The following is a 144,179-nucleotide window of genomic DNA, read 5'->3' on the forward strand; positions in this document are numbered from 1 at the left end:
TCCTTTGGGGTTCTACAGTGAGCTCAGGAGACATAACTCAAACATTAGCTCGTGCTGTTATTGCTTTCTTGAGTTTTAAGAAGTCATTCAGGCATGAAGCCAGCACGTTCAGATGCTGTTACAAAAGTAAAACTAAATGCATGTCTGAAATGGGCTTTAGTGACACGTCATAGTCAAAGTGTTTGTTTTTCCTTCTGTTTAAATTTTTTAGAGACCAACTTTTAATTTTTTATTTTTGTCCTATCATGCTTCCTGTCAGTGCTTTTGTTCTGTAAGGTGTTTTGATAAAATAAACCTCAATATTTGAAACGCGTTCACTGTTTGTGGTGCTCGTGCGCTGATCGTACGTTTCATAACATGTGAGCTAAATGAGCCAAATAGTGAGCAGCGACTGCAGGTCAAAGTTGATCTCGTAAATATGAGGCACAAACACTGGGGCGGTGGAACGGTCCTGTTGAGCTCTGGTTGGCTCAATGAGCTGTAGTCCAGCCCCCTCGTGGACGAGGAAGGTCACCACCGGAAGAAGGTCACAAGCACGACGTTCAAGATGGCGACCCCCTTATGTCGGTGTTATCAGGTGAGTGTTTGGGCCATGTGTGTAAAATATCCACGTAAAAACACCACAAAACGATAAGGGAACGAACTGAAACGACATTTATTCCACGGCCTCTTTTAGCCGAAACGGCGAAAATCTCAATTTCGTTTAACTTCTCTGCTAAACGTGCTGTAAGCTAGCCGAGCTAGCCGTCTGAATAGAGGGGTAAGCAGCCGGTGTCTCAGCTCTTGGAGTTGGGAGCATATAAAATGTTGGAATTTCAGTGAAAAGTCCAAAAGCTCCAAACATTGTTTCTGGAAAACTTTTTCTATCGTTAGCTTGTTTGCTGCTGCTTCACTTGAAGCGTTCCGATAAAGAAGTTTCCTGTAAAAACACCAAAGCTTCGTGATTTATCGTCACGTTCAGTTCAAGAGTTTATTTCAGCCTCGAGTGTCTGCTGAAGTTTGTTTCTTTGTCCAGATATGTGTAAGAAGGGGTTTGGTGGCTTTCCCTTCCTCCTACCTGCTGCTTTCCAACAGACCCAATGTCTACACGATACGTGGGCTCCTCACACACTCTCCACAGGTAACAACACCTGGAATAAGAAGTCCTACTTGACCCTGATTATGTCTGCCTTTGCCATATAGTCTATATACTGTTGGTTTATATTGGCATATATAATCATTAGTATTAACACAGAAAGATACTTGGGGTGCTTTAAAATGCTAAAATGTCACAGTTTATTCAGGGAAGTCGTACTGCAGCTTGTAGTTTAGAGTTAACCTGCGTTTGTATAGTTTCTGAAAGGCTTTGCTGAAACTTTAATACAAATGCTTGGTAATTTTCCTCTTTTAGCCCAAGTCTAGCACACTGTATCTAGATAGATATAGATGGTGGGATTTCTTTTCTCTCTAAAAATCAACTGTTGGTCAGGTTTACATTTTTAGAACTCTGGCACAAGAAATACATTTGAGAAATACAAACTCTATATTTGCATTCATCCTAACCTGGTGGGGTTTTTGTGTGTCTTCAAGGTGCCTCAGTCAGCCCTTCTTCAAGTAAGGTATTTGTCAGGAGAGCGGGGTGGTGGACGAAGAGGTTTCCTGGGAGAGTTTTTGGATAACCTCAAACAGGAGCTAAACAAGAGCAAGGAAATGAAAGAAAACATCAAAAAGTTTCGAGAAGAGGCCAAAAAACTCGAGGAGTCAGAGGCATTGAAGCAAGCTCGGAGGAAATATGTAAGTATCTGGCCGCACGCTGAACTTCTGTCACTTAAACTAGTAGCAGGTCTGGAAATGCTCTTCTTGTCTTTTCCCAGAAAAATATAGAGTCTGAAACAGTGAAGACGTCCGAGGTTCTCAGGAAGAAGTTGGGAAACATTTCAGAGACGGTCAAAGAGGTAAATATGACAGGTACACGTATAAACTCTGATTGTTGTAGTCATGCTGCTGAAGCTGGTACGATTCTGTATGTTTGTAAGGGACTGGAAGAGGTCAGCCGGACAGAATTTGGGAAGAAAATCAAAGAAGGAATGGAAGAAGCTGCCAAAACAGCAAAGACATCTGCTGAGACTGTCTCCAAGAGTGGAGAGATGCTGGGGAAGACGGGCGCATTTAAAGCAATATCGCAGGTATGCAGTCACAGTGCAAGTTAAATATGATTCACCTTTTATTTCTCCTGTACAGCATGTATGACGCATAAACGTGTTACCATTATTCTCAGAGCTATCATTAAAGACGAGGTCATTATTTACTATTAGAAATAATTTGTGTCACTGACAGATTTTCTGTTTTTAGGGAATGGAGAGTGTGAAGAAAGAGATCGGTGACTTGGGTCACACTGGCCCTTATCGGCCTCCCACCAGACTCAGAAAGAGGACGGAATTCTCCTCCAAGGGGGCAGCGGATGAAAGCAGGGTCTTTGAGGCCAACGAGTACGTGAGGGCCCTCTGTTTGCCTGATGCTAAGAGGGGACATGCCCGTCAGCTTCACGATCAATATTTGGATCGATCGGGCCAATATTACTAAAGATATAAGAATTGAAACTCACCCAAAGCTAAAAGCAGCGAGAGCTGGGACTCACGTCCGATCAGATACCAAGAAACTGACATTAATATTATTTCTTCAGCAGGTTTTGGTATCATCAGCTTAACACCATCAAATGACAGTTTTCACACAAACTGTTGCCTGATGTTTGGAGGAGGACTGTAACAGCTGTGTGCCATTTCCTCCACCTCATTGTCATTTCAAGTGTTTCATTTCTATTTGCCTTGTTGATCTGGCTGTAAAGTGCTTATTTATCACATTTTATATCACTGTATATGTTTATATCATCACTTTAGGGAAGCTATGGGCGTGGTGCTCCACAAAGACTCAAAATGGTACCAGCAGTGGAAGGACTTCAAAGACAACAACGTGGTCTTTAACAGTAAGCAATAACCCCCCCCCCCCCCCCTTCATGTTACACATACTGACTCTTTGTTTTAGTCGCTCAGGCGTTACCTGCTTAACTGTCCCAGTGTAATTATAGGAGAGGACCAATGTCTGTTGTCTTAAATGTGATGCTGCTGCATCTTCACTGTTGACCCCGAGTAATAAAGCTGGCGTACTTTTGTGTTTGGCCGGCGATGGCGTTACTGACCCTCCAGTTTATTAGCATCTATTAATAAGCATTTTCTGAAAGAGCAGGGTGATGGAAGATGTAGCTACACTCGGTTAATTTTATGTGCATTAGTTATGGAAACGCTGTTAATGATTAATAATGTTTGGACGTGTGAAAGATGGCCTTTCAGGTGGGACGTTACACAAAGTAATCATGTAGTTTTTTTCACAGCCATTTGGGCCCCATCAGCGTTTCTAAGCTGAAAATGCTGATCACTCACTTCTGTGTTTGATAAAATAACATTGCTGGCAAACTGCTGCCATGAAAGTCTTTCATTCCAGTTTGGGATGCAGGATGAGTCTTTGATTGGTTTCACGCTTTTCTTGCCCTGCTTTCTGTGAGGTGAAGCTCTCCGCCGCCCACATGTTCTGACACATTTGTGAATGTTTTGACTCAAAATGCTATAAACAAACATGCTGCTTGTATAATGTGCTTATTGTTAGAAAGACAAATATTCGTACTGCTTTCCTGAACTTATCCAGGCCTGGAAATCAGATTACCTTTGTATCCAAACCTCTGACAAACTGATTTTTTTAATAATCACAGGGTTCTTTGAGATGAAGATGAAATATGATGAGAGTGACAACGCGTTTATCAGAGCGTCCCGTGCCGTCACTGACAAGATGACTGACATCATAGGTGAGCATCTGTGGGAACTGTCGGTGCTTTGAAACACACAATTGTTACATGTATCTCTTTTTATGCTTGAAAGACTTAATTTGTATTCGTGGACCTTGATATGATGTCTAGTCAAGATGTTTTTAGTAACATATGCGGTACTGATCCACCAATAGAGGATCAGTACCTGGTCCTCAGCCAGGACAGGGTGGAGTGCCCACTCCTCGGGGGGGGGAAGTGGAGTCGTTCATAAGGAGCACAGCTCCTCCACACAGGGCTGTGCGATATGACTATAATCTGATATCGCGATATAAGACATCCGCCGTCCAACAGCGATATATTTCACAAACATTTTGCATTTTCTGTCCATTCTGTGAATCTCGGGCAGCTCGACTTGTGTGAAGTGTTTCCAGCTGTGCGTCGTGTAGCTGGAGTCGAGTGTTTTGACCGATGCTGAAACGATACATTTTTAGACATAAGTTGAAAGGCCGCCGTTTTCTCTGAGTATTTATTACACGGCGTGTTCTAAGGTTTATTTGTTAGCACCTGACGGCTCTTTTTAGCTTCTCGTCTCTAAACACTCTGCATCTTTCACGTGATTCAATTTATTTTGAAAAATCTCAACAGGATCTTCAGCTTTATTGTGAAAGGTTTATGTGGAAAATAAACAAGCGGATGGTGGTTTTACCGTCGTTGTTGCTAACGACAACGCATAAAAACAGTCGCTTGTCCGTCCGCAGTGTGGTGATATTAAATGTAAGAGAGAACTTTAAGAAGCTAATTCTGCAGTGACCATCAAAACGGTGAAAAAATATTGGCGTGAACAGTTTATTTTGCGACAGCAGGAAGTAAACGATATGAAACGACAGACATTTTCATATCGTTGTATCAAACAGCCCGACCTCCACATCCAAAGGACCCGGTTGGGGTGATTCAGACATCTGATCGGATAAGCAGAAGAGGATTGACTTACGTAAAGATGAAAGTCTTTATATTATTGGAGGTTATATCGCTGTTTATCATATACTTGATGAATCTTTTACAAATCTTTGTCCTGCTCGTCTGTGTGCATAAAGGTGGACTGTTTTCAAAGACTGAGATGTCTGAAGTGCTGACAGAGATTTTGAAGGTGGACCCGTCCTTTGACAAAGACTCCTTTCTCAAGCAGTGTGAGCGAGACATCATCCCCAACATACTGGAGGTAACACCAATCTCAGCAGATATCACTCAAGTTTTTCTAAATCTTTAAACTGTCATTTAGAGTGTACCTCTGCAAAAGGAGAATACTCGGTACGACTGTGCACTGCCTTCATAAAACAAGTCAGGACGACCATTTAAGCCTTTTTTCCACACAGGCCATGATTCGAGGGGAGCTGGAGGTTCTGAAGGACTGGTGCTATGAAGCGGTACGTCCTTTTGCACACGCTGGCTCTGCGTGTTTAAATAAGTGGACTGACAGCTCCATGGCTCTGCTGTGCCTCGATTCTCTGCAGGTGGCCAGTTTTTCATGAAGTGTCTTTGTCATTATGTGATCTCCATTTTCTCCTTCACTGGGTTTGCAGACGTACAGCCAGCTGGCTCATCCAATCCAGCAAGCCAAGGCCATGGGGCTTCAGTTCCACTCCAAGATTCTGGACATCGACAGTATTGATGTAAGTTGCGTAAGACGAGACTCTGCGGGCTGATACTCAGACTACTGGCTCTTCTTTGCAATCTCAGGTTTAAAAATAGCAACACTTCATCAGTTTGCAGTTCATACGTGTGCTGACGGGAGCTGTAACGACTCTGATCATTGATTCGACTTTTATATTTGTAAATGTTTCACCTGATGAAGGGAAATCCTTGAATTCTGGTCAGTAAATATTCATGCATGTTGTTCTCCAGCTGGCCATGGGTAAGATGATGGACCAGGGTCCAGTGCTGATTATCACTTTCCAGGCTCAGTTAGTCATGGTGATCCGAAACACCAAAGGAGAAGTGGTGGAAGGAGATCCTGTAAGTCTCACACACACACACACACACACACACACACACACACACACACACACACACAGAGTTGTTGGTTGATCGTGAACTATTACAGAGCTTTAGCTGGCATGTTGTCACACTCACACGTGTGTGAGATCTTTTAAATTGATCATTAAGTGAATGCAACGAGACGGTGGAGTCATATTCAGCCGTTTGGCCTTTGTTTATTCAGACCCAGAAAGCTTTATGGGCTGTGAATCAGCCGCCGAGGACAGCTCGGGGACGCGTTTGGTTGGAAGCGAGGTCAAAGTATCCATTCAGCACCGTGCAGCTGGCAGATGCCCAGTGCTCAGGATACAAGGCTTCTGCCAAAGGATAAATGGTGGATGTACTGTTCCTCTGGAGTTTATAAGCTGAGCTCTAATGTCTGAGCATTAAATGACACACTCGACCATTTATGGCTCCTGGACTCAGCGTCTCTGTTTCCATGTCTTTCATCTTTCAAACTTTTTAATGCGACGTCTGGATGTTGACTGAAACTGAAAATGCCAAGAAGCTTTCTGCACAGGCTGAGCCCCTCCCTTTGAAGCACAGGAGACTGTGTGTTCGATCAAGCCAGCAGCAAAAAAAACAGATGTTTGTGTCGTGGTTCAATCAGTCGCTTACAGATGTATCATCATGTTATTTGTTTTGTTTGAATTTAAAGTGAAGTGATCTCATCTGTCATCTTTCCTCCAGGAAAAAGTCCTCCGGATGATGTACGTGTGGGCTCTCTGCCGAGACCAGGAAGAGCTCAACCCGTACGCTGCCTGGAGACTATTGGATATCTCCGCCTCGAGCACGGAGCAGATCCTCTAAGACTCTTTGATGTGCACTAAACACTCACAGTCAGGGAGGAGGGGACACACACAGGTGGACGTGTGGGGGCCGGACTTTGCTACGAAAACACTGTGGAGTAGTGTTGCTGAAAGCTCGAGCTGCTTCTCCATCTATTGGCTTTGCTCCGTCAGTTATTCCTGACCGTTCCTCAGGCTCACACTTGGGGGCAGTAGACCACCAACAACATTCATCCAAAGTCCTTCTTGCAGCCTGTAGGCTGAGCTTTGCTGTTTGATGCAGCTCTGCCATTGTTGGCTTTAAATGATGCCATTTTATCAATATGGGAAACAATCATGTGGGAATCAGCCGATAGATTTGTAACTAAAACTTATGTCGTCAAACAGACTCCTTCATATCCTGTCACCGTGACGTCACCGTGACGTCACCGTATACCTTTATTCCACCGTCTTTCTCCATCAAAAAGAGACGCACACCATCAACTTACTGGGCCCAGAGTTGGAACCATTGATCCCAGTGGCTGTGGGAGGTGCTACTGCAAAAAACAAAACCACTGCCGTGATTTTATTTCCAAAAATTAACTTTGTTGCACAACACTATGGAATATCTGGTTTTCAAGCATGTGGGATGGTCGTTTCAGGACTAAGGCAAACGCTGGTCCTGAAGTCGCAGCACGCCAGCACCTGATTGGTGGAAGAGGTGACAGTGGCTGCTTTCGCCAGTGCCAATCAGTGCGCTCCCATCTTTACTGAGGATTGTCGTCCTTGTATGTATGATAATGTGTGATTGTTGACCTGTAAGAGTCTATATTTATTATAAGAAATAAAATGAACAGTCACCTTTGGAAACAACTTTCAATCCACCTTTTTGGTTTTTTAACGGTTCATTTTGGGACGAGATCATGTGATTCCTTCGAGGGCAGTTGCTAATTATTTTTTTAATTAAATCCTCGTGTGGGATTTCACTTTTTATGTCATCTTTCCTTTGGGAGCATCTCCGGGGCTGAGCGGAGGCTGAGCACTCATTGGTTTGTCAGTGTGATGATGTCACGATGTAGGGTGACCTGGATTGTTTCATCGGCGATTCGTGCCGTTCGTGTTTCTCCTCGGTGACTTCTGGTGCGACTGCTCGGCCTTCAGTGCTGTGTGGTGCCAGCCTCACTGTGCCTTGTTGTGCGGTCAGCATCCCAGGAGCTCGTCTCAGAAACGTGGAGGTTAGAAAGGCCACATGGGACCTGAAGCATCTCCAGTCTGGGGACAGAAAGAGTTCATCTCTACGGTTTTATTTCTGTTGTGTCTGCTCAATAACTTTTGTAACACCTTCAGACAGTTTCATGGAAGAACAACAAAATCTTTATCAGTGTGCTTTTCTGATGTACACTGACTGGACATATTTTTAGGTACACTTTGCTGGGACTGTAGTGGACCCTCTTTATGTCACAGCACAGACTGGAAGTGTTGGAAACGTTCCTCAGAGGTTTTGCTCCATACATGACAGCGTTACACAGTCAGTGTGTCAGCTGCACACGCCAAAGGTGCTCTGTTGGACTGAGGTCTGCAGTGAGCTCCATCTGAAGATGGTAACTGTTTTCATAAAATGATGGACATGGTCAGCAACAATACTCAGGTCGGCCATGACATTTAAACGATGCTCAGTTGGTGCTAAGGGGCCCACAGTGTCAGATCCACAGGATTACACCTGAACTGCTGATACAAGCAGGATGGATCCATACTTTCATGTTTCATCACCAAATGTGATCCGACCTGGAATGGGAGTTGGATTCTGATTCTATTACTGGCATCAATTATTGATTCGATCCTTTATTGATTCTGTTATTGAGTCTGTTGGGTTCTCACTGGCTCGCTGTGACCGTCACCGCCATTGCTAAGCAGCGTATGTTACTTAATTACTCCCAGGAGAAAGTATTTCATTACATTACTTTGCTGCTTCAGCTGAATCACAGCTGAGGCTACGGTCCCGCACACCAACGCAAGTTCCTGTCGCAATGAAGGCGCAAGCGAGCTTTCTCTCAGTATTCAGGTATGAACTCACAGTTGACAGGCGCAAAGAGGAAACCAGCACAAAGACACTTGTGATCGCCACAGTGATCCTACTTCAGAAAACAGGTAGAAACCGAGGCTGCAGCTGGACAGTTTGAAGTTCAGGGTCAGTTTGGGCTGGGGCTAGCTCAGTGTGTTCAGCGTATTCAATCATGTTTCTATTTATGTATTTATTAGTAGTAGTACTAGTAATGATTTAGTTAGTTTCTTGCTCTCTGTAAACTGTAGAGATGTTTATGTGGGGAAATCCCAGTAGATCATCAGTTTCATTCAGATCAGCCGGTCTGGAGCCAACAAGCCGCCATGTTCAGAGTCGCTGAACATTGTGACACTCGGTGTGACCTTCACGGTCACCGTGACCATGTCTGCCTGCATAAATGCACTGAATTAGCTGATTACATATTTGCATTAATGTGCAGTTGAACCCAGTAAAGTTGAGTAAATGTTTTCAGTCCAGATGAAATGCTGATGGCAGCAGATGTTCGTTGTGTGCAGCAGTAACGAGGCAGCTCGGGACAGATGCTGAGCAGAATGCAGTGTTGCATTCATTTGGTCCTGCATCGCTCACGGAAGCTGACAGCGGCTGGTGGTTGCTCATACACAGGCTTGCATGTCTGCACATGCAGACCAGCACCTCCACTGTTCAAGCGCTGTCCTGGATGATGAATCCTGACTATTGCTAAGCTGTGCTGAGGCTGCAGCTCCCTGTTGCTGTGCTCATCGCTCACAGTGCACCTCCGTGGTCTCGCACACACCACTCCCCACTCAGGGTCCAGAGGAGCATCCTCGGAGAATCCACAACCGGTCAGACGGATCCTGCTGACCGAGAGAAGACCCGACTCATTTGTGTTTGTTCCATATGCTATCACGTTGATGATGAGCTCACACACAGTGTGCAGCATCAAATAGTCATCAGTTGTGTTTACAGCACTATACTTTGATGCTACTACTTCAGGTGGAAGTGAGTGACACACATGAACACCTGAGTGAATAAACTATATTATATAACAGCTCCACTGTGCATATAATAAGAACAAGAATTCTTATTCCCAGCCTTAAACGAGCCAACAGTATTTGAATGGGTGGAAAGAGCGTCGTAGGGTAATTTCCAATAAAGCAAGTTCACAAAGGGAGTCTATGGCTGACGCGTGTTCCTGGGTTCCCAAAGAAATGCTTCCAGTTGCATTATAAGATAAGATCAGATGACCTTTATTAGTCCCACAGGTGGGAAATTTGTTATGACTTGAAGACTGTTTATTACAAACTGAGGATGTAACAATGAACTCCTTCCTAAATAAGCATGGACGTTCCAAAACAAAGCAGTTATCCAGAAGTACCTGTGCACACGGTCGGAAAACCGTGAGACTCTAACCTCTCCATGCTCCGCCCCTTCCCCCTCACGCAGGGTTTCGTGCTGCTATTGCACTTACATACTTAAACTGAGAGGTACCCCCTTTTTAGGTTCCAGTCCCAAACAGTGACGTAACATCACTTTATGTAAATACATCCATTTTCATATTTATTAATCCTGAAAAGATGACTTATGTAATGAATCTGTGAATTATAAAATTATAAAAAGGGGCTACTCATGCATACGTCTGTCCACGCACGGAGAGAAGTGGTGCCAGGTGAAGAAAGTCAACAAAGTAGGACGCAAGTGTCACATAGACTCGCTCGCTTGATGGGTGAGTGCTGACATCCTGCCTGGGCTCCAGGCTGGCAGCTGCAGCAGGACTAACAAGCCGAGTGACAACAACAGGAAGAAAAGGGACTTTCAAAAGACAACACGATGAGTCATAATTCAGCCAATATCTTTAGTGTGTAAAGACATCCTTTCAACAACACTGTCCTCTGTAATTTAAAGATAGCAGTAAATCCAAATCTTGCATTATGAAGCCTGAAGTCTCGACTGTGAAGCTTGATGTCATTTAGATAACAGGCTGGCTTTAATTTCCCGAACACGTCTTGCTGTTTTCTTGTTCTGCGGTGTTACACTTCCTGTTCATCTTTATATCACACAAGCTAAGTGCTCCGAGCCTGCCAGCCATCCCTTCATTCAACACCCACCCTGTTTCCTTTCTTCTGTGTCATCTGCGTGATGCCCCATTAACTATGCCGTCCTTGAGCTCCCCTGACAGCCCCGTTTCCTTTAGCATCTGCACTTCTCTACTTTCATCTAATTATCCATTTTAACAGATTTGCCACAAAAGCTAAACTAGGTTAACCCCATCGAGCGTTTTTCTGTAGCTGATTGTACAGCTTGAAAGAAAAACAGCATTTTTATCCACCAGGTGTTTTCAGCTGGGCTCAGCAGTGTGCTGGAAAGAGGAGGCTTCTGTCTGTGCAGGCGTGTGCTGTTCAGGTGCTCACTTTGACCCAGATTCTCCAGTGCAGTGGGACACTGAGCCAACGTGTTGACTCATAATCACGCACACATGCTCATTCACACAGGTGGTCGCACAGCAGTCCAGGAGGAAAGGCCAGAAAGGTGCACCGGTGTGAGGGAATATGCAGGGGCGGCGACGTGTGTCAGGAAGCTGCTGCACCACCGTGTTTGGACGCCAGGTCAGAGCCTTTCTTCTCTGGTAAAGAGACTAAAACTGAGGATATGTAGGTTTAATAACTGTAAAACATAAGAAAAGATAAAAGAAAGAAAGATTTAAAAAAGGTTTAGTCGGCTTCGTGAGCCACGTTCATCGTTTTTGCGCCTGGCTTTGGGGGTAAACCCAAAATCAGACGGGAACATGCGACCCGCTGGAGGATTTCAGCAGAGACATATTCTTGTCTGTGCATGTAGGTCCTTCACACTCACATGTTTGTTGCCTTCTAATTAGCTGGCTGGCAAAAAGAAATCTCAGGTTACAACAAGGTTAAATCATTTTAACAATAGAAACTCACAATTATCTTCTTTATTTTCTTTTATGAGGTAATTTCCCCCCTAAGATACGTTCAGCTGATCTTTAAGTCCATGAAATTCAGGTAGGTTTGGAAAATGTAATTATTTTATTTGTAATAGTTATTTAAAAACTGCATCTTGTTTTCACTCAGGTTGTCTAATATTAAAATGTGTTTGAGGATCAGAAACACGCATGTCTGAAAAAAAGAAATCAGAAATGGGGAAAAAGCTCTGTCAGCAGTTTTTTACGTCTTATATGAACTGATGACTTCCTCGTCTATGGATACATCTGAACATTAGCCCAGTGAAACACATCTACGCTGAGCCGTTTAACTGGTTTTCCTTCATTTCCGCAAACATGGAATTAAATTCCAATTTGCTGCAGTAATGAGACGGAGGCAGAAATGTCTGAATGAAAAATAAAACCAAAACATAGCGCTGCCATTACAGTCAAGGGAAAAATATGTAAATTTTCTCATTAATGGATTTTCTCATTTATTATCTGATGAATCACGTGTGATGTGATGACTTCCCCAAAAACCAACAATTTTAATAGAAATGTTTCTGTCACGGTAACGATTTGTTTCAGTGGTGATGCAACTACGGGTGAGGACAGTTCAATAATAGATTGTTGAGACTTTTGTTTGAGGATATTGGCACACATTAAAATTACATTTTTCTTTCAAAGGTTATCTGCTTCATCTTTTCATAAAGCTGGCCTCGTTATTGCTGCTGTGTTTGCGATCTAATATCGAGAAGCTGTCCTTCTCATGAAAGTCAGCGGTCAATATATCCTTATCTCATATTCATATAACGCTCCACACCCCTGAGATCGAACAGAGATATCACACAGAGAAAGAGAACCACATGTGGACACGTGTTATGAGAATCGCTTTACCTTTAATAACAAGGAGAGGGGAGAAGATCGAGACATGGAGGAGCACTGCAGAGACTGGTAAATATAATCATCGCTGCCATGGTTTAGCACAACATTCAGCTGCTGTGAGAAGCTTCTTTGTTCTGGCTACATTTCTTCAAGCAACCATAAAATAGCTCACGGCTGTCAAATAGCATGTTTGACCTCTTAAGCTAACATTTCACACCAATCATTGTATATGTATTGTGCTTTGAAGTAAACTTATTGTCTCCATATGAGGACAGACTTGTTGTTTTAAATAGAAAAATAAGATGCATCCAAGCAAACCCTCAGGTCCCAGGAGACCATCAGTGTCTTCACTGAGTCGTTAAACGCTTCCTACCTACAGTCCTGTGAAGAAAACAACATCAGGGCTCTGTGCCTGTCTGTGAAAAACTAAGTGCATCCTTACCGTTTCTATAGGAATTAAGAGGTTAAGTAGCAGCCATCAGCGGCTACATAAATGCATTTTGTTTTGGCCGGTCTGGAGCATTCGGGTGTGCGTTAACGCGCTGGCACAGCCTTCCCACTAATGCACAGCCCAGCAAATCATCCCAAACCACGCAGTGCTCAGAGAAATGCAAAAAAACCCAAGAACTACATGTGAGACTCACAGGTCTGAGTTAACACGATTCAGTTTGATTTATACAGCAACAAATCTCAACAACAGTCGCCTCAAGGCGCTTTGCTCTGTAAGGTACAATAATACAGAGAAAAACCCAACAATCATATGACCAGAGATGGGCAGTAACGCGTTACTGTAATCCAATTACTTTTTTCAAGTAATGAGTACAGTAAGGGATTACTATTGGACTTCCTCACTGGCAGAACTCAGGTGGTGAGGGTGGGCAGGTGCTTCTCCAACAGCATCACCATCAACACAGGAGCACCTCAGGGATGTGTCCTCTCGCCACTGCTCTACTCCCTCTACACTTCAGACTGTGTGGCCACCCATGGCTCCAACACCATTGTGAAGTTTGCTGACGACACAGTGGTGTTGGGTGCCATCTCCAACAACGATGAGGCGGCCTACATGGATGAAGTGAAGAATCTGGCATCGTGGTGCCAACCACCTCCAGCTGAACGTCAGCAAGACCAAGGAGCTGGTGGTGGACTTCAGAAGGGGTCAGCACAGAGACTACAAGCCCATCATCATCAATGGAGCTCCAGTGGAGAGGGTGCAGTCCTTCAAATATCTTGGTGTCCACATCTCCTCAGACCTGACATGGGCTGCCCACATTCAGGTCCAGACCAAAAAGGCTAGGCAGCGCCTGTATCACCTACGACAACTGAGGAAGTTCAGGGTCTCTCCAAAGATCCTCAGGATTTTCTATACAGGCGCTGTGGAGAGCATCCTCACACAGAACATGACATCGTGGTTCAGGAACAGCTGTGTGAAGGACCAAAAAGCTCTCCAGAGAGTGATCCGTACAGCAGAACGCTGCTGCAGGATTGCTCTCCCCCCGCTTCAGGACACCTACACCAGGAGATGCCGGACTAGAGCAGCGCAGATACTGAAGGACCCGTCCCATCCTGGCAACAAACTGTTCCAACTTCTGCAATCTGGTAGAAGGTTCCGCATCTTCCGGGCAAGGACAGAGAGACTCAAGAGGAGCTTCTATCCCTAAGCCATCCGGGCCCTAAACACACACACCCGCCCTCTCACATCATCTATAATTGACTGAGACAGGACTCTTCCAGACACTAAACCAAGGCACAATGTACATTTCAATTCCTTTAATTTTAAATATGTTTATATTGTCTATCCTGTAAAATAGTCAGATGTCTATTCATATTAATGTACAGAATTCACCTGCTTGCTGCTACTACTGCACATTCACCCAGTGTATATACTATATGTATGTATGTATGTATATATATGTGTATATATATATATATACATATATATATATATATATATATATATATATATATATACATATATATATATATATATATATATATATAATGTTCTTCCTCTACACCCCCCCCCCCCAATTTTTGCACATATCGAGGAGCGTGTCAGGCTACATTTCACTGTGTGTTATACTTGTATAACTATGCATGTGACAAATAAAGAACCTTGAACCTTGCAAAAACGGTAATTAGATTACCGTTACTTTCCCGTAGGAACGCTGCGTTACTGCCTTACTAAAACCATGATTTTTTGCGAGTGTCTCATGACAGTGACGTAAGCGAGTGCGCCGTTCGTGACAACAGCTGTGTGCAGATCAACAATGGATCATATATCGAGTGCAGAGAGAGTATGAGCGTGCAGCGTTTAAAGCGTGGAAGTACTGACCTTACTTTGAGTTTGATTCCATAAAAAGTGACAAAAACATTAGTGTCCGCTGTGCGTGGGAAGAAAACTTCTTTTTACAGCGAAAAAAACCCCTAAACTTCCAACAAGCACCGAGTAGCTACGACGTAATGGGAAACTCACAGAGAAACTCGCGGATTCTTCCACTGACCGCGGCACACCTGCACCAGGGTAACCCTCTATGGCGTTATTTTTGTGCCACTATTCTGAGCGCACGTAAAAAAGGTTTGCAGGTGCAAGTGTTGCATTTTGAGGAGAAATTTATTTTGAGCGAAGAAAAGCTGAATTTGAGTGAACAAAATTCATTGCTGCATGCAAAAAATGTATATCCGTGTTTGCTATTATCCATATACACACGCACAATAGCAGCCCCTCTCGCTCAGTTTTTGTATTTGCGCTCGCAATGTGTCGCTCGCGCTCTCAACATTTCAGCCCGTGCACGCTCAACTCTTTCTGTACACCGTTATATTTGTGCCACAAAACCAGCCAATCACAGACTTGGATGCAAAAAAATCTGATTGGCTGTTTTTGTCTCCAATCAGCTCGAAAGGACGAAATGCAATATCCCAGAATCCATTTCGTCCAAAGCTCAAACGAGGCAGTGGCGGAGGAACACAGAGTGGCGGAGTTTGAAATATTACTCTTTCTGGACACAAAATAAACTTTTAAGATATTTTCATGTTAGAATGTAGCTGTGTGAACTTCAAATATCTGCTCGATTTATCAAGACATCACATATTTGCATAAGTGCTCCAACGTTTTCGGAGATGCCTGTTACCCACCAGCTGACCGGGTGGGAACTCGGGTTAAACATAATATATAAGGCTGAACTGACAAAAAAATCACCGACTACACCACCAGGTATTATTGGAAAAACCATAAAGCCTTTGAACGAAAACAAACGCTGTTGTGACAGTGATGTACACTGTCTTGTTGGTATATATGTATGATTTGTATCACCTTCATGTTTCCAGCTTTACAGCTGTGGCTCCAGCAAACATCAGCTGATACTAGAAATTAATTTTAAATAAATTCTAACAACAGCTGATCAATTTTGAACGTGCTGCTGTTGTTGTTTAGCGCAACATCCGCTGGTTTCCTGTTTCTGGCGCAAAGTGGGAGATAAACAAACAAGAGAGACGATCAGCTGATCATTGATCAGTTTCATGATTGAAGTAGCAACAGGAGAGGGAGGGAGAATGAGGAGAGAAGAGGCAGCTAAGACAGAATAACTCCAGCTTTGTGTCTTTTTTATTCTCGCTGAAGTCTTTTCCCCTCATGTATTGTAATTGGTCCAGCCCAGAGTTGATTATTACCAGCTGGCTAATCCACCACCTTTCATTGTTTATACCATTACAAAAACAAACAAACTAACATAAAAATGAAAAATCACCATTGGCCCACCGGGCAAATGCCGGGTAAATGCCCAATGGCCAGTCCAGGTATTAGGTCAGCTGGTGGGTAACAGGCATCTCCAAAAACGTTAGAGCACTTATGCAAATATGTGATGTCTTGATAAATCGAGCAGATATTAGAAGTTTACACAGCACCATTCTCGCATGAAAATATCTTAAAAGTTTATTTTGTGACCCACAAAGAGTAATATTTCAAACTTTGCCACTCTGTGTTCCTCCGCCACTGCCTCGTTTGAGTTTTGGACGAAATGGATTCTGGGATATTGCATTTCGTCATTTCGAGCTGGTTGGAGACGAAAACAGCCAATCAGATTTTTTTTGCATCCAAGTCTGTGATTGGCTGGTTTTGTGGCACAAATATAACGGTGTACAGAACGAGTTGAGCGCGCACGGGCTGAAATGTTGAGAGCGCGAGCGACACATTGCGAGCAAACACTGAAATACATTTTTTGCACGCAGCAATGAATTTTGTTCACTCAAATTCAGCTTTTCTTCGCTCAAAATAAATTTCTCCTCAAAATGCAACACTTGCACCTGCAAATTTTTTTTACGTGCGCTCAGAATAGTGGCACAAAAATAACGCCATAACCCTCCGCCTACCCCACTCCTGCTTTACAGGTGAAAATAGAGCAACAGGACCGCTGAGTCTTTGACTTTATTTATTTCCTGCTGTGTTTTACTTGCATCTATTTGAAAGACTGAGTGTAAACACACACAATATTTTATTTTATGAGCTGGAATGTGCAGAAAATAGGTTTCAATGTTAAACTAATTTCTTCCAGTCAGAGAATGTTGCATATAATTAAAATTTTGCTTGATGCATAAAGTTAAAAGATTAAAACTAATAAAACAAGTTTTAAAAAGAGACTTTTCCATCTGATTACATTTTGTATGATGGATTATGCAGAAAAAGTAGAATTGGGCTGAAAGATCTATCACTTTATCACCTACTCAGGTTGTAAATCGTGTTTTTAAAAAGTAACTAAGTAATTAATTACTTTTGAAAATAAGTAATCAGTAATGTAACGGGATTACTTTTTGGGGGAAGTAATCAGTAATTAGTTACTGATTACTTTTTCAAGTAACTTGACCAACACTGCATATGACCCCCTATGAGCAGCACTTTGGTGACAGTGGGAAGGAAAAACTCCCTTTGAACAGGAAGAAACCTCCAGCAGAACCAGGCTCAGGGTCACATTAGAGTTCATGAAAGTACAATCAGAAAAAGACTGGATAAGTTTACATTTCTTTGAAGGAGTTGCCGGGGAAACGCCTCTTTGTTCCAGAAAGACCCTGGTCGCCATCTTTTTCTAACAAATTACTGACCAAACTGTATATGTTTAAAAAATATCACCGTGAGGATGACTTTGTCCTTCACTTTCTTTTTTCAGTTCTTGTAAGAAAAGTATTGTGACTGTATTCAAAGACACAGGAGTCATTTGTAGTTCACTTCAGCATTTACACACTACACTGCAAGTCGTAATTATCTTAAGCAGCATGCTGTTCTTAAAGCCAGATGAAGAAGGATTTCCAGGTGCGGTTTGCATGACTGCACGTTTCTGTGTGGATCCGTTAGTTTTACTCCTAAAAACTTTGCTGGACAATCGTGCAAACCAGTGCATTAACAAAAGCTCAGTATTGGGTAGAATATCTTTATTAATACAAAACATACACAACAAGAATCTTTTTCTTTTCAGGACAAAGAAAAAGAAACAAGGCTTCTCCCCCTGAAACCGTCGTTTAGCAGCGTGCTGACAGTTAGACAGACAGCATTCGTTTAGCATTGTAAATGAGTGCTAAAGCAGGCCAATTTATGGAGGGTCAGATGTGCCTGTTCAGCAGTAACAGGCAATGAGAGAGCTCTAACCAGCCCCCCCTCACCCAAACATGCTCGTCCAGAGACCAGCGGGACGTGCTGGAGCTCGCAGGGCCCACATTACAGCATCAGCGTGGGACGATGGCTCTTACAGGACGGACGCTGTCAGGCGGAGCTTTGTGTGACTGCATGCGCTGCTGCTGATAAATTCTCACTCAGGCTGGATCGCTCTCTGCGTGGGAGCGAGGCCACCCCGGGTCATGAAGCACTTTCTGTGGACGTTCAGTCCGTCCTCTGTCATTTTTTCTTTCTGGGACTGACACCACATTAAGACAAGTATAATTCTCTATATTCTGCAAACATTTAAATGTATTATGTTTGCACACAGGTTCCTGTTTGTGCTCTGAATCACATTTGTCTTTGACTTAAACCTGCTGCTGTACTTCCATCTATTAAAACTCCAAGTAAACAGTAACCAGCACATCTGACCATAACCCGGTGAGGTTTATCCTCCACACGCACACACGCGCTCACACACACACGCTCACACGCACACACACGCACACACACGCACACACATGCACACACACACACGCACACACACGCACACACACATGCACACACATACACGCACACACACATGCACACACATACACGCACACACACGCACACACACGCACACACATGCACACACACACATGCACACACACATGCACACACATACACGCTCACACACACACACGCACACACATGCACACACACACACACATGCACACACACACATGCACACACACACACGCACAAACACATGCACACACACATGCACACACAGCACCACCTCCACCTCCCAATCTCTTTTGCTAAATCGAATCCCCGTCCACCCAGGACACCGTCAGCTAGCCCGCTCTAATTGCAGGCAGCAGTCTCCTTATGAGAACAGCAATTCTGCTGAGAGGAGGGAAAACAATGGAAGCAAATGCTGTTTCTATTGATCAGCCAGTGTCTCTGTCCTCCCTGCAACGGGCCGAGTTTTCCTGTTCAGACGTCCGATATATACGATTTAGTGGCGTGGATACTGACATAGTAGAAATAGTTGTAGATGTGAAGGGGGAGGAGTTTAAATGAAAAAACAAACGTAAGAAGCGGCATAAATCTCAAGCGGCAGCACAGCTTAAAGACATGTAACATTTTTTAAAAAGGGGAATGGTCCTGTGCATCAGGCTTAGATGTATGTGGGCACGACTGTGTGGCAGCTCAGAGCAGATCAATGAGCAGAGAATAAAAAGAGGTTCAACATAATAAAATGACTCATTTAAAATATTTAATACAGCAGGACTCTGGTGTTTTTCCTCTAATATGCTCTTTACACGCTCAGTGCTTGCCTGTGGGCAGACACGGTGACAGATCGCCTCACCTTCAGTGACGGCTAATCATTACGAGTAAATTAGATCAGGGCTGAGGCCAAAGGACAGCTGTTGTGGGCTACAGGTACTGCCCTGCGAGCCTGCCCGCCCTCTCCCATAACTCTAATGATGATGGAGGCCAGGTTAGATTAACTTTTCCACGCTGGTACCGTGTCTTATCAGTCATGGAGCCCAGCGGCTGCTGAAACGAATGTCAGTGCGTAAGGGAAATTACAGACTACTTATCATTAAATGCGACCTCTGTGGATGTCCTCAGAGAGATCAAAGGTCAATCCAGGACACACCCTAATCCACAGTGTGTAGGGAATAATAGGCGAACCCATTAGAAACCCATGAACTAGTTTATATGCTTCATCTCACAGGCTGGACGCCAAATTTTGGGGGTTTCTGGTGTAGAGCGCTGCAACAAATGAAAAAAGTTCACATTATTCTGTATGCTGCTAAATGTGTCTGATTCATAGCAATCTAATACAAACTGGCTGCACGTGTACACCAGACTGCCTTCAGGATGAAAAGCTTTTCTTTTACCCATAAAATCTGTTTGTTTTTCTAAAAATGAAATCGTTTTTCTCTTCTTACCTTCTGCTTCTCGGTGTGAGCATGCACGAGTGTCTGTGTACTACGCTTGACTTGCTGTTCTCTCTCCATCAGCATGACAGGTAGATGAGGCTGTGAATAGCGTTCCATCCCCTCATCAATAGTTACCAAGGTCAGGGTCGGAGAGACGCAAAAGGTTATTTATTACTGGAGGCAGAAAGACAGGAAGTGCTGAAAGCTGAGCGCACTCAAGAAGAAAACGGAGGAACATCAGAGATCAAATAGTGCAAACTGACCCAAGGATGAAAAGTCACCTGTGCATCGCACGGCGTAGTGATACGCAGTGATGCACGCTCAGGACTTCTTTCAGTATTTCACCAGCTGCTGCGAAATGTAGGACACAGAGTGGGTTGTTCTTCCAAGCAATGCCACACAAGTCATTTACAGAGAGGTCACATATTTGAATGTCCCCTTTACACAAATTATCAACAGTCATTAAGGATTAGTGATGTCAGCTTACGTGAGGATTTAGGAATCGGATGACCTGCGATACGGCGAGGTTTCACACGGCTAATTAGTCCAAGTCTGTTCTTTTTCACGTGGCCTTCTCTACAGAAATGAACTTTAATCAATCAGCTCATTGATTAAAGAGTCATAATTATGGTCTGAGACCTGCCAGTATAAATCATAATAACAGTGTACCATCATTTGTATGTCCCCCAGTTTGCAATCTGTCCTCGCGGCCTCAGTGTCAGGCTGACATATTTAATCCACCGCACTGTTCTCATGAGACTCCTCCACAGGCTAATCGTGCTTCAAAGAATAATTGGAGTCATTTAAAAGTGATGCGTGAATGGTGTTTGATAATATGATTTCATCGTCCCCTCAGTCTTCTGTTTCCCAGTGATCCCACACCCCCCACTGTGACTGTGGCAAGAAAGCTGTGGTTTCTGATCTCATGCAAACATAAAGAGCATGACTTTGTCCCCGTGTTATATCCCTGCTGGGTTTCCAAACAAACGCAATGTCATGTGGAAAATAAAATGTACAGCACTGTGCATAAGTCTTGAGCCAGCCCTTTTAAAATATTTTGCTGGGAAAATGTGAAATAGGTGCAGCGATTTATTGAAACACGGAAAAACTGAATGAGTTTGGACAATTCTTTTTTTTTTTTTTTGATCAAGGTCTTTTTATTGAACAAAGAATTGCTTCCAACAACAATTATGGCAAAATTAACAAACAGTTGTGCCCCCACCCCCCCAGAACAGTGTAACTAAAACCCAGCCAGAGAGGAAAGGAGAGACAAAATAACATAAAATAAAATAAAGTTACAGATACAAAGTAAATAATAAAATAAATGAACAACAGCAAGAGAAAAAAAAAAACCCACTCACACGCACATTAAGCAATAGTATCCGGACTTAATCTTTCAAAGTAAGTAAGAAAAGGTTGCCATGTGTCATAGAACCGCCGAACCGAACCTTTTACAGTGTAGCGGATCTTTTCCAGCTGAGTATAGTACATGACATCCTTAACCCATTGCCCATATACAGGTGGAAGTGGCTCTTTCCATTTCAATAATATCATTCTACGGGCCAAAAGAGTGCAGAAGGCCAGAAGATCAGAGTGTGATTTGGAAAGACTGGCATCACAAGGCGTCACTCCAAAAATAGCTATAAACGGGCAGGGTGCAATTGGAACACCAAATATGTTGGATATGGTTTCAAATATGCTTTTCCAAAAGCTACCCAGTTTTGGACACGCCCAGAACATGTGAAATAGGGAAGCAGGCTCTCGTTTGCACCGGTCACATGTGGGGTCAAACCCATCCTTGATTTTGCTCAGTCTAGTTTTAGACCAATGGAGACGGTGAACAACTTTGAACTGAATCACCACATGTTTAAGGCAAATAGATGATGAAGAAATGCTATTGATTATCTTGTGCCAAGTCTCATCTGTAATCCGTTGGCCAAGATCACTTCCCCATCGTTCCCTAAGTGATTGCAATGTGGACAGCCTAAAATTACTCAACAGCTCATAAACATCACTTATAACCCGCTTAGCATTTGGCTTAAAATCAAAAATATCATCCAAAAGGGATGGTGGTGGACAGGACGGAAAGCAGTCAGTATTAGAAGCAACAAAATTCCTGAGTTGTAGATACCTGAAAAAGTGTGACTGAGGGATCTTGAACTTGTTCACCAGCTGTTCAAATGAGGAAAAGATATTGTCCGTGAAAAGAGCAGCCATTGACGTTATTCCCAGCTTTGTCCATATGTTAAATGCCTCGTCCGTCAAGGATGGGGAGAACATGCAATGTCTATGCGGTGGTGCATTAAGAGAGAGTTCAGTCTGTTTAAAGTGCCGTCTGAGCTGATACCATAACTTCAGTGAGTGGACAACAAGAGGATTCGTGGTGAAGCTGGAGATCGGTCTCGCCAGAGGTAATCTGGCACACAGCAAAGACACCAGGGAGGATTGACTCACCGACAGCCGCTCCAGTGTTACCCATGATGATGATAAATTATCATGGTCTTTCATCCAGTACAATAATGCTCTTATATTAGCTGCCCAGTAATAAAACAGAAAATTTGGGAGTGCCAAGCCTCCTGCGCTCCGCGGTCTTTGTAATACACTCTGTTTCAGCCTAGGTGGTTTTTTGTTCCAAATGAAGGAGGAGATTTGACTATTTAGATTATTAAAAAAAGACTTGGTTAAAAAAATTGGAAGACACTGAAAAAGATATAGAAATTTAGGGAATATAGTCATCTTAATGATATTTAATCTACCACCCAGCGAAAGAGGCAAGGACTCCCACTTTCCAAAATCCTCCTTTAGTTTAGACAATAAAGGAAGATAATTAGTTTTATACAAGTCTCTATGATTCTGCGTAATCCAAATGCCCAAGTATTTGAACTTGTTATAGCTGAGCTTGAAAGGTGCTAAAATAGACGAAAGTTCCCCGGTTATTGTACCTAAAGGCATTGCCTCACTTTTCCCGAAATTCACCTTATATCCGGAAATTGTCCCGAATTCCTTAAGTACATCTAAAAGTTTAGGGAGGCTATTTGAAGGGTTGGAAATAAACAAGAGCATGTCGTCGGCATAAAGAGAGACTTTATGCTCGATATCCCCACGACGTATTCCCTCAACCTCAACACAGTGTCTTAGAGCAATAGCTAGCGGTTCAATTGCGATGGCAAAAAGGAGAGGTGACAAAGGGCACCCCTGTCGTGTGCCACGCTGAAGCTGAAAAAAGGGGGACAGACTATTGTTGGTCCGAATGGCCGCTACAGGGTCACAGTACAATACTTTTATCCAGGATACAAAATTACTCCCGAGGCCAAATTTTTCAAGCGTATGGAAAAGAAAGTCCCATCTCACCCGATCAAACGCTTTCTCAGCATCAAGTGAAATAACAGTTTCCAATACAGTACCTTTGACGTGGCTATAGATTATATTTAATAAACGTCTAATATTAAAAAACGAGTACCTGTTTTTGATAAAGCCTGTCTGATCAGGTGAGATAATGGAGGGCAGATGTTTCTCTAAACGGCGGGCCAACACTTTAGCAAGGATTTTGGTGTCGGTGTTCAGCAGAGATATTGGACGGTATGAGCCACAATCTAAATGATCCTTATCCTTTTTTAGAATTAGGGAGATGAGTTTGGACAATTCTAATAAGCTTGAAAGCCAATATTTGGTATAATCACTTTTATCCTTCAGGCAAGCTTTCTGGTCATTTCTTCAAGTGGATCAATAATTTCATAATTTGTTAATTTAATTTGCAAAAATGTAACATTTGGAATCATCACTCCGTGAGACCCGTCGTCATTGATTTTCAGTCCAGTTCTTGTGTAATTTGGCATAACTCAGCATTAAGAACGGTTCTTGACAGCCAATCGTCCACTGAGACATTTCTGATGAGGCTTCGGTGAACAGCGGCTCGATCGATTGAAGAACCAGATGCATCTTTAGGTCCTGCGTCAGGTCTTTGCTCCAGTTTCCCTGTTTCTTAATGACATGATTACTTTTCATCTGCTGTAGATGGTGTTTTTAGGTCCAGGTTTTGAGGACACACCGGCCAAACCTTTGGTTAGTTTTTGGCTCTTTGGGAAACCCAGAGATTGTATTACATGAAACTGTGTTAGATTTGACTAACGAGATCAAAGGAATCATGGCCTTTGGCAGCAGGCTGCTGGTTACAGAGAATTTAAAACTCGTTCTTCACTGAGGTGTCTGTTGTGTGTAGATACGACCCCGGGTCGTCCCTTGAGTCAGTACTTGAATGTTTCACGGGTCAGTGTTAAATGGCTTTACACTAATTAAAAAAACAAGAAGAAAACAATGTCTGAAAAAGGCCAGGAGCACAAACTGGACTCAAAGTGAGTGAAAACCTTCAGAAAGCCGGGAGAACGACAGCGCAGCGAGGTATGGGCTCACAGCAGGAAGCTCCTGGGTGTGTGTGCGTGCACTCGGGTCCTCGGGCTTCCTCCCACAGTCCAAAGATATGAATGTTAGGTTAACTGCAGATTCTTGACTGATGTGAATGTGAGTGTGACTGGTTATCTGTCTCTATATTTCAGCCCTGCCACAGATGGGCAACCTGTTCACAGGTGTACCTGCCTTCCACCTTATCACAGCTGGGCTAGCCCTTTGCTTTAAGTGCTGGTGTTTACAAACTGACAATAAAGACAAGCTGAGGAGTTGCAGGTGTTTGGTACTGAGCTAATTAAAGTTTGGCCCTGTTAATGGGAAGAACATTATTATGATTTGTCCTGAAAGGAGGCGATTCACTCAGCATCACACACGTCAACATTATGGTCACGTTAAAGCAAAAGTCCGGACCAAAGACACGAGACACACGCAAAGTTAGTCATGTAATGTGGCGCAATTTAACACTGTGACCTGCTTTTGGCATCACAGAGAACAGGTATCATGCTGAGCTGCCAAATTCATATTAATCCAAATCGCTCATAAACATAACACTAAAATCTCGACTTCATAGTTGAATTCATATCTTTAACAAATAGATATTTCTTTGTCATGAGACCAGCACATCGTCTCTGAGAGTCACGATGTTAGAAAGGGAAACAGGATCTGACTGCAGAACATTTAAACCCAGGCCATTTCTATTTGTGGCATCCGTTTTTGCTCCCATCTTCTCTTCCTTGTTTTCATTCTCTAGCTTGCTCGCTTAAACATTTTCCCACTTTCCCATTCTTCCACCTCCCAAGCATAACTTTTCCTCCTCTCTGTGGATCTAACGACCCATCCATCTTTCCTTCCCAAAGGCCAATCAGGTGACTGGAGAGATGTTTACTAAGGAGCAGCTTGTGGCTCCATAAAAGGCGTGCCACAGAGTCAGCGTAGTCACGGCTGGAGTGACGGATTGTGCCAGGCCTGCCTGGCGGAATAAATAGAGGCATTAGCAGCTCTGCAGCTGGCCCAGGCCACTCCTTGGGCTTACTGGTCTATGAAATGTGCAGCATGGCAATGTCCTGGGCCTCGCCACAATGTGATGAATGGCTTATATTCCTCTGTAAAGCATATTAAAGTCAGATCACATGATGGATAGCAGAGAGAAGACAGCAGGGGAGGAAGAGATGGGGGGGGGGATAAAATATGCAAAGAGAGGAAATTAAATCCCAGACAAAAATATCAAAACTGGTGCCCCCTTGCTCCCCAACTTCCATTTCTAGTGACTGATGAAAAGAGTGGAGGTGATTTTGAATATTTCATGAGTCCCCTTTAGGCCCTGCCATACTGTCTGGTCCGTGCATGCCCGTTAGCCTCAGCAGGAAGGTTCTTGTGCACTCGCTTTACTTCGCACAGTTCAAGTGAGCTCCCAAAGGAAGCATTTCTGCCCGTGACCCATACATCTCTGAATAATTGCCTTGTTCACAGTTTTCCCAAGGTAACCATACAATACCTGCCCACTGGCAGAATATACCTGAACCTCACATGCCACCAAAATGTTTCCGTTCTCTTCAAACTACAAGTGAAAGCAGAAAGACAGAGATCATTCTGTCAGATAGAAGAACTGTTTATCACATTATTGTTTCTTGCTTTCTTAACCTGTACCTCAGCTCACCTTCACACAGGAACTTGTGTTTATAGCTTGTACACTCTGTTTTAAATCAGTAATGCATTCTTAAAATATGTTTGCTATTTGAGAAATGGACTTTTTGAATCTTCCTTACCGTGAGATCAAAGATCATGCTGCTATCCTGTATATATTGTACATACTATTGTTTGAGTACTTACGATTGTTTTTTTTGTACTTTTATATTTTACATTTATATTTATTATTGAAACTTGCACCAAGGGAGTGGCACTCCAATTTCGTTGTACTCTGTACAATGACAATAAAGGCTATTCTACTCTATTCTATTCTATTCTATTCTATTCTATTCTAAAAGAGACCTTTTCTATGTGGCAGCTCGCGACCTTAGCCTAAATAAAGACTGTGCGCATGTTGCATCCATAGGATGAAATTAGCACCAGCTGTTCTTTTTTCTAACCTCGTGTAGGTTTATGAACGTGGTAAAGGGACTGATTGGAGTTTGGGTTGAATTACAGAACTTTGAAGTTATGGTTCAATTCATAATTACACAAAATACTTGTGTTTGAATCAGAAAACACACTCCAGTCTCTCATGTTCAAGTTAAATCAACCCAGCAATCCCCCCTGAAGTTGGCTGGACCAGTAAAACTCTGCTTTCTATCAGTGTAAAAGAGTTTAACTACACATTTATTTCTGTAATGTCATCGTTTATCTATCACTTATTTACTCCAGTGTAGTATGCAGAGCTGTGGGGGAGGTCTTTATTAGTAGCCAAAGCATTAAAACATGTGAAAATACAGTTAAAAGTGCTATGCCCTTTTATTTATGCCCAACTTCACATTTTTCAAAACGATCCTGTCCGTCAGACTGAAACCTTTGGCCCGGCTCGGGCCCCCGGGCTGTATGTTGGACACCCCTGTTGTAGATCTAGAGTCCACATGTAAGTATGTCTGCAACCCAGTCTCACCGCTGTTCATGATATCTCTTGTGCTCCTTGATGGTCATTCAGCATGAATTTTCAAACATTACTTTGTGAAGGCCACCTTTCACCGTCTGCTCTCATGTGTGCATTTACCTTTTTATGGCTACTTTTTAATTTTTTGACCCCATTTGACCTCATGTGAAAGATGATTGCCATGTTCAGCGTGGTTGTCAGCAAAGGCAAGAAAACAATTTATTTCAGGGAAAGTAAACTAAACGTATCTTTATGAAAGATCGTTGTGTCAAATCGTTCAGAAGTGTAGAAGCTAATCTTAGAAGTCAGACTATGTTTCAGTCATAGCGGATGGAGCCCTTCCACTTCCCACCGGTTATCCAAATCTCATCCACGAATCCCCAAAATTCTCATTCGTGGCGGCTCACGGCGTGGAGCCTCGTTGAAGGATCAAGTTGGATTAGTTACTCAGCCAATATAAGAAATAGCTGAGCCACACAGTCGATGTTTGTCAGGTTAACTGCTGATTCTACAGAGTAAATGGTTGTATGTCTCTGTGACAGGTTGACAACAACAGTATTATTATAATAACATTTCATAAATTGGTCCCATGACTGTATGCTTCAAAGTGAAGAAGAGGTAATCCGTCGACCTACACTGTGCAGCTGCACATTCAGAGCTTTGGAGCAACATTGCGATTATTTCATTTTACCTGACACAGAACAGTGTCTCTGTGGTGTTTTCAAATTTCATTGGCCTGAAACACGCTAGCTTCCTCACAATAGCCTCTGAGCTAACATGCAGTAAAGCGTATGCTAAGCTTTCAGCTGAAACTGTTCTGGATACGATTGCTTGGGTGAGACCTGCTGCTGCTTTCTGAAATGAAAGACCAGGTTTCACATTGTTCAGCTGAGCTAGCTCATTTTGATAGCTACACCGCTACAGCTGATATTGGCTAACTGCTGATAGCTAACCTATTGCTAGCCTGTTAGCTGAGCTATAATTACCTTTCTTTTGAAAGACATTTATTAACAGGCGACTTCTCTCAGTCTGCTCTCTCTCTAGAATAAATGACCTGTGCTTTACAAAATACAGGGTCTGTCTGTCCAGGGTGGACCAAACCATTTGATTCATTTGTAAGGGGTGAAAGTGGCGTCACAGAAGCTCTAGTATTTGTGGCATCAAGGTTCTTTAACCCAATTGACTTATTCAATCAATTATAACAATAAACAGAATTTTTAAAAATGGAAACAAAGTGTTCATTCATACAAGAGCCCCGTCTGCCTTTGGGGCCCTAATTAGTTCTACTTTTCTCCCTATTTCAGCGGCTGTGCTTTAACGAGCTTAGGTTCAGAGGTAGTTATGGCTGACAGTGTGTAGCTGTTGGAGCGAGCTGTTTTTCTAGCATTCTTGGCATAGAAACAACTCTAAAACTGAGTTTTTATCACTTTGTTCAGTATCGGCTTACATGGGTCTGCAAAGCACTGCAGGAATAGAGCTTCTCAACAAGCAAACAGCTTTAAATGAAAAGATCATACGAAGTGTAGGAACACATACATCTGGTAAAGCATTGAACACGTGTCGCTCTGTGTGCATCTCTGTCTCTTACAAAATAACTTATGTTACTAAATACTTTTACCAACTGCTCTGGTGACCTTTAAAAATATACCTGCAGGGACATTTAAAAAGAGGCTTCAGCTGAAAAGCTGTAAGGAATATTTAAGGTTAACCAAGCATGTAACTTTCCTCTGTGGCTCCACATCTCTGAATTTTCTCATAAAACAAGTGGAGCAAACTCTCCTCCTCGAGCAGGTGCTGTGTGCCTGAAGATAAAGGCTAATTCTCCCGTGAAGTCGCTCAGGAGCACATAGAAGGTCTTTAATCCAAGTATATTTTACTGTCTTTTCTCAGGTTGTAGGCTACATCAGATCCAGCAGTTAACTACAGTTTGTTTAAAGAGGTTCATTCACATATTTAAATATGACACTTTAACGTAAAAGCATCAGAATAATGTTAAACAAATCCAGTGCTGAATTATTACGGCGTAGCGGTGACGTAGCATCCACTCGCGTGCTCCTGTCAGCTCATACAAACCCAGTGAAAGTTGGGTTTACATAACACTTTATACAGTCTACATCTTATTCACAGCGGGATATAGAAAACATCAAATGATCAAAGTGAGTAAACTGACCATTGTATAAAAACTGTGAGCTGGAAGCAAATGGCTCTAAAAATTGTGACCAATGTAAAATTATGAAGACTGTGAAAAGTGTAAGGCTCTGTCAGATATGAACATGATGCAGGAACATCGCAGCTTTTTTAAAACGGACTGAGGCAAAGTGGAAATTGGTATCCTTCAAACTAAAGACGACCTTTGGGCCTAATGTGAGCACTCAGCTCAGAAGCCTGCATCTCTGATGGGAGCGCAGCATTGCCTGTGGAACTGGTGGCTCGCACATCTGGAAACCATCAGTTTCAGGTCTGGATGCTCCTTTCAGATAACGTCTGTTTCATGGAAGGCCTTGCATATTTCAGCAAGACAATGTTAAACCACATAGTGCATGTGCTACAACAGCATGGCCTCGCAGGAGAAGAGTCTCGGCCTGCAGTTCAGTTTAAAGAAATACGACGATAAAGACCCAGGACAGCAGCAGCTGGTCTCCACAGTTCACAGACATTTATGGGCTGTTGTTAAGAAACGCGGTGCTAAACACACAGTGCTAAACACACAGTGCTACACACACACAGTGCTAAACACACAGTGCTACACACACAGTGCTAAACACACAGTGCTACACACACAGTGCTACACACACAGTGCTACACACACAGTGTTACACACACAGTGCTAAACACACAGTGCTACACACACAGTGCTAAACATACAGTGTTACACACACAGTGCTACACACACAGTGCTACACACACAGTGCTAAACACACAGTGCTACACACACAGTGCTACACACACAGTGCTACACACACAGTGTTACACACACAGTGCTAAACACACAGTGCTACACACACAGTGCTAAACATACAGTGTTACACACTGTATGTGTGTAACACTGTATGTGTTACACACATACATACACATTTACACACACAGTGCTAAACATACAGTGTTACACACACAGTGCTACACACACAGTGCTAAACACACAGTGCTAAACATACAGTGCTACACACACAGTGCTACACACACAGTGCTAAACATACAGTGTTACACACACAGTGCTAAACACACAGTGCTACACACACAGTGCTAAACATACAGTGTTACACACACAGTGCTACACACACAGTGCTAAACATACAGTGCTACACACACAGTGCTAAACACACAGTGCTAAACATACAGTGTTACACACACAGTGCTACACACACAGTGCTAAACATACAGTGTTACACACACAGTGCTACACACACAGTGCTAAACACACAGTGCTACACACACAGTGCTAAACACACAGTGCTAAACATACAGTGTTACACACACAGTGCTACACACACAGTGCTACACACACAGTGCTAAACATACAGTGCTACACACACAGTGCTAAACACACAGTGCTAAACATACAGTGTTACACACACAGTGCTACACACACAGTGCTACACACACAGTGCTAAACATACAGTGTTACACACACAGTGTTACACACACAGTGCTACACACACAGTGCTAAACATACAGTGTTACACACACAGTGCTACACACACAGTGTTACACACACAGTGCTACACACACAGTGCTAAACATACAGTGTTACACACACAGTGCTACACACACAGTGTTACACACACAGTGCTAAACATACAGTGTTACACACACAGTGCTACACACACAGTGTTACACACACAGTGCTACACACACAGTGCTACACACACAGTGTTAAACATACAGTGTTACACACACAGTGCTACACACACAGTGCTAAACATACAGTGTTACACACACAGTGCTAAACATACAGTGTTACACACACAGTGCTAAACATACAGTGTTACACACACAGTGCTAAACATACAGTGTTACACACACAGTGCTACACACACAGTGTTACACACACAGTGCTACACACACAGTGCTACACACACAGTGTTAAACATACAGTGTTACACACACAGTGCTAAACATACAGTGTTACACACACAGTGCTACACACACAGTGCTAAACACACAGTGTTACACACACAGTGTTACACACACAGTGCTACACACACAGTGCTAAACGTGGCTGTGTCACAACTTTTTTGAGATGCCATCCAATTATTTTAAAAAGTGCCTCTTTTACCTAAAGTTCCCAAAGCTTAAACATTTGATATGTTTTTGTGTTCTGTTGTGATTAAAATGTGGACCTATGAGATTTCCAGATAAATTTATTCTGCTTTTATTTCCATTCTATCCCAGCTTTTTTGTAATCATTGTAATCTGATTTCACGTGTTCAAATAATTGATAATCTATACATTTATGATCTCACCATCAGATTAAAAAGAAGAGAGATTTGACGAGGTTTCGGCTGCCGCTGCTGAAGGCGTGAGGAGGACGGGGAGGAGAGAGGAGGAGAGATAAGGAGTGTGACAGACAGATGACACAAGAGGGGTGAAGAAGAGGAGATTATTAGATAGATAAGACGCAGAGCTAAGCGACTTTGTCACAGTTCACATTTGTCACAGTTCAAAGAGCAGGAGCTAAACCAAGGTTGATCGATTTTCAAACCTGGCAGAGCGACATCCGTCCTGCCTGGGATACGACTGCTTCATCAGTGTCAAAAAACATTTTCTTTTTTTACTTATGCTGCTGAAAACTGTTTCTATAACAACAGTATATGTGTACACTGCCAAAAAGCCACCCTATGCACCTCACTGAGGCAGTAACGGTTCCTCCTCTGGGCTTTTCCCTGTTTTAAGATCCTGACGACATTCCTGTAGCAGAGGTGTGTGAGATTGATGCCAGCATTCTTTCCTCTCTGGCTCTCTATAAATCACCTGAAGGTGTCACATTGAAAGAGAACTCTGTCAGGCTGTAAGGCTCTGTCAGATATGAACATGATGCAGGAACATCGCAGCTTTTTTAAAACGGACTGAGGCAAAGTGGAAATCGGTATCCTTCAAACTAAAGACGACCTTTGGGCCTAATGTGAGCACTCAGCTCAGAAGCCTGCATCTCTGATGGGAGCGCAGCATTGCCTGTGGAACTGGTGGCTCGCACATCTGGAAACCATCAGTTTCAGGTCTGGATGCTCCTTTCAGATAACGTCTGTTTCATGGAAGGCCTTGCATATTTCAGCAAGACAATGTTAAACCACATAGTGCATGTGCTACAACAGCATGGCCTCGCAGGAGAAGAGTCTCGGCCTGCAGTTCAGTTTAAAGAATCAGAATCAGAATCAGAATCAGAATCAGAATGGGTTTATTGCCAGATGTTGAGGTTTACAACATTAGGAAATTGCTGCGGTGCTTCAGTGCAGACAATAAGAATTAAAGTGCTATGTAGAAAGAAAGATATGTGCATGAGATATACATGAGATATATACATGAGAATAAGAATTATGAGTGCTACGTAGAAAGATATATACATGAGTGCAGGTGGTGATCAGTGCCAAACATGAAATGATGCAGTGACACAGCGTAGGGTCATGTGTTAGTGGCGGGGACAGTCATACGGTTATTGTTCATGTGTCCCACAGCAGAGGGGAAGAAACTGTTCTTGTGGCGAGAGGTTCTGGTGCGAATGGACCGGAGCCTCCTGCCTGAGGGGAGCAGGTCAAACAGACTGTGTCCAGGGTGAGAAGGGTCAGCTGAGATCCGAGCTGCACGCCGCAATGTCCTGGAGGTGTACAGGTCCTGCAAAGATGGGAGTCTGCAGCCAATCACCTTCTCAGCAGAGCGCACAACACGCTGCAGTCTCTGTTTGTCCCTGATAGTGGCTCCAGCGTACCACACGGTGATGGAGGAGGTGAGGATGGACTCGATGATTGCAGTGTAGAATTGCATCATCGTCCGTGTTGGCAGGTTGAATTTCTTCAGCTGCCTCAGGAAGTACATCCTCTGCTGGGCTTTCTTGATGACGGAGGTGATGGTGGGCTCCCACTTCAGGTCCTGGGTGATGGTGGTACCCAGGAAGCGGAATGAGTCCACAGAGGTGATGGGGGTGTCAGTCAGGATGATGGGGGGGAGTGGGGCTGTGTGCTTCCTGAAGTCCACAATAATCTCCACTGTCTTCTGGGCATTCAGCACCAGGTTGTTGTGGCTGCACCAAGACACCAGACGTTCAACCTCCCTCCTGTAGGCAGACTCGTCCCCGTCCGAGATGAGCCCAATGACGGTGGTGTCATCTGCAAACTTGATTAGCTTGACAGACTGGTGGGTGGAGGTGCAGCAGTTGGTGTACAGGGAGAAGAGCAGGGGAGAAAGAACACAGCCCTGAGGGGAGCCGGTGCTGATGGTCCGGGAGTCCGAGACATTCTTTCCCAGCCTCACATGCTGCTTCCTGTCCGTCAGGAAGTCAGTGATCCACCGGCAGATGGGATCAGGCACATTCATCTGGGAAAGCTTGCCTCGGAGATGGTCTGGAAGGATGGTGTTGAAGGCAGAGCTGAAGTCCACAAACAGGATCCTGGCGTAGGTTCCTGGGGAGTCCAGATGCTGCAGGATGAAGTGTAGGGCCATGTTGATGGCGTCGTCTACAGACCTGTTGGCTCTATATGCAAACTGCAGGGGGTCCAGGAGGGGGGCCGTGAGGGTCTTGAGATGGGAGAGAACTAGGCGCTCAAATGACTTCATGACCACAGATGTCAGAGCCACGGGTCTGTAGTCATTTAGTCCAGTGATCCTAGGTTTCTTGGGGACAGGGATTATGGTGGAGGACTTGAAGCAGGCAGGCACATGACATGCCTGCAGTGAGGAGTTGAAGATGCCAGAAAACACTGGGGCCAGCTCGTTTGCACAGTGTCTGAGGGTGGCAGGAGACACGCCGTCTGGGCCGGGAGCTTTCCGAGCATTCAGACTCTTAAACTGCTTCCTCACATCTGCTTCATGAATATAAAGAAATACGACGATAAAGACCCAGGACAGCAGCAGCTGGTCTCCACAGTTCACAGACATTTATGGGCTGTTGTTAAGAAACGCGGTGCTAAACACACAGTGCTAAACACACAGTGCTAAACACACAGTGCTAAACACACAGTGCTACACACACAGTGCTACACACACAGTGCTAAACACACAGTGCTACACACACACAGTGCTAAACATACAGTGCTACACACACAGTGCTAAACACACAGTGCTACACACACAGTGCTAAACACACAGTGCTAAACATACAGTGTTACACACACAGTGCTACACACACAGTGCTACACACACAGTGCTACACACACAGTGCTAAACACACAGTGCTAAACATACAGTGTTACACACACAGTGCTAAACACACAGTGCTAAACATACAGTGTTACACACACAGTGCTAAACATACAGTGCTACACACACAGTGCTAAACACACAGTGCTACACACACAGTGCTAAACACACAGTGCTAAACACACAGTGCTACACACACAGTGCTAAACACACAGTGCTAAACATACAGTGTTACACACACAGTGCTACACACACAGTGCTACACACACAGTGCTAAACACACAGTGTTACACACACAGTGCTACACACACAGTGCTAAACGTGGCTGTGTCACAACTTTTTTGAGATGCCATCCAATTATTTTAAAAAGTGCCTCTTTTACCTAAAGTTCCCAAAGCTTAAACATTTGATATGTTTTTGTGTTCTGTTGTGATTAAAATGTGGACCTATGAGATTTCCAGATAAATTTATTCTGCTTTTATTTCCATTCTATCCCAGCTTTTTTGTAATCATTGTAATCTGATTTCACGTGTTCAAATAATTGATAATCTATACATTTATGATCTCACCATCAGATTAAAAAGAAGAGAGATTTGACGAGGTTTCGGCTGCCGCTGCTGAAGGCGTGAGGAGGACGGGGAGGAGAGAGGAGGAGAGATAAGGAGTGTGACAGACAGATGACACAAGAGGGGTGAAGAAGAGGAGATTATTAGATAGATAAGACGCAGAGCTAAGCGACTTTGTCACAGTTCACATTTGTCACAGTTCAAAGAGCAGGAGCTAAACCAAGGTTGATCGATTTTCAAACCTGGCAGAGCGACATCCGTCCTGCCTGGGATACGACTGCTTCATCAGTGTCAAAAAACATTTTCTTTTTTTACTTATGCTGCTGAAAACTGTTTCTATAACAACAGTATATGTGTACACTGCCAAAAAGCCACCCTATGCACCTCACTGAGGCAGTAACGGTTCCTCCTCTGGGCTTTTCCCTGTTTTAAGATCCTGACGACATTCCTGTAGCAGAGGTGTGTGAGATTGATGCCAGCATTCTTTCCTCTCTGGCTCTCTATAAATCACCTGAAGGTGTCACATTGAAAGAGAACTTTCTAAACGGCGCGTGGGCTTTTCTCTTCCTGTGTGAACAGCAGAGCGCCCTCCTGAGTCGCTGGTGTCACGGATGAGTCACAGAGGTGGGCAGCTGAGAAGTGCTTGGAAATGTTTTTGACAAAGAGTCGCAAAAATGGACTGAACTTGATTTGTAAGTAAGTTTAAAAAAGTATGAATGGTTTGTATGACTCACAAAGAAATTTGACAATTCCTTTTCCACGAAATGAACAAAATGTATTAATAAATGATCATTAACGTCCTCGGCTATGGCATCAACTTTAAGAATGGTAATTACATGAACATTTCCCCTTTCATTAGCTAGCTGACTTCAAGTAATAGCTTTTTTTTTGCTGAGATGATGTCATTGCAGTGAGTGAAGTTGAGGTTTCTTGCAGTTGGTAGAGCTCTGCATAGAGACTGCAGCAAAAACCTGAGCACGTCTTTTAAAGGCTACAAGCTCTCTTTCTTCTGCTGAGGGAATCCTGCTCAGCACTGATCAAAACCTGATCTCTTTACTGATATCAGAGAAATTCTGCACCATCGTTAATATTTCATCTTACCTCATGGATGAGAGGAGGCTGATTCCTGGCCTTTGCTGTCTGATGGTTTGGACTCATTGGCTTTTAAGTTGAGTAGTGAAGGGTTAAGCAGGACGCATCAACTCCATGAGTCTCCACAGGAAAATAAACTAGGTGCTGACAAGATTCATGGATGTGTGTGTGTGTGTGTGTGTGTGTGTGTGTGTGTGTGTGTGTGTGTGTGTGTGTGTGTGTTTGCAATATCCTTACATGGCATGTAAAAAAAATGCAAATAGCGAATTTGAAATTGATGCATTGCAGCAACATGGCTGGTTGCCTTTCTGGCAAGGCTTATCCCTCACTCGTTACTAATATATTTATTATTTGTTTCATTAATTTATAGCAATGATCAATCACTTTAAATGTGGCCAGAATTAATCCTCCGGTGATGTTAATCGTGTGGAGAGAATTTGAAACGGTGCATCATCAGTCAACTGGCTCCATCACACTATGTTATCTGAACCAAGTGTCCTCTCATTTTAATTTCATTCAGTCCCCCTCCCACCGCTCCTGCTCCCCCTCTCTTGTTCTCAGAGAAGTAAAATTACGCCGTGAGTAGCGGTACAAAATGATTTTGGCAGCCTGCTCTGACAAACTCCTCCAGTCACTGTGCGCTGCTGCTGCGTGATCAGACCTTTACAGCTTTACACTTAATTTCCAGAGCTGATATCAAATGGTCATCAATCATTTAAGTCTGGCAGAAATGAATGTCCTCGGGATCCGAATCGCATCAAGCAGTTAAAAAGTCTTTTACTGGGGACTTGCTTTCTCACTCTGCACGGGGATTGTTTACTGTTATTGAACATCCATGCATAATTAAAGCTCTTATGAATAGCTAAGGCCGTGCATTTAACCACGCAGCTCTCTCAAAATAAGCCCTTACAATGCTCTTACCGAGGTCAGGGGCTGCGCTAACGTCTCATTAAGATCCCATTTTGCCATCAAGGTAACAGGAGAGTGATGGGCTTCCTTAGGTATTGATCCAGATCTGATATGTTGGCATGAAAGCTGTATGTACTGTATGTGATGCACTGGATATTCACAGGTCTGTGGAACAGCCACGACCGACAGCAGGTGAAGAAAATAATAATAATAATAATAATAATGGATTGGATTTATATAGCGCTTTTCAAGGCACCCAAAGCGCTTTACAATGCCACTATTCATTCACTCTCACATTCACACACTGGTGGAGGCAGCTACAGTTGTAGCCACAGCTGCCCTGGGGCAGACTGACAGAAGCCAGGCTGCCATATCGCGCCATCGACCCCTCTGGCCAACACCAGTAGGCGGTAGGTGAAGTGTCTTGCCCAAGGACACAACGACCAGGACAGAGAGCCCGGGGATCGAACCGGCGACCTTCCGGTTACGGATACGCTTCCCAACCCCCTGAGCCTCGGAAAAAAACCCAAAAACCAATTTAAATCATTTTGTGGCTCAAAATTCAGATTATTGATTGAATCAAAAACAGAAGAAGTGAATAAAATGATACAAATAACTGTACAGTGAAGCTGCCATGTTTACATGTGAGCTGCTTCGTTATTGAGTCACAACACAGACACTGAAATCCTGGCACAGCCGTAAACACTTTGAGTAATTAAAGGAAAATAGAGAATCAAATGGACCGTGAAGTGTAGTTCAGCTGGTTGGGGATTGATGTGTGTGTGTGTGTGTGTGTGTGTGCGTACACAGTGCATGGCACTGGGACAATCCAGGGTGAAGTTGTGAGGCCGTATGATGAATGTTGCCCCCTAACCAGGACTGAAAGGGGACGATTAAACCCCGTCCACCAATCACCTCCCCTGGAGCTTGAAGGAAACCACCGGGGAAAGAGGACACACAAAGACAAACGCCTACTGTATGCACACACACATTTAAAAACTCCTGAGCCTTGTTGACTCAGAGTTGAATATTTGCACATATCAGCAAACCCAGTAAACTTGATATGATTTAGTTCAGAGTGTCTGGATTCTGTTTGAAGGTCCACACTGATGCCTAAATGTAAATCGATGCATAACCTCAGCTTTTTTCTAATATGTGTCCAGAGATGGTGAAGAAAGGGGAAAATGTGCTGATACAGAAATGTTCTTCATCCACTGAAGAGTCTTCACCGAATTTCAATTAATGTTTGTGCGTTTAGTTGAATCCCACATTCAACACCTCGTAACGCTGCTTCTAAATATCTTTTTTGGAGGAACTGGCACACGGCTGCAAATGCACCGCTGTATCTGTGATGTCATCAAGGTTCCTCTGCGGTGATCAATCAGCCAAACACACACAGTAAAGTGCACACACACACACACACACACACACACACAACAGCACCCCACAGGGGAAGTGACACGGCTCTGAAGGTCAGTGGCTACAAAACAGTCTGATTCCCAGAGGTTTTTGTGACTTTCAGACAGCCTGCTCTCTCTCCCACTTTCACTTTCAAAGCAGCCGCTTTTCATGCATGTTACACTCATGAGCCCTGAGTGACACCTGTCTGCAGGGATGAGGAGAAATCTTTCACGGTTTGGGTGAAATTTCCCAAACACACACACACACGAGAACACTGTGTCATCACAGCTGCTCAGTTTGTTTGCAGCCACACGTGTCTCTACAAAGTGTGATGCAATCCTAAATATCACGTTAATTTTCATTTCTGCCAGTCGTGATCACACCTCAGTCTCCTACAGCCCAACACGTCACTGTAACCCGTCACGCTGCGTCTACAAAAAAGGCTTTTCGACTCTAAACTGATGAATATGCTGCGCATCACATGCAGCCGAACGCTCCAGCTCAACACTAACTTTCCATACAGCACAAAGCTGATAAAACCTGCGAGCTGCAGCCCAAAAAAGCAGACACGTCATCTTTTTCAGACCATTTAAGAAACAGCAACATATCCTCCAACGCAAGAAAAAGCTTTATTTGCCAAACCATAAATGCGAACAGCATCCGGGGAGTTGTAAACGGCGTCTGGTCGGTGTGTGCGGCTCCAAAGGTTAATGAGCTGTGTGCTCTGTCGGAGGAAAAGGAGACAACGATGCTCTTTACGGTACAGGAGGCGTTACTCGCCCAAGGGGCCGCCGCAACGACACCACTCAGATCTCATTATCAGGCGTATTGATTAGTCATGGCCGCCTGCCCCTCCACCCACACACACACAGACCCTAAATGACATTCACAGACAGAGAAGTAGAAATGATTGCACTTCCCTCGCACACAGAGGCACTGCAAGGGTCCCTTAAATCCTGCAAGGATATGTTTTATTTAACCGAGAGCATCAAGAATTTCCTGCTATATATATATATATAACTTCTATATAACTTCTTAGCCTGCAGATTTTTTTTTTTTTGCATGTGTTAAAAGTGAACAAGTTTTGGGCACGAAATTTAAAAAGATAGGACAGAAACATTTATTCAGCTTCCCTGTCAGAGTCTAGTTATGACACATATGGGCTCTCTAGCGCCAATCAAAGGTCCCCACTCCCACACACACATTTCAGCAAACACACCTAGGAAAATGACACACTCCACATTCATAATGTGCTCGCTCTCACCCACACAGCCACTCCACGGGGGACAAACACGCGCTCGAACATACACGGACGTTTTACAGCCCCTAATGTGAAGCTGTCATTTTGTTCCAAGAGAAAATTGCTTTAATTAAAATTAGCACAGCGGTAATAGGTGAGCTGTTGAAAGGCTTGAACACTGCTCTGTGTCAGCCCACATGTTCCCAGCATCACGGATGAACCGTGTTTCCGTAACGCGGCCTTCCTGTGTTCTGGTGGCATCTGCACAGAAATCGCTGATATTAATCAGAGGATTTTTTAAAAAGTCATTAAGCCTCAGCTTTGGTTGGTTTATCACTCCTTTACAAACTGGCACATTTTCACATTTAGCCCTTTTGTTGGTTACATGTTTGCCAAGATGCAAAGAAATAAACTCTCAGGACCAGAAAAGAAATCCATCTCTAGATGGTAAAGTAACATATGCTGCCTCTTCGCCCCAACTTCCCACCTGCCATGACCTGCTCTCCTGTGGACGTGGGCATGGTGCCTGGCATCGGCAGCTCCTGGCAGCAGGTGGCTCCCCCACCTGGAAACCTGAAACTGGAAGAGCACGAGGATCAGACTGGCTTTGGTTAGGATAAGAACCTGAGGAAGGATTAGTGTGACAGAATGAAATGAAACCATCGTGGCTGAATCGTGCTGTTAAAATGCTTCAGAAAACAAAAGTGAGGCGTGATTTGTCTTCCTGTGGGAGGAATCCCGAGTCTTTAGTGAACTGCACTGACTGTGCTGTGTGTTCATCCTCCCCGGACGCTGCCGATGACTTTAAGGTACCAGAAAGAGCCTGAATCACTTTTGTACTGGAGCATGAAATTAAAAAATAAAGGACTCATGTGGCTATAAATTGATTTTTGCTTTCGATCTCAGTCAAGTAGTTTAAACAAAGTTTGGCACTTGATAACTTCCATACTCAGCTGAGCATTTCTATTGGTCCTTTAGCGGAAGCAGCAGAGAGGTTTGTGATTTGACAGGCGCACACAAACACCGACTTATTACTGATATTTATCAGTGTCCATACAAAGAATGACCTTCACACCTGCACGTCCGCCCGCGTCGGTCTAAGCTGTGTTTGAGTGATCAGGTCTTTGCTCTCATGTTCTCCTCGTGACACATTCAAGTGTTTCTTTACGACAAAGTTGTCTCGCGTAAGAATCGTCTTTGTATTATTGTGCCGAGACCACATTTGTGATTGGCTGCTCGCCCTGCGGGAGGCCGGAGTGGGTGGGGAGCTTTGAGAGTCGCTGCCTGCCTTCAGTCGTGTCTCGGAGCAAAGCGACTCTCAGCAGCAGCAGCAGCAGAAGAAGGAGGAACAAGCGGAGGCGCAGGAGGAGGAGAGCCGAGCACATCCTAAAGTTTGTAGCTGCAGCTGTCTGGACGCAGCGGACGCACGTACTGCGCACCTGAATCAGGTTGGTGTCGTATGACGGGCAGAGATCTGCGGGCACGCAGCTCTGTAATGACTGCGACTGAAAAACAGCAGGCAGGCAGCGATCATTTAAGTAATCACAGCTCAAGTGTTCAGCGGGGCGCCTTCGTGTGTCGTCGTGTCGCTCCAAGTTCAAAAGTCCGCAGACGATCCGTTTGCCATTTTTGGCAAAACTTTCTCTGCTCTGTCCTCCTGGAGCTCAGCCCCAGCCTGCCAAAGCACTATTAGCTGATCAGTGTTTCTGCCAGAGAGCAGCAGCAAATGCTCCTGTAGGTTTGGGAATAAATGGGGGTGAAGATCGAAGGGTCGGACGACCCACACTGAAAACACAGACGCTGCTGCATCGTTCCCATCATCGTCTGATTGTTTCATCTGTTGGAAATGTTGTAAAAATGTTTAGTTTTTGCAGTTTTAAGAAGGTAACCTTAGATCAGTAACCACGTGACCTGCTCACCTGGATATGCTTGAAAAAAAAAACATGCTATGGCCCGCTGTACCATGAAATTACTCTGACTGTCCTCTTGAAAGACAGAATTCATTCTCTGCTCATAGCCCTGTGCAGGCCACCTTCAGGAACTACGGATTGAATTATCCTGCTGAAATGGGCTGTTGTTGTTGCTGCTCTCTGAGTGCCCTGCAGGGCATCAGGTAGGACAATAGGATGGCACAGGTGCATACGTCCTACACAAATGGCAGAACTGGGGTCATTTCAACGTTGGTCAGAATAAAAATAGACGTTGGTTTCATCGTGAATTGAATTTGCTCGTATATTTGAAATCCATCTGCACACTGTGATCGGCTCTGTGCAGCTATCGTGCAGTTTGGGTTTTGGCCTGTCCTGCACCGTATCGTTAACTTATCAAAGTATAAATCTGTGTCAGCCATTGGATGCTCCACAGCCTCCTTGGCTTCTTCCATCCATATTGTCTCCTGTTACAGTGACAACTGCTGAATAATTTACCGTGCCTCGCTAACTGTAATCAGGAATCCAAGTTTGGGTATCTGATGGTGATTGCTGAGCAGAGAGGTTCGGTGCTTTGGAGACCAGTTGGAGCTTTCAGATTAAAATGTAAGTGATACCCCAAAAAGAGAGCTATTTAATTGTCTTGGCTTAAAATAGAACCAATAAAAAGACTCGCTCCGGTGTCTACACTGTGCTGGCGGCTGCATATCAGTGAGGCAAAGTACAGCTTCATCTGTCTAAAGTACAGACAGACATCGTGCTGTAATGCATAGTTACATATTTCATAAAAACGTTTTGTTTTTCTTAAATACTCCATTGGTATCTCGCTGCACTGCAGCTTTTAGACTTCTTCTGTGGTTTTGCTTGCACATTGACGAGCCAAGGCACCTTCATGCAAGGCAAACATGACAATCGAGAGCCATGGATTGCTTTCTCCTCCTGTATACAGACTAAATATGCAGGCAAACCGTAAGATTTTTACCTGGAAGAGTTGAGTTTGTACACAGCGTTCAGTTTGGATGAAGAGGAATTTACAGAAAAAGGAAGAAGTTAATGTGAAGTAATGGTCTGTGGCTACTCTCAGCTTACCAGTTCAGATAAAAACACAGCGTAGTAACGCTGAGTGCCACAGTCATCGAGTAATGACATCGAGAGATGGAAAGAAAAGAGGGAACCCAGGTGGGTTTAAGCCCGTCTTCCTCGCCTGTCAGGATCGACAGCATGGAGCATGTTATGTCTCACTGTGTCACTGTTATTAGCTTTGACATCATTTACTCTCTGTTGCTCACCAGGGTGGCTGCTTTATTACGTTGTTTGGCCCTCGTTTAAAATCGGCCGAATAAGGAGACAAAGTCGCTCGCGTGTCTTTGCTGCATCGTTTTAATTTCACTCCTGAAACGACTTCTTCGCGTGAACCTGAATCACCTGTATGTTACACTAAGCATGATTCATTTGGACTGTACATCATGTAGCACCACAGCCCAGTGAGCATAAACATCCCTTCTGCAGCAGGAAGGTAGAAATGACTTGTGTGTCAGAGGAGATGCAGCAAAGTCGCTGTAGGTCTTCAACGTTAACCAGTAAGAGTGACGTGGCCGGCTTGGATTCCTCGTTGAAGATCAGCCATCAAATATTCATCAAGCCCATAACTTATCAGCCTTCTGTATCTGACTCTGGGATTTATTTGCTCTGCTTCAGCTCGAAGCACTGACAGAAACTCCCCCACACGATTCTGTTAACTCCTCTGGAAAGAGAAAGGGAGACCAGTTCACTTACTGGAGTGACTCTGCCGATGGCTCATGATGCACGCTGTGCACAGAAGCTGTCCTTTCTTCTGCCCCAGGCTTGGGAGGCTTAAAGGCAGACCAGATTTGCTGAACATTTCACCCTGATATTCTACTCTCACGGCGTTGGGTGGGGGCCGCTAGTTTTTATTCCCTCGTTGACTGAAAAGCATTGTTTTACGTCCGGACTCTGACTTTCAGGGTCATTTCCTTTTACTGTCCGGGAGAAAGCTTTTGCCTTTTTCCTTCTTTATGCTGACTCTCAGCCCTTTTCCACCTTGGATCTGAGCAAGTGTCGTGTGGGCAGGGCATGTAAAATATATGGCCGTCACCCTGGGCAGGCTGACTGGCTGGCACAGGTTCTGTTCTGTCCCAGTGGGCTTGACAGAATGGCTGTGATGGGAGGAAAGTGCTGCCTTCTGGCTTTAAGAGTGCTGACATCTCCATACTGCTCCTCACATGCACTCGCACGCCTTCCATCTCATCTGTTTGCTTCTCTTTCACCTCCTTCAGATTTCTTACCTGCAGATGTCCCCCCCCCCCCGTTAGCTACACACCTCTGCTCTGTGTGAACTTACAGACTTGAGTCACAGATATTAGCGCCGCCACCTTCCTGCTTTTCTCTTTCCTCATCATTTGTCTGACCACTCCTCACTTCACCACCAGCTCTCTCTCTGAGGTCTTTCAAGGTGAGCTGCTGTATGTTCTTCGACTTATCTCTCATCCTCTTATCCGTTCTCTAAATTAATAAAAAAATGTTTCAAGAAGCCCACTCACGAGCCTTTGTCCACCCACTGCTGATCTGCTCAAACTTGTGAACTGGTCTCCTTTCATCCTCATCATTGTGTGAATGTTTCATGTCTGTTATTTGTGAATTAAACATAGGATCTAGGCAGATATGATTGGGCTGACATTTATTCACACTGACTGGTGGGACGGATGGGTTCGACCTGATTAGAGCTGCGGTGGTGAACAGGAGCGTCCTGTCAGCACACCTGCATCGGTGAGGTAGACGTGTTCTCAGCAGTCTCTTTGCTTTGAGTCGACCCCCAAAGGTCTCATAAATAGGAAAAAATGACATTTATAGTTTAGAGAGTCACGACTTGGTCCAATAAAATTCACTCTGTGAGTGTGTGCATTTAATCTTTCTGGGGGGTTTTAGTAATACTTTTATAGCTGCTAATATTTTCTATGACATTTATTTTACAGTAACCTTATTTAGCAGTGGAGGAGGGCAATAAAACACTGAACACACCATGCAATGCTCTTAATATCCAAACAAAGGTCTTTTATGCTCTGAAATCATGGCCAAATATTTCAACTCTGTCTGTGTAACGCTTTCTATTAGCACACAAGAACACACCGGAAAGTTGGGAATATATTTTTAAGCTAATAAATCTCATGATTTTCCTATTGTTTTATTCCTTCCCTGTAGCACTGATATTTTACATTTCTTGAGCTGCGTTTTAATATTTAAATTGAATTAACTCCAGTGAAACAGTCCATAAAATACAAGGAGAGCTGCTTATCCCCACTAATCTGGAAAGTGGTGTATATATGTCCAGCTTTCAGAAACTGTAGTTGAAAACGGTGGCATTTACTAAGTGTTCACTTTTAAGGTGTTTTCCTCATGCATTAAAGGTATTTATACATATATTGTACATAAACCATCTGTACAGTATGTCCCGTGTTACAAAATAACTTATAAGGCCTTGCACGGCCTAGAATTTCTTTATTTTGTAGTTAATCCCATATAGAGAAAAAATAAAAAACATTTACAGTGTAGCTCATTAGACTTCAGTCGCCTCCGTCACTCACTACAGACCTCTCTGCATTGAATCATATCTGTTATTAACATCTGTCTCTCTTCCACAGCATGTCTTTATCCTGTCTTCCTTCTCTCACCCCAACCAATCACAGCAGATGGCCCCGCCCCTCCCTGAGCCTGGTTCTGTTGGAGGTTTCTTCCTGTTAAAAGGGAGTTTTTCCTTCCCACTGTCGCCAAAGTGCTTGCTCATAGGGGGTCATATGATTGTTGGGTTTTTCTCTCTATGTATTATTGTAGGGTCAGCCTTACAGTATAAAGCACCTTGAGGCGACTGTTGTTGTGGCGCTGGATAAATCAAATTGAATAGACGGTCTCGGTCTTTATCGATGATTTTCCCTTCCTCACTTTTCTATGGAGCATGTTTTGTTAAACTTGTGTTTTGCCTGATGACAACAGCAACAGGCTGCAGCCCCAACATGTCCCCGAGTAGGATAAGCAGTTAAGACAATGGATGGTTGGATGGATTGTAAGTTAGCAGGAATTGGACCTTTGAGTAATAAGTGTGTGTGAAGGTGGCTGTAGGTGCTAGCTGCTGCCCACCATGACGTCAGCTAATTCACATCACTGAACTTCAGCTCTCGATTGTGTTTTTTGGCGTTTGTCTCTGTTGCAGCATTTATAATTGGATTGTATCACAAATAATACAGCTTCTTGATTAGTTAACTGTAATGGCAACCCGTCCAAGAACTCTGCCGGGTACTAACCTCTTCTATGAGCATGGTCTCCTCTAGCTCCGAAACAACATCACCTAGCATTGACCACAGTACTAAATAGAGCAGGGCGATATGACCAAAAATATTTATCACGATATATATTTGAAAATTTGCGATAACGATATAACTGACGATATAATTGACACGAGACAAAATACTTTACAACTCCACAACTTTGATGGGTTTTTGCACTAATAATGTATTTTCACTTAAACAAGCAGCTGTTTTATCTGCACTAAAGTTATATAAAAATGTAACAGTGCAAATGCAAACTCCTCGCTGACAGTTTAACCAAAAGGCATTTCCAGTGGAAACTGGCCGACATATCCTCAGCATAACCATGTATAATATCCACAAAACCTAAAAAGAGCTTATACACACACAGTACGGTAATATTATGTTGAAGCACAGTACGTATCACTCCGCGAGGCTCCGCCTACGGTAGCCGTAATGCTCCCACAATCCATCAAGCGGTGCGGCTTCGTAGCTCAGCAAAGTCGCACTGAAACATCTGACAGATTTTCCAGCGCCGTGTACATAAAATCGTTTCGAGGTCAGTAAACACAACCAGAGTTCAGACATAAGGCACACGGGATTATAAGGGGCTCTGTCGACTTTCAGAAAAATCAAAGGATTGATTTTAAGTGCGCCGTATTTTCCAAACAACACGGTAATAACGACGGCCCGCTAGCATGCGCTACCAAAAATAGTGCTTTGTTGTGTATCTGACGGACGAAAGCTAAACCAGTTCCACACCAGTGAAGCTGCAGCACTTTTACAAACCAGTTCTGGTTCATTGGTTTCATTCAACGATCCGCTTTCGCTCTTCTCATTCTGCGTTGCCGCCATGTGCTTATGTAAACAAAGGCACTGCGCATGCGCATTTTACCCATATTCTATCGCCATATTTCATTTTCTTATGGTTGCCCAACATTACACCGGTATCACCGTGAACGGTATGATATAGCCCAGCCCCAGTACTAAATCACTGCTTTAAAACAGGAAGTAATCAGTGGTTGATGTCACAGTAACTACAGTTATGTAGAGCCCATAACATACCATTGTTACAGCTCAGAGTTGGATCTGCATTATGACCATGAAACATGTATATTGCGGGTTGTTGTGCACGATTTTGTCAATATTAATCCAAAGAAACATGTCAAAGGTGGACGGCACACGTAGACTATAATGGGCATATCAGTAAATATGCACAGTTTATGTCTGTAGAGCTTGATTTGGTGTGAATGTGTATCGGTTAACGCCTCACATCTGCACGCCTTGCACAATGAATGTTTAAATGTTAAGGATCCAGGTCACAGCAGGACTTCCAGTCCCGTTCCTTCACTGAGCCACAGGATCCTTCAAAATATTCCCTGTTGACAGTCAGACGCAGCTTCAGGCTGTCAGAAAGAGTGACACGAACATCCCGGCGAGAGGACGCAGCACGCTGGACACTAAGTACACAGCAGGCCCCTCCCCCTAATGTCAGTAGACTTGATCCCACTTTTCTTTGGAGTAACACGCAGGTCAGTGTACAGCACACGAGTCTCTCGGGGATTTAAGCCTCGCTGTGCTCATGTAGAGCAGAAGGCCTGTCTTTAAAATTAAAAAACGAATCAACAGTGATGAAGAATCTTGTTTTATTTCACTGTTGATGCAGGGGTGACCTTGAGGCCTAAATATGCTGATAGAGAAACGAGACTTGTGCTCATCTGGGCTGTGATAAAATGATAGATCGCAGCTTTGAAGATGGATTTGTTCAGCTGCTGTTGAGAATCACAGAAGCCCTGTTTTTGCCCCTTTGCTCCCTCGTCTGTGCACAGCTCCATTTGTCTTTGCCTGTTTCTTCATCCCTTGTTTCTCCTGGTTCACTACATCAAAGGTTTCACGTGAACCGTCACCAAGAAAGTTTCCTGTAGAAGCGCCTGATCTCCAAACGTCTGTGTGGGAGCACGTCTCTGGATGTGTTTCTGTGGACTGACGGGTCCCTCAGTATGAAGTGTGTTGCGCTCTCTGTTATTTGCATCTACCTTTTTGTTTTCAGAGGTCAGCAGTCTTGAGTGCACTGCTGTCTCATTTGCATGTCTACTCAGTAAAAGAACAGGATGCTCGCTCTCACTTTGTGTTGTTATATCTGTCCTCGCACACACATACACACCTTCTCATCCAAATGTGTCCACGGAGCCGAACGAATGGCTGTCGGAACACTGGAATATTTAATTGGCCGACTTTATCACCATTACTGTAGCCACTGACTGTCTGCCAGCCCGTCATAATTGGGCTGGCAGACAGTCAGTGGCTACAGTAATGGTGATAAAGTCGGCCAATTAAATATTCCAGTGTTCCGACAGCCAATCTGCTGGCCAAGAGTAAAAAGTGCAACGGCTGCACAGACGCTCGGTGCTGTCTCAGTTTAAATGCTAAAAATACCTGTTAGACAGTCGTGCGCGGGTCATTAAATGTTTTTATGCTTGCATATGTACACGAGACCGGAGCTGCTGTGAACTCCAGGTTCAAGCCAGACGCCTCTGAGATCGTTAAGGTGGATTTTTATTTTATTTTTATTTTTGGAAGTACGTTTGTTGTACACAATGCAAGGTGACCCGGTCCCTGTTGTCCTCATTAGCCAATTGTCAACTCCCTTAGGCGACAAATGAAGCGAGACAGTCGTGCACATATGAAAGTCCCCCAAACCAGTGTCTCATCAGTGCTACCAAAGAGCTTCAGCAGGAGCCTCCAGCTCTTTGAATATATGCGTGCATGTGTGTGCAGTTTATGGGCAGATATGTTTTTCTGATGCCCTGGAAACAGCATTACTCCTCCGATGATGTAGTGGGGATGCCCACCTGAGCTGGTGGATCTCATGCAGCTGCCCTTTGCCTTTTCTTCAGGTCCACTTTATCTTCATAAGTAGCAAATTGGAAAGGGTTAATTCAATTCCCAGCAGGCTGTGGCTGGGAACATTTACCATCTCTCGCTTTCGCTCCCTCTCCTCCCTTTCTCTTTGTTTCTAAAGTCTAATTACTTTTAGAGAGTGGCTTTACTCGGGCTATAAATAATGACAAATCAAGGCTGTCTCTGCACTGAACCTTTACAGCCTTGCACGGCTGGCTATCTGTGTACATGAAGCGGTAGGACGGTTGTGGTCTGTGCAACTTGTGTTGGCTGAAAAGACGATGCAGGGTTTGGGTGTGAAATTTGCATGAGTGGGTATCGTGGGCGGAGAGCGGCAGCCAAAAGATGATGGAGACCACAGGGCAAAGAAAATATCATTTCTAATTCATTTTTACAGAAAGGCTCCGCAGGTTTGCCTTTGCTGCCCAAAGATGGACCAAAATATAATCAGTATATGAAAAGTTATGATGAATTCTTACGTGATACTAAGCGTGTACTTGTGTTCAGCATTCAGCTGCTTCGCCGCCTTTTATAAAAATGTAACTATTTTTGTCTTTGTTTAGTATTTAGATGAATAATCTACAGTAAATGGTCTGTATTTATATAGCGCTTTACTCGTCCCTAAGGACCCAAAGCACTTTACACATCCAGTCATCCACACATTCACACACACATTCACACACTGGTGATGGCAGCTACATTGTAGCCACAGCCGCCCTGGGGCGCACTGACAGAGGCGAGGCTGCCGGACACTGGCGCCACCGAGCCCTCTGACCACCACCAGCAGGCAACGGGTGAAGTGTCTTGCCCAAGGACACAAGGACTGAGACTGTCGGAGCCGGGCTTTGAACCGGCAACCTTCTGGTGAACTGCCACCTCTTGAGCACGATCGCCCCCTGCTTTTATCTTCACCACCACATTATACAGAGAGAGCTGATGATGTGGTGGCTGGAGACACTAACACAGACCCCCATTTGTGTGGCCGCCTAATACTCCAAGTATTATACGAGTCCTAGTTTTGCTGTAAATATTTCCCCCTAGTGTCTCTGTCTGTCTGTGTCCTCATCCTACGCCTGCTGTGTACGTCTGAGTGGTGCTAAAGAGAACAAGAGTCTGCCCACTGTTGCACTGTCTGTTTTTGCTGGTGCACTCTTTGTGTGTCTGTGTGAGAGGTGTGCGTTTAACGGCTTTTTGACGAAGACTGACGAATGTCCGTTTCATTCCTCTTCATCTCAGGGGTCTCGTCACTGCCTGGAGGAAGTGTCCTGGAGGAGAGATGGAGTGGGCGAGAGCTAATGCGAGACGAGGCTGATGGACGTGTGCGCGCGTGTGTGATGGTGGGAGTGAGACTTAACGAGGAGGAAAATAAGCTGAGCAATCTCTCTGTCCTCCCTCTACCTCCCAATGACTTACACGCGCACACACACACACACACACACACACACACACACACACACACACACACACACACACACACACACACACACACACACACACACTCTGTGAAACCTTATCTACAGTATGTGGCCAAAAAAATCGACTTCTCTGTATCCTGTATGTTTTACACTCACGGTTCTTCAGTCCAGCTCATTGCTTGAATAAATCAATATACATTAGCCACGTATGATAAATTTCACTATTTCAAATACAATAAATTGTTTTTATTAAATTCTTTTTCACCAAGTAATTAGAGTGATTAGAATCAGATGAAGAGGTTACATTTGTAAGTTACATGCATGCACGTTGCAGGTTTAAAATAAGACTTTACATGCCTTTGATAAATAGACTTTATTAATCTTTCACTGGGTAAATTCAATAATTACAGCAGCACAAGGCCGAGGAAGAAAAAGTCCATCAGAAATTTATTAGAAACCAATAAAAATTGCAAAATTAAAATAAATAAATAAATAAAGACGGGGTACAACAAAAGTGCAAAAATGAATGAAATACAAAGGTAACTTGTACTATATACAATATGCACGATAATATTTTTATGTACCTAAACTGCAGCAGAATGATACACGTGTGTATTTGTGGTTGTATGTTGCACTTTTTCCATGCAGGAGTCCAGCTGCTGTGACGTCTTCACTTTGGTATTAAGCTTCTAGCTTTGGATGAGAGCCTGGAATGCTAAGCTATCAGCTAACGTTAGCTTGCTGGATAGCTTCAGCGCTGATACCTGCTGGTCTGTGCTAACAGACTGATAAACAGTGCTGCAGTTTAACACTGAGCACAGACCAGACTGTCAGTACAGTTTGCCATACAGGAAGTGTCAGATTATTGTGTAGAAAAATGCTCAAAGAGGTCGCAGTGAGTTATGTCCCTGCACAGTTATTATTACAGCAAACGAAAGCTACAGAGACACTAAACATATTTTGACCTCATCAGAACATGTTGGTCATGTTAGCTGGTTAAAGTCTGTCGGGGTTGACTTGCTTTCAGAGTCTCAAGTGGCCATTAGTGGAACTGCAGCAGTTTTCTGTTTGTCTACATTCTTTAGTCATTGATGTTATTAATGACATTTTAATTTTATCACTTACTAAAAATAAGAATGTAACAAGTACATTACTGGATTAGAGTTCACTTTCATTGGACGTCTGATGTTTGTCTGCTATTTTATTGCAACTTGTTACATTTACCTTTGATCTCACCCGTTTCTACAAAAGCTACAATATGCTTTACCAAGACCTCCTACCAAAAACGTGTTATTTATGTCATTAACAGGTCATGTTATTATATTTATGATGAAAATTACAGTCTCTACTAACAGCTGTCCAATTATTTCAAACAATAAATTACACTCAAAAACATGTTTAAGCCCAAAATGTTGACTTTAAGAAACTGAAAAACATTTACGTGTAAACAAAGTAAAATGGAAATTTATCCAATCCAACTAGATGTAAACTGAATGTTTATCAATCAAGCATAGTTACCTTAAAGATGAATTATTTGACTGAATCAACCTTTGATTTTCTATATTTCAGTGACCTTTTACTCAAAATGATTGCTTCATGTTTACGAGGCAAATGATCATTTTCTTTGAGAGTATTCCAGCTGGTCGTGCTGGTTGAAGTTCATCATGCTGCTGGAAATCTGCTGCTGCTGCATGTTAGATAGAAATGCTGTACGTTATAAATACATTATAGAACTACTGACCCGCGACATCAAGAGCTTTGAAATGAGTCTTTTCAGTTTAGACAGCAGTCTGTGCAACAGCCCCACCTCTGAGTGGTATCAAAATACACCAAGTATGTTAAGTGGTTTGTATAAGTGAGCCACAAATAAACTGAGAGGTTAAACATTGAGTCTGTGAACGCAGCTTTTCTCCTACGAAACGCTGAAGACGTCCAGATGAATCAACGTTCGGGGATTTCCTCGCCTGGTTGATCGAGCATGCGTCAGGATTATAAACCAGTTCCAACATTTACAAAACTGTAGCAACAGTTTCAAAGCTTCTCCCGCGTTTCAGACGTGTGACGCCGTCCGTTCACATCGTCCTCGTCTTTGAAATCGGTTTCAAGGTTTTCGCTGATCACGTCACTCAGAGGCCAAACATCTGGAGCTGCCGGCACGTGCGCAGCAGCTCTGTTTCGTACACGCATGGATGTGCACGTTAGGGTTAGCCCCGGCGCTCATGTTTTTACACTAAAAACATGAGGGCAGGTGCTGAAATAGGAACAGCCTGCTGCCGGTCTGGGGCAGCAGGCTGATGAAGCAGCAGATAGAAAACCTTTAAACTGAACCCGGGACACAGAGAGGGACGGCAAAGGCATTCTGCCATCGTCACGCAGAGGAGAGTCAGTCCAGTCTGTGCCAGCAAACCTCTCCTCTGTACTGCTGCCTGTTCGCCACAGGAACTCCTGCTCTGTTCATCCATCTTTCGCTCCTCCTACACTCCTGTTTGACTCCCTGTACATCGAGTCGCTCGCTTGTTTTTCTTCTTTAACGCAGCCATAATGTTCTGTGCAGGGCGGCTGTGAATCATGAAAATTCTTAATCCCTGCACTAATTTCCCTTAAATGACAATTTCAATTGTCCTTCTTTTTCACCCATCTCTCCCACCCACTGCTCTCTTATGACCACATGTGACCCCTCCTCTTGGTATCATGTTTATTTAAGCAAATAGCGTAGCCGCCACCCATCAGACAGGTGAGCAGGTAAAAATGCTTTCGTATCATCTTTCCTCAACTATTTGAAACCTGGTCGGCCGCAGGAGATTTTAGATTATTAATGAGGCTCCTCAGCACATTGTCTTCCCCTGAGTGAGCGAGTGAATGAAAGTCCTGGTGTAACAGTGCACCGACAAATACGGGCGAGGCAGCGTGGTATCGGTGTTTATAATCGTGCATTCATTACTGCTAATGTGGCTGTAATGGCAGCGTAATCAGAGTCCTAATTGAGAGTCATTATCGGGATGCTGGTGCTGTGTTCTCCTCACAGATGGTTTATATCACTGTCACTGCTGCTTGTTAAGCACAGGGTTGTAATAATCACATTGTGGGGAAAATGACTTCATCTTCTTGTTACGCTTCACATTAAAAACAGTGCATCCTATTGGTGCAAATTTGAATGTCATGATTTTAGGCATATAGAGACGAGGGGCAATGTTCTAACCAGGTGGCTTTCTTTGGTGTTTCTTTCAGGTGTGGGAGTGGTTGCTCAGCTTAATCCGGACAATCTCACGACGCTTGGCCCGCTTCGTATCGGCCGAGGAGTGGAACGAGCCCATAAAAAGATTCTGCCAATCTGCATCTGGATGAAGACACTCTTCATCTGTGACCGACAGCCTAACGCATCAGATAAACATTTTCTACCTCTCGCTGCTTCTCTGCTTGTCAAGAAGGGCGTTTTTCTGAAGCGATCACCCCAGAAGGAGGCGCCGGAAAGGAGTGGCTTCAGCATTTGACAGCTCTGACCCACTTATCACGCTCCAGCCGGTCGAAGGGAAAACTTGGCATTTAGCAGACAGCTTCAGGAAAGGTTATGCATTGTTTTATATTCAGGGCCACTGAGCAGCTGACCTCCCAATCTGATTAGCTCCATACCAACAGCCACACATGTGCCCACACAGGCGCACGCACACCGGGCTGCCGGCCTCTGCAGGCGCTTTAATAGTGCGCCGCTCGTGTCTGCGTTTCACTTTAGCGTCACAACACGGAGACGCGCGCTGAAACAGCTGAACCCAACTTGGTGTTAGAAGTCCATCAGCGCTCTTAACTCCCTTAGAGCACGCTGACCTTGACCGCCATCAGTGACGTTTGCGTTAGCGGGAGGCGGTGTCACGTCCTGTCTGCTCTGTGAGACGGAGTGAGAATGAGAGCTGGCGTGGCTCCGATAAATACACTAAAAACATGAGCGCCGGAGGGCAGGCGCTGAAATAGGAACGGCTGAGCGTCATTAGACTTTTTAGGCAAATGTGTTACACAAAAAATAGTCCTTATTAATTGAAAAGTGTGTGTGTTTGACACACTGTCAGAACACATGAGAGTCAAAGCTGTCTGGGTCATGTCACTTTGACTGGCCTACATTTGATCCAATAAAGTGGCGACCATGGGACTGCGCTCATCGTAGACAAACGCTCTGCGGTCCTCGCTCGGTAACTATTCTTTTAAAAATAAATAAACAGGGTCTGCAATATTAAAAACTTTCAACATTTCCTAAATGAACGCCTTCCCTTCCTTCTCCGCACCTCCACCCAACACACCAACCATCCAGTCAGTGTGTAAGCCCTGTCTTCGGGCCCCGTGGAGGATGAACGATGTGCCCACGCTTGACTACGAGTTGCTGCTGTCCCCAGCCAGCTCCTCCCTCACCGGCAATCATGGCGGCGGCAGCAGCAGCCCTCCTCTGGCCTTGGTCGGGGTGGACACGGAGCAGCGTACCGCTTTGGCCTTTGTAGGCCTCCTCATGCTCTTCTTAGTCTTCCTGCTGGTCAGATGCTTCAGGATCCTTCTGGACCCCTACAGCCGCATGCCTGCATCATCCTGGACTGACCACAAGGAGGGGCTAGAGAGGGGTCAGTTTGATTATGCACTGGTGTAGGGGGGCACGGCGCAGGGGAGCGTGCCATTGCACACAGACACTGTTTTAAAGCACGGACTGGTTTAGAGGGACATAACATTGTGACTGCACTGCTTAAGAAGGACGTCAACTATTGCAGGAAGTTTGTACTGAGTCACTGTCATCGTGTACTGGTGTAAATTCTGTAACTGTAACTTCGGTCGTTGCTGTGCTTTTTGGAAGTCGAATTTCCCAGAGGAACCCACCCGAGGGATTAATAAAGTTCTATCTTATCTTATCTTATCTTAAATACGCGGCTGCAGGACCACAGGTAACCATAACGACTGTGGTTCGACATGAGGCTCGACGCACAGCTGCCTTAACCAGACCTACTGTAACAGGGGAACCATGCTACCCAGGCCACAGCATCACTTTAGGGCTAGCTGGACAGGATTTGGGAAATATTCACTCACAACTAACCTCAAAGCTAGATTTCTTTTTTTTCTTTTTTTTTTTAAAACCCACTCCACTTGCATAAACACTAGGGGTGCAATGATACACAAAATTCACGGTTCGGTTCGATACTTTGGTGTCACGGTTCGATATTTTTTCAATACAAAAAATGTTCGTGCCTTTTTAATTTGTCATTTATTAAAATTATAAATATATATTTTAACTCAAAAGTACAGTTTTTAAATTTAATGTTGCTGAAACAACAAAGTAATAAAAAATAAATCTGATGGAGAAATCACTCATCTTTGGAAAAGAGAGTTTATTACAGAGAAATGGCTCTTTCAAAATAAAAGCTCTACTATACGCTTCTTCTGGGCTATATTCTCAGCAGCATATTAAACATATCAGGTCCCCATAAGGAGAATCCTGTGCTAACGGCTGTCTAAATGACTCGGGTAAAGTTTGTAGCATGCGTGCTTGTTGTTTTTGTCTGCTTCCACTTGTCTTTGCACTAGGATGCTGTCGGAGTAAATGTGCAGTCATATTCGTTGTGTTCCCACTAGTGCTGTCAGCGTTAATCTGAAATGACGTTAACGCCACAACACGGCAAATCTCCGTTAACGAGCTACCGCGGATCGCCCCGTACGTGGGGCTGGACGGCCAACATGTTAACGAGCTAACTGCGCTAACACACTAGTTCCCACCCATGTAATTGAGCATTGCGTGGCACATCCAACATACTGTTTTACTTTAGTCCATGACTCGCTTACCTTCAGGGTCATACGTCACATGAAAACCAAAATAGTTCCAAAGGCCAGATCTGAATGAGGGTGGGGGAGGTTCAATTTGCCATGTTGCAACGAGCTTAGCTTCTGTCTTGCTAGCTTGCCCTGCGCTCAGTGGATCTGCGCTCGACAGTGCAGCCTAGGCAGAGTAGTCGAACGCAGATTCACTGAGCGCTCAACACAGACAGCATCGTCAGAAGGAAAGTTTATAAAATAAATTAAACATTTTGTATTGTTCGATACATATGAGTACCAAACCAGAAGCACTGTATCGAACGGTTCAATATCGATACGAGTATCGTTGCACCCCTAATAAACACAGCCAGAGCTTAGCTGAAGGAGTTTACATTTAAGCAGATGCCCCTTTAATGAACCGAAGCCCGTCACGAAGCATGTGACCTTTCAGTGCTTGGCGAGGAGCACAAACACTCACCTTTATCGTGCTTATTCTGACTGCTTACACCGAACAGTTCCAGATGCTTTTAAGGCCCAAGCAGGTCGTTTGTGGCACTATAAAAATATTGTCCGTGTATATTTTGTCTGTGTCTGTAACTGAGAAGCCATACTGAAACTATATAATCCCGTATTACTGCGAGTAGAGTTTGTGTTAGCCGGTCGTGTCCTTTGCTGTAGTCAGCCTGCTGAGCGTGTTGATGAGGCAAACAGCAACCTTTAGGCGAAACAAAGCTTTATTTTTCTATTCTCGACTCGGGTTTTGGAGTCTCCTTTTTGCTATCCTTTTCTCTCTTCCTCTTACTGTGTAAACCTTTAGACTCTAGAACTTTGAGCTAGTCCTGCAGCCCAGGCTTAGGAGGAAAACACTTTGCTTTTTTGAGTTTTGTAATTCAATATTTTTCTGACTATACGCTTTGTTTTTGATACGCTGGAGTGAAACAGTGAAAAACTATGATTTTCTTCTTCAAGTACTCTTATATAACTTCCACTGATGCTGGACTGTGTGTGTAGTCCATGTTGTTCATGTTTGAAATGAAATAAAAGGACTGCTAGTTAAAGTCTCCTCGTGTCACTTTTGCTGTGGGCATTTACAGACTCGGCTCCTTTTAAATCTTCTGTTTACGAGGAGCAGCCAATCAGAGGAAAGTTGTCTTAAATGAAACGAGGCCTTAAAAGGAGACGAGATAAGCAGCTGTTTCGTGCACCGAGGCCCGCTGGACCTTTTTAAAAATGTATTATTTTGAAGTGCAGATAATAAATCTAGTGTTTTTCTTGCCCCAGCTAATGATCTCTGCATGTTCTCACTACATCATGACCCTCTTCTGTGGCCTTCCTCTTTGTCCAGTATTTGTGCTGTCCCTCTGGACATGTCCGAACCCTCTCAGCTTCTCTAACCTTGTCTCCAAACCCCACACGCTCATCTCCAGCCGGTCCACCCTGCCTCCACTCTCGCCTTCACCTCTCTCGTGCAGTGTCTGATAGCTGACCTCCAGGTATTTGAACTCCTGCTTCCATCTTCATTGTTACACACATGCTTTCATTCCTCTTCTCCCCAGAGCACACCCCCACCTCTCCAGGCTCTCCTCCGCCTGATCTCGCTACAGATCAGTCCACGGAGACTCCTCCCTGACTTCATCTGTCAGCCTGTCTGTCGCCATCATAAACACCACGGGGGTCAGAGCAGGTCACTGATGTTAGTTCAGCCACCTGTCACACCTCATGCCTCAGTTCCTCTTTTATCACTCTATCGTATGCGTTCTCCACAAAGACGCAGTACCAAGAATACACAACTTAAAAATATAACCCACAATACTTTATTGCCATTTATGTCAGTGGACAAAGGTTTACAATATAATAGGAAGGACTCTAAGTTTTACAGACTGCCCTTTGGTGTCATAAATCTTTGGTTTTCAGAGATGATGGCACAGGATGTCCCGCGATGGCTGCTTTATTGCGTGATCCTCATCTTGTAGATGCTGTGTGACTGGATGATTGTCATATCAGCTTTCAGTTAAACTCTGGGATCAACAGGTGTGACAAATGCTGCTTTCGTTAAGCACAGGATACCTCGACGATGATGACGATATTCAAGTCTGACGCTGAAGCTGAGATACAGTAAGCACAGGCAACACGGTGCCCTTTCAAAAACATAGTGGCAAGTTTAAAAAAACATCAAAATACAAAATGAGAATAAAGATACAAAGTATACAAAGGTTCCCAGGTTAGAACATGGTTACGTGTTAGAAACGTCGTCTTCGATGAAATGCCTCAAGTGTTCAAAGAGAAGGGTTAGCATTTAGCACCACAGGTCCGAGCACGGCGGCATGTCGGCCTCGATCGTTGTACACACAGTGTAAGCTTCCCTACTTGTTGTAATAAAAGAGCTCCTGATCGTCTCAAAGACTGATCTGACTGCAGCAGCCTTAACGCGTCAGTCAGTGGTGACCAAGCGCATGCTCGCTTTTGGTCAATCTGAGTATTTGGTCTGGCAGCTGTGACATTTAAAAAAAATCTACATTTCACTTAAAAATATACAATTAAATCTTCAAGAAGCAAGTTTAATAATAATAATAATATTGGTTTATCAGCACTGAGACAAAAGACGGAGACAACCGCAATAAAACCTGGTAATAACAACAGACTGCGCTTCTTCTACAGCGTTTGGTATCATGTAGCACCTTTTTCCCCTCAGGAGGAAAAAAATCATGACAAAGGATGTATGACCTGAAGCATATTCTTGTTTTTGTGAGGTTTTGCGTTCTAATGTGCAAGCCCTTACTCTGTAAAGCACTGCTGTTAGTTACAGCTTAGCATGTCGTGTACCTTTGAGGCTGCTACTGCATTCACGTGTACGTCCCTTCAGCTGTTTTCACACATGAATTCTGGGAAGCGTCGGGAGGACGGGGTTGGTACGACGTCCCACACGGCAGGAGATGGTTCTGGCTTCTGGAGATGCTCCGTTTGCTTTGGACGGTGCCGTCTGTGTAGAGCGTGCAAGAAGGCGAGAGCGACGCCCGTTTGGTGAATTCAACAGATGCTCTCGAGTTCAAGTGAAATGGACGTCTGTGTCCTCAGGGCTGCAGTGCACGTAAATACGGCTCAGTCCTCAGACTCACGGTGAAGCCAAACAAGGCAGATAAAGTCAGCTTAATGTCATTAAATGTGTGACTGCAGTAAAGAAGCTGCAAGGCTCTGACAGCCAACACTGTAGGAAGACTGTTGGTTACATGAAGGCTCACAGGTCCTGAATCGGTGAAGTCAAAATCACTGAAAGCTTAGATCAGGTCAGATCAGGTATTTATCTTCTTTAAAGTCTCCGAGCTACTCGCTGCTGCATTCCCTGCTCACGGTGGATGCTGAGGGACATTAGCACCCTCTGTTGTTTGAAAGTCAGCATCACAGCATGGTGTTGAGAAGTACTGAGGTAACCGAACGTGACAACACACACGCGCAAACACGCAGGACCAACGTCAGGCACACGAGAGGAGAGCTTGCTGTTTTCTAAAAAGACTCGTTGGATATCAAACGGAGAGCGAACGTTGCAGTCCTTTGTGTTTCTGAACAGCACAAATACAATAAATGACTTCCTAGGATACGTGAAGGGCCCAAGATCACAGAGAAGGGAGCTTGTTCTTAGACCAGAGTGGCACGCTTATCTTCAACCTTATTTTTCTCGACGCTACTAAACACAATGACGTCTGTAGATGCTGCCTGTGATTTAAATACTCGTCTAAACGCAGTTCTCAGCACTTCACTTCTAATTAAAGCTTTGTTTGTGTCTCATCTACAAAAGTGCTTCATGGACTCGTGAGCCTCCTGCCTGCTTTTGTTTGGGTGGAGGTGGCCGTGGTCCAAGCACAAAGACACCTCTCTGCGTCTCCTCCGCTGGGTCTCCGGGTGGAGAACGAGCGCTGGGGCGGGTAGGAGTGGAGGGGAAAACAAAAGCACAAAAACACAAAACAAGAACACAGAATAAATTGAACATTAACAAGGTGGTGGTAGAGCTGACTCAGTCTTTCGTAGCCCTCGATTTCCCCGTCAGTGAGGGGGTCCTGTAGGGGACTCTGTGTAGGAGTTACTGGATAAAAGGTTAAAAGGCTTTAGAGATCAGTCCAGAGCAGGATGGCACTCTGGGCTCAGTGCAGGTGGACGTGGAGCTTGATGCGCAGGGCGTCACCTATCTCCCCTTGTAGGTAGTCAATGTCATGCTGCTTTTCTAGTTGGTGCAGTTTTCGGGGCCCAAACAGCCGAAGGCTGGCAATCTCCAGCCGGTAAGATCCAGGTGGAGGCGGCTTCTTGCCGAGTCGGAGCACGCTCTTTCCGTCGCGGCGTTCCAGCAGGTGGAAATGTTCGTCGGCGTTGCCGTGGGTTATGACGTAACGGACGTGGTGCTCCAGGGGCTGCAGGGCGGGCAGAAGCTCGAGCAGAGGCTCCTTGTTGAGCAAGGAGGCCAGAGAGATGTTAACAGGGATGGAGGCCTGCGTGTCCACACTGGCCATGCTGACTGCTGCTTCCTGCAGGGGGAGCGAGGATGCAGAGGATGGCTGTCAGTTCTCATAATCTAAGAAAGTTCAACCTGAAACCAGAAGGAGCAACAAATATACCTGACTGAGCTCATTCTCATCAGCATCGCGCTTGTGTCGTCCATTCTTTCCTCCTCCGTTGATCTTACATTCGTAGCAGGCCTCGGGAGACAGGCTGTCTTCATCCTCACCCTCGACGTACTGGCCTGGGAAGCCTGAGCCGGTTATGCAGTGACTGGGTGGAGACGAGCACATCAGCAAAGTTCAGCGTGTGCACAGAGAAAATTCGTTTCACGATCAGCATCGGGAAAAATGTTTTGGTGAAATGTGAGCCCCTCACCCCTGTCCTGCTCTGTAGAAACCTCCAGGACAGCCACACAGGTAGCCTCCATCAGTGTTGGAGCAGCCATAGATGCAGGGGTTTGTGGACGTGGTGCACTCGTTCACATCTTGGCAGCCACCGGCACCCTGATCAAAGTCAAAGCCAGAGGGACACACGCACTTGTAGCTGCCCAGCGTGTTGTAGCAGGAGGCCGAGCCGCAAACCGACGCTCCCTGACACTCGTTCTCATCTGCAGTGAAAGAAGAGAGGAAGTTCTTAACTTCTTATGCACTCGCTGACCACCTGTGTTAACCAGCTGAACTGCTAGTTAACACAGATATCACCAGCTAGTTACATGGTAGTGACCTGAAGCATTTAGGCTTGTAAACATGTAGGTAAGGGTGTATGTCTGTTGGAGGCAGCGAGGCTGGTGTTTCAGAAACTGCTGGGACTTCTAGGGTTTACAGAGAGCTGTCATGAAGACTCCAAGCAGGTCCAGTGGCCGGTAGGTGTGTATTAAAACATTTCTGTTGTTTATCAATGAATGAACAGCAGAGGATGCAGAAAACACTGAAATGTTACACTAAACTTGCACAGACGCTCTAATAGGAAAAAAGGAAATGTATTTATTTGTGGCAGCAGATGATAAAATAAATAACATTTTTATTTATCCTTTCAGGACAGAATCACAAAGTGCTGCACATAAGATTACAAGTCACAAAAAGATTTAAAAAGACAAAATAAAACCGGCAAAAAATGAACCAAAAGCAGTTTTAAAAAGGTGAGTTTTGAGTTGTTTTTTAAAAACAGCTGCTGCGTCCACAGTTAATGTTGGGGGGGAGAGTCCACAGTCTGGGGGCCACAGTGACAAAAGCTCTGTCACCCTGAGTCCTCCTCTTAGTATTTTTTATAGCAAGTAAGCCCTGATCAGATGACCTCAGGGACCTGCTGGGACATCGGGCTGTAGCAGATCAGAGATGTAGGCTGGTGCCAGTCTGTGCACAGCTCTGTAGGTCAAGACCAGGATCTTGACTCTAAATTCAACAGGAAGCCAGTGTAGCTGAGATAACAACGGTGTCACATGTGAGTACTTGCAGGATTTAGGCCTAGCTGCAGCGTTTTGCACAACCTGCAGCCGATCCAGAGAACCTTTGCTTAGACGCATAAACAGCGAGTTACAATAATCCAAGCGTGACGAAATAAATGCACGTATAGCAATCTCCAGTTCAGAGCGAGATAACATCAGGCTCAGCTTAGCCGCATTTCTTAAATGATAAAAACAAGACCGAACCAGAGATTTCACATGCCCATCCAATGTGAGACTCGAGTCAGATTCCTGATAGAGGATTTAACACAGAGTGAGAGAGGACCGAGGGCTTTCACTATCTGCGATAGAAACCTATCAGGGGCGCATACGAGGACTTCGGTTTTCCCCTCGTTGAGTTGGAGGAAATTTGCAGCGTTTCCAACGTTTGATCAAATCTAAGCAATCATTCAGACGCTGAAGCTTAGATAAATCCTCGGGCATAAAAGAAACGTACAACTGAATATCATCAGCATAACGGTGATAAGAAATGTCCTCAAAAGAACCCATTATATGCTGGAGGGGGAGAAGATATATTAAAAACAATAAAGGCCCCAAAACTGACCCTTGAGGGACACCATAGGTAAGGGAGGTAGAGGATGACCTAAAATCGGAGACCGCCACAGAAAAGGATCGGTGATGGAGATCAGAGAACCACTCTAATGCAGTTCCAGATACACCAACACAATATTTCAGCCTTTCAATGAGGACGTGATGGTCAGCTGTGTCGGAAGCTGATGTGAGGTCCAACATGAGTAGAACAGAGCATTTTCCTGCATCATTATCCATCAAGATATCACTTGAGACCCTAAGAAGAGCTGTCTCCGTGGAGTGAAACCGACGCAAACCGGACTGAAACTTATCGTAAATGCCATGTTTATCAGGAGCTGCCATAAGCTGCTGAGCTACAACCTTTTCTAGAAGCTTAGCGATTAACGGTAACTTAGAGAGAGGTCTGTAGCTGCTCCAAACACAGGGGTCAAGCTGAGGTTGTTTTAAACGTGGGAGAATAGCAGCGCTTTTAAAGTAAACCGGAACTATACCAGACGCCAGTGAAGAGTTGATTAAAGTGAGCACACATGGGCCAATAGACTGGAAGACATTTTTGAATAATGATGCAGGTACAGTGTCAGATGGCCCCGCCCCTCCCTGAGCCCGGTTCAGTCGGAGGTTTCTTCCTGTTAAAAGGGAGTTTTTCCTTCCCGCTGTCGCCAAAGTGCTGGTTCAAAGGGGGTCATGTGATTGTTGGGGTGTCTGTGTTATTGTAGGGTCGACCTTACAGTATGAAGCACCTTGAGGCGACTGTTGTGATTTGGCGCTGTATAAATAAAGCTGAATTGAATATTTTGATTATGACAACGCTTATTACAAAATAAATAAAGATACTTCAAAGCACACAGAGCTCTCAAACATCCGGATATTTCTGTATTATCTAAATCATTTTTTGCTCCAGCTTGTCTTATTATTATAAATATGAATCTATAGTTTCATTAAAAACTAAAATCACTAGCTCCTCTATCTGGTCTCTGCTTACTGCCCTGAACAAGACGCTGACAGACTCTGGGTCAGGCTACTCACCCACACACTGGTTCCACTGGTAGTGCTGGACGTAGCCCTGAGGACAGCCACAGCGGTAGCCTCCCAGCATGTTCTGGCAGCCGTGCTGACAGCGGTGGTTGCTGCTACATTCATCCACATCTGAAAAACATGAAAACTTCTCACTTAGTGACACGAATCCGTGCAAGAACAATTCTGGATCCCGCTGCAGCCTGATCATCTCGGCAGAAACACTCGTTGATCTCTGGCTGTAAAGGACACCTTACCTTCACACTCAAAGCCCGTCGTGTCCAAGGAGAACCCTTTGGAGCATTCACAGTTGAAGCTACCAGGCGTGTTGATACACGAGGCCCGGGAACCACACACGCTGCTCTGAGCGGTGCACTCGTTGTTGTCTGGAAACATTGAAAAAGTGTTTCTGCACCCGTGAAGTGTAAAAACACGCGTGTCTCATATTTAACCGGTTTCAGGTTGACCTGGTTTCCTTTTTCTTTTGCACTCACCAATGCAGGCAGTCTGGTGCTGAGAGAAGCCAGCGGGGCACTTACAGGTGAAGCCCCCAACGGTGTTAACACAGAGGAACTGGCAGTTGTGCTGCTTGGTCGCGCACTCGTCCAGATCTTCAGAGAGGAAAAAATCACAGTGGTTGGAAAAGCTTTTTCCATAGTTTAAGAATCTGTTTGTTTGAAAGCAGGAAACATTTGGAGGCCCAGTGAAACATTACAACTGTGCTAAACCAGATTAAAATGTAATCATATAATCATCTGTGTTTATTGTAAATGATGCAGTGCTGTCATTGCTCACCAGGGGGGTACAGACGCCTCAAAGCCATGAAACTAATACTTATAATATGTTTGTTACGTTGAATTCTAACCTTCGACTTTAGTTCAATAAACAGAACTTAGCGACGACAGCAGCTACAAACAGGACCAACAGAAACAGCTTGTGATTCGGACACAGCTACAGAGAGATGCAGTGGGTACCTTTGCAGGTCTTCCCATCAGGCTGCAGGCTGTATCCTCTGGGGCAGGAGCACAGGTAGCTGCCTTCTGTGTTCTTACACAGGAAGTTGCAGGGCTTCGGGGACAGGGCGCACTCGTCCATATCTGACAAAGTAAGACCACAGTGAGAACACAGACATTCTTTATCATGTTCAGGGAAAGCAGAGCGCAGACGTACCGACGCAGGAGGTTGCTGTGAAGTCGGCTTTGTATCCCACGTTGCAGTGACAGCGGAAGGATCCGATGGTGTTGATGCACTGACCGTTACGGCACAGATCCGGCATCACCTGGCACTCGTTGATGTCTGGAAGAGATGAGCGGTTACAGAAGACGGACAGCCACGCCGAGAAACACAACATCAGCCTCGTGCTCTGCTGTGTCAGCGCGCTTTGTGTCCCAACATTAATTCTTCCAGTCTTACAGGTTAGAATTGTAGATAATAATAAATAAATATTATTAAAAGCAGAAAAACAGAAGTAAAATCTTTTCTCATCACTGAGCGTCTCACCTCTGCCATCAGTGGTGTAGCCAGGACCGAGTGGGCACATCTTCTTGTACTGTATGGTGCCAGGCAGTGGGCAAAGCTCGCACTGCGACCCCCAGCCCCGACCTGCGTTGCAGCAGCACTCAGACTTGGTCACGCTGTTCCTGTTGGTTGATGACTGCTGGCACATGGTCTGCAGCACCTCTGTGAAACAGAAGCCCTTTCTGTTGTCTGCAGGGAAAGAAGCAGCACTTTAGTTACCGTTCACCCCAGCGCTGCGTGCTCAGCGGGCTCTTATGCTGCAGCGGTCTCACCGATACACTCGGTCCCAGTGGAGCTCGGCTCAAAGCCGTCGTTGCACTCGCAGCGGTAGCTTCCCACTATGTTGACACAGCGGCCGTTCTTGCAGATGCCGGGCTTGGTGCGGCACTCGTTCAGGTCTGCAGGGGTACAGAGACGAGTGAAGAGCACAATGCTGCATGTGCGAGAACTCCATCTCCCCCCGTGTTGGTCACTGTCACTCACCCATACATCCCTCTCCGTCCGGTCGGCGCTGCATGCCAGGCGGGCAGATGCACATGAAGGTGCCGATGAGGTTCTTGCAGGTCATGCCTTTGGAGTCACAGTCGTCCAGTCCCTCCGAGCACTCGTCCTGGTCTGCTCAGAGGAATGAGAGAGGGGTCATCCAAGGTTAAAGCTGAAGCACTAAAAAACCTGTTACACTGTTTAGAAAACACACGAAACACGATTGTGTTCATCACACATGAACACGGAGACGCAGGAAGGTGAGCTGTCTGCAAAGTAAAAGCAGCACTTTTAATAAGGAATCTGCGGTGGCGGGCTCACCTCTGCACATGCGCTGGTCGTCTCGCAGCACGTAGCCAGCGGGACACATGCACTCGTAGGAGCCAAACGTGTTCACGCAGCGGAAGGCGCAGAGCAGGGGGTTCTGGGAGCACTCGTTGATGTCTGCAGTGAAGGAGAGAGTTGGTTGGAGCCGTTATTTTATTAACTGTCCTCTGATGAGTCAGTTTGACTCGTGCTGCTGAATGACTGACCTTCACAGGTCATCATGGGTCCTGGTTCAAAGCCCTCCTCGCACGAACACTCGAATCCTCCCACCACATTGGTGCAGGTTCCATTTCCACAGGGGTTTCCTATCGAGCACTCGTCGGTGTCTGCAGAGGCCAGAGAGCAGACAGATGAATTCAAACTGAGCAAAAATTGATGCTGCACCGTGGCAGGTTAAACCCCAGAATAAATCAAGGCCGGAAAACGACCCGGACACGGCGTTGATTTTGTGAATTAATGTGAAATAAATGCAAACTCTGCACGTCTCACCGATGCAGTTAACGCCAGTGTAATCCAGGTTGTATCCAAAGGGGCATTCGCAGCGGAAAGAGCCGTCTGTGTTGATGCAGATGCCGTTCTGGCAGATGCCCGGGTTATCCAGACACTCGTTCAAATCTACAGAGAAGGACAGAGCGTTAACCCATCGAAGCCTCTCGCCACTCTTCTTCAAATGAAAGCGCTTCGCTCGGTGTTGCAGCGCTCACCTTCGCGAGCGTCGCCCAGTCCAGGCAGGGCTCCGTGGCCGTAGGGACACAGAGTGTTAAAGGCAGCTGGAGACACATCATAAAAGACGGTTTTAATATTTGAAGCATGCTATTGCGTGTGTTCGAGCAGCTTAATAATGACTCTGTTGCACAAACCGTCGGTTTCTCGTGGGCACAGCTCGCAGGGCAGTCCCCAGCCCTCTCCGGGCATCTTGCTGCAACAGCACTTGGCCTTGGTGGTGTTGAAGGCTTTGGGGACCGAGCACTTGCCTGCCTCGAATTTGGTGAAACAGAAGCTCTCTCTGGTATCTGGCAAAGCAGAAATAAAGAGTCAGCTTTGTTTTCAAAGATCTCCTCCAAGTTTATCAACGTGCCTCGACTGTACTCGACAGCTTCTCTCACCGTAGCAGCGTCGTTTGTTGTCAGAGAGCACGAAGCCCGGCTGGCACGAGCACTGGAAGCTGCCCGGGGTGTTGGTGCAGGTCCCGAACTGGCAGAGGCTGAGATCCACACACTCATCGATATCTTGGAGGTGAGCATAAAAGAGCGTGTGCATGAGCAGACGGCCTGACTGTCTTTGACTCCCTGATGTTTACGCGCACTCTTTGCGTGTCTTACCTATGCACTGGTCATTTTGCACCTCGTAGCCAGGAGGACAGATGCATCTGAAGGATCCGTCCAGGTTCTGACAGGTTCCCGGAGAGCAGGTGCCAGGCAGACTCACACACTCATTGATATCTGTGAAAACCGGACACAGGTGTGTGTCAAACACGCTGCCAGGGACTTTCACCACAGCTTTTCCAAACATACAGTAGCAGTATTAGTATTTCAGATGTTATTTTACAACAATGACCAGAGTCAAAATGATTAGCCTGATGCTAACAGGCCTTTTAGCTGGATAACAGCTCACTCGTCTCCTGAGCGATCAGAGCCCGCTCTTCTTCGGAGAATCTCTCGGGCTCTTCCTCATTTGATGGTCCTCAGACGTGGACCTTGGTCTTCAGTTCATCCCACAGACTTTCAGTTACGTCACACCTTTGTTCAGACCACTCGTTATTCTTCACTTTGGTCATCTGGAAGTAGTTCTTCACCAGGATGCTTTGGACCCTCGTCTGGTTGTAAGACAAAACCTGACCACTGAGGCTTCCCTGCAGCACAGCACTCCCATCCCAACTCAAACATCGTCTCTGTGGTTGAGGAACGTTTGTCTCAACGGACCAAAGGACCTAATCTTTCCTCAGGTTGTCCTCAGCACACTTCAGCCCATCGTGTCGCTTCAGCAAAGTCGACTTTTCTTGGTGGTAGTTATTGTCTCGTAGTTGCTGTGGGGTCTCTAGACACGTCTCTCACTAGTTTCCTTTCCAGAGTCTTTAAAATCTTTTGCTTCCTTATCTTCCAGCCTCGTTCTGACTCTCTTTGGATGTCTTGACGATACTTTTCTTGACACTTGGAAACCCTGTGAGAACTTTTTAGATCCTGCTTTGTGAGCATCAACAAGTCTAAACTGATTTCTTACAGCATGATGCTTTCTCCAGTGACAGCTCGGCACTTTTGTCCTGATCGTACCTCGACCTGGTTTCCTACTCTTGAGGATTTGGCCGATGACTCACCAACACAGTTCTTCCCATCAGGCGTGTTCTCATAACCTTCGTGGCACAGACACTGGAAGGAGCCCAGTCCGTTGATGCACTGTCCATTCCTGCACACTTGGCCCTGGAGAGCGCTGCACTCGTCTATATCTGTGAGGTAAACGGTGCAAAGATTAGGATTCGTCTGAATTTCTTCCGATTTTGGAAAGAATAAACCTATTTTCTCCTCCTAACATGCAGACTCTGTGACAAAGCTGCCTTCAGGAAAAAGTTCAAAGATGTTTAATACAGTTTGACAAATTTCCCCATGAAACCAAAGAACAGTAAGAACACAGGGCGAACATCTAAATCTTACTTCACGTCAGTCCAAATGTCACGGCGCAGCAAAGGGCAGCTTGTTTTTATTGAATTGTCAGGGCGCAGCTTTTAATAATATGACAACTACAGCTTTGTCAAGAAGCCGTTGACCTTTCACACAAAGCCCAAACTGCCGTTGACCTTTGTGGAGGAGAACAGCAGTGATTCGTACCCATGCAGTCGTTGTTGTGAGTGAGCTCAAAGCCGGGGAAGCAGAGACAGTTGTAGGATCCCACGGTGTTTTTACAGGTACCGTTACCGCACGGCTGCCGTTCACACTCGTCGATGTCTGAAACAGACAGAACAACATCAACGTAAAGTGCATTTATATTACGGTGAACCACTCTGTTGATGAACTTAGACCCAGTAGCTTGTTGACGCTGCACGTTAAGCCCAAATGTACACAATTGTATGTTTATTGTAACTCCTGTCCTGATTTAATCTTCCCTCTGACACTGGGCCTCTGTACAACACTGATAAAAAACACTAAAAGTAGCAACTGAAAGTCTAAATGAAATGTTTTTGCACAATAGTTGTTGTTTCCTCCTCTTTAGTTCTTCTCTATTTCCACACTCTGTGTGGTTGGAGCAGATAAAGTGTGCGCTCTGTGGTTTGCTCACCCATGCACATGGTTTGGTCAGCAGTGGCCTTAAAGCCGTTGTGGCAGATGCAGCGGTAACTGCCCTGCGTGTCGATACACTCGCCGTGGCTGCACACGTTGGGGATCTCCTGGCACTCGTTACGGTCTGTGGAGACGGGACAACGGAAAATCAGCTAAACGTAGCACACCGATAAAAAGCTTAGTTATGATCATCATGGACAGATTCCCAAAGTCTAAACTGACATCTTCAACCTCCTAAGACCCGAACTCTTCCACAGCAGCATTTTAAATGTCTCTTTGATATTTGGGCCGATTGGCGCCCGATGAATGTAAAAACAAAGAATTACCAGATTTATTTTTTTTACCTTATTTTTGTTTTTAAGAAAAATCTGAGCCACACATGAGGATATTCATTTACAATTTTGATAACAGTAGCAGCATAATGTCCTCGTAAGTGGATTTCAGGCCATTGTAGAGCAAAATTGAGTATTTTGGTCTAAATAACCCAAAATGTGATGTCCACATATGTGGACGCAGGTCCTAGGAGGTTAAATACATTTCTTTACATATAGAGAAGCTGAATGAACCTAAACCCATTTCGTGTCTCCCTGGACTCCTTACACGATGGCTCTGTGAGCCTGTCACACAGTGTGGACTCACCCAAACAGGCCCCGCTGGGAGACAGCTTGAAGCCTTGCGAGCACTCGCAGCGGTAGCTGCCGGGAATGTTGATGCAGTTGGCGTTGCGCTGGCACAGGTTGTCCCCGCTGTTACACTCATCGATATCTACGCCAGAGGAAGGAGGAGAGAAACAGTGGGCATCAATCACAGGCTCTGTAACTGTCTGGTCAGAGCACGGCGTCAGCTCGCGGACAGCAGGAAACACAACAGCGCCATTTTGGCTCTGATACAGTACAGACAGCTGCTGACTGGCTGACTGATGGCTCTGGCAGGTACTTCCGCTTAGAGCCACTGTGCTTTTTTACAAGGAGACACCTCTTGTTGGTAGAAGTGACTGTAAAAGCAACTATCAGAGTATTAATTCGAGTGTGCACAGAGTCTTCCCCTGTCGCACTGAGGATGGTGTGAGGACATTTCAGACCAAATGTCACTGAAAGCCTGAGTGCTACCTTCACAGATCAGTAGTATGTTGTTGTAGCTGAAGCCCATCGGACATTCACATCGGAAGCTCCCAATCTGGTTGATGCACACTCCATGGGCGCAGATGCCAGGAATCTCCCTGCACTCGTCAATATCTGCAGAAAATCACCACCGTGGTCTATTTACGAGGCACAGCAGTGAACATGCACGATAGCAGGTGGGGCTCTTGATGTCGTAATACTTACCAATTGGTTTGCCAGTATGGATGTCAATAATGAAGCCAGGAGCCTGGTTACCACACAGCAGCTGGTATTCAGCTGGAGAAAAAGAAATCCAGTGAGAATCAGCGATGGGAAACGGGCTGTAGCTCGTGTTTCGAGGACTTTGTTGGAACTCACTGGTGGCAGGAGTTGGACAGGCTTCACACGGCTTGTTCCAAGCTTTCCCCACGTTGTAGGCACAGCAGCACATCTTCTTGGTCATGTTGAAGGACAGCTCGTTCTCACACGTGTCGTTGAAGTTGCGGTAGCACACGCTCTTTCTCATGTCTGCCATACGAGAAGGAAAGTAGTCATCAGGAAAGGTTTGACACTGTTGGACATGTCATTAAATAAGCAACAGCGAGGACGAATCTGCTCCACCCACCCATGCAGTTGTTTCCTCCATTGACCTGCATGTACTCAGGCGGACACACACAAGTGTAGTTGCCCAGAGTGTTGTAGCAGGTGCCGGGCCCGCAGATCCCAGTGTGAGTCGTGCACTCATCGATATCTGCAAATAAAGCATGAGCAGCGTGTCAAAGACCTGCTGCTGGGCGATCGTTATCAGCTCTGGACATCTGAGTCACGCTTACTTCAGACTGGATGTGACATTTGATTATCGTTACAATTTTACTTTGTTACTTTTTCTCCATAATTTAATCCACAATTAATATCAGCTACTGGCAACAGCATTAGCTAATAAAATGTTCTATTTCATGGACTTATCTACAAAATGTGTCTGATTTTCTCACCACTACTTGTAACATTAATAACAAATTATGTATTAATTACATATTTCATGTAATGGGGGTAAAAGTGAAAACAATGTAACCAGAGGTGGGCAGAGTAGCCAAACAGTGACAGCAGCACTACCTCAACATAGTTTTACTCAAGTAAAAGTACAAAGTAGCCTCCAAGACATTACTCTAGTAAGAGTAAAAAAGTATTTAGTAAAAAAGGCTACTTGAGTACTGAGTAACTGATCATCTGATTTAATGTTTAGTGCAAATGTTGGTATTTTAAAGACTGAAAAGAATAAATCTAAGCAGCAGAAAGACGTTTCCAAATCATTATTAAACTAATATTTAGAGAAGGTAATATAGATGTAATTATATAAATACATGTTCGAACAGAGTGATGGTGTAACTCCAACAGGCGGAGCAGACGGAGTAACACTAACAAACTGCAGGTTTGTGTTTCCTGCATTTTTGGTTCAAACGTGTTTATTATTCACTCGAGTAAGAGTCGCGATACTTCATCATAATATTACTCGAGTAAAATTAAAAAGTGTAATGTAGTAAAACTACTCCTAAAGTAATTTTTCCTAAAAGTTACTCAGTAAATGTAACTGAGTAAATGTAATTAGTTACTACCGGCCTCTGTAATTAACATATATTGTACAGGCACAGTGGTGAGACTCATTTTAAGGACGTGAAAAGAAACAGAAACAACACTGACGAGTGGCTGTGTACAGGATTACTGAGTAATTACTGTGTAACTCAACTTACTGTAAGTGTTTGTGCTTGAATGTTGTGTGTGTGTGTGTGTGTGTGTGTGTGTGTGTGTGTGTGTGTGTGTGTGTGTGTGTGCATTTAGGCAGCAAATGAATACAAAATAAACACATTAAAAACATCTTGACTTTACTGTTTATCTGATGAACAAGAAAGGAAGTGACTCAATAAATAAAAACGATGCAGTCGTACAACTGAAAGAACTCTAATAAGAGGAGGACGGTTGTCAGACATCCTCAGCAGGCGACGAAGAAGAAGGACAGGAGGGACGGGACACGCTCCATCATCACATGACCCGGGCTCAGGGGACGACTGCATGTTTACCTCATATGTTTATATCACGTGTGATTAATACTAATATTTAAAAATAACTGCTAAGGTTTCTCCTCACACCTGTTCACTTATTTCAATTCTTCAACTGCAGTTTCTCATTGGTTTGTTTTCAGAGTAGCTGAGTTTATCTGTGCATGTTTCCTTGGTTACAGCAGACGTACACCCTGGTGTAGCTCTGACAGGAAGTGTCTATAACGAGGGGCAGGATTTTCAGTGTAACTGTGATTTCAGCTCTCACCTTCACAGATGCGAGTCTCTTCATTGAGGTAGTACCCTGGTGGACACTCACACTGGAAACTGCCAAATGTGTTGACACAGTTTCCACCCTGGCAGAGGCCTGGAAGCTCCTGGCACTCGTCAATATCTGGAAAAGAATTCGCTTTGTTACATCCATCAGTGACACCAACGTGTTGTCTTTAAACACAGGACAGAAAACAACGTTTTACCCTCCAGGATGACCGTGATGGGGTTGGGTCTGAACCCTTCTCCTCCCGGACACAGAGTCTTATAGTCGGCTGCAGACGAGACAGAGACACACATGCAGGTTTGCATTTGGAAATAAACACTGTAAATAAATGAAGCGAGTGGGTCTGTGCATACTGGAGTTGAGCAGGGGGCACAGTTCACAGGGGTTTCCCCAGGCGACCCCCTCTGAGCAACAGCAGGAAGCTCGGGTCACACCCACTCCGATCTCTGCGCTGCAGGAGATTCCTCCATCGCCGCGGGCGAGGACATCCAGGAAGCAGTTCCCAACACGGGTGTCTGAAAAAGACACCGAACGGCAGCGAGTCCAAGAATGAAACGAGCAACATTTTGGGCGGCGCACAGATATGTTAAACACATTAAACTTCATTATGCTGTGTGACCCATCCCGGCACAGAACAAACTGCATTTCTCAGTGTGACTCACCCACGCAGCCCACTCCTGTGGGGTTTAGCTCAAAGTCAGGTGGACAGTTGCACAGGTAGCTTCCTGGTGTGTTCACGCAGAGTCCATTGATGCAGTTAACAGGGTCCGCACACTCGTTGATGTCTGCGTTGACATGCAATCAGAAAACTTGTTCATATAAATGGAAAAAGCAGATGAAAGAAACCATTAATGAGCTGAGACAGAAGCACAAACCAGTGCAGTTTCCTCCACTGCGGTCCAGTTCGTAGCCATCGTCACACACGCAGCGGAACATCCCTGGAAGGTTCTGGCACGTTCCAAACACGCAGATGTTCTGGAAGTTACACTCATCGATGTCTGTGGGGAGGACACAAGTTTGGGTTTTTGTCTTTTGGACACCACCTGTTTGGAAGGAAAACGAGTAAAGTGAGCAGCACCTTGGCAGGCCTTGCTATCTTCTGTAGGAGTGAAGCCCATCTCACACTCGCAGCGATAGCCTCCCGGGGCGTTCAGACACTGGCCGTTCTCACACAGGTTCACATTGTCTGCACACTCGTCCATGTCTGCGAGAGATATGTTAAAAACTTACTGTGCGCTGGACACGCAGTCGCTGGCTTTAATCGGGACAGCTCCGACAGTCTTACCGGAGCATGAAAAGCCATCTCCGTTGAAGCCCTCTTTGCAGGTGCACCTGTAGGATCCCGGCGTGTTGACGCAGTCTGCGTTGGGATTGCAGTTGTGGTCCTCTGCAGCACATTCGTCTTCATCTGCAGGAGACAGAAGTGGAAAGCTTCACGTCAGCATATTCTGGATTTAACGAGGTAATTGTATTCCTTCTAGGGGTGGGGAAAAAATCGATACTGTGTAGCATCGTGATATTTTGTTTGCTAATAATGTATCGATGCAGGGACAGCACAAATCGATATTTTGTTACAGAAAAAGTTTTTGCTCTGACTTCAGAGCATGTTGATCCTTTTTCTGAGCAACAATCCTGACACTGTCCAAATGTGTTTAACTGTTTTTATGGCAGCAATAAACACGACAGTTTACTTATTTTAATTTAAGACATGTTTTATTTTAATTACGTTTAAAACTTTTTTATTTAATGTAAAATTATATTTTGTTTTGATTTACTTTCAAATTCTTCAGTTGCTGAAGGGGCTGCATAGTTTTCATATTGCATAGTTCAGAATAGCTGTAATTGTACCAGATGGTTTCAGTTAAGTTGGACTAGACTGTAATACAAACCGTTCAGTTTGTCAACAATAAAACTGAAATGAGAGAAAGACTGAGTGCGAGACTTTGATATTAGATAAAATGAATATTGATGAAGTTTACCTTTATGGACAGAATCTGAATATCGCAAAATATTTTAAAAAATTGCAATAATATCGTATCGTGCGTTAAGTATTGTGATAATATCGTATCGTGGGATGTTTGGTGATTCCCACCTCTAATTCCTTCTATGCTCTTTCGAACCTGATGCCTCCACATAAACTACACAGTAATACCCACTCACCCACGCATTTGATGCCATCTCCCACCCAGCCGTCTCGGCAGCGGCATTTGAAGCTTCCGGGAAGGTTGACGCAGGCGGCGTGCATGTCACAGTTATGGGATCCGATTTCACACTCGTCAACATCTGGAAATATTCAGAGTTCAGTTAAGCAAAGAACAGGCAGTTTGTTTTCTAGCCCGGTACGAAGAAGAAGCAGGCAGCACTAATAATGTTGGTTTACTCGGGTGAAATTCTCCTTTATTTAAGGAAAGGACAACTCTGACCAGGTCTTCACTTTGAATGAATAATTTCTGAACTCTGGACTCTTGTATGCATGAACGAGCTGACTCAGAGAGTCCCGACAGAAGCTCAGGCCGCTCAGCTCGGCCTCTGATGTACCTGTGCAGCCCGTCGATCCCTTTTTGACAAAGTATCCCATCTGACAGTGGCAGATGAAGGAGCCTTTGGTGTTCTCACAGTCACCATGGAGACAGATGTTTGGGTTCAGATCGCACTCGTTCACATCTGAGATGGAGAGATGAAGATTATACATGAATGTTCTCACCGTGGAGATTAGAGTGACACAAAATGAGAGTGACAGTGGAAGTCCCACAGATGCTGGGCAGCCACAGAAAGCTCATCTATATTTATAAACACGTCAGAGACTGAATGAATAAATGAAGGCGGCAGACGAAAAAGACACAAAATCACAAAAGAGGGAAACGGATTTACAGATCAAGACGCCAGCGTTGGCTTCACACTCAAATTATAGGCCTACCGATACAGGTCCTCATATCCATGGAGGCCATGAACCCATCGAAACACAAGCAGCGATAGTCTCCAGGGATGTTGCTGCACTGGCCTCCGTCGCAGATGTCTGGAGTCTCCTCACACTCATCGATATCTGACAGCACAGGCAGACCGTTCAGTCTCCACACGCAGCGACGCAGTAACATTTCTCCTTCATGCTGTCTCTTTACCTGCACAGGTCCTGAGGTCAGGCATAAGTGCATATCCCTCGCTGCAGCTGCACTCGTAGCTGCCCTCTGAGTTGGTGCAGTGGGTCTCGCAGCCTCCGTTCATGATGGTGCACTCATCGATATCTGCAATGAGAGGTCGCAGCTATGAATGAAAACACGCATCGTCTGTGTTATTCGGGCGTTTGGGTTTCTAAGTGATTAAAGTTCATGTTCTGTCATAGTTTTATTTTATGTTTCCAGTTCTGTTATCTTCTGATGTGGGGCTTTGGTTCCTCCAGTTCTAGTTCTCTTCGTTCCCTTTAGCATTCCCATTCTCTTCCTGCAGTCTCATCTTTGTTCAGTCGTGTCTCTCTTCCTGTTTTATTTTGGTAAGTGTGTCGTGAGCTGAGTGTCGCTTCCTGTCTTGTTTGGTTTGTTGTCTGCAGCTGTGTTCCCACCTGTTGCCTCGTTACTCTCTGTATAAACGGTGTCAGTCTCCCTTTGCGCCCCCACTCATGTTTCTGTCCTGCGTGATAATCATTAAAGCTTGTCTCGGTTATTTCTCTGCACAGCCTTAAACAGTCTGGTTCTTTTGTGAACTTTTCTACTCTAGCTGAAGACTCGCAGCACTTCATACAACTTCTTCTTCTCTGGTGTACAGACTGGAGGATCAGCCGGGGAACGACCTCCAACCTCCTGATCAGTAGATGACCTGCTCCGCCTTCTGAGCTCCCATCATCTTTGCTGTTGCTGCTGCCTCGCTTTCACACGCCCTCTAGTATGACTTTAGCTCTACTCACCGACGCAGCCCTGTCGGTCCGGTGTGGCCTGGTAACCGGTGTCACAGGAGCACTGGTAAGTTCCCATCATGTTGACGCACTGGCCATTCTTGCACAAGTTGTCGCTCAGCTGGCACTCATTCACATCTGAACCAACAACAAGGTGCAGAGACTTTAAAATGATACGAAACTGTTTTTGGTTAATTATTAAAGACGTCTTAGGAGGATGAATGAATGCACTGGCAGCGTGACGCATGCCGCACCTTCGCAGGCCGATCCATCTGTGCTGAGTGCGTGTCCAGGGGGACATTCACACTCGTAGCTCCCTTCTGTGTTCAGGCAGGTTCCTCCTTGACAAAGCAGTGGGTTTCTCTCACACTCATCGACGTCTGTGAGGCAAAAGACAGCAGGACACAGAGGAAGTCAAAGGGAAAAGCTAAATATCGGCTGGACTGATGTCACTTTCAGTGTAGCGTCTCAAAACTCTCTGAGCGTGGTTCATCCGTACCCATGCAGTTCTTCATCATCATGAAGCCACTCTCATAGCCCTCAAAGCATTCGCACTCAAAGCTGCCGGGCGTGTTGACGCATGTACCGTGACCGCACAGGTCGGGAGAGATTCGGCACTCGTCGATATCTGAAACACAAACACAGAACGAGTGCTCGCTGCGTGCTCGTTACAGGAGACGGTGACGTTGCGCTTAGCTGCGGCCTGCGCCCGTCGTTCACACCTGTGCAGTTCCTCTCGTCGGAGGTGAGAGCGAATCCGTTGTTGCACCGACACCGGAAGCTGCCGATGGTATTTCTGCAGGTGCCGTAGGTGCACAGACCACGGAAAACCTTACACTCGTTCACATCTGAAAACAAACACAGAGAACGTGAAGCAAAAGAACGTATGGAAGCTGTGCATATTCAGGAAGCGGAGAGTGACCTTTGTAGAAGGGTCTGCCCGTCAGGATGTCTCCTCTGTTGGCAAAGCCATGTCCTCGGGGACAGATGGCTCTGTACTCAGGTGAGCCCTGTGTGGGACACTCCTCACAGTCGACACCCCAGGCAGCACCCACTGAGCAGCAGCACATGTCCAGACGGTATCTCCCAGGCACCGGCTCGCCACACTCATCCTCGTGCCACTTCAGGTAGCACTGCTCACTGCGCATGTCTAGAAAAATTGAAAATGAAAGTCATCTGTCCCAGAACTCTGGAAGAAAGGATGGTGTCTGATTTCACGGCAGTCCTCTTACCCACGCAGGTGCGCCCAGAGCTGTCCAAGGTGAGACCTTCGGCGCACTCGCAGCGGAACGAGCCCTGGGTGTTCACACAGCGGCCATTTTTGCATACTCCGGGGAACACCTCGCACTCGTTAATGTCTGCATTTGGAGAATCAAAACAATATTTTGAAGCAATCCTCAGGCACACGTTACAGGAAGTAATGATTCCAGGTCAGTTCTCAGTTAGACATCAGATGTTCTCACCTTCACAGACGAGGCCCTTCATGCGAGCAAATCCCCGGGAACAAGCGGTGTCTGAGAACCACGAGAAATCAAGATGTGATGTAAAGTATTTCTATGAAGCAATAGTTTGGTTTATATTTGATTTAATAAACTGCCACACGTATGTAGCTGTAATTAACACATCTACGAGTCTACGGACCGATCTCGCAGGGTTCACACGGGCTGCCCCATGCAGCTCCCAGCGTGGAGCAGCACTCAGACTTTAGCGTGGCTCCGTTGATGTTGACTTCACAGCGGTTGTCCTGAATCGTAAGCCAGCAGGTACTCTTCATGCTATCTGTAGAGCCAAAGAACAACAGCGTGAGGAAAGTATCGCTGTCGCAGTGACAGCTTTGCTCTAAAAGCACACGGAGATTTAGGAGACAGATTCATATTCTAGTTTCAGTTGGGCTTTTAGTATTTTGTAGCACATCTGACTTGGTTACTCCCAGTTCCTGTTCCCTTTGGTGTCCAGCCTGCTCCCAGTCTGTCGTGTCCTGACTGTCCCATGTTGGTAATAGTTTTAATAATGTGAGCACCATGAGTGGGAGACGCCCTACAATGAGTTGAAAGATGAACTTGTTCTTTATTCCTGTATCACTTTGTGTGTCACCACGCCCTCCCCTCCCTGCACTCTCTGCTTTTGTGTCCCAGTATTTTTATTGGCCCCGTATGAAAAAAGTCTGCTCGTGTCTCGGTTGTTTCCTGTTTTATTTTGATAGTCTCCTGCTTCGTGTGCTTTATGTTTTGTTTCGCTTTCCTTGTCTCAAAATGAGGGAACAGGTCACAGCTGCGTTCCCTCATTTTCCTCCGTGTGTTCATGTCTGCGTCTCCCTCTCTGTGAGTCTGTCGTCGTGTTTGCCTCTAAAGTTCTTTCGTTTGGATTTCCAGTTACGTTCATGTGTTGTGTTGTTTTGTTGTGAGGCGTCTGCAGCAAAGCTGCTCGGAGTTTTACTCTGAGTCTGTCGAGCCGTTTGGGCCTTTTCCTTCCTGCCTCACAGCTGAATAATAAAACCTTTTCCTCCTCCATCCTCCACAGGACGGGCTCTCAGCATAGCCAGTTGGACTCAGCCAGAGGAACCAGAGACGAGCACAGCCGGCTCATGTGCTGTGCATGAGCGTTCATTCAATGACTCATTCACCCTTCCAGCTGTAGTGATGGCATGTAGCTTCTTCAGAGAGATTCCCAAAATAAAACCTCTTAAAAATCGTCGTTTTAAATCTGTGGCAGATTTCTCTGAGGTAAAGAATCAAGGCCAGGCATGCAAGTGTTTATCTGAAAAGTCTTTTTGTGTGTTGCTGTGTCTGTGAGACCATCTGAGGATGATAATCCTCCTGGGTCGCTCCTGAAAACCTCAGCGTTTGTTTACAAAAGTGGAGAGCAGACGTGGACTAAAATCACTCGAAGGAAAAGAAATTATTGGTGTAATTGTCTCACACAAGCTGTGTCTTGGACCCCGCAGCGCTTCCTTAATTTGCACTGACCATTGAGGAGGAGCAGGATCTTACCCACGCAGATGGTGTTGGTGGAGTCCAGCTTGCTGCCGTGGGTGCACTCGCAGTGGAAAGACCCAGCCACGTTACGACATGCGCCATTGATGCACGGGCTGGACTCACACTCATTGATGTCTGGAACACAGGCGAGCACACAGCTGAGGTCAGAGCTGGTTCATCATCATTGTTTGACACACACACATTGTTATCGTGTGTGTGTGTGTGCGCTCACCTTCACAGGTCTCTGACTCCGGCTTGAAAACAAACCCTTTAGGACAGAAGCATGTGTAGGAGCCAGGAGTGTTTCTGCACTGGCCGTTGTCACAGAGCAGACGGTTCACCAGACACTCGTTGATGTCTGCCAGAAAGAGGAAACAGAGTGCTGTTTGGTCACTGCGTCCAAACAGGAGTAATGCAAAGAAACAAACATGCAAACCATCAGAACCTGTAATGTTTACCCTCTGACATGTACCAGCTGAGCTAACGTTAGCTGCTCTAGCTCTGTAGGCCTGTCAGTATCGTACAGAACTGAACAACAGCTTATATGAGTCCAACACATTCATGTTTGTGCAGTGATTTAAGCTGTTCACTTATTTCTTTTTTGACATTTTCATGTATCTAACAGCTGAAACTGCAAAAGTAGAAACGTTGTGGTCAAAAATGAGTTTCTATACGCTGCTACTCCACGTGGCTCGCACCGAAAGCACAGCTAACTTTGAAAAGCACAGTTACGAACCACTTCAGACCGACTCACCGACACAGTTCTTGCCACTGGTGTCAGACTCGTAGCCAGCGTTGCAGATGCAACGGTAGCTTCCCCTGAGGTTCTCGCAAATGCCGTTCTGGCAGATGTCCGGGTCCAAGGCGCACTCGTTGATATCTGGGAAACATCATATTTTATTCAGATGATGCTGAAGATTTTTTAACGACACTGTGGTTACTTTCAAACTTCCTGCTCACCCCTGCCATCAGCTGTGATGCCAATGCCACTGCTGCACACGGCCTGGAACTCAGCTGGGCAGAAAGGATGTGATGAAAATTAGATTTGTGCGAGCTGAATGTTCGGCTTCGTTATCATTTTCAGACCATAACTGCTAATCAAGTGTAAGATGAACCAAAGAGGGTACCTGAGTTTCTGGCAGGGCAAGGTTGGCAAGGCTCCCCAAAGCCATGTTCCGGATTGGCACAGCAGCACTCCGACTTGGTCACTGCACCTGGGAACGGGCGCGAGCACGTGCCCATCTTGATAGCGCCGTAGCAGGTGGTCCGCATGTGTGTGTCCACACACACTCGACCATCCACATCGACAGCCAGGCCCGGTGGGCACTCGCAGCGGAAGGAGCCCTCGGAGTTGATGCAGCGGCCGTTCATGCAAATGCCAGGTGTCTGACACTCATCGATATCTGACAGAGAGACGGTGCCAATGCATCACATCGGGTCACGCTCGGTTTGTCATACAAGACTATAACAACCAGAATTACAACCGGTTTCCTCCAGAATGATTTATTGTTTGCATTACTCTCTCACAGCTGCTTCAAATGTTCTTTTCGTGCATGCAGAGTTATTTTGTTCTATTTCGTTTTATTCAAAGTAGCCTGCTGTATGCAGCGATGAAAAAAGGATAGTGTTGGTTTAGTTTGATGTTTGCAGAGTCTGCAGGTACATGAAGACAGAACAAGGTCACTCAGAGTTTAGATGATCTGGTTTAGCCGTGTGTGTTTTGGCCGTGCGAGCGCTCTGTACTATGGTACGATCGTCATGGGAATGGCGGCTCCTCTTGAATGTTGAAGGCAAAATCTCTCGACAGAGATTCGGAAATTCATCAATCTTTCTTTTTCTGGGCTCTGCATAAAAGCATTTTGGGGGAAGCCTCAAATACTCTGACTACTGAAGCAAAACTTCAAAAGGTCAACGGAGAATCTGCAGAATTTCAAACAACACCAAATCTGTCATCGCCGTTTTGAAGCAGAACGTCTTCGGCTGACTGTTAGTCTGCGTTTGTACTTAATAAATCGACATACCGGTGCAGTAGCGCCCGCTGGGTGCAAGTGCAAAGCCAGGCTTGCAGATGCACTTAAAGCTGCCGTCCTCGTTGATGCACATGCCGTTCAGACACATGTTGGTGGTGGCACATTCGTCGTGATCTAGAGCGGACCGAGAGGAAACGTTCATAGAGCTGCCGGCTTATGTGAGCTTCAGCCGTCTCTGGATTTGCTCCTTACCAATGCAGTTCTTTCCATCAGGGGTGAGCTCAAAGCCAGCATTACAGATGCACTGAAAGCTTCCTTCAGTGTTGACGCAGCGGCCATTGCGACACATCACTCCATTCACAATACACTCATCGATATCTTAAAAAGAAGAAAGACGGCTCCTTAAATGCTCTCTGAAAGTAAAAAACTTGAAAGGAAAACACAGATTTTATGATGTGACTTTGTTTTCACAGACATACCAATGCAGGCCTGTTTTGTGGGGGTTCCCTGATACCCCTCGTGGCACTTGCAGTGGTATGATCCATCTGTGTTGACACAGTCTCCATTGACACATGGATTACTCACACATTCATCCACGTCTGGAGCGGGAAAATAAGAGCACATAAAAGGTCAGAATAAACACGAACACCACGCTTCACATTTCAGACCCACGTTTGAATCAAGTTCCTTAGACTGGCAGAAGATGGCAGTGCAGTGCATGCAGTTAACTGCGGCGCTGCATGTACCCTCCACAACATGCAGCGTGTTTCTTACCAATGCACTCCCCACGAACATCCTGTTTGTAGCCCATGTTGCACTCGCAGCGGTAGCTTGTCGGCGTTGGGATGCACCGTCCGTTCAGACACAGGTTGGTAAAGTGTTTGCACACGTCCACCGTTTCATTCACAGTAACGGTGCCTGAGGAGACAAAACGGGCCCGTGAAGCAGACAGCACAGACACAAAGTCTGTCATCTAAATCTCCTTTAAAAGAATCATTCAGATGCACAGAGGGACAGACTTATGTGCTGGACGGTTCCCCCGTTGTTCCCAAACGTTCCTCCTCCGTTGTTCCCAAACGTTCCTCCTCCGTTGTTCCCAAACGTTCCTCCTCCGTTGCCGATCCCTCCGTTACCGTTGCCATTGGGGAACTTGAATCCATAGGGGTAGTGTCCATTGTGGTGTTGAGAGAAACCGTGTACTTGAGGAACGCCCACAATACACAGACGCCTGAACTCATCTGCCAGAGAAAGCAGAGCACAGATCAGAAGATCCCAACAACTGTTTGATTCAGAGAGCCAAGAAAAACCATTTACGTGGATTATTACAGCGATGTGGACTGAGAGGCCTCGACCGCTTAAAGCTGCAGCGTGGATCCACCTGAAATATCCGCTTCCTTCAGCTGCAGTGAGGCCATCGAGTAGAACCTGACTGAGTAATATGATGAAAACGACATGCACATAATAGACATGCAGCTATGTATGCACACGTGCTTTTTAGCAGGTAACATGGACGAATGTTAACCTCTTAGTTTGGGAAGTCCCGATAAATCAAAGCACACGAGCCGAAGTTTAACGGGGGAAGAGAGCGAGCACTCTGCAACAGAGTCTGGGTCACATGGTCTCACGCAGCTTGAGCAGGGGGATGATGGGTAATTATGTCCACATAAGTCCTTTCCATGCTTCTTTGTTTGCTCTTTGTTCATGACATCATGCTCATCAGTGGATGATGCCCTTACCTTTATGTCAGAGCTGCAACACAAACTCAGCCTCACGCTTACAGCGTCGTTTAGTTTGACTGTGCTGAAGGTGCTGGAGGGTTTTTCCTTATTTTAATCTCATATGTATCTCACAGAATGAGCCAACATGTATTTTTTATTATCAGCTTCTCCTAAAAACTCTCTAAGAAGCGTTGCCAACATGGTGTAGCTGAAGTACAGACGGGAGGCAGAGCCTCCAGCTTCCAGACCACAGCTCCCAGTTTGGGTTTGGGAGAAGGACGCCCTCTCTACCTTTATGATGAGGCTTTTTTAAAGCTTACAGTCAGAGCTGGAGCAGTCATGCTGCAACAGGCAGCTGCTGGGGGATTCCCATGATGCACTGGGTGTTTCTTTATCAGTCACCTTTGTGTTTACGCAGCTCTCTGCATTTAATCAGTAGTTATTATTATTGTCTGGATCGCTTCCACAGCGTGTCTGTTGTCCTGTCCCCTCACACCCAACCAGTCACAGCGATTCTGTTTCAATTCAACTTTATTTACACAGCACCAAATCACATCAACAGTCGCCTCAAGGCACTTTCTATTGTAAAGTAGAGCCTACAATAATACATACAGAGAAAAACCCAACAATCATATGAGCAAGCGCTTTGGCGACAGTGGGGAGGAAGAAACCTCTGGCAGGACCAGGCTCAGGAAGGGGCGGGGCCATCTGAGAGAAGGAAGACCTCCCTGGGCCAGGGTCTCTTCCTGTTTAAAGGGAGGTTTTCCTTCCCACCCTTGACAAGTGCTTGTTTGTAGCGGGTCATTTGATTGTGGAGTTTTCGCTCCATTATTGTAAAACCTTTTCCTCACAACACGAAGCACCTCGAGGTGACCTTGTTGTGTCGGTGCTATATGAATACAAATGAGCTAAACATATACTCACCAGAGCCTCTGACGGGGCACATCTCAGGGATCTGCCCTAAAGCCCAGCATCGTCCCGTCTCACAGCAGCACTGCATCTTGGTGTACTGACCAGTCAGATCTGCAGCACAGCGACCGTTTGCCAGAGCAGAGAAACAGGTTCCCGCACGCTGATCTGAAGAAAGAGAAGAATATCAGGTTGCTGAAAATACAGCAACAACTTAAAGACTTCATGCAAACAGGACAGCAAAACAAAGCTTTGTCGCAGGCTGCTGAGTTACGATTTAAAACATTCAAATCAACACAAGTTTAGGTCAGAAGGCTGTGCTGCCCTCTGTGTGGTGCCTGGGAGGAAGTTTCTTTATAGGTTAGCAGTGGGAAAGGTTGCCTGGGCTTTCAACTAACAGCAGGCATCTGAAGGGCCTCCAAAAGAGAGGTCTTATTTGTTACAGTCGGCCAGGTCGGGGTCAATGGGGCAGGATGTGGGGCGGGGCTTCAATGAGCGTATGTAAGGAGGTGACTGAGGGGGAAGCAAAAACCAAAAGACAGAAAAAATCAAGGCAAAGTGGCATTTTTATCTTTTTATAAACTGCAAGACAAACGTGAAGGAGATGTTTAAGAAAAGGAAAAACTAGGGAGCAGGGTGGGGGTCAGGGGCTGAGGGAGGAGTGCAAGTCGATTAACTCACTAATGAGCCAGCAGTCTGGAATTAATCAGTTCCATGTGGCGCAGTTCTTGCCAATTAGAAAGAACATGCGGTGCTGTGCTGCGAGACACATATACAGTGCAGCACGCAGGCTCATGTTTGCAGGCAGCACTGAGGTATACCTTCCATACATATTCACAAACATATGCTTTTCCACACATGCAAGTATACAGTGCACGCAACCAACTCCACAAACTATAAGATCCAGACGGTACGACGCAGCTTTAGGCACGGTGGAGGAGAAAGGGAGCGGGGAGGGAGGTGCTGATGAGGATGGTGATGACTTCGATTGGATCCAGATGTTGGTTTGCTCACTAGTGTTGCTCCAGTGCACGAGCATATGCTTTCATTTGGTGAGGTGTTTTTACAGACTGACTGACTGGACAGGTCTTCTTTTCTTTTTCTCTTCCAAACTTTCACTGTGTGACGGAGCATTAGGCTCTGATTACTGTCAGCGGCCCCAACAGGTCCCAGCGGTCCACTTCATCACAGCACAGCGCATCCAACAGAGACGAGAACAAACATGCTGCTTCTAAAACACGAGAGCAAACAAACAGTATGCTCTGTAAAAATGATTCACTCCTGTGAATTTACTCTAACCACAAAAACCAAAGAGATCATGTATGGAGCTGAGAGCCCAGCAGTCACATGTTGAGGAAACAAGCTCAGATTGTGTTTTGTTTTTAAGCCCAGTTTTGTGGGCTTTTTGATTGGTTGGGATAAGTTTACTGATCTCCTCTTGGTTTCCTCTCAATCGAGCCTTTCCAAGGATGTACAGGAGCAAGACCAACATCAAACCGCAACCACAGAAGTAAGGCTCAGGATGTGGATGTCAGAGGGATGTAATGGGGAAAATGGAGGAGGATGGGAGTGTGAGAGTACTCCAGTTTGGGTTTTTTTAAAAAGGAGACAGAATAAGAGAACTGTTCCACTTACAGATAAAATGAGCTCCAGAGTAAATCACTGAGCTGCTAGCTGAGGGAACGAGCTGTGGTGCGAGCCATGCTTCAGGCAGAAGAAGGACGGTGTGAGAGAGACGGGAATAAAGTGAGAGAATAAGGTCTTTAGGGGAAAGGAGAATAACGGGGCTGAAAGTGATAAAGGGAGAAAAATGGCCTCGTGTAAAGACAAACAGATGGAGAAGGACTGAATTCGGTGACCGGAGCACTGAGTCAGTGTAATACAAACATACCACAGACACGTGTACGACGCTGACCAATCGATCTAAAGAAACCACATTTCTCTTTGAGAGATGGAGGTCGTCAGCACACGTATCGATTAGCAAGGTTTGAAGTCGTACGTACATTTCACTTCTCAGGCCTGACTTTAGAGGTCACAGCTTTTGTCTGAATCTCTTCGCTCTTTGTTTCTTTCACCGCGTGCTCGATGCTCAACAATCCCCTACATGACTGCGAGCTCTCTACCTGTGACATCTCCCGCGCTCTGTGTACGCGCCGTACGGATGCACACATCTGCACATCTGCGCGAGGCTCTTCTTGACATTTTCACACAAAGCTCCACTTTTTCCAAAACAAAGTCAGCGAGCCAAATACCTTCCACGGATGATGGATGACATATGTGAAACTAGGAAATAACTTAAATATAGGAATGTTAAGAAAGCACGATGGAAGCAAAGAGGCTGCTTTTCCCTCTGATGTCGTCCGTTTTGGAGCAAAATGACATATTAATGCTGAAGCTCCATATGGGGGGAGGATTGTAGGGGAGTCCATATGGGAACGCAGCAGAAAACGTGTATATATTAACTTTGTACTCGCTCATACTTTTTATTTAATCATGAAAGTGCCCCTGTTTGCAGTTTTGTCACATCATCACACACTGATTCCTAAAATGACGTTGCGTACAGAGGCCACTTTCACAAGTAAATCATATTACGAGGCTCATAAGTCTTATAAGAATAAAATATCAACTGTCCCTTTGCATGTTTGCTAATCCTCGTCCATACGGTCTCCGTTAATACTCCAGAGTCTGACTCGACATGTCAGTTTGTTACGGACTGTGTGTGAGTCACTGTGTGTGAATGAGTCACAATGTTAGAGCATTAATCTGCTCTAACATTAGAGCAGATTAATGCTGTCAAGGACAAATAATGTGTGTAAGTTTGTTTTCCCGCACATGGCGACCACAGGTCTGCCGCTTGATTCACCAGAACTCCACTCACAGGAAGTGGCGAAGGAGGGAGGGAGGGAGGTTACCAGCCAGATGTGGAGCTCTTAGCGAGCCAGGGGGCGAGGAAGTGCACAACTGTAAGAGAAAGAAACGTCGAAACTGTTTATGTGTGACTCACCCACACATCTGGAGCCATCTGTGCTGGAGATGTAGCCTCGTGGGCAGGTGCAGACGTAGCTACCGGCGGTGTTGGTGCATTCTCCTCCGTCGCACACACCGGGAACGGTGCCGCATTCGTCGATGTCTGAAAGAGGCCGTTACATCATAAATACCTCCGTTCATCTGATCGTGGAGCACATCTGCTGATGTTCAAATGTTCAGTTCTTTGTTAGGATGCAGTAGCACGCTGCAGTAAAAGTTTATTACACTGGAGCAAGAGTTTCTCCCAAACCAAATGGATCTGCAGCCTGACAAAGTGGAATTACTTCACTTCTGGTTTGTTCTGTTCTGGCTAAAACTCGAGCTCATCAGCCAAACGTGTAAATAGCAGGAACAATCACGCAGTAAACCACACGGCTCGGAGAAGGAAAGCACATCCGGCTGACCAATGCATCAAGGTAACATCAAAACAACCAATCAGATTACAAAATATCAAACAAACAGAAGAAACTAAGAACAACAATCACAGGCTGGGAACGGGACATGTGCAGACTAACACAGAACCTTTTCATGCACGTCTCCCTCGCTCTTACATTTGGTGTCTTGGCCGTGGTTAAGCAGAAAAAGCTGAAAATGAAGCCCTGTTGGTGGACAGCCTGCACTGCCAGCCGAGCCTCCAGCGTGGCTGCCAGTAAGTGTATGAAATAAGCAAAGAGAATAAATTCATGCACAGTTAATGTTTCCGTTAAAATGAGTCCTGTTGTGCAATGAAAAAAAGAAATAAACAGTACGGGGTAAATGTAGTAACCACAGTTGCTTTCAGTCTAGAAATTACGACTCGACTTGAGGCTAAATTCAGAACAGGATAAAAGCCAAACGCAGCACGGCGGGACTCAGACTTATGCTGGTCTGAGAGCATCGAGGTACGACAGCGTCGAGCTCAAGTTGTATTATCCTGTGAGAGAGGTCCTTGTTGCTCCATGATGAGGGAACCCAAAGTTTTATGGTGTGTTACGCTTATTTATCCATATATGTAATTACTGTATAATTACAGCATCGGTGCAGCTCGTGCAGTAACACACAAGCGAGTGTGCTGAATGCGATCAGCTAGAAAAGTGAAAAGCGTGGTGTAAGTGTTTGTCTTTGCAGGAGTGAAGAGTGTGTAACTTAAATCCACGCGTCCTTTGTCTCTATGTGCCTGCATCTCAGTGTGCAGCTACAGGCTGTCCTCCCCCTGCTGAAGGCCGAGGTGAGGCTGTAAAAGCCCAGGCAAATAAACCTTACGTCAGCAACAGCAAGCCAGACGTTACTCCAGCGCTTGAGGGACTGCCTGTGTGTGTGAAAGGAAACGTGTGTCACCTGAATAAATGTCTGCGAACAGCCATCGAGTCTGCTGCGTGTGCACGACTGTGTGTACACGGGAAAAACTCCCACATACATGTAGATAAGCTAGAGTGCAATATTCATTTTTTAATCTAATTGCGACTTTTATATGTGAAAACCGGAGTAAATGCATGTGAATCTGAGGGCAACAGTGAGGTCTGTGTGCAGTGATTAGGTCTCCCAGATGCTGTTAAGTGTTTCTTTGTTCAGCACTAACAGCTGGTTTTGAGCCAAAGCCTTTCCACTGTATTTATGGAAGAAAAATGAAAGGCGAGGCAGAAACAGGGTAAGGAGGGTAAAAAGCAGAGGCTGTTAAGCAGACCGAGCTCAGAAAACAACAGGTGTCCCGGTGGGTTCAGGTACTGTGTGATCAGACACCCACGACATCTCAACCGCTCCAAAACACGACTCCTCTAACAATGAAAGCTCTCATTGTGGCCGCTTGTTCAATAAAACGCTCCCACAGGATCTGGTCAGATTGTGCGGGAGATTTCACTAAACACGGGTTTCCTGCGAATCTGTGACGTACACGCCACAATTGTCCTTTTGTTTTTTACAAGATTTGCAAACACTAAACTCTTACTCCTTCACTCTGCACGAGTCAAACAAACAAATGGCAATATAAATAATGAAATCAACAAAACAGCACGAGGGCTCGTTTTTCAACCAAATTTCAAAATAATTGAATAATAAGACCAAAAGAAGTCGTTTGCCGAACATGTTTCACACGACACACCTTATTTCAGCTGTTTTCTGAGGATAAAACCAATTTCATTGCTGTCACCTGCTATTATTATGATCATACCTACTCATATTCTGTTACTGCTTCAGTCCCAAAGGATCCCAAAGTCTCAGGCAGGCTGTTGCCAGACAGGCAGCAGGCTGCTTTCACAATAAATATGTGCTCAAATGTCTCCCAGGCCACATCAACGAGTGGTTTGAGTAATCAGATTACATTGTGTCTTGGTGGTCATCTATGCTTTCTATGATCTGATTGCCCAAGAGCAATTTTACAATGGGAAATATTTGGTGGGAACTCTTGTGGTGCTTTGACCAGCACTAAAGAAATAAAGTCATCCCACAGTTCACACGCGGCTCCTCTTCTCTCTTCTCATCGCTGCGTTCATGCTGCAGATGTCAATAAAGTTGTGGTTGTGAAACTTTAGCATCTGGTTCAAGGCTCCAGCCAGAAGTACAGAGGATGAGCGCGTATTTCAAACCAGCAGGTAGTTTCACAGTTTTCAAACAGCTCAACAAATATCACAAAACATACACAGTGTTTCTGTGCAGCTGGGCCCACAACACGTCCACAAGCTAGAGGTACAGAAGCTTGTGGACAGACAGGGAGCAACAAAAGGAAATAAGAATAAGATAAATAAAGATGAAATACGTGGGGTTAGGGTTACCCAACCCTACAACCGTCGAATAAACCCTAAAAGGAGGTGAAAGGTTGCAGTGATGCATCCTGTTGGGACGGGTGCAGAGCAAGCTGTGGTGTTCATGGTCAGTATTAGGCTAAATCACGGGTACTAGATGTTAATTCAAATTTAAGATGATCATCTGCTTATAGGTCACAAGTCACAACTACTGGAGTTCATTAGACACATTTTCAGTTTTGTGATTATTTTACCCAGGCTGCACTGCTGCACCACATATTCCCCATGGGCCAAACCCCAGTCTAACAGGCCATGCGGAGATGTGATAATTGCCAACACTTGGTGACAAAAAGCTTACAAAGAGCTGCTAAATCTAAGATTATGGGGGGTTTGTGTCCACCTTCATAAACCTTAGAACAGGGGTGTCCAACTCCAGGCCTCGAGGGCCGGCGTCCTGCAGGTTTTTGATGTGTCCTTGATCCAACACAGCTGATTGAAATGACCTCCTCAACATGTCCTGAAGTTCTCCAGAGGCCTGGGAATGAACTAATCATTTGAATCAGGTGTGTAGACCCAGGGTGAGATCTAATACCTGCAGGACACCGGCCCTCGAGGCTTCGCTAAAATCACGTCTGTGACTCTGGTAGATTCAGTGAACTCATCCGCCTCATTTCCTGCTCCATTCACGGAGACATGAATTACTTTTTGTGCGTGACGGTAACTGCCTCTCATGAATCTGAAGGTGGGAACCAAAGTTCCCAGCAAATATAAACAGTTGTGTTCGTCTGGTATCTGCTGCTGCTGTTACTCCTGCTCATGAAGCAGGACAATGATTCACACGCTGTGCACCCGCGGTCTTGTTCAGCAGAGTAAATGTCATCTGGCTCAAACAGTTTCTGTAATCCTCTCAGACGACTACGAACACATCGGCTTCGGTCCAACAGACACAACCCCTGCCTCGCTAACTGTCCGACTGTTTAACCTGGGCATCGTTTAAATTCCACCCAATCGACACGCTGTAACGTGATCCCGCTTGTGTGCGTGCACGTGCTTCAGTGTGTTTGTGTGTATTTATGCGCACATGTCAGGACTACTTTAACTTTGGATACGTCTCCGCTTTTAAAGCGCCTGTGGAGATTTGTCGAGCCAATCCCAGCAAACCCGGAGTTATCGTAAAGTACACAGTCTCGACTGCCTCCCTGTTAAATCAACAAAATCTCATTTACTTTTAGAGGTTTTTTGTTTTTGACACGATTGTGTCCATTTAATGCGTTTGGTTAATTATCTGTAGCCACTAGATGCAGATTAGCACCATGAACTCAGGAGGAAAACAATGCCTTGCTCAAGAACGCTTAAGAAAGATAGATGGGAACTTATCTGACTTACTCGCTGCTCACTTTATTTATGCAGATTTTTTCATATAGTCGTTCTAAAATATTCCTAGCTCTTACTTAGAAGGCTTACCTTCACATTTGTGGGTGCTTTCGCTCTGACGGTGGCCAGCAGGGCATTTACATTCATAGGAGCCGACGGTATTGATGCAGTTGCCCCCAGAGCACAGCCCTGGCACTGCCTGGCACTCGTCCACATCTACAAAAAGGAAGCAAAGACACTGAAATGAATGACAAGCAAACGCACATGAGAACAAAGGTTGTAGGAATTACTGGATCCCCAAAGTTTGGGAGGCACAGCGTCTTATAAAGATGAAACCTGCACAGACTAACTTCAACAAGATGCAGCGTTCATGGTGTCAGTTAATGACAGGATCTTTTTGTGTCTGGCAAATACTCTCTCGCTGTAACTCTCCTCTGGTTTTTCTTTTTGCTAAGAGAATGAGTTAAAACAGGCAGTGACTTGGCACCGGCTGCAGAGTCTGAGACCACATCCAGAAAGACCCGCTTCAGCTCTTGCCTGAACAGGAAATGGCTTTTTAAATGTACATTTTTCCCAGCATTCAATGTGAGTCACTTTTACCAGTATTGGGAATATGTCAGTGGGCGTACTCCTTTCAACATAAAAAAATACAAATGGGAATACCTCTGATGTTGTCTGGGGCCGACCACTAAGTAGAGTCAGAGCACCGTGAGTGGCTAATCCCTCAAAAACACCGAGCAACATGAATAAATCTGCATACAATGCTGCTTTAATGGGAAACAGTTTGTTCAATCATGAGCTCTCCGTGGCACGGGCTGGGAAAGAAAGCAACTACTGGCCAACGTCCTGACGCGGAGCCTGGAGCTCAGTCCTTACATTTGGATTCAGAGTCATGTGTGCTTTGTGCTGCTGCCAGAGAGACGCTGCTCCTGGCTCTCTGGGCATTAGGTATCTTTAGTGTGTGAGTGAGTTAAAGACAAGAAAAAGACAGAAACAGATATTCTGAGAGAGATGGAAGCACAGACACAGACTCCTGGAGAGGAGTTAGTGACACATGAGCAACCTGGCAACAAAAGAAAGGAAGCTGAGGAGCTCAATGGAAATCATACTGGTTCCACATCCTTTACATTTGCCAGTTACCCCATAAATAAGACAATTATACATATAGATGAGTGAACTGTGGAATTACCATCTCATCAGACACACTCGGCCTATACTGTAAATAATTACTGCTACACGCAGCATTCATCCCAGCTGTGTTTGAGGTGATAAGCTGAATACTTACCGTAAGCATCTACCAGCACTCTGACACTTGTGTGTCTGGACTTTCTGGGCCTTGCTCTGCTCTACAAGCGATGCACTATGTCACCTGACAGAGGCGAAACTAGCAAAAACTGCATGCATCTGCACACAGCCGGCTTGAAGCTGTAAAGAAATAAAGCTGTAGCTAAACAACAAGCATCTGCATGCATCCTGTCAGTTATTAGGTTTAAGGCTCTGGCTTTAGCTGAGTTTAGCACTAAATTATATTATTTAAATTAAAGTCTACACTGTCCCACCAGGATGAAGCAACAAAGGGCCTGACTGTGATCATTCTGCAGTGGACATGACCTCCACATGAGGCAAACATGGAGAAGGCCTCAGGTTATAAGATATGCACGCAGAGGGAGTCCGGTTTTATCTGGGGGGGTGTCGATCAAAGAGGGGGACTCTCAGTTCATGTTACTGTCGCTCTGCTCGCCTGATTTTATCACTGTGTTATGTCCACACTGCATGTGTTAAAGAGCAGTAATGGCAAAGGGATCCGTGTGGATGCTTTGTGAGGGTGCAGTTCTCGGTGGAAGCAGTTTGCTGTTACTGAAAGCTGAAGACATTCCCGTTCCCTTAAGCCTCCATCCTCTGTGCAGAGATTACTTGAGGTTGCCTGAGTTCAGAAAAATGTATCTCAGTGCCCGCCCACTTCAAGTCGGCTGAATGTGATTCTTTGCTCTTTGCCTCGCTGTGACCGTGAGCGGATCCTAACCTGGAATTGGTGGATTGGACTTTTAGTTCGGAATGCCTCTGATTTTGTTTCTGTCTGTGTTTTGATTCTGTTTGTTATTCCAGCTTTCCCAGTGTTTTCCTGTCTTTCTATGATGTTTAGCATGAATCTCGTCTCTGTGTTTGGTATTCACTTCTGGTCTACTTCCTGTTTGAAGCTGAGTTTGCTGTTGTTCCTCGGTGTTTGTAACTGCCGGCACCTTGTGTTGATGGCTTTCACGTGTATTCTGCTCCCTCGTGTGTGTCGCTGTGTAACCCGTCCCCTCTTTGTCAGGTTGTTTGGTTGTGTTCCCTTTTGTGCATCCCTCCTTGTATACAGCTCGTGCATTAGCCAAAATAAAAGCCTCCTTTCATTTCATTCATTTTGTTCTCACTACATGCATTTAGTACCTCACTAGAAAACAAGCCTTCATGTGTTGTTGAGCCATCCCACAATGTTTAAAAGATCCTCCTTTTACATTATGGAGCTGCCTCTAAGTGGTTAAAGATCCTTCAAATATTCTAATGAAATGAAACTTTCTGTTTTCGTAGCTTATTAGGTTGTGGATGCACCAAATCTGGTTCACTATCAGGACAAATCGCTGGAAAAAACATAACAGTGTTTGAACTTTCCTCAAAGTTTTTCCCATTAGGACTGTGAAACTAATAAACTAACAGGCTGAGGCTTTATTTCCTCAGCATGTCACACATTTGCAGCAAATAGTTCAAAACAACCAAACTACGTGTCGGTCGACTCCTGTCCTTTACCGTTCGTGGCCCCGTCACGCGTGCGGCGTCACCGCTCCGGCACCGCACCGACAGCTTCAGCTAAATTAAGACCTTAACGGGAAAATACAAGCTCGTATCCGGACTCCTGTGTACATGTAAACACGCTCTGTGCTGTTATCACTAGTCTGAGGATGTTGTACAGCTGAGACGATGATGGATAAAGTGATGGTTTGGATGTTTATCGTGCTGTGTGTGCGTCTGTGTGCGTGCGTGTGTTATTATGTGTGTCCTTTTTCATCTCTGTTAACATGAAGCGGTGAAGACGTTCTGCCAGGTGTGTAGACAAGAAGAGAGAGAGCGAGGTCTGACCTTGGCAGGCTCCAGTGCGGATGTTGGGTATGAAGCCTCGTCTGCAGGGGTGGGGCTGGGCAGGACACTGCTCGCAGGGGTGGCCCCACGCTCGGCCAATGGTAGCGCAGCACAGAGTTTTGGTGCAGACGATTCCACTGAGCTGGCCCTGACACATCTGGTTGTTCACCTGGGTGAAACATGGCCCCGTCCTGTAGTCTGCAGTTTAACAGTGAGATCAATCCTTTGTTAATTGGTGGCTGACCTAATACTTCATTGATTAATGATAAAGCAGTGATTCATTTCCTGCAGCACATCTGGTGCAGGATTAAATGAAACCACACAGTACATTAATGAGACATTTCTAAATGCAGGAAGTATATTTCCTGCAAGTCTTCCTGCCTCTCTTTGTTTACTACATGTTGGTGCAACATTTTGGAGAGATGACTCGCCTTTCAAACACATGCCTGCAGTTTCGTTTCTTTAAACGTATCGAGCACTGGTTTAAAAACAAGAGGAGACAAGTTTAGGAGTCCAAGACTTTCGATAAACAACAGGAGGCTTGGTTCCACTAAAACAGGTTAGTTCAGATTTCAAGGTTTCAAACATTAGCTTATTAAATTTGCTCACATTAGGCTGTAAAAGTGGTTTCACTCAGCAGGAATTTGGCAATCTGATAAGAACAACTTCTGCGTATTTAGAGCCTCTATTAGAACCACATTCAACGGACAAACTGAAGCACGTTTCAGCTCTTTAACGAGGAGCTGACAGCAGGCTAAACAGTGGAGCTTATAATTTCCGCCACAGCTATGACTCAACCAGCTAAATAACTGCCACAGAAGAAATGAAAGGGCCTTTGAACACTTCTGTAATCTATCGTGGGGACAATGCCTTTTATTTTGGCTGTGCAAAAACACATTGCTGCTAATGACCGACACTAATGTTGTGTTTGAAATGAACACGAGCATCGCAGACGTCAGACTGATTCGTGCAGCTGTGACAAACTGAGCTCACAGGTTGCAGAGCTCCGGTTTGATCAGTTTATCATCAAACTTTACTGAGGACACCAGTGTAAGTAGTTCGCCGCACACACCCCTGGGCTTTGTTTTTGGACATGCTTGTATTTTTCTAGACATTCAGAACTACACACACATGGTAACAACGGCAAAAATAATTGCACGAGAAAAGCACTGACCACTCGTGCTGCACTGCTGCCTGCCAGTGTAAATGGCATAATCTTGTTAACTGCACTTCACAAATCAGACTCGGTGAGCTCAAGCTGAAACCATTTCAGCAACACGACGTTCATCCCCTCAGTCACATACAGCCTAATGATTGCTTCTCTTGTGGGAGAAAGCCTATTAAGTTCTCTGCAGTGGCGCCAAACTTAATATAGCCTTCGTTAAAAGAAAAGTACGAGAGAAAAAGAAGCAGATTGTTAGATTGACTAACAATGAAATGAAAGGCTAACTGCATGGTTGGCTCGCCAAGGCTGTGACAGAGAAAGAGAGCTGCCCGCTCAGCTCTGAAGGACAAAACGAGATGAAAGATTGGAGGATTCGAGAAGTGGTGGCTGTCATTCTCCAGTCTTGTTGCCCTTATTCGTTCCTTGTGCCATATGAAAGGGGATGACAGAGAATGGACCAAAAAGTAGGAGAGGCAAAAAAAAGAGCAGAAAGTAGGTCAAACTGAGCACGCAGCAGTTTGCAACTCTCACCCATCTGTCTTCGTTCTCTTTGTCTACTTTAGCTCTGTTTGTCTTTCACTCTCGTCTGCTTCCTGCTTGCCTCCCTCATCTGCTCTTTGAGCTTTCATCTTCATGTGACCTGGTGTCACATGGCCGACTGTATGTGATGCATTTTTCTCATGGTTAGCTCTAAAGCAACACAATGCATGCAAACGCCTCTGTGCACAACAGAAAACGCACATTTAATTCCAGATTAAAAGTGAATAAAACAGAAAAAGAATAAAACTGCTGGTAATTTATAATTTACATTTTTTGTCAATAAATCCAGTGCAATCAATGATAAAGGTCTAACTGGTAACACTGCTCTTTATCAAAAAATACTGGTTTCTGAACAACTGTGACATAGAAGAATAGCTTCATACACACACACACACACACACACACACACACAGCGAGTTGAAAGACAGATAAGAGAAGCAAACAAATTCCGATTGCTTTATCCGTTAAAACCAAACTGTTTAAATTGACATTAAAAAAGAAACAAAAGGAAGAAAATCCAAATAAAAAAATAAAAGTCTGGGTCTTCCAGCCTCCTGTGTTTCATTTTGTCCCTGCATCAAAAATAAATGGACTCTCTCACGCTCAAGTCATCGAACAACACTGCATAACCAAACGCAGCGGCCAAGTTCATCAGCGTATTCGTCTCTGCTAAATTAAATATATATGCATGCACATTCTTTCTCAAGCAATGCCCCACTGTTGACGGTCTCTGACACACATTAACACACAAGGATGCGTCTGCTTGTCTGTGTACATGATGGAAAACACAACATCTGCACGAGCTGCAGCGTTTAGCCAAGCAAAGACTGGAGCAGCAATCACAGCTTAGCTGGAAAGAGTACCGGAGAATAAAGCTCTCGTGTGTGTGTGTGTGTGTGTGTGTGTGTGTGTGTGTGTGTGTGTGTGTGTGTGTGTGTGTGTGTGTGTGTTTGTCATGCACGTAAACTCGAATTTGGAAACAAAAAAATAGCCTCAAGCATTCAGCCGAGAGTTCAACACGTGTGTCAGAGCGTGATGTCATCGGTGTGTTATACATGTACGTTTAGTAGACACATGAGAGCATGAGCACTGGTTTGGACAGGAGAGAAATTAAAAATCCTGAATATGTCTGGCTGACAACATTTGGAAGCAGTTTCGTCCAATTAAAGCTCAGAGAGATGAACAGATAAAAGCATCCTGCTATCCTCCTCACTCCTTACTCCAGTATCAAGGGACTCTGAAATCTCCTGTTTCATCCACACATGCTACGGATGCTACGTTCACTCACTCTATGCAACATAAATAATCTTCACTCTCCTGTTAGGACGGCTCGTGAACTTGCTTGTTTGTCACCAGCAGTGTGTCCGTGTATTAGCTCAGAGTCTGCTTAATGTGACTGTTGCACTTCCACCTCTGTTGGCTTATACAGTCAACCATCAAACACTGTTAACAGAATGCAAGCTTTCACATATGATCTTGTTTTATTAGTAAATCCTGTCTGGGGCTTAAAGCACTCTAGGCAAACACTTTCCCATCAACTGTCTCCAACTGTAGGATCACAAAGATGAAGAGGGCACGGGCCTGAGCACTGGGAGGAAAAGAGAGGGGAAGACAAATGGCACAAGGGAAGAAAAAAAAATCTAATTTCAGACTCATTAATAATCGCTGAAGTATTTATAAAACTCCCAGGAGGGAAAGTCTGGGAAAATAAGAAACCCAGTAGGGTTTTTTTCATGGAAATCAGGCTATTATCATTTATACATACTTGCCTATGACAGGAGTTCAACAAGTCAAATGAATAAAGCGTGTATACAAAAGCCTTTGAATGTGTATGTGCGCGTGTTTACATATCTTTGTAGGGACCAAACATTGGATGTTTACTATCCGGTCGTTAAGTGATGACGCGACGAATCCTACTTCCGGGTCTAAAGTAGTCTGCGTTTAATATGGCTTTTGTGTTGTTAACATGTTTAATGTTTTGTATTTTCTTCTATTTGATCTCAAAAAGCTCCTAAAACAGTCAGTGATCCCTGTTGACCTCCCTCGGCTTTTATTACCGCTAATCATTTATTTAAGCTCAGTTTTTAAAACCTTAGGATGTAACTACAGCCCAGCCCATGCAGCAGTATATGAATGACTAACCTCGTATTGTGGATGGATTATCTCAGTTGTTCTCCTGGCTGAAGTTTGGTCCTTTTACAGCATCCTGCCATGCGATTACATTTGTTCCTGACCACCGAGAACACTCACGTTAACTTTTATCGAGTGGAAAAAAAGTTAGCTTGTTTATATTATGCTAACATAGCTGTGTCGCTAGCGGTCACGTAGCACATCATTATATACCAGCTAGCCCAACTTCAGTAACCCTACAAACGTCACTGCTGTTTAGTTTTCTGTCTTCATTTATGTTGGAAGTGATAGCAGAGCTGTACGTTTTAATTTGTTTCCAAAACCTCGCAGTCAGGACATGCTATATTGTATTTAGATAGAAGCTAGCGAGCTAACTCCCTGCTAACTTCTAACTCCGTTAAATGTCATAAATTCCGTTTTCATGGATGCCTGGATGTTAAACTCAATTGTTACACCTGGTAGAGCAGAACGCTGATCATTTTATTAAAGATGAAAGACTTTAGACAGTTTTTCAACTCTCAGTAATGCCACAGTGATGTTTGATATATGGACCTGCAGCGGAGTTTAGGTCCAGACACGGCTAGTGTCAGACTTTACGACCGGATACTCGTAGGGACCAAAGTGCCTGTCCCCACGAGTCTGAAGACATTTTTGGGACTCAAAATGAGGTTGTAGTGTCAGGCTTGCAATTAGGTTATGGTTATGGTTAGGCGTTCATTTTTGATGGTTAGGGTAAGCGGCTAGGGAAAGCACTATGCCAATTAGATGTCCCCACAGAGATATGAAAACCAGCTCTGTGTGTGCATGCGTGCGTGCGTGTGTGTGTGTGTGTGTGTGTGTGTGTGTCGAGCACACGTCTGGCGGGTCTTGTGGAATTTCTGATTGCAGCGTTTTGTTTGTGTTTGTGTGTCCTTCTGCTGATGTGGATGTAAATAAATGATTCAAATGTGTGGGCTTGTTTGTTTACATGCATGTGATTGTGAGCATGTCTGTCTGTGTCTCCCGGCCAACCATAGCAGTCTCTGTTAGTCTTATTAGTGCCATTATCAACAGGCCTGAAATCGCTCTTTTCCTTTAGCCGTAATGATTCTTTAAGGAGCCTGTTCCTTTCATTTCTTCCACACTGAAAAAGCAGCCGCTCAAACGTGACTAAATGTTTAACGCACACAAGAAAGTCCAACAACTGTGGGAGAATGGCAGAGGGAGAGATAAACCCTCAGCGTTCAAGATCTGATAGCCTTTTGCCTCAAGCAAACTGTGTAAAGGCACAGCTCACACAGCCATGCCAGTATCCAGGAGAGGCTGTGGATGCTGCACTTCCTGTTATTGTTTCTATATCGCGCCCATTGTACTGTACAATGTATTTGGAGTTCTGCAGCTACAGTATTTTAGTCTGCTTTAGGAAACTTGTCTAACAGTGGAACAATAATCCTCACTCTCATGAATGCAAACAGAGTCAGAGTCAGTCAAGTGGGCTCTAATCTGCATCAACAGCTGCCATTCATGAGCCGTTCTCCTTCCTCAGCAGTGGGAGAGTCTTTGTAGCGTTTTTTTAAAACTGGAGCAAAACTAAATCGGTCCATTTTTCAACCAGCCAATCAGAGGCGGCCCCCGCCCACCACCACGGAGCAGCGATACTTAAATGCTGATATGAATGAGATGGATCGTTACACTTAGCGTCCCAATGAAAGCAGACACTAAAACAGCTAGTGAAATGTGACAGTCCTAATTATGTTTAATAAATACAGGATGATTTCACTCAGAACATGTAATCATAAAAAGTATCTGGATGAAGGACAGGATTGGTTACGCCAGAGTTCACAGAGTTTGCACATTTTTAGCAGTTTTCTGGCCTCTCGGCTGATATTTGCTCCTTAGTGGTTCGATTTATTTTAGCTTTTACTGCAGAAGTTTCTGCGTATGCACCATTAAAAGGCTTTCTGCAGGTCAAATTTAGCCAGGCTCCAAAGTGGCTGACTCTCGCTAAATTGTCACCGGGGGATATTTTCCACCCGTGCCTGCTCCAGCGCCCCCACACGCCCAGCGGTGCAGCCATCCTGTCCAGCCATGTTCTGTCCGCTCTTATCCAGAATCAATAGAACAGAAATAGCACAACTTCCTACAAGTCCAGCACCTCAAATGCCCCTGACGTCAACACTCGCTGATGTACAAAATTGCTCCTCTGTGATTCTTGTTATATTTGGGCTGGACTGGAGACAAACTGGCGTTTGAGACTTTATAGGTCTGCAGAGACCGACCGATTGGACCAGACCTGGAACAGAGGAGGCACAAAGTTTCAGACTCAGCTCGTTCTTACTGTGCATCATACATGAACACAAAGGATGACCACACGATTAACGTTGTGTGTTAATGTCAAGCTCATCGATGTTATGGCCAAACATTAACTCACATGACGCTGCAGGTTTCCCTGCTTGGACAGATATATGGGTACACACATTTGTATCCATCAAATAACCATGGCGACTGTACAGATGATATATGATCCCCAGACCTCGAGCGTAGGCTGTTCGCGCATAGCTGCACGAGCTCACGCTCCCCACGCCCGCCGGGGCTTCCCATGAGCCTGTCACACACGGCGTTCACCATACTGGTTGACTTTCACTCCCTCCATAATCACAGCTCATCAGCAGTCTCCTCACTGCATCACACAGTAAATCTACTGACTCATGGCCTCAGTTACACAAACTCTAAAACCGCATGCAGCCTTATGGCGAGCGCACCCGAGCACACACCAGGGACACTGTGGCCTTTTCAGGCCAAACCCAAAGTTAAAAAATTACTGCTCAGACTTGCAGGATCATTTTTGGACTTTAAATTATTGTTATGGTCAGCGTGACAACACTGCCCCATCCATCCATCCATCCATCCATCATCAACCTAGCGTCATGGAGGACAACCGCTGCTCCTCAGTATCAAAAGGAGGTAGTTTTAGTAGTAAGGATGCATCTTAGGCACATCCCTTTGGAAGTTTACCGGACACGCCCAACTGGGAGGAGACCCTGGGGTACATCCAGAACCCTGTGGAGCGATTATTTATTCGTCTGGCGTGGGAATGCCTCAGGCTCCCCCCAGGAGGTGCTGGAACGTGTTGCTGGGGTCAACAACATTTGAGATGTTTATCCTGCTGCCATCGCCACTCGACAGCTCATGGATGCATGGACTCAGAAACAAATATATATATAAAGTCATTTTGCTTTAAGGGTTTACAAAGGAAGTCAGTTAAAAATTAATTTAAACTTTAATACCTGATCTTCAACCTTCATGCCAGCAAGAGACACTCTTCATGTCTCGTAGTCATAAGATTCCCTGTTACTCTATTACTATTACTTTCAATCTGAAGCAGCTACAAGGCACCAAAAACACTTGCAAGCATTTCTCTTGTGATTTCCTTAAAGTGCGTCGGTCCCCCGACTCCTTTAACAAGGAAAACATATACCCCCCACCCCCAACAGCCTGTGTGTACACAGCTGGGGAGTCCATTTTCTCACCCCGGCCCACCCATCCTCTTCTCCTCCACCGCCCCTCTTTCTCTTGCTCTGATTTCCTACCTTGTCCCACTTCTCATCAGGAAACATGACGAGTCCATAAGGAAACTTTCCTTTCTTAGTCCTGTGGGGTTGTTTTGGTGTGGGGGGGGGGGGTCTTTATGACCAGATGTTGTGCTGACAAACTCAGCACTGACGGTGTTGTAGTCTCTAAGAAAACAGGAACCAAGACTTTTAACACGGTGGGAAAAGTGTTCAAAGAATCTGATTAAGCTGACAGGTCGTCCAAAAGAAGCTACACATGTACACACACACACACACACACACACACACACACACACACACACACACACACACACACACACACACACACATCTGCAGAAGCATGAAGTGATTACAGGCTGAGAAGTTATCCTGGCCAACAGCAGGTGGGAGGAAGAAAGACAAAAAGGGGAGAGGATGATGAAGGTCAACAAAAGGTAACGTGACAGAAAGTATCTGACGATTCTGTTTTTCTAACAAACTGAACAGAAACGACTGGAAATTAAGAAATCGACCACGGCGATCGTTCTGTGGACCTTGGGACTTACTTCCCTGCCATCACTCCCCACAGCACACATACCACAGGATACGGTTCAAAGCGCAGGACAAACACCCACTGTCTGTCTGAGCTATGAAGTCATCCACCTTAGAAGAGCCTGAGGTCTCACCAGCTCTGCTGATAGGAACAACACTCAGTCACAACATCAAAGCTTTCCTGGTTTGATAGCTTTCCTAACATTAGTGCATGTGCGTGGGTATGAGGGGCATTGACGAAAGACAGATCACTCCTCCAATCCAAGAGGTCCGCTCGAATTATAATACGCCAAATACACACAAACCTCTTATTTTCAGTTTTTAGCCATTTTACTCTGTTACAGTGTTAAAGTAGCTGCTGAGAATCAGTGCAGGTGTACAAACAATACCTTAATTTACCCAGATCATCTCAACAGCGTCTTTGGGCGCAAAACAAAAAGCAGGCACACAGATTATCATATCATTCAACCACAGCAAGCATAACGAGAGCAGGGTGTACTGTCTTTGTTCCTCGTGGTTTTCCCACCAAAGTCCGAGCGGGGATTCATATTTGAAGGCCTCCTCTAAGGAAGAGAATCAGTCACACAGTATAAACACAGCAATAAGGATGAGCGCTCACCTCTCTCGCACTGCGGGCCAGTGAAACCGTAGACACAGGCACATCTGTTGGGCCCGATGCAGCGCCCACCGTTCTGGCAGCCATTCTCACACACAGCTGCCCGAGACAGAGGAAAAATGGATCCAGTGAGAAATACAGACTCTCTTTAATTCTTTGTTTCTTATAGAAATGTCGCGACCGCATTCTGTCTTGTGTTTGTAATGAATGCTTCTGCTTGTACGCTCAGCAGGTAAAGACAGCAGCAACAGGCCTGTTGGCGTGAGCTTCAAATGTCCTCGCTTCTGTTCTTATGAGGTTTAAGCGTAAAACTGTGACCAAAGTTCTGCAGACTTGAAGAATATCAAACATTCTTCTAAACACACGTGGTCTGCGCAGCACACAAGACACTAATGCAAGTTACACATATGTGCATGCACAGCGCACCGCCCCGCACCCAGGCTCAGCAGTTTTGCACTCACGTTGTCCGCAGTGGTTGCCGGTGTATCCTTTTGTGCACAAGCAGGAGTCCTCGGCGCAGCTGCCTCCGTTCATACACCTGACATTACAGGACTGAACTGTAAGAGAGAGGAAAGGTTTGGCTCAGAAGGCCCATCAGCAGCTCCGTCTGAACACCTGCATTTTAATTAAATATGGATTTTACACATGTTGGTAGTTTACACATGTTTGGAGGGTTCCGATTAACATACACTGTTCAAAAACACCCCAAGCTACAAATCCGGAGCTAATCATACGGACTGGGGTTAGGCAATATGTCAGGCCAGCTGAAGGCTACAGCCAGTCAGGAATTTGCTGAAAAGAAAACTGGGGGAAGGGAGCAAAGAGAAGAGCGCACAAGAAGCAAAGAAGAAGAACAAAAGCCAACAGGGTGTGAAGAAGAGTACGAAAAAAGAGCCATAAGCGGAGTCTCTGTAAAAACCTTCCAGGCTGTCAGACTGCTTTGGTCGAGAGGGTCAATGTGACGATCTCGAACACGTAGGAGCAGCTTCCTTTAGAGCAGCTAATTGGCGCTCCTGGCCGACAGGCAGCTTCTGCTGAGCCAGCTTTTGACTGAACGTAGCAAAGCAGAGACGCCGACGTTGATTTTATTGTCCTTTAGTCCTCCTTCCCCTATAAACTCTGTGCCTTTCATGCTCTTCTGTTTTTATCTGAATCTTAAGTTCAACATTAATTTCCTCTCTCTTCCCTCCATCTGTCTGTGCGCGTCTGTCTCTCTTTAACATTTCTGGCATGCAGCGCTCTGCAGCAGAGGGGAAATGACTGAGCTTCCCCAGAGCTGACTTTGTCTAATGAGACTTTCTGAGTTTGCACACTTGCCAACAGGAGGTATTTCAGCCACTATAATCCACCCACTTACTCTGACTGTACCCAAACATACTAACTATACCTTGTGTGAATCATAATGAAGGAATACACTCTGAGGTAGCTTTTCATTTTGAGATTCCTGCCTTACTGGAAACTCGCGCAGCACCAAGTTTTAGTGTACATGAGTCAAAGCACAATGGCACGAATCCTTGGATCTGGATCCTGTGCAGTTTTGGAAAATGTAAGGCGAGGTATTTTTCACAGGAATGGTTTACAAAGCTCTCATTTGTTCCATAGATTGAATGCATCTAGAAGTCCCAGTTAGCTTTCTGACGTGCAACTCTTGGCAGGCTCCATGCACAGATCTGGCAGAAGCTCATTCTGTCTGGACTGCTCCTCATAGCAACACATGGTGATAAATGAAAGCAAATAGTTTGGGACTCTGGAGGAGCCTGCATTTACAGGTCAGTGTACTAGTGGGCTGCCTCTGTCTTTCAACGTTCTTCTTGTTCATCCTTTAGGGAGTCGGGTACGGCCTTGCTCCCAGCTTTCAACCTTCAAGATGGAAGATTACAGCAACTGTCTGTAAGGCCAGCAATAGAAGCAGTCATGTGAATCATAAATAATGACTGCAGTCAGTGATTACAATTTTCCCCACCATGAAACAAACCGTGGAGAAAACCCCCTAAACTCAGGGCTCCTCACAAAAACATGTTTTTAAATAGGTCCAGGAAGAGCAGGAAGACTTTGGCTAACAGCAAGAGACGCTGTAGTGTGAGGCTCTCTGTCTGCTTATCATCCTCTGCTCCTCAGGAGGATAAGAGGCTGCTGACTGAAGAGAGAGACACTGGAGGTAAGCTTTCATGTCACGAGCTTTCTCTGTTACAGGAGCTCATCTGAAGGAGCAGGAGGAGGAGAGGAATGACCACATTTGGACACAGAAAATATGATCTCATTGGATAGCTTCTCCTCATGACGCTCCATCTCCTGCAGGTGGAAAGAGATGGTCTGCCCCAATGACCCGTGCATGGGAAGCTGGACGTGCAGAGCAGCATGATTGGGAGGCTGTGTGTGTGTCATCCAAAGAAGCAGGGGTGCAGGGTTGTGGCAGCACAATGCGCTTCTGTGTTCTGGTTGCATCGTCGGTAAGCTGCTCACATCTGGGTGTTTTTTACGAGAATCTGAGAAACACAGGAAGTCGAGGCTCGCGTGTGAGTGTGTGTTGGAGCTGAGCGGGAGTGTGATGGAAAACTGAGGTGCTTTATAGCTATGTTGTGTCCTGATTTACACACCCCAGAGACCTGTGACAAGTCCCCGTGATGCAGTGAAAACAAAGGTTGCACAAGATGCTCTCAAAGCAGCTCCGACCACAAAGGAGTCTTTGAGTTCCAGGAAATAACCCTCCCCAACTTTTGTTTAGTTCTGCACCTCGCTCAAGTCATCAATCAGCTTTTGGGTTAATGAGAACAACTCTTTTGTTTTATTTGCATTTTTAAACTTTACACCAAACAGCACAGAGACTCACTTCTGTGCAAGATAAAACTGCAGTGGAGCGACTGGTTTCAAAGCCGCACTCCTTTCCTTTCATGGAATATGATGTTGGTTTCAAGCCTGAATGATCGTGCTGGTTCTTTAGCACAGACGTGACTGACCCGAGACTCTGACTGCATTAGCAGATAAGCCGTATCGTAACTGTCTTTGGATGCTTTTTCTGTTTGGACTGCTGAGTCAAACTGTCAACCTCAGTTTCCCATGAAACACACTCAGACGTATCCTCCATGTGTGATAGAATAACTACAGGATCATTTACTCAATAAGTCTCTAAATCTGCCTGTGTGGGTTCCAGCTTTACTTCTTATTAAAGACAGCACACACTGGTTGCAACACCAGTGCCACAATCTGGAGCTGTTACAGTTCTTCTCAGTTGCTTTGGCACAAAACTCCTGAGATGCAGTCGAGCTGTTTGAAATCCTTCGAATCAGCGCGCAACGTGTCTCCTAGTAGAGCAGTAAGGATGTGTGGCAGCGCAGCAAACAGGAAGACGTCAGAAATAAGAAGATGCAGAAAAAAGTGCAGGTGATACACACACACACACACACACACACACACACACACACACACACACCTGTGGTGAAGTGAAAGACAGGCTGGCCCTGTGTTGTTACTCAGATGTACAAATTCACACAGAAATGCTTTTTTCTCTCTCTTGTTGTTACTTTGTATCAGTATTTTAAGTCCTTTTACTGTGTAATTTGTATCTGTGTGCAGCACTTTGCCCAATCCTACTGTTGTAATGACATGTGCTATATAAATAAAATAAACATAAGCGTGTAAACTTTTCATTGTTCCTGTTAATAGTTTAGGGGCAGCGTGGACGCGAGGTGGTTAGCGCTTGTTGCAACCACCTTTGGGAGGATCTTTCTGTGGGACGTTTCCATCTTATGCTGCTAGGACATCCTGTAAAAGCTTCGATCATTCAGAGAAAATATCTAAATATTTGGGTTACCTACGTTTACACAGTGTCAAAGGAATTTGTCATTTTAGTGGCACTGACTTATTCATTGAAGCAAAAACCTCATTTTAACAAATGAATTCATGGTTTGGGGCGAGCTTCAGGTTTTTCTAAGTATGCATGTTTTGCAGCTGAGAAAAACTGTAATGCTGGTTAAAGCCCGGCAGTCACCTGAGAGCAGTTTAGAGGTCGGACAAAGACCAGTGACTATAGTGGCTCTTTAAGCGAGCCATGTAAACATAATCATGTCTGACTGAGACTTGATCAAATCTGCATCTCTCCAGCCCCAGAGCTCAGAGACAGCTGTTTCTCAGCATCAGTGCATCTCTGGTAACGATTCTGTAATTACGGTTATTGCGAGACGAGGTTTTAAAGACACCCCAGCACAGCTGCTCTGCCAGAACTCGGCTGCTAACAAGGGCGACTTGTCTGGAAGCGACGCGTACTTTCTGGTTATCGATAAATGTGACTCATTTATTCGATCAGCCTGCTTTCACACACATTCAACATTCCTTCTTCTGGACATGTGTACGTTTCCCAAATCCTGCCTGGCCTTGTTTCCTGGCAAACACGAGATTCCAGGAAGAGCTAGTTAAAAAATATCACGGCCATCTGTGTGGACGCAGCAGTCATCACAGACACGTGGGTCACGTGAAGGAAGTCACAACTGTGCTGCTAATTTATGTAAACCTCTGCGTTCCACAGGCAAGACGTGAAACATGAAAACACTATCTATAACTCTGGAGAGCAGGGTGCTAGAAGTGGGCCGTATAATTAAGGCGGAGGAATTGGCATTTAAAAATGGAATTCCATAGAGCTGCAATTTGTTTCCAACTGCACTGAATTATCCTGTTAAATGATGGACTCTGGCCAAAGCTGAATTAGGGAGTTTGCATATTTGGGACGACAGCAGCCACACAGAGAGTGTAGATGAGCCCTGTGAGACTGCTGGGGTTAAAAAGCCTTTTAAACTGCAGAACTGGCTCAACAAGTCAAGCCTAACAACCGACTATGGACAGAGCTACAACAGCAGAGCGGACCTGTCTTTGGTTGGGTCACCAGCTGGAAGCTTTTCCTTGGAGGAACAACGACCCAACAGCTCATATGAATACGGTTTCTTTTAAATCGCATGCCAACAAAGTTACAGCCTTTTTACAACTCAGGTGACATTTTCTAAACAAAGCCAGTTTCTTCCAGCTGAGAGCTTTTTTGATGATTAAGAACGTTTTCTTATCTGCTGACTTGTGGAAAATAATTCCTGCTTTCATTTCACGCAGGCCTGATTGTGCAGCAGCCTTTATTGTGGAATCACACAGGCTCTGCTTTCTCGTCTGCTCGCTCAGAAAGCAGCAGTTCAACCACTGACTGTGAAAGGAGGATCCACTGTGGACAGAGAGAGACACACTTACACCTACAGCCGGTTCACAAATGATTCCTGACTGTGGGCTGTGGGGCAGAGCTGGACTCCAAAGAGGAGCAACAAGAACATGCAAACTCCTACCGGTTGATTCAGACCTCTGTGCACGCTCTTCTTTATCACTCGTTCATTTCTTTTTGGAGGAGAAACTGGCAGGAAAGGTTTGGCAGGATTATAACTTCATGTTTGAAATTACAGAGCAGAAGTTACAACATGATCCTCGATCGCTTTGGTAAACTGACTCATCTCTGGCCATAAAGTTGTTTGACCTTTGACCCTGATTACTGCAGCCACAGAGGCCAGCGGACGTTCTTGCACGGTCACACGCTCCACCCTTTTAGCACCTTTTCCATCAACCAATCACTGAGCTGTAACGTTGTGAGTGAACTGGTCACGTGGCCGTTGCCGTGGGTACACCCGGCTCGGGGAGTGCGACAGGAAGTTTGGTCCAAGCTCTCCCACTAATCTCTCACTTCACTTCCACGCCCCTGAGGAGCATGACTTCATAGCCAGAGCACAGATTTCACTGCACATCTGTGCGTGTTCTGCCAGACAGGTCAAAGGCACGTTTCCCTCACCCCGCCCTCCAGCCTTCTCCTAATCGTTACTTATGGCAGGAAGAGATCCTGTTTTACAGCTCTGAGCCAAATGATGATGACTGTGTGTGTGAGACGCATTTTTCTGTCTGTTTGGATTTCGCTTCGAGTGTCTCTGCCTCGCTGTGTGCGCCGTGTGTGTTAGTGGGCTTGGAGGAATGTGAGTCTGTGCAAAGGGTCTGGCAGGGCCAGGCGTGACTGATGAGCTGACTTTGGCCCACTAAAGCAACGAAGCTGAACGCACTGCATACGACTCAACACACACCAACACAACTTTCTTGCTCCCACAGTGGTGCTTAACAACAATGTTTGCAGTGTGTCTTGCACATATTAACTTTATACTGAAAAGCCGCACACTGTGCAGTAATCTCATAAAGACAAACATGATTTCACACACTCTGTATGTGAAGTACAACACTTTGCTCCAAACACACATCCTGAGTGGTCTGTAAGTAATCCAGCAGACTGAGCCGGGCAGCCAGACTCTCCACGTTAATCCTGACAAACCCTTTGACCTGAGCAGGCTCCACACACTGCTATTACACGGGCCTGAGTGTTACTATAAGAGTAAGGTGGGACGTGTGGCAGAGGAAAAGAAACACTTCACAGCTTCGAACAGCAGAGTGAAGTAAGGCCTGAAACCATGCAGAGGACTAAAGGAAATACACCATCTCTGCACTTTCCACTATAACAGTGACAGCTGATTATTTTGCTTGTGCTAGTAAGGAAACATACAAGTGGACGCCATGCTCTCAAGCAAAAGGCTTGAATTTGAAGAAAAAGAAACCACCTCATGTTTAGGACTTGATACAAGATACATGTGACTCTTACATGATGTCATTTTACATGAATTTGGTACCCGACTATTTGCAGAAACAGCTACAGGTTTTCTGCTTCTGAATAACTCGACGGGTCTTCTCATATTTATGCTAAGATGCTGCTGGCTACGTCCTGCTTAGATCTTCTGTGTATCGAGTTTTCAGAGGTTTTAATCTTCGGCAAAGAGAGAAAGCGGCTTTGTTTGATTTACTTAATCTACTGCTACAAATGCCAAATCAGCCAATCACATGGCAGCAGTTTATTTAAGTATGCAGACCTGGTGATGATCTGCTGAAGTTCAGACTGAGCATCAGAGTGGGGAGGAAAGGTGATTAAAGTGACTTTGAATGTGTCATGTTTGTTGGTGCCACACTGAGTATTTTCCACACAGTCACGGTTTACCAAGAATGGGCTGAAAAACAAGGAGCATCACGTGAGTCGCAGAACTCTGGGAAATGCTGTGTTGATGCCAGAGGACAGAGAAGAATGACCAGCCTGTTTGGAGCTGATAGGAAGGTAACGCTGGACAGGACGTCACTCCTGTCAGCTAACAACAGGACACTGAGGCTCACGCTCACCAAAGCTGGACAACAGAAGATTAAGCAAAGGTTTCCTGGTCTCAGTCTCTGCTTTGGCATTAAGGTGGCAGCGTCAGAGTTTGGTTTAAGCAGCATGAAAGGATCCTGCTTTGGTTGTGGTGTAACAGTGACGGCGATACTGTTTGATACATATCAAAAAGCATTAAAAACCACAGCCTACCGTCCCTTTGTGACCACAGTGTAACCGTCAGGATAAGGCGGCTCGTCACAAAGGTCACACTCGGTTTAGAAAGTGGAAAACTTTGGAGATTTCTTGGCATCCCAGCGAAGTCATTATCAAACTGATTTTTATAGTTACAGTTATGATAATCATCATAACTGTGTGTGTGTGTGTGTGTGTGTGTGTGTGTGTGTGTGTGTGTGTGTGTAGGTACTGACCTCCTGCTCCACAGCTCGGGGAAAGCTGGCCGTTCGAGCAGGTACACATGTTGGGTCTGGAACAGAAGCCATCACCACAAGAATTCCTGCAAATCGCTGGAGAGCGAAAAGACCAAGACAGAGCGGAAAGGAGAGTCGATCTAATGACCATACATAATCGCACGAACCAATCGTGCTATGCCTATTTGCTATCTTCTCCGCTGAGTTTTGCGATGTGGGGAACTTACGAACAATGCACTGGTTTCCTCCCGGCAGAGTCTTCCAGCCTGGACAGCAATATGAATGGAAGCGAGAGCCGCACACATTGGGTCTGATAGAGAAAAGAACAAAGAAACACACTACTTACTACTGCCAGCACACTTCAGTACATCATTGAACAAACACACACACATCAGCTCATTTCTGAGGAGCCCAGAACCTGCTCGGTCTCTGCTTTCAGAAAAAACAAACTTTGATATGAAAGCATTGTAAAGTGATGGATTGAGGTATTCTCAGGCTTGGTAGGAGGGAAATGCAAGAGGCCTTCAGCTCAGTGTTTTGTTTTCCTTCAATGCTCATTTCTAAGCTTGGAAAGACAGGATGTGCAGAGTCCTCCTCTCTCTCAAAGATATGCCCGGCCGCCCTGATTTCTGGCACAGACCCTGCTGGTAGTCGGCTCTGATCCTTAGTGGCAGACAGCAAACTTTGACCTTGTCTGACAGATGTAACACTCATCACAGCTCATGGGCTGCTTGTCTGGCCTTAAAGGTTAGCCACAGAGTTTTCCTCAGAGGAAATGGCTAAACCACATCTAGAACCGACTGGGTCTGCTCACACACTCAAGCACACACATAAACATGCCGTCAGGACTGAGGTCTGTTTTACAAGCTAATGAGAGGAGCTCCGTGAATAAAAGCACCTCTTTGTATATTTAAAGGAGGAGCTGTCCAAACGGGCATCGGTCGTCAAAGACTCGTGCAAGCACGAGACACTCAGGTCAGTGTCGGTCAGGGTTCCAGCTGTGTGGCTAAACTACTGTTATCCTCAGTCACCGTCCAGAGCGTATAATGACGAGTGTTTGCGGTCATCCAAGTTGGTCATTTGCCGATGGCATGACTAAGTAGCGACGGACCGCAGCGTGGTGAGTTTGGATGAAGCCTGATCCAGATGCTCATAGTAAAATAATTTGCCACAGGGACAATTTTCCACCCCCAGGATTTAATTTATCGTGTTGTGAAAACAGAAACTTTTTTTGGTAAAAGTAGATTACTCATAACTTATAACACCAAACATGAAGCAGTACAAACCAGACTCATAAAATAAGTTGGCAGAGCTGAGATGTTCTGGTCCCTAAGTGACTGCTGGATACTACATTTCCCATGATGCAGCTCAACACAGTCCTGCATTAGAACTTTTCCAGAGCTAACAGAAATATCTTTGCCCCGTTTCTTTCTAAGAACATCAGCTCAAAGGCAGAAATGTCGAATTAAGAAATGCTGAATGGACTCCGGTCACCCAGCACTCTACTCTGCTCTCACTTTACATAACACACACGTTCATATTCATAACACACACACACACACACAGTGTTGGCTGTGATGCATTACAAAGTAACGAGATACTGTAATCACATTACCTGTTTCAATAACTTAATAATGAGACGCATCACTGTACTAAACTCACTGCTTACTTTACAGTTACAGTTACTGTATGTCGTTACTTGTGCTGGGGAGGCGCTGCAGTTACCTGCGTACCAGGTGGATAGAAAGAAAAAAAATCAAACAAAAGTGTTTGTTACAGTCGGCTTATTTCGGTTTCTGTGAGAGAAGGTCCATCGATACAGGTCTCGAGGGTGAAAATATGGATGTTATTTCTATTTTTATTGCAAAAACTGACAACGGCGCAATGGTAGAGTGGAAACTGCAACAGGGACAGAAACATCCGCATTATGTTGCAAACACAGCTTAAGCTCTTTGTAAGTATCTGCACAGACAGCATGCTAACACCAAGCTAGCCAAAAACACAGAGTGACGTTTGACTGGGTGCGTGTCCGGGTTTCAGACCAGCTCGGCTTCATGAGACGATGCTAACACCCTCGTATGCAGTGGGAACAGAGGCCTGTTAGCGTAGCTTAGCATTAAGACTCAAAATGAATAAAGCAGCTAGTTTTTCTTGATCGTCGGCTCATTAGCGTCTTTAAAGTTCAATAATTAAATACATTTCATTTTCTTTTTGCTAACTGTGCAGAAATTGTTGCCCAAATGTTTAAAAATTACAATTTTCCACTTTGCGGGAGTCGATGTGCCCGACTGTTTTTGTTTTTTAATCGGAACAGCTGAAAAGATTTTAGATTTTAAAACATTTTATGGGGAAACTAGTTGATTTTAGTGAATAAAAAAAAGAAGACAAACCAGTAACAGTCAGGTTGATGTATTTGTAGTTCCAACCCACTAACACCACAGTGCAGCTTTTCCTTGATTAATCCCAAATAAAACTGGAATTTAAGGCGTTGACGCTGATGAACTTAAGTTGCTCCTGTGTGCTTACCCCGCCTCACTGGGCAGCATCTGCAATAATCCTAGTTTTTTACCAGGAAGATGACAGCTGGAGTTTGAGTCTCTGATATATGGAAACACACCTCCAACCACATTCCCAGATGGCACTGCGGGACAACAGGACAGAAAAACAGGTGGGCAGGCAGACGAGAGATATTAATGAAGGTAGAATGAACGGTCAGACAAAGAAAGAAGACAAACACGTAAAAGAACAAAGAAAATTTCTTTAAGGGTGTTTGCAGAAACCAAATTGTGACCTTTGGAGAGAAAGGGTGAAAAGAGCGAAAGGAATGGTGATTAGGAAGAGGAAAGACTGGTTGGTGGGAAAGGAACAGGAGATCAGTGGGAGAGAAAGCAAACAAGTTTATGTTGAGAAGAGGAGGAAGCAGGAGAAGCGGAAACAGAGATATGAAAACGAAGCAAAGAGCAGCGTGAGCTGCACGGACCCTGAGTGGGGGCTGCATTTCTGCAAACACACAAACCGAAGTTCAGAAATGGACACAGCAAGAATCTAAATGCCGACGCCTAACGAGCGCTCGCGAGCAAAATTGTTTCCTGATCCATTCCTTCACGCGGCACTGACGATTTTCCGCTGACCTGATGTCAATATACAACGAATTACGAGGGCGCGACCCCGAGGTCAGAAGCTCTGGTTTGTTTTCTTTCCTCTTTCTTTCACCTCTTTCCTCTGGGTCAGCGCCTTGTCTCCCGTTGCACAGAGGAGGCTTTACAGGACGAACCAAGAGCGAAATGAAAAACTGCCATAAAAAGGAGTTTAAGCCCCGGGGGGTTCCCCCAATATTGAAACGTCCTACTGTTCTCACAGCTAAAACTACAACAGGTGAACTCTTCTGTGGCCATGTTGCTGCCTTTGAAGCTAACCCCCGTCCTGTGGATCGCTCATTAACTGCCATTAATAATAACAAAAGGGAAATAGCTGCCACCTCATCCAAAGGAAAGTGAAGAATGAAGGCAAAGTTACAGGGAAGTGGCCCAGAAACCTGGTATGCTGAGAAAATTAGTCACCCTGATCTGCGTTGGCCAGTGCAGAGCAGGCGGACTCACGACGCCGGGCTGACTCATTCAGTTCACGGTGTCTTTGCCCACGTACGCTTGTGATTGTACTGGTCACAGGTTCAGACGCCTGAAGCCTCAAACAGCCCGTTTCTCTACAAACGAGTCAATGAGTCTGACGATAAAGAAATGTGAGAAAATGAGCTGCAGACAGATACGAAGCTGACGATGATCGGTAACTTTTTATGAGTCGGCTTTAACAAGCTGGAAAACATAATGTGCAACAGACAAAGGAGGAAAACTCTGGCCCAGCACGCCGTGACACGTTTAAGCCCTTAAATATGTGCAAAATGATTCAATGTCTGATGCTTTCAAAGCAGCTGAAGAAAACCATCAAGTTTAAAACCTGGAAAGAAACTCAGGCAAGCGAGAAAATTAAAAACTGAAGAACAGACTGGAATAAAAAAAGGAGGAACTCTGAAGATGCTAAACGCTGAGCGATCAAAGCGGAGCAGGAACTACAATAAATCTGTTTTATCCTGCGTCAGTCAGAAGGACTGAGGGAGATAAAGTTTTACAGTAACTGTCTGTGTTTGTGGTTTTGTAGGCCCAGCGCGAGTGTTTGTTCTTATTGCTTTGATATAAAAAGAAGTGATTATGTTTCTGTGGGCAGAGATTATTCATGCCATGAAAAGTGCTTCTTGTGAAGAAACATGGACTAATTGAACAAAGGTAATTGTAAAACAAATACAGCTACACAAATGTGTTTTCTTGTGCGTACATATCAGAAGAAGGAAGGAAACTTGTGGCTAAGTCTTTTCACGCAGTCTGACATTAAGCAGGAGCCACACGCCAATCAGCTGTCCCAGATAATCCTGTCAGCTCACTCGCAGCGAGCATAAAATCCCAAAACGGACCCGAATGTGCAGAAAAGAGAAAGGGAAACTCTGTGGCTATATTTTTAAGAGGGACTTTCTTTCCTGTGCTCTGAAAGCACTCACACTCCTGCAGGTCTGAGGTGAAACCGTTTCGATATCCAAAATCGTTCTTTATTCTGTTTCAAATCAGGCACATGCCAAGGCAGTCTGTAAATAGAGGACCCCATCCAGGCCATCAGGGTGGTATTGACATCATCCTGGAAAGTAACTAAATGTAATCCTCTGGTTTGAGGCCGACTGGCTGCCGGTTTGCCAGCATCTCAGCCGGGCGAGGAGCTGCCGAGCAGGGCTAAGTTAAAACGGTGAAAGAAATCATGAAGCAAGACTTTTCAGCCCGAACGTACGAGCAGTCTTACTAAATGATAAAGAAATGATACACTCGTTTGAGTTAGTCAATCACAGATTTAAGTAAAGCAGGTGGGACACGGAGCCGGCCAGCTCGGATTCGATCCCGCCTTCACATGAGGCGGTGCCAGGGTGCGGTGTGCTGCGGGAGCACAAAAATCAGTCAGTCAACATCAAACCCAGCACTGCCGGAGACAGACCAGGGGATCTGGAGCTGTAGCCAGCAAATAAACACTGCACCTCAGCCCAAGGCCAACGTGATGACCCACACGGAGAATCTGTGAACGCCGAGTTACCGACAGCCTGCTGTGATTAGCACCACTCTCATGAATACAGACCCAGTGTGGATGAACTGCCATGAAACTCAACAAACACTGAGCTCGCGCTACAAAAGCCTAACAGCCCAAACTCGTCACCAATGAGATTTCTTCATTTTCGAGGCTTCCGTCCAGAGCTGCTCATGTGCAGATGACTAATTTTACCCGATGTCGGATGAACCGCCGTCGCTTCGGGCCAACGACCCCCAGAGTGTAGCTGAAACTAGATTCGACACTTGGGCTCGTGAGCTTTGGCCGGAGCGCTGCAATACACGGGAGGCATTTCAGTGACAGTTACCAGGCGCACCGAGGCACACGAAGTAATCCGATCAAAATAATCAGAAACCAAGTCCAGCGTTTTGTTAAACAACTCTGGTTCGTGGTACTCGCCGTGGCCCCAAGCCCAGCGTGCGAGCGGACCTTTTTTAGCCTAAACACGCCCGAGTTTCAAAGCAAAGATGCTGTGAGTTCACTTCAGCGCAACTATTGCTGCATGAGCATTTTATTCCTGACACTGTGGGGTTCGCTCAGCAATGTAATGGAAAAAGTCTGCAGGCTTTTGTTACTTGTTCTCATGAAACCGCACTCTATTTGATGGTAATAGTGCGCTATTGTGCAAGGCTCTCCTGATTTCGTGCCTCTCTCTCCACTGCCTGTCACACGAACTGTGAATGTGAATTATTGCTGATCACATGTCCGTGCTTATATTTGTGTCAGGCAGGATAAGTCGTAGGATTGGTAAAGGGGTTGTGCACTTTGGCCTATCTCCTTTAAATATGTCAAGGACAAACACGTGAGTCAGTCTGAGCGACAGGCAGGCCGGCCTATTTGTGGTTCAGCGCTCGGTGACGGCTCGGTGACGCCGCCCCGCACTTCTAATAAGCCTCAACTCAAAACCTGCAGCTATGCGCTCATAGTTTTCCTCTCTGGTACTCGGCTGTCTTTCATTCCAGCCCCACGTTACTCCTTCAGCTGCTCCGTCACCTGCAACGGTGAAACAAATGCCCTTTTCATACCCCCCGTGGGTGATACGAATACCTCATTTCCTGTGACTTGGCACCGGGGGAACCGTAAGCTGGGACAGATGGGAGACTGACTGGAACAACTGATGCAGACACTGAAGCTGGCTCCAACAAAACACTCTTTGTTTGTCAAGAAGAGGTGAAATACACAACGAAAACTCTGATGCACTAACGTGTGTGCTCCTGATTCATGATGTTTAGGTAACAAAGTGAAAGAGAGTGAAACAGGAGGGTGAGGTGAGCGGCTGCAGCTGCTGACATGATGTTTCTGGATGTTCCCCACACACAGACAAATAAACAGCACTTTAAAAACATTCATAGGTTCAGATGTAAAATGCTTTGGTGTTCAAACTGTGTCATGTTTGGCATTTTTCAAATACTCAGCTAAAGAAATGGGAACAAATATGTGTTTGTCTGGGTGCACGACACAGGCTCGTGGCGTATGTTAGATGCCTTTTTATGCATGAATGATTTAAAGGTCAGCATGAAGTAGTTTAACAGTGAAAAAGACAGTCCTCAGAAAAGCAGCCAAAGCCCAAAGAAAAACTTTGAAAGACCTCCAACAAAGAAGAACTACTGCTCGAAAAAGGAAAATATAAAGAAATGAGGAGTGGTTGATGTTATTGCACAGCACTGCACCTCCCAGCTCACTGAATTTCTCTGTTAAATACTTTAAACACTGAGGCCTATAATCTCCTTACATTCCTGAATACCTTTGTATAGCGTAACCAGTACACGTCGGGGTATTTGGGTCATGACTTGTATAGAAAGTTCCACAAAACACGGGAGATTTTATTCTGGCGAGCGGTCTATTAATGTCAAATGTCCTGTTTTTGACAAAGCGCTGTAGTATCAGCAGCATGCTCTGGTATAAGGCGAGCTCGGTCTGAGCCCAGGAAGCACAGCAGCTCAAAGACGGAGAAACATTCATGGTTTGGATCCTTGTTCAGACACAGAGACAAATGTTGCTACATGAACTTTGGGTTCATTTCAGCCTGCAGTGCCATGTGACTCTGTATTATGTTTGTGATTGGCCATTGACAGTAAAACACACAGATTCTCACCCTCTCAATGTCTCTTGGCCGCGGCGTCGAACCCGCTGCGCCTCCCTCTGGTCCACGGTGCCGGTGAAGCGGCTAGCTTGGTACGGGCCATTCCCAGTTTGACTGCAAGCCACCTGAACCGCCCCGAGGCACATCACCACCCATCCCAGCAGAGCCTGGGTCAGCTTCCCAGATCCCATCGGTCGGCTATACCTCCACCTGAGTCCCTCCTGTGCTGATGCTCACTCCGTGACTCTTCACTTTACGGACCCAGACTGAGCAGCAGGACCTGGACCTGGATCCAGACCAAATCACGGTGTGCACTCCACAGTAAGGGCTAGACAGAGGAAGAAAGGATATTAAAGTTAAGAGACAAGTTAAACACAGACGTTGGTCTAACAGGAAGCACCTTTCCATCAGATTTACTCTGCAGGCCTCTCAGATGGGCCCATTTCACCAGAATGACCTGAGTTCATTTGAATAAATTAGATTTTTTAACGCTGCTAATTACAGAAAAGTTCATCTTAACTATGTTTCACATCAGCTCTGTGACTCCATCACATCATCAGTGTTTTAGTTCAATTCAATGTTATTTTCAAAGCACCAAATCACCATAACAGTCGCCTCAAGGTGCTTTAAATTGTAAGGTAAAGACCCCCACGAACAATCGCCCCTATGAGCTACAACCTGACAGCAGTGGGAAGGAAAGCCTCCCTTTAAACAGGAAGCCCTCTTCTGCAGCCGGTTGGGGGGGTGTTTTGGTTAAGCATTGATTCTTCAAGTGGCAGATGTTACATTTATCAGTCCTTTATAGTATCTTTGGCTATTATATCTGTTTCTTTACAGTGTTAGCTAGTTAAACTACTTCAATGTTTCAAGAAGCCAGCAGTTTCAATTATTTTACATTTTAGCTGTTTTATCTGTTCCTCGTTTGAACTTTCAGACGACATCTTGATCTTACAGTGCTGCTCGTGCAAGCTTCCCTGTCTGGGTCTTCTGAGAGCACCAAAGTTACATCCCAAGAGGTTCACGCCAAAGAAGACAGTAGATTTATGCTTCTAGGATGAAACCTGACAGGTTGGACAGTGGCACTGACACCTGTGCGTCATGTGTAGTTACACTTCGGGGGGAGGTGCATGTCGGGTTACACGGTAGGTTCTGGTGGGCGTGGCGATGGTGTAGAGCTGCTGTTAATCTTAGTGCGGTGTATTAACAGCCTCACATTTACACTCAGGCCTCGCAAAGCTTTGGATGAGGAGAGTTTAACAACACCACTTCAACTTCTCTGCTTCATATCTGAATTTCATACACTCTTAATTTGTAATGTTGTTACAATAAACGATTTTATGGTATCTTATTGATGATGATAACTTTGCTAGTTAATTAAGTGAGTTTATATATCGTTAAAGCTCCACGTCTACCCTGTGTAATGAGCGGATGAAATAAATGATGCCCATCATAGATTTCTGACCACTGTGAAGAGAACACGATATACTCCGATGCAAAACACTTTGCATTTCATTTTCTTCTTTTCTTCTTTTCCTTTGTGATGCTGGGCGGTTACAGTAAGACAATAGAAAACGTGATTTGTGGACACGCAAGGAAAGAGAAGAGAGACTTAAATTCTGACTTCTAGCAATCTGTTTTCAGTATACTGCACTTCAAAGCCTTCTCGTAACAAGTTTATCACTCAACAGACACAGAAAACTGCAAAAACTGGGAAATGAGGTCATAAACTGATTAGAGAAACATGCTGTGTGTCAAACATACAGCGTTCAGTGTTGTTTACTGGCATTAAAAAGGATAATAAAGATTTTACTCATTAAAATTAAAACAAAGTGAAGGGGGAGGTTATTTTTGCCCTTTGGGACACTGGACCATGAAGAAGCTTTTACACTGCTGTCCCTTAAAGGATAGTGTGTCGTTTACACATATTATCTTTAACTTTAGCTAAACTTTATTGTTGAGAACATAAATCTAACAGCTACTGAAGCACTTCTGCTGTGATTTCATTTGGCTGCCTTCAGACCAGAGGGAGCTAGAGAGCAGGACTAACGGCGTGCTGGGAGAAAAGCGCAGGAGTTGAGGGTTAGATAGTCGTGTACAGTATCACATGATCAGTCGGGTCAAAATGCCACATTTCACAACCAGAAAGAAAACAAAGAACAATTAGACATTTATTCACTCATACAGTGTTCATCAAGTGATTTATGAAGCCTTGGTTTCTAAATGTAACTGTGCAGCTCAGTCCTGAGGGCGTTAGGCTAAATTCAAATGAAAAATATCTCGACGCCAGCGGCATTAGACAGCCGTGAGGCTCCTTCTTTACCTCCTCACAGACTACGGGTTTAACGGGGAACTCTGGGCTCCCTGTGATATACAACCTCAGCAAACCCAGTGTCCAACCGCATCACATAGCTGGGCTGGACACGGAATACAGGAGAAATATGGCCCCACATCCTTAAAGGAAGAGGAGAGATGGATGAGCCGTGAACTCAGTCAAGTATGCAGAGCTCAGACACGGGGAGAGGTGCTGGCAAAACCCGGCAGGAAGAGATGGATGTTGAGGAAAAAAGAAATGTGAATATAATTGTCCACTATTATACTATAATTCACATTTCCCGTTTCTTTAAGGCAAAAAAAAACCGGAGCGCGTCCAAACATGAATCTGGCACAACTTTTACGCGACGTCCTTTTTTAATCGTCGCTTTTTGTTCTAAACACCGATTCAAATAAAAATCCCTCGAAAACCAAAATGTTGCGCTCCCTGCAGCTGAGTGTGGAGGCGGGATCAGAGCCGAACAAAAGAAATGCATGATCAATTACGGAGAGCGAGCTCTGCCGAGCACTTCTCCAAGCGTGCTGTCAAAATAAAGCAGGTAAAGCATCCTTCAGGATTATCGTTTAATCGTCGGACCGCTGGTGCAAAACATGCCCTTTAACACAAAATGAGCCTATTTGCTTAGAGATAAACATCACACCAAGCACAGTTTACACTCTTTTCCACCTAAACAGTTAATAATTACTTAAGGTGCAACATTACAAGTACATTTAAGCCTGCTGTTAATCCACTACAGAGAAGCACCGATAATTTGGAGCAGGCTGTGCACAAGTGTGTCTGGTTCAGTCCCCAACTCTTAAAAAGTGCAAACCAGCCATTCAAGACATCTGCTGCAAGCTGACCAAAAAGGCACATAAGAGTTTCCACGATAGTGACGCGCTGAAAACACATCTGCACGCCACCACGACTTTATGAATGGAGAAAAAACACAACATCAACTCCTACTAGTTGAAACACAACAGATGGAAAAATAGGTGAGTGCGCTCTTCATTCCGCTATACTCTGCTAGAAACTTAAGACCACACTAAAACTCAAACAAGGCGAGCAATGCACTATCTGTAAAACGCGACGAGCCCGTTTTAACACCAAAAAGCCGGTTAGAGAGAAAAGTGCAGCATCCGCGCTTCATCCGTTAGCATTCTTACATTTTTCCATCTACCTTTGTGCATCTTCAGATGGCAGCCATGCATATAAAGAGATCATCTCCGTGAAACAACGGGCTGCTGAAAGAATGGTCAGAGCCATTGATAAGCAAATTTTAGTGTTCTCAAGAGGTACTAATACCTTGCAGCAGTTGGGGTGCCTTGGCGTCGAGGAGCCCCGTCGGAATTCGAGACAGGATATGTGCCCCCGAGTGGAATATTGAACTATAGCCTTGTGAGAAAAAGAGAAAAGTTAGGGAATTGCCCTGTTTGGGAGAGGGGAGGGGACACAGAGTGAGGCAGACACTGGGCGAGAGGGGGGTAGTAACGGACTGCAGGACAAACCCACATTCCTCAAGACTCCTAGAGTTGTTATAACAGGGGCCAAGTAGCTAAACCTCCACACTGTGGCTGACATAGCTCCACTATCATCACGGAGCACAAAACTCCCCTTCAGGCTAAACCAAGTGATGAGATAAGAGTTCCTCAAAGGAAATATTCTTGGATGCCGAACGAATCGCAACATCAGGAGTGGAGACAGAGGCAAAACTGCCAAATGGTTTCTAATGATGTTCGTGATCAGAGCCTAAAATACTGGGATTAGGTCGTTGTAGATATAAAGTTTTAAAAAATCCAACAGCCTCACACGTGGCTCTGATCACAGACAATTCATTTTTCATTTACATCTAAGTATAAAGCAAGAGTTTCAAGTGTGCACTTGCTGTTCAAACAGATTTATCTGTTTACTGCCGGTGACTGACACATCCTTTATTGCCACAAGTGTTGGTAGGAAGTTAGCATTCATGTTTGGTTATACTGGTTAGGACAGCTGAGGAGGTCTCAGAGCTGAACTGGTTCAGGGCAGTTCTACAAAGGAGACTTTTAAAACAAAGTCTCATGAAAATGAAGATTCATCTTGGCTTAAACACAGCAGTCAGTTGCATTTTCATAGCTAATTCACTGCTAAGGGGAAAGGTGGGATTGCAGTTGCACTGTCAGTGAGCTCAGGCCAGTGTCCGACCAATTTGCCTGCATGTGCAAAGATAATAAAGGAAGCGAGGTGTGCTTGAGTTTAAAAAAATCTTCTTTAGGTTCCTCAAAAACGTCTTGGATGAAACGTCGTCACGAACCAGCTGCCTTCTTCTTAAGCAGCTGAGACGACGTGACCCAGATGACTGAGAACCAACTTTTTACCAACTTTTAAACTTTTGTCACTTTTGACGTGCAGATAAAAACGATGGCAGTGAAGAGTTACGGCTTTCATGGTGCATTACGGCACCTCCGAGTCATCTGAATATCCCAACCCTGACCCTAGTTTGGAGAGCTATCAGAGTTAAAAGAAGCACCGTGTGGTTTAATGGAACCACTGATGTTTCTGAATACTCAGGGTATAAATGCTCCTTTGCCACGTGACCACTAAGCCCTCCAATGACCTCAAACTCCTTGGAGGAGAACGAGCCGATTGGGTATTTACAGGGGACACTTTGTCTGGTTGTTCGCACATCGGTTTGGTATGCGTCATAAATAGTATTTTTACACAACACCTGGTACCTGGAAATGCTTTTTATTTCCCTAAACATCCTCCACTCGAAGCCTGACAAAGGAGCTTTGTGGTAACATCTTCGGCCCGTTTTCGAGGAGAACATTAACAAAGCTGGATAATTACGACCATGTGCGCGATCCTTTTTTGTCTCTGCAGGACACGGCATGATCTAAATTTGCCAAACTGAATGCTGGCGGCGAGGATTTCCGGAGAAGAGATGATGTAAAACCACTTGTGATTATCACGGGATGTATTTAAGTTTTATTGTTACTTATTTCCACATCGTGTTCACTGATAGACTTTGTGTGCACTTGGCACCAAATGCCTGACACAACAATGAAAGTATTAAGCCATATTCCCTTAAATCGGATCTCAGCGTTGCCGTTTTGTCTCCTTGGAGGCTGAAATAGATACGCAAACTTCCACATAGTTGCTTCACGCTGTTGGACATGGCAGGATGTTCTAGTTGGGAACATGCAGCATGCTGTGGGACCAGCTTTTGACATGCAGCAGAGTTACCCAGGATGATTTGCAGTGTGCTGCACGAGCTCTTGGGGAGTCTCACAGTCTCACACTGACACAATGAAAGACTGAGACGACTAGAAACAAAGACCCTCAAGGAGCATTAAGTTCATTGTGTGTGTGTGTGTCTCCACCCTCTAAACAGGACCACATTTTGCCGAGCATTGATCTGGCTATAGTGAAAACACACCACTGTCTGGAGTGCATTGTACTTTTGGAGCCCAGGGACATACTTTTACTGCCCCCCCCTCTCTGCACTCGCTCTCTGTCACTTTCCACACATATATTTGTACACATGTGTAAACACGCCCTCACGCAGGCCTACCATGTGTCGACCAAAGGTAACAATGCACGGCTGGAGGAGCAGTGAATGGAATGACCAACGAATGGTGTGCACTGATTTTTCCAGTCGAGGACGATGTTCAGCTCAACACTTGCACATTACAAGATAAGAAGGTAAAAGAAGCTTTCAGGTTTATTATTACTCCTTGAAAAATGGTCCCTGTGAGACTCGTGGTCGGCGTTGTGGTGACAATAGAAAGCCATTTGTTTCACACGGACCAGACTACATCATCCGTCTGGCTCCGAACCAGCAGGAATGTGGGAGATCGGCCGCTGGTGTAGAGTGGAGCTCGGGGTTCCTCTTGTAGCTGACACAATATGAGAGATGACAAGCCAGTACAGGAACCAGATGATGTTTGAAAGTCCTCACATGAACATCCCTCTGCTCACGACACGCACACATAAAGCCCGCGTACGCTTCAGTTCCCACACCTCACAGAGTCCATGTCTATGTCGGCTTTGATCATCACTCACAGACTCAGCAGTGTCTCTATGACTGTGTAAACTCAAAGGAATTACTTTCACCTGCACTTGTGTACTGGCTGAATTCTCTCCCAGTGCTAAAAGAAAGAACCATTAGAGACCACCAGTGCGTGATGGAGGCTTTTAGATCATCTTTAATCCCAGCCAGGAGAGCCGTTACCGAGCCAAATCACTTTCCTCTCATTCAGAATTAGTCTGTACTGCACTGCTGCCCATAGAGGTAAACTGGTGCACACGCAGGACGAGTGATCTTACCAAAGCTATGTATTATTACTCTGTACGACTGGGTAACTAACAGTTAACATTCACAAAGTTTAAATTCCCATTATCATCTAAAACATATTAGTTCAGAGGTTCCTGCAGGCACAGTGCACACACAGTGAACAAGCATGTTTGCCTTGTATTTGCATGTTTGTGACACTTCTAGGTTTCAAACCATCAAACTAATATTAATATTTGACATAAATAACCCGAATAAATACAAAAATGCATTTTTAAAATGATGACTTTATTTATTAAAGAGAAACAAAACTATCCAAACCTACCTGGCTCTGTGTGGAAAAGTAATTGACCCCCCCAAACCTAATAGCTGGTTGTGCCACTCTTGGCAGCAAGAACTACAATCAAGCGTTTGCTGGCAACGAGTCTTTCACATCACTGTGGAGGAATTTTGGCTCCACTCTGTTTCGCAGAGCTGTTTTAATTCAGCCACTCTGGAGGCTTTTCCAGCATGAATGTCCTGTTAGAGGTCCTACTGAAGTCTGCACTGTGACTAGTCCACTCCATAACCTTCATTTTCTTCTTTTAAGCCGTTCACAGATGAACTTGTCTGTGTATTTCACATCGCTGTCCTCCTGTATAACCCAAGTGCTCTTCAGAATACAAACGCATGGCTCATAATAACATCTGATGATTTGAAACATGTCAGAATAGGAAGAAAAAAAGAAAAACAGACTTTTATGAGCTGTTTGCTCCTCTTCTAACCTCTCAGTTGGCACATCCTTGATACCTTTCCTCGACTCATCCTAGTCCTCTTATCTAGGATATGAGTGCGGGACTTCAAGGCAACAGGTATTTAAGTAAAGGAGATGCTCTTGCTACAGAGCTGTAATTTTAAAGCATCAGTTTAAAAGGTTGTTCGTGGCAGAGCTGCTGCAGTTTTTTATGATTCCTACCAATTAAACTTTAAGGTGTTCATTTATATTCAAATTAATTGAGGCATATACGCCACAGGTGAGGAGACCTCTCCAAAGGGAGTACCTGTCCACCAACAGGCCTGTTCTCATCTCTGTCTGTGCCTATTATGGTGCCTACTGTGTGCCGAGAGCGATTTCTGGGTCACAGAAGGAATGAGAGAGGAGGGACGTTAGAAGACCTCCTGGAGACCCAGTTGAATTATGCTTCAGGCCGATGTTCAGCTCAGTGTTGAGAGTTAGAACTAAGCTGCCAGCAGACCACTTTCAGAGCACGGGGTAACACTAGGACGATGAATACTAACCTTAATAAAGTGTTTGCACATGTGCCATACATGATGAGATGGAATAAGTGTTTATGCATCCTGTGTCTTCAATAAAGACACAGGATGCAGGATCATGACCGCTCTGATTGCTCTTTCCGAGTTTAATCACGATTACCGGAAAGTCAAAGTCCTCACACAGTGAAAGAATTTCAGAACTTGTTCGAGTGCATCGCTGACTGTCACACTTTGCATTATGTTCATATGGAGACATCACAGTGGTCATAGCAGAGCGGTGACCCTGGGGGGACGGGAGCATGGAGATGTGTGTATCTGTGTGCACACGTGATATATGTTTGTGTGTTAGGGTGGGGCTGAGGGTTTTCAAGGATGATGTCTGGGTTAAAAGGTTGGTGTCATCATGATCTTGGGGTTTGTGGTTTCCCAGCAGGGGAACTTGCGGTCCCACTTGTGGTTTTTTCTCTGGCTGGGTAAAAATATGATTATTGCACAGAAAGACACACAAACTCGTTCAGAATTTGACAGACACACAGTCTTACTGCATCTCAAATGTTTTTCCTCTTACCTCTTCTTCCGCTGTTCTTTCTTCCATCGTTTGCTCACGAGGCAAGCCTCACTCGCCTCGTCTCACCTGGAGCGTTGCTTTTCTCGGCTCTGCCTCGCGCAGCTGTGTTGCCCCAGTGATGCAGTGGGAGAGGAATGTCAAACTTCAAAGTATTACACGGGCAGAGACAAAAGATGTCAGTGTTCGGGTGGGGGGATGCGAATACGTGATCTAATAAAAGAGCACAGAAACACATTGGTCCGTTTAGACAAGGTTAGGCTACAGAGGAGGAGGAGGAGGAGGAGGGAAGACCTGCTTCACATGTCCCCACCCTGCTTTGTGTGCGAACCAGGAGCAGAAAGAGGCGGGTATACACGTGATGCTGCTCCCAAGTGACAGAGCACACTGCAAGCCTCCAAAGCCTGCTTGGCCATGGTAAAATGACTCTTCAAGAATACAGCGGGGCTAGAAATGAAGAAAGGCTGTTGTGTATGAGACAGATGGAGCGTGGAAGAATTTGGTTTCAAGGGGTCCACGGAGTAAAACATTTTGGATAAGAGCAGTGAAATTCCACAATCCCTGTAACTGCAAAAGGCAGAGGTTGCAAACGTGAAAGAAAGAAATGTAAAGAGAAGAGAAGCAAAGAGAGAACTGGAGCGAGAGTCCACGAGAGCGGAAAGAATCCTCAGACTGCTTGCTAACAGTTTGAGGGGCTAATGGCTTTCAGATGTGTGCAACTCCTTTTGTATTTTCAAAGGAGCATAAAACATTCCCTCTCAGAGGAATCCAAACAACGGCTGGAATCCACAAAACTCACAACAGCCGTTACAACAAAATGTTTATCTCATGTTCGCTCACGTTTCAAGCATTATATGCCTCACGGCCTCAGACAGGCCTGTATTTTTCAAAAACCATCTTTCATTTTTGAGTTTCGCCTGTAATGTTGGGTTTCTCCCTCTCTCTGAGAGCGCTGTAATGGGTGCGAGGAGCTGGGCGGGGGTAGTGTTCTCCCTATTTCCTGTTCAAACCTTGGGGGAACGAGACTTGGATGAGGTGAGGTCATTTCTTGCTCCAACTGTAAAGTTGGCTGCAAAAGGGGGAGGCAGCCGAGTGCTGGAGTTTTCCTGACCAGCCTCGTGCACATTATGGCTTCATGGAGATGCATATGCATTTTAGCCTTAAAAATGAAAGAGACCAAGCTTTCTAAGAACGCGCAGCATAAGCAGCTTAACTCAGGTTAAAATCAAATTGGGAAACTTTGTGAAAATACGCACATTTACTTTCAAGTTAAGTTACAAGCTACGTCTCCAAAAGTTGATTCTGTTCATCTGGACGTAGCGTTTTGTGGGAGAAGAAGTCACTTGGATGAGTGATGAAACGTTCTCATTTACTTACCTGGATGATTGAGAATGCATCAAGACGTTACAAGCTAGACACTGCTGGCTGTTAAATATGAGGCTACAGTTAGCAACATGTTAGCTTAGCTTAGAAGACAAACTAAAAAAAAAGGAAATATGGGAAAAACTTGTCACTGACTTCATGTTTTGAAGCTTTGGACGTTTGCACCACTGCAGTTTTGTTTTTTTGGATCTTTCATTGACCACATGTGGAAATAAGACAGTGGAATGCTATGCTATCAGCTAACACTGGCTAGCTTGGTTAGCAAGCTGCATCCATAGACTGAATGGGAGTGTCATACATCTGCTAATTAGTTTTGAAATTTAAGAGAAACAAAAGCCAAATTTTACTCTACAAAAGAAGTCGACCATAGACTTGTTAGATGACCCGTTTGGAGACAAATAAAATTATTGCATTGAACATGCGATCTTGTTGCACTTGCTTCAAAGACCGATGATCACTGTAGTCTTCAAAGTGACTGTGGTTTGTGCAAAATGCAATCTGTTTGTAATAATGCAGCAGTTAACTGTGATAAAAGTCACAGAAATGTTGCTGTCTAAATACAAAAGAAATTCACTGAATTTCACATAAATTTCTTATAGTCACAGTCCAGTCATAAATTCCTCCACAAATTGCCAAATAGTTGCTGCAGGATTTAATTGCAAAATGACACAGACAACCTCGTTTTTATATAAGGGTATAATCAGATCGGGAGATTTCTTGTAGTATATTTTACTGTATACAGCGCTATTTGTACATAATACAAAGTACTTTCCTAATTCTCCATTTTTGGCAGTTTTTCTTCTTTTTTCTATTTTTAATTTTAATTTATCTCTAATTCTAATTCTATCTGACTCTTGTGCTGCTGTAATGTTAATAAAGTCCACATTTGTTAAATTTGCAAAGAGACCAGTTGCAGCTGTTGTCAAAGATGGACCCCAGTTGTTTGGAGACAGTTTGCCTCTCATCAGTCAACCCGTCCAGTCACCTTGCAGTCAAATGTGATACCCCAGAAACTGAGGTTGTTGCATTTGCTGATCTCACACATGAGAATTTGATTGATCCTCTCATCTAACTTCAACCTCCATCAAACAGACGCAACCTTACTGCAGGACAGACATTCATAGATCCCAGTCACTGGATGGAGATTCTCATATTTAGATGTGAAAATACTCATTTCAGTGTTCTCATACAAACCACATGTTGTCCACACTACTGTGATTCATGATTATCATGATTTTCTTTTTGGTGTTTAAGCATTTGCTGTTTAAAGTTTCCTACATCTACTGCCTCAGATTCAGGACTTGATGTATCCAGTTTTACTGTAAAACTATTCAAAGTGAATAGTTTTTTAATAAAAGCTTCCAAGACTTTTCCTCCAGCCTCTGCGGTCAGTATAGAGCATTTCATATTGAGGTGTGGTCCTCCCAAATGATTTATGCCACCGAGTTAAAAAGGAAAATGGTGAAAAATGAACGTTAGCCTTTCTCCCCCTCTCGCCGGCTGTTGGATTGGGGGAAGGGCTGCAGCGGCGTGCTAGGAAATGGAGTCTGGGTTCTGAAAGCATGTGTCGAGTAGAACCTCAGTATAATAGATTTGATATGTAATCCTCCCCGCTTCTTAAAATGTTTGCACTTTAGCATGTCATAAACTTGTCATCTGGATTCGGCGGAGCAGTAATTTGCACATGCAGATAAAAATGTGCTGAAGTCTTACATTATAAAAGACTTAAATACCTGTTGAAGTTTAGAAAAAGCTGTGCTCATTGTAATTCACATGACTTTATGACAACATTGTTTTACACGTGCTGGTTCTTCAACCCTGATGTTGTAATTCTGCTTTTTTTGTTTTTTGCTGTGAACTTTGCTCTACATCCTTCTGTACTTCTTCACCCCCAAAAACGATTTTACACAACACGATTGCATTAAATGCTCCTGACAAGAATCTATAGCAGTAAAAATAAAAATTAAACAAATTATGCAAAGAGTGTCAATTACAAAACAGTGAGTCGTGCCCCGCTGTAACATGTTGTTACTCTAAAGCGTTGGTGGATTGTTGTGACGTCCAAACTGTTCGCATCAACAAAACAGACAGATGTATTGGCTTTTGGAGGAAGATTTGGAGAAAGCAGGATTGATGGCAGCAGAAGGTCTAAAGCAAAGAAGAAGCAGCCCACATGTGACAGTAGACAGTTACAACATGCAGATACCTACAGACTACCAATGCATTACTGTGCTGAACACTTCAGGATCATAGAGGAAGGCTGTGTTGTTTTAGTGGCAGCCTAACATGCTAGCTTCACTCCTGCAGAAGAACCGAGCCTTCTGATTAGCAGACAAACGGAGCTGCAGCCCCCCCAAACACACAGCACATGTAATTTAGTATCAGTCTGCTTTCTCTCACGTTTTTCTGCACACAATAACACATGTGTACATTTGTCCATGTGTTTGTCTCGTAGTATATGTGCACAAACACACACACACACACATATACATGCATACCTTAGAAGGCTAAGTGTGTGTTCTGGTCAATTTATGGGTTGGAAAAGCCACAAAAATCCTTTTATGAGTGTGAAACCCCCGTGAACTCTTTACTCCAGAGAGCAGGTGTACCGGACAAATGGGAGAACAGGATGTCCAGGAAGAACCAGCCTCCTACATGGCAGGGAGCGCTTGGAAACTCCTCTTAAAAGCTACCCGTCTGTCAGCATTCCTTCCATCCAGCCGGACCTTCTGTTATCTCGCCGTTGTGTCTTGTTTTTGGAAAATGTTTTAACGTGAGTCACAGAGCTGAAGACAAAGGAGCAGTGGGACAGATCTTTATTGTACGCCTGAAAGAAACTAACTAAAACAATAAAGAATGGGGTGTGGGTACGGGCACCGAGGACTGTGCTAACAATAAGAGAAAGAAAAGCATATACAGTATACGTTCTGATACAACAATCCGAGAAAATGCCTCTCTTATCCTCTTTATGGGAAACTGAAGGCCTGACCCTAAATTGACACAAGCAAATCCTGTTGTACCCCGTGACCGTCTGCGAAACATTTGTTTAGGGTCAAACTTTCATTACTGTAAGACATGTGAGGCCCTCTAAAGCTGCGTATCAATAGACCACCCAAGCACAAACCAAATAAAGGGGTTGGGTTGGGGGGGTGAGATCTAAAGAGGTGATGAGTTGATTTTCACACTCAAAAACTTCTAATTTAGACAAATGGTTGTGACACATAATGTGTTTGCATGAACTTTGTGTGAACACAAGACTACATGGGCAAATTGTTAGTAATGGCTCCGCCGTGTAGGGTTTACACGTTCACCTAACAGGGAAAAGATCCAGGGGTTATCCCAGGAGGAGGCACAAATCCCTTCAGTGTTGCCTCAGGAAGAGCATCCGCTGAAAAATCTGCCAAATCCAACATGCAGAGCTACCCACTGTCATGACCCCGTCGTGAATATGCGAGCGACCCAAAGTCGCTTAGCTTGGGCTTAAAGCATCAGGTGACCAGCTGTGTTTACTACATCTGAGAGTACTTCCCATCTCTCTCATCTGCCGATGCTTTGCTAATGTACACAGTGTTTTAGAAGCTAGTTAGCTCACTTTCTAATTTCTGCACCTTCATTCGGGGATTAGTGGTGTTGCTTCACAGCAGAGGGAGATGGGGGATTGATTTTCTTCCTCTTTGTTCTTTGGTCAGTCCAGATCACATACTGTCGTCTTACGTCACATACCTGCTGCTCAGTGTATGGCTTTTTGTCTGCTGATGCGGTACCAGCTACTACCGCCTACTGGGAAACCCTAAAAACAGAGTCAAGCTGAGCTGAGCCGAATAGATACCAGTGGAAACTGAAACGGTCGAGCTCACGAGAAGGTTGTTAAAATTGCAAAGAAGGAGAAATTTTGGATGAGAGAGATCAAGGTGCTTTCTTACTGTTAGTGTTTTACTAAAAAGGTTATTCCAGAAAGTCACTGCACTTTTTTTAAAAAGAAAAACGGGACATCTTCTTCAGATTAACAAAGGAAAGTGCAGATAACGAGCTGCCAGTGCTTTTCTGTACTTTCTTTTTTTTCATTTCTTAGTCAAGGCCCAAAGAGCCAAGCTGAAGGTTTCAGACACCACAGCATTTCTTTATAATGTGGAAACACTGAGACATATTGTTGAAATTACACTTAATCTTCTAAGGACATCTCAGGGATTAAATGTGGAGTTAAACGAGGTGAGAAACACTTTAGAGGCTTCTAACAGTAGTTTCACTTGTCTGGCCCACGTAGGATCAAACTGGGCTGTATGCGGTCCACAATGTTCTCAGTTTGACATTTTGTGCGTTACGCTAAAATGTACATTCACAAGTATGCATTACATTTGAAATCCCACTTTTGAATACATAACGGGGAAAAACGTTACATTAAAGCGCTGTAGGCCTGGACCAAAATCCACAATAATACACCCACATCGTTAAGAGTGTTCATGACTCGATGTTGTGACAGAGTTTTTATAAACCAAAGAAAGAGCTCTGTTTATCCACCAGTTGTTTTTTGTGGTCTTTCACCGAGGCTGAGCTGGTCAGTTTGTTTCTTCTTTTGAAGATTGTCATGTTGTTGTTGTCTCTCTATTTTGGTCTTTTACCTCCACATCAGCATCAACATCTCTTTGGACCTCATGTTGAGAGTGAACAGCTACTAGGTGCAAGTTCGATACTTGGGATCAACTCTGAAAATCAGGAACTATGTACAAAAAAATTGGAAATATAAATATTTGCATGTGTGTGCAAAGTCCAGTTTAGTGTCTTAAACCAGGTAAGGGTGAAGCCTAGCAGCTACAACAAAAATGAGCTATGCAGAACAGCTTTTAATAATAATATAATAATATATAATATAATATATAATAATATTTATTATGATGGTCATTTCCTTTTGCCACACTAACGCACAAACATAATGACATACAGTACGTCTGCTGTAAAGGTTGAGTTGCTCTTGGAGACACCCTCAAGTGGCCATTCAATGAACTGCAACTCTGTGGTGGCATTTCTTTAATTTAATAATGAAGTAATTTATCTATTTATTTATTTTAGCATGTGCTCCTCAGACTCTGGGATCGATCCAGATCGACGGGCAGGAGTTAAAGAAGACCACCCAAATACCTCGGGTCCCTGGTCCCGGTGGATGGCGAGACGCTTCCAGATGTGCGCTCACGAATCAACACAGCATGGCTAAATAGCACGAATCCACCAGCATCCTGTGTGATAAGAGGATGCCTGAACACCTCAAAGCTAAGATTCAGAAGACAGTCATATGGCCGGTGGCCCTGTATGGAGCAGAACGCTGGCCAGCCACCACGAAACACGAGCAGATCCTCAATGCTGTGGAAAAGAAGACAGTCAGGTGGATGGTGGGCTTCACCCTCCTGGATCGTGTGACGAATGAAGCTGTTTAAAAATGACTAGGAGTTGCCCCAATCACAAAGAAGATGAGGGAAGTGCGCCTATGGTGGTATGGGCACGTCATGGACACGTATGCGCAGTGAGGAGAATTCAGTGTCAAGAACAGCCCTCTGACTCGACCCTGGAGGCCGCCGACCGTGAGGAAGACCAAACGAAGGATGGATGCAATCACCGAGTGGATCTTGCCCCAGAGTACACCCAAGATCGATCCAAATGGAGAAGAAAGAGCCACGCAGCGGACCCCATGCTGGGAAGACGCTAGGAAAGACAGACCTATATACTTACCGCATTTTTCGGACCATAAGGCGCACCAGATTATAAGGCACATTAAAACAGTCAGATAAGTCAGACTTTACTCAACTCATTCTTCTTGCTTCCTCCACTTCTGTACCGTTGATTTATGAATGTTGAATTCTCTGCAGCTGCTCTATTCCCATGTTGTTGCAGTATATTAATGACTAACCTCGTATTGTGGATGGATGATCTCAGCTGTTCTCCTGACTGAAGTTTGGTCCGTTTACAGCATCCTGCCATGCGATTGCATTTGTCCCTAACCATCGGGAACCCTCACGTTAACTTTTATCGAGGGGAAAAAGGTAGCGTTCATCCTCCAGCTTCGCTGTGTTTATGCTATGCTAATATAGCTGTGTAGCTAGCGATCACATAGCAAATCATTACATAGCAGCTAGCCCAACTTCAGTAACCCTACAAACGTCACTGCTGTTTAGTTTTCTGTCTTCATTTATGTTGGAAGTGACAGCAGAGCTGTACGTTTGAATTTGTTTCAGAAATCTCTCAGTCAGAACATGCTATATCATGTTTAGGTGGAAGCTAGCGAGCCAACTTCCTACTAACTTCTAACTGTTAAATTTAATAAATTCTGTTTTCATGGATGTCTGGATGTTAAACTTAATTGTTACAACGCTGATTATTTTATTAAAGATGAAAGAATTTGGACAGTTTGTAACTCTCAGTGATGCTGCAGTGTTCGCTTGACTTTGTGACCTGAAATGACGGAGTTTAGGACCCAGATTACTCCGCGCGGCTCCTGACTACGGTAGCTGTAATGCTCCAACAATCCATCCAGCGGTGCGGCTTCGTAGCTTAGCAAAGTCGTACTAAAACATTTTTGACAGATGTTTGAGCACCGTGTAGCACATAAAATCGGTTCGAGGTCAGTAAGCACAACTAGAATTCATACATAAGGTGCACTGTAGATTTCTGAGAAATTTTAAGGATTTTAAGTGCATCTTATAGTGCGGAAAATATGATATTTATTAAATTATTTATTGGCTCCATGAGCTTGCTGCTTGTATTTTCTTTCTTTTTACAAAGATCTGAGAATCTTCCTTTGCACATCTGCCAAACATGGTTTCTCTTTTAAGGCAAAGGCTGTAAGCATAAATGCACGTTCTGCTTTTATCTTTATGTTTGAGTGTAAGGACATGCAATCGTATTCAGTGACTCCCTTGGTCCAAACCACAAGTAGCCACTCTAGCCATAGCCACTCTCCAACATGTGTTTCCTTTGCTCTGACAAGTGTGATCCTGCTCAGCTGGGCTATAGCTGTTTGTCACCCAACTGGAGCTCCAACACAGGGCGCTTTGAAGTGATGTGGGCCCCCCACATGGAGAAAGCAGTGCTGTAGGTGTACAAGCAGACAGAGGCCCGGGGGTGGGACACAAGGGGTTGTTAGGATGAAAGACAGTGCTGTGGCAGTCCAGCTGTTTGCTCTGCCAGCCCAGCGCTAAAGAAAGACGGGCTAAGAAAGAGTCAATATTTGGTGCTTTGTGTGTCTGCTCATGTCAGTAATAGACTTGTTGAACTCTTGAGAGATGTTGCTCAGCTGCCAGTTCACCATTTTTGTGGTTCTTTGAATTCATGCTTTTTCAAAGCTGTGAAAAACACTTTTAATATATATCCTGAATAAACAGCAAACCTTGGCATCACATTTTCCCAAAGCTTCCTGTAATGTTAATCAGAAGGAAAAGAAGCAGAGACATGACACCGAAGCTGTGTGTGGTCTTAGTGAGGAAACCAATGGAAGCCTTTCTATACTGTAACGTGGTCGCCATTATCTGGCTTGAAAGCTGGTGGTTTGATTGTTCTGCACATTTTTGAAAGCCTCCACCACAGCAGCGCAGTGTTTGACTTGATTAGCAAACTTTACTCTGCGTCACCAAATAAAACTCCACATGCAGGCAGACATCGAGAGCTAATTAACAGAAAGCAAGCATAAGTGCACACACTTGTCAAAAGCAGGGTCGTGTTTTCCCTTCACAGATGAAGAAATAGTGTGGAAAGAGTGTCGGCCTCTTTCCTCTCAATCAGGGTCCACGCAGGATCGTGCTAATAAGATGGCATAACTGAAGTATGTTTGTGTCTTTTTCTACATATCGAAGAGGAAAAGTTTGTATACACTGAATAAATGAGGATTAAGCTCAGTAATGTTAGAGTTCAGTAAAGCATACCACAGTGATGTGGGGATGTGTGAGTGAGAAGCAGCCTGAGGAATGTGACTCGTACTGTCAGCGCTCTCTGCAGCCCGTCCATCTTCATTATACCTACAAAATGCTCATGTGATTCACTTCTCCAGTGGGCCCCAGCTCTTGTGATATAGGGCAAATTCCTGAGTGGGATCAGTCAAGTTTCATAGCCAGCGGGGGTCAGGAGCCCAGGAGAGTGGAGGCATGAAGATAGGACCGTGGGGAGGTGATAAGAAGCTAGAATTAGTGCATACAAAGAAAAGGAAAGGAGAGATTAAGCAACTTTAGCTCATATTTTTTTATCATAACAACATATCAAATGGCAGAGTTCATGCAAACAGCAGTGCCAGAGTGGAGCATTACGCAGCTAAAGAGTCTGAAATATTATTCAGGAGCAGAGATGTGAAAACAAACAAACCCCACAGAGCTCGGAGAGATCAAACACTGAAGTGGCATTCACTATGTGACCATCTGAATGCTAATTTCCTGCTTGCTGACAGGTTTGCCATATGTGCTTAAAGGGACAGTTCACCCCAAAATCAAATCAACATGTTAGCTTGTAGTGCTGTTTATCCATCCAGAGGGTGGCCTTAAAGGGACAGGAGCTGGAAGCAGAACAGCTCGCAGCAAGGTGCAGTTTAGACAAGTAAAACCCACTTTAGTCCAAGAATGCATGCAGTGTGATGCCAAACCTCAAAAACATAAAAGCACCATATAGTAAGACTGTAGTTTTAAGAGCTAGCAGACAACAAAATGCACAACAACACAGAAGCAACACCAAAGCAACTGGTGTTGATTTATAAGTAACACAACAGGCCAGAAGAAAACCGTGTGTGTGTTTATTTCTTTGTGAACTGTCCCTTTAAAAGGAACAAAATGCTGAGATCTTAGCTTGTTTCTGCTGCCCACAAGTGGCCAATGGATCATCTATTGTAGGTTTAATGCAGCGATGTACATGTGACTGATAACAATCAAAGACATGAGTGGGGAAGACAGACAGACAAAAAGAGGAAAATCCAAACGAGTCACTTCAGGCTTTTCTCTGGGAGCTGTGAGGTTTTACTGTGTTTTAAAAAATCCCAGTTTTGTTGATACAAGACCTCAGCAGAGATTGCAGGCAAGTTCAAGGAAGCAGCCAGCTGCGCAAGACACAGCTGTGGGCTCACGTAGTGCTGTGGTGGTATTCAGCCTGAAATGTAACATATGCTGTTCGTGCACGCTGTCGGGCTTTTATACGACATGACGTACGGTTCAATTTCACAATGGAAAGAGGCGCCGGTGCCAAAATCCACTCGCGCTACAGATTTACGAAGCTTTAGAGATAACATTTGTAGCGCCTACCAAACCGCATGTAAACCATGCGACGTAATGTGTTGTCTCTTAATGGTGATTTACTTAAAGCTGCTGTGTTTCTATCTGTTTACATCTCAGATATGTTAGTATCAGCTCCGTGGGAATAACATTTTATGAAATGATCCAGCTGTCTATTAAAATGATATATACTACTCTTTAATTAGTTTAGATATATTTTGACAATGTCTCAGGATTACTCGGATGATAAAAACATGATGTGTAACAGACTGAAGCCAGCCTGTAAGAGAAATGAGCTAACGAGAGCTGCGTGAGTCGTGTGGTTGAAAACTGGGAAGCACATGTCACTTGCATTGATTTCTTTAATAGCCAGAAGCTGTGTATCCAATGGGAGGAAGGCTTTAAGACAGGTGATTTCAGTGACTCTGAAACATGATTGCTGGCAGCAGACTGGCTGGTCTGGGAATTTCATAAATCAAAATTCAAATTCAAATTCAAATTAAAATGAAAAATTAAAAAGGGTAAATTTAACTAGGAAGGAATAAAATATAAATTAAGGTTAAAAATGAAATAACTGTACAACACAAATTAGAATGAAGGGTAAATTTAACTGGGAAAGAATAAGATAAAATATATAAATTAAAGTTGAAAATAAAATAACTGTACAACAAAATACACAATATAGAACTATATAAGAATGTATGAAGAAATCTAAATAAATATATACACAATAACAGCAGCTGTACAAGCATTAACCGGAAATGAAGAATATAGTGACCAGTGTTGTGCAAAAACAAAGTCCAGAAAGTCCAGTGTGTGTGTAAGAACCATATGTGTGGGTCAGTACTGTGTGGGGGTGTGATTGAGAGACCGTATCGCCTGCGGGAAGAAGCTCCTCCTCAGTCTCTCTGTGTTGGTCTTCAGGGAGCGGAATCGCTTTCCTGACCTCAACAGAGAGAACAGTCTGTTGTTGGGATGGCTGAGGTCCTTCACCATCTTCCTGGCCTTGGTCCAGCACCGCCTGCTGTAGATTGAGTGCAGGTCAGGGAGCTCGGAGCGGATGGTGCGCTCAGCTGACCGCACAACCCTCTGTAGAGCTCGTCTGTCCTGCATGGTGCTGTTCCCGAACCAGGTTAAGATGTTTCCCGTCAGGATGCTCTCTATGGTGCACGAGTAAAAGTTCCTGAGCACTTTGGAGGGCAGTTGGAAGTCTCTCAAGCGTCTGAGGTGGTAGAGACGCTGTCGGGCCTTTTTCACCACGGTGTTGATGTGACAGGACCATGACAGGTCCTGCGTGATGTGAACTCCGAGGTATTTGAAGCTGTCCACTCTCTCCACTGGGCACTCGTTGATGACGGGGGTCTGGTAGTTCCTCTCCTGCTTAGTGCTGAAGTCCACTATCAGCTCCTTTGTCTTACTGACGTTTAGAAGGAGGTTGTTCCTCTGGCACCAGTTCTCCAGATTCCTAATCTCCTTCAGGTAGGCCGTCTCGTTGTTATCAGAGATCAGGCCCACCACGACGGTGTCGTCAGCAAACTTGATGATGGTGGTGGAGCTGGTAGTGGCCACGCAGTCATATGTGTACAAAGAGTACAGCAGGGGGCTCAGAACACACCCCTGGGGGGCTCCAGTGCTGAGAGTGGTGGAGGCTGAGACATGTCCGCCCATCCTTACTGCCTGTGGTCTGCCAGTTAGGAAGTTGGAGATCCACTGACACATAGATGAGCTGAGTCCCAGATGCTCCAGCTTGGTGGTGAGTGTGGAGGGAATTGTGGTGTTAAATGCAGAGCTGTAGTCTATGAAGAGCATTTTAACATAATTCCCCCTTCTAGTGTCCAAGTGAGTGAGTGATGTGTGGAGGAGATGAGAGATGGCATCGTCTGTGGAACGATTTGGATTTCGTAAAAATAGGTCAACGGCATTAGCGTTGTTGACTTTTATTGAAGATATTTCATCTGCAACACATAATAATAAATACACAGTGGGAGTATTTGTTGATTTAAAAAAAGCTTTTGATACGATACAACATTCTATTTTGATTTCTAAATTGTATAACTATGGAGTGAGAGGAGTAGCATTGAATTGGTTAATGAGTTATTTAGAGAATAGGTTGCAATATGTTTATTATTTTGGCAATACTTCTGAAAGACTGAAGATTGTATGTGGTGTTCCTCAAGGTTCTATTTTGGGACCTAAACTCTTTAATTTATATATTAATGATATTTGTGACGTATCTAAAAGGTTAAATTCGATTTTATTTGCAGATGACACAAATTTTTATTGCTCTGGAGAGAATTTGAAAGACTTGGTTGAAATTATGACTTCTGAGATGTTAAGAATAAAAAAATGGTTTGATGTAAATAAATTATCTTTGAATCTGACAAAAACGAAATATATGATATTTGGCAATCGTGTAAAGGAGGATAAAGTCATTATGTTTATAGAGGAAGAATTGATTGAAAGAGTTACTGAATTTCGTTTTTTGGGTGTAATAGTGGATGAGAATTTGACATGGAAATCTCATATTGAACATATTAGAAAGAAAATGGTCAAAAGTATTTATATTCTGGGTAGTATAAGAGATTTATTAAATTATAAAACAATGCGTATTTTATATTTTTCTTTGTTTTTTTCATATATCAACTATTGTGTTGAAGTTTGGGGGAATACATATGAGAATACCATAAAACCTTTAAACCTATTACAGAAGAAAGTTATACGAATAATTCATAATGTTAAATATAGAGAACATACAAACAAATTATTTATAGAATCAAAATTATTAAAATTAGGAGATTTAGTGAAATTACGGACATTATTAATTATGTTTAAGGCTAAAAATAATATTTTGCCTTTTAAGTTACAAAGAGTATTTTTGATGTGTTCAAGGGGAGAAGAGAATAGAAGGAAATTTTATTTTAAACATCAGTTAGCCAGGACTACACAAAGATTAATGAGCACAACGGTTAGGGGTATAAGACTGTGGAATTCACTTCATTATAATTTAAAGAATTGTATAAATCTACAATGTTTTAAAAAGTGTTATATGTTTAAAACGATAACTCAGTATGAAGAATGCGAATGAATGTGATGTTGGTTTGGGATTCGACCGGAGAGAAATGTCAATATTAGTTTGTTCCTGATTTTTGGTGCCCATCGGTGATATAAGTTCGATGGTAGATAGGGGGCAGGGTTTAATAAGAATATTTTCTTCTTCCTGCTCCTTTTCACACATGGTTGTTGTGTTTTGTTGACAGAAGATGTGGTTGTTTTGTTTGATTTGTAGTACCAAGTGTGAAATAAATAAAAATGAAATGAAATGAAATGAAATTTGGACGGTAAGCGAACTGTAGTGGGTCCAGTGTGTCTGGTAGTGAAGAAATGATGAAGTCTCTGACCAGGCGTTCAAAGCACTTCATCACTACTGAGGTGAGGGCTACAGGGCGATAGTCATTGAGAGAAGCAGGGTGGGGTTTCTTCGGGACAGGAACAATGATGGACTCTTTGAAGCATGTGGGGATCACCGACTGAGATAAAGAGATGTTGAATATCTCAGTGAACACAGGAGCTAGCTGGTATGCGCAGTCTCTTAGGATACGACCTGGGATGCCATCTGGTCCTGCTGCTTTCCTGGTGTTCACTCTCTTGAAGGCTCTCCTTACTTCATGCTCGGAGATGACGAGCACGTTTCCGGTGCTGGCAGTATCTTCCTGTCTGCAGCCGTTAGCGCCGCTAACACTAGCATTGTTGGAGACCTTAGCTGCAGCCTCGAAGCGAGCATAGAAAGTGTTCAGCTCGTCTGCCAGAGTCACGGCCACGTTCGTCATACCGGTTGTTGGTGCTTTATAGTCCGTTATTGTCCTTAGTCCCCGCCACAGGCTCCTAGAGTCACTCTGTTGGAGTTGTGACTCTAGTTTCCTCCCGTAGCGCTGTTTCGCCTCTTTCACCACCCTCCGCACGTTATATGACGCGGCTTTGTACGGGTCCATGTCCCCCGTCGTGAGTCCCGTGTTGTAGGCAGCGGTGCGGGATCTCAGAGCGTTGCGGATGGTTTTATCCACCCACGGCTTCTGGTTGGGAAACGTTGTGATAGTCTTTGTCTCCACGGTATCATCCGCTAGTTTCCCGATGAATCCCACAACTGCTTCCGTAAACACGTTGACGTCATCGTCGGAGCTGTTTCTGAACATGCCCCAGTCTGCGTCATCGAGTGCGTCCTGTAACGCGGCCACCGATTGATCCATCCAGCGCGCGACCTTCCTCTGAACCGGAACTTCCTGTTTCAGCCTTTGTTTGTATTTTGGCATGAGGAAGATGGCGGCGTGATCAGATTTGCCAAACGGGGGGCGGGATTGTGCCTTGTAGCCGTCCTTGACCGTAGTGTAGCAGTGGTCCAGTGTCCTTTCACCCCTGGTGGGGCAGGTGATGTGTTGATAAAAGTTCGGCGCTGCGCGTTTGAGGTTGGCACTATTAAAGTCCCCCGTCACAATAAGCGCAGCGTCCCGGTGTTGTGTCTGGTGCTGTGTGAGTGCCTCATGCAGCTCGCATAAGGCGGTGACCGTGTCCGCTTGTGGTGGAATATAAACGGCACTTACAATGACCGATGTAAATTCCCGAGGTAGATAAAAAGGACGACACATGATGGACAGTAGTTCCAGATTTGGTGTGCAGGAGCGTGTGAGAGGAACAACGTTCGCACTGTTGCACCAGTTGTTGTTCACCATTAAACACACGCCGCCTCCCCTTGACTTCCCCGAGTCCCGTGTCCTGTCCATGCGGTGAACCGAGAAGAACTCGGCCGGCTGGATGGCGTGGTCCGGCACCGCTGGGTTCAGCCATGTCTCGGTGAAGCAGAGGAGATTGCAGTCCCGAATGTCTCTCTGGAACTTTATCCTGGCCCTGAGGTCGTCAAGCTTGTTCTCCAGTGACTGGACGTTGGCGAGCAGGATGCTAGGCAGAGGTGTGCGGTGTGCACGAGCTCTCAGCCTGTTCCTGACGCCGGCTCGCTTCCCTCTAGGCCGCCGCCGCTTCCCTTTGTTCTCCCTCGAGATCTCACTCGGCCAGCTCGGATCCGGAGTTAAAAACTTCGAATTGTGAGTACATTGTAAACCAATAGAAACAAGAGTGTCACTGTCATACCTAATGTACCCAATGGTGGTGATTTTGCCGATTTAGAAACGCTGAAAACTAACTTAAAAAGCAAAGACAAAGAAAAAGTGGTCGGAGCAGTCGTGACGGCAGCCGACCTCACCGGCGCTCTGCTGGGACCTTCCCACATAATCATCTTAAAGGTTTACAGAGAATACGCTGAGAAGGGGGAAATATGCATTGCATGGCAGTTTTCTGACTGAAAATGCATTGTTAATGCTAGAGGTCAGAGGTCAGAGAAGAATGGTCAAACTGCTTCACTCGATCACTTTAAACACGGTTTGCAAAAGAGCCACAGCAGAAGATCACAGCAGGTGCAGCTAAGGGCAGGAACTGAGGCTACGATTTGCACCGCCTCACCAAAGCTGACTATAGAAGACTGGAAAAGGCGAATCTGCTGCAACATTTGGATGGAGGTGTCCGGATTTGGCATAAACACCATGAAAGCAGGGATCCATCCTGCCTGGTGGCGTAATGGGATGGGGGATGAGCACACTTTGTTCCCTTCTACTGAGCATCATTGAATCACTCATCATTACCACGGCCTACCTGAGTGTGGGTGAGTAATGCACCGTTTCACAAACTGGTTTCTCCGACATAACACTGACTTCTTACAGATCTCAGTCCAATGACAGCAGAAGGAGGTCAGCTGTGGCTGGCAATAGCACGCTGTACCTAATAAAGTGTCTGGTGAGTGTATGTTCAGCATGTGCAGGAAACAATGAACATTTAGCTCACAGAGACCCACCCACTCGCCAACATACAGCAGCGCTATGAAAACAAGGAGGTTTGTAACCGTGCCGACACATTCCAGGCTGTTGTTCCCGATGATAAGCGTCGTTGCTCCGGGGCGACCATTCCTGCCTCGCCGAGGGGCCGGTCTGCTCAGACAGCACACTCATTACCTGCTTGTACAAAGAGCTTGTGACGTGAGGTCATGTGGCAGACGTGGTGTGTAATGTCTTCAAACAACTTCAGAGCTCAAAAGGGCAAAAGTGAGGTGGTGGGGAAAGAATCAAAGTAGCAGCTGGCAATAAAAGCACGCATAAAAAGACTGGGACTGGTGTTTGTCTGCTGGGAGCCAACAATCAGATGATAATAAATCTGATTAGTATTTACATGATAATAAGGCCAAGTAACATATGACCACAGCAGCATATGTTGCTCCGACTTGAACATTGTTTTCCACCCCCAACCCCGGCACCTCTCCTTCCTCCTCCACCCTACATCCCTCTGTGCCTCCCAAACCTTCATTTTTTCCTCTCCTCCTGTGATCCCTTTTCTTAAAGATGGGAAAGAAGTCAGCCAAATATGATGCAGTTACAGAGAACTTAATGGCAGTATGATAATGATAATCATTACTGAAATGATGATGAAAGACATGCGCCGTGAGTAATTCTGTGATGTCAGTGGAAGACAATGAAAGCTGAGGTGCAGAGAGGCAGCTGTGCACGTCCTGACCTGTGAAGCCAAAGGACGAGGCTGAGGGCAGCTGGGATGAAGTAAGGCTCGCGAGATTCATTGTGAAGGACTAAGTGGAGGTTGTCAAAGGGAGCGTGAATTCTGGAAGGATTTGCAAAATTTATGATCAATGAGGCTGCGTTTGTATTTTAAACTTTTGGCAAAATACAAACAAAATTAAGGTCATGTGGGAATCAGGCCTAAAAAGAACAATGTGTGTATACTTAATATGATGAGCGGGGATGAAATCGGAGCATCTTCTGGAGCCAAGATTTTCCAGATCGGAGCTTTTCTGGTTTCCAAATATTAAAACGATTGCTGTAAATATGAAAAACACAGAAAAACCCAACAATTGTGTGAGGAAATCTTCTACATTTAAAAACCAATAACCTGTAGAGGCTTTCTACGATTGTCCTGCTAAAAGCACGTGGATTCATCCAACAGCAGTGAGACCAGCCGGTGTGTTCATGACAGCGTGATGCTCTCAGTAGGAACAGCAGGCTGTCGTCCTCCTATCAACAGAATCAGTTTGCTTTTGTCAGCAAATCGAGTCTTGGAGAATAAGACTGATTCTTTGCACTTACATGCATTTCTGTCCGTAGCTGTTATTCTAATTCCCTTCTTCTCCGTGGATCTTTCCTACTGACCGGTTCCTCTGCTAAATCAAAGAACTGCTTTCCTGGACAACTCTGTGATCTGCTTCAAACTTTGCAAAGTGGTGCTGAGAGGTCGATGTCCTTTCATGTGTTTTAGTGAAACATGGCGTAGTGACGTCATTCTCCCCCTCGTGTTGTTTGGACCATCAGATGGCCACGTTTGAACGAGCACGAGTGGATGTGTTTGTGCAGAACCAAAGAAATTCAGAAGATTGTTTATTTTCTCTGAATCAGTCTCTCTCTCCAAATCCCCCAAGTATTATTATTATTATTATTATTATTATTATTATTATTATTATTATCATCATCATCATTATTATTATTATTATTATTATTATTATTATTATCATCATTATTATTATTATTATTATG

At 44.8% G+C, this 144,179-nt stretch overlaps 4 protein-coding genes across 6 annotated transcripts in view; 3 read left to right on the forward strand and 1 right to left on the reverse strand.

The window, feature by feature from the left end:
- hnrnpm (heterogeneous nuclear ribonucleoprotein M) overlaps window positions 1-313 on the forward strand; it is a 7,607-nt gene extending 7,294 nt beyond the window's left edge. Inside the window, exon 16 of the mRNA XM_085447881.1 lies at window positions 1-313. This exon is cut by the window's left edge and continues 469 nt beyond it. The gene's annotated coding sequence lies outside the window, so the exon portion shown is untranslated.
- A 196-nt stretch (window positions 314-509) lies between these two features.
- Window positions 510-7,470, forward strand: timm44 (translocase of inner mitochondrial membrane 44 homolog (yeast)). 2 transcript variants are annotated; one of them, XM_085448365.1, is made up of 13 exons: window positions 510-577; window positions 1,016-1,120; window positions 1,570-1,773; window positions 1,854-1,934; window positions 2,016-2,165; window positions 2,332-2,468; window positions 2,877-2,962; window positions 3,743-3,835; window positions 4,891-5,015; window positions 5,170-5,220; window positions 5,377-5,466; window positions 5,699-5,809; window positions 6,521-7,470. In XM_085448365.1, the coding sequence occupies exons 1-13, from the start codon at window positions 548-550 to the stop codon at window positions 6,638-6,640; spliced, it is 1,383 nt and encodes a 460-aa protein (XP_085304491.1). In that variant the 5' UTR covers window positions 510-547; the 3' UTR covers window positions 6,641-7,470. The 2 variants fall into 2 exon arrangements, with proteins under 2 accessions (XP_085304491.1, XP_085304492.1); XM_085448366.1 differs by lacking the exon at window positions 5,170-5,220.
- A 33,437-nt stretch (window positions 7,471-40,907) lies between these two features.
- Window positions 40,908-56,984, forward strand: ctxn1 (cortexin 1). Of its 2 annotated transcripts, none has more exons than XR_014918104.1 (2): window positions 40,908-41,030; window positions 49,967-50,099. XR_014918104.1 is itself a non-coding variant. In XM_085448947.1 (2 exons), the coding sequence occupies exon 2, from the start codon at window positions 54,392-54,394 to the stop codon at window positions 54,770-54,772; it is 381 nt and encodes a 126-aa protein (XP_085305073.1). In that variant the 5' UTR covers window positions 40,908-41,030; window positions 53,374-54,391; the 3' UTR covers window positions 54,773-56,984. The 2 variants fall into 2 exon arrangements, 1 of the variants encoding a protein (XP_085305073.1); XM_085448947.1 differs by lacking the exon at window positions 49,967-50,099 and adding an exon at window positions 53,374-56,984.
- A 730-nt stretch (window positions 56,985-57,714) lies between these two features.
- Window positions 57,715-121,210, reverse strand: fbn3 (fibrillin 3). Its single transcript, XM_085447830.1, has 65 exons — window positions 121,140-121,210; window positions 117,536-117,851; window positions 110,529-110,611; window positions 110,302-110,397; window positions 103,137-103,232; window positions 102,679-102,774; window positions 94,143-94,340; window positions 91,116-91,241; window positions 86,912-87,037; window positions 83,923-84,075; window positions 82,300-82,518; window positions 82,055-82,198; window positions 81,760-81,879; window positions 81,533-81,658; window positions 81,332-81,454; window positions 80,438-80,713; window positions 80,271-80,324; window positions 80,065-80,190; window positions 79,543-79,668; window positions 79,326-79,445; window positions 77,977-78,114; window positions 77,799-77,849; window positions 77,568-77,693; window positions 77,258-77,485; window positions 77,058-77,183; window positions 76,835-76,963; window positions 76,590-76,715; window positions 76,348-76,473; window positions 75,569-75,691; window positions 75,367-75,492; window positions 74,988-75,113; window positions 74,610-74,732; window positions 73,735-73,857; window positions 73,528-73,653; window positions 73,325-73,447; window positions 73,112-73,234; window positions 72,803-72,964; window positions 72,649-72,717; window positions 72,441-72,566; window positions 70,744-70,869; window positions 70,497-70,646; window positions 70,344-70,415; window positions 70,128-70,253; window positions 69,658-69,783; window positions 69,017-69,142; window positions 68,569-68,685; window positions 68,061-68,189; window positions 67,069-67,188; window positions 66,853-66,975; window positions 66,607-66,759; window positions 66,451-66,516; window positions 66,236-66,361; window positions 65,953-66,072; window positions 65,741-65,863; window positions 65,420-65,551; window positions 65,209-65,334; window positions 64,919-65,125; window positions 64,589-64,714; window positions 64,393-64,515; window positions 63,913-64,029; window positions 63,676-63,804; window positions 63,431-63,550; window positions 60,787-61,018; window positions 60,528-60,681; window positions 57,715-60,437 (listed from the first exon to the last, which is right to left on the reverse strand). The coding sequence occupies exons 2-65, from the start codon at window positions 117,712-117,714 to the stop codon at window positions 60,060-60,062; spliced, it is 8,634 nt and encodes a 2,877-aa protein (XP_085303956.1). The 5' UTR covers window positions 117,715-117,851; window positions 121,140-121,210; the 3' UTR covers window positions 57,715-60,059.
- Window positions 121,211-144,179: the final 22,969 nt, after the last annotated feature.

The sequence above is a fragment of the Copadichromis virginalis genome, linkage group LG23 (genome assembly GCF_057382275.1).
Source record: "Copadichromis virginalis isolate Kocher_CV1m ecotype Utaka linkage group LG23, C_Virginalis_male_GT1.1, whole genome shotgun sequence".
Lineage (NCBI taxonomy): Eukaryota > Metazoa > Chordata > Actinopteri > Cichliformes > Cichlidae > Copadichromis > Copadichromis virginalis.

Excerpts from the sequence above, each read along its gene's own strand:
- timm44 (XM_085448365.1), top strand. The coding sequence starts at position 548 with ATGGCGACCCCCTTATGTCGGTGTTATCAG. Across the intron at positions 2,166-2,331 it reads CATTTAAAGCAATATCGCAG|GGAATGGAGAGTGTGAAGAA; the intron begins GTATGCAGTCAC and ends TTCTGTTTTTAG. Across the intron at positions 5,810-6,520 it reads AAGTGGTGGAAGGAGATCCT|GAAAAAGTCCTCCGGATGAT; the intron begins GTAAGTCTCACA and ends TCTTTCCTCCAG.
- ctxn1 (XM_085448947.1), top strand. The coding sequence starts at position 54,392 with ATGAACGCCTTCCCTTCCTTCTCCGCACCTCCACCCAACACACCAACC.
- fbn3 (XM_085447830.1), bottom strand. The coding sequence starts at position 117,714 with ATGGGATCTGGGAAGCTGACCCAGGCTCTGCTGGGATGGGTGGTGATG. Across the intron at positions 79,669-80,064 it reads CAGTGGCAAGAACTGTGTCG|ACATCAACGAGTGTCTGGTG; the intron begins GTGAGTCGGTCT and ends TCTTTCTGGCAG. Across the intron at positions 75,692-76,347 it reads GGACCGACAGGGCTGCGTCG|ATATCGATGAGTGCACCATC; the intron begins GTGAGTAGAGCT and ends CTCTCATTGCAG.